The sequence below is a fragment of the Mixophyes fleayi genome, chromosome 2 (genome assembly GCF_038048845.1).
Source record: "Mixophyes fleayi isolate aMixFle1 chromosome 2, aMixFle1.hap1, whole genome shotgun sequence".
Classification (NCBI taxonomy): domain Eukaryota; kingdom Metazoa; phylum Chordata; class Amphibia; order Anura; family Limnodynastidae; genus Mixophyes; species Mixophyes fleayi.
Window position 1 is genome coordinate 168850875 of NC_134403.1, and position 144179 is coordinate 168995053.

The following is a 144179-nucleotide window of genomic DNA, read 5'->3' on the forward strand; positions in this document are numbered from 1 at the left end:
ATATCAGTCTAGTACATACTTATTGGATATATCATGCACTTTGACAAATAAAAACAAAACAAAAAACATACATATGAAGATGAAATTTAGAATGCATTAAACTTAATATAATAAAAGCCTCCTAAATAATACCTTAAATGCAACCTGCATTGTATTAAAAACTGATAAATATATTTATTCCTCAATTATGATGTTTACAAGCATTAAATTCATACACAGTGGGACTCATGTTAAGTTGGATGTATTTTTTGCTTAAGATATACATTTCTATACTGTGCATAGATGCAAAAAAAAAAGCAAAATAAAACATAGATATTCATCCGTATGCAGACTTCTTGTGCATCTAACATTTAAGACTACTTATGCCTGAGGGATGAAGAGAAAGAAGGTACGGGACATCATAGGATGAGTACACTAAGGGCATCTTCACATAATTGCAACTGAAGTAGACCTGGACACAGATGTATATATGTCATATCATGATGATGACAATCAGCAGTAACAGTGTTTGGAATTAAGTACTGGGCTGGTGGAGTCCAATGGCAAGAGTGGAGAGGGAACTGTTGTATTGTACCTTTTAATAAAGAAAACGAGTGTAGGGTCTCAAGCAATAGCAAAGTCCATGGGGTAACCGGGTATCCAGAGCCAGAGAGGTAGTCATCTGAAAGTCAGATATTTGAACAAATGAAAGTAGCCATGTAAATAACAGGATCCAGAACACTGTTTCACACATATAATCTTAAAAAATTGGCAGCTTGCTGATACGCAACGCAACCCACCTTTTCATAGGGGAAGCTGATCACCAGTGACGTCTGAGAAAGATCAGCATGTAAGATGCAAAAAGACACATAAAGTACACAAAAATAGACACAAAATGTGTACCTCGTCTGGTAGTAGTAGAGGAAACCCTGCATCTAGTTAAGATACAAATGTATTGTTTTATGTTCTTGCTATATGCTTGACCAGCCAAAATAAATAAAAGTCATTATCTATTTAGCTGTTGCTTTAACAGCTGGTTTAAAATATATGATCCTAAGTGCACTAAGTGGAAATAAAAAGGATAAAAATAAGATTTTTACTCACCGTAAAATCCATTTCTCTGACTGCGAGACATTGGGGTATAGTAGTGGGCTCAGGAGTCTTGTCACTTTAACTGCTAAGTCTTTGGACTCCTCCCCTGCTATGCCCCTCCTCTCAAGAGAGATCCTCAGTTTTGAATAACCAAGAGTGAACGTAAAGGAGGTAATATAACCTGGACAGGTCTTAAATTATAAAGAACCATACCCAAAGTTTTCACACACAGAACTATATACAGAGCAAGGGAGGGTGCGCAGTGCCCCCCAATGGAGTCAGAGAAATGGATTTTACGGTGAGTAAAAATCTTATTTTCTCTTCCCTGCCATTGGGGGGCACTGCGAGACATTGGGGATATACCAAAGCTTCCTCAAGGGTGGGAATGCTCTGGACCAGCTGCCCGCATAATCCTGCAACCAAAGCTTGCATCAGCCAATGCACAGCCCTGAAATCTATAAAATTTAGTAAATGTGTGGACGGAAGACCAAGTCGCTGCCCTACACATCTGCTCCGCCGACGCCCCGTGCCTAGCCGCCCAGAAGGCACCTACTGCCCTAGTAGAATGTGCCCTTAAAGTCTGCCGGACGGCTAGAGAAGCTGAAACGTAAGCCTCACGAATCGTAGACATAATCCACCGAGCAACTGACTGCTTTGAAGCAGGCCAGCCTCTCTTATTGGCGTCATATAAAACGAACAGATCTCTGGTCTTTCTGACCTGCGCTGTATGATCTACATAAATCTGTAAAGTTCGCACCACATCCAAGTACTGCATAGACCCTTCTGAAGAGTCTTTCTTTGTTATAAAAGCAGGGACAACAATTTCCTGCTTTAGGTGGAATCTAGAAAACCACCTTAGGAACAAAAGACGGCTTGGTACGAAGGACTGCCCTGTCTGCGTGACAAATAAGAAAAGGAGGGTCACAGCGAAGTGCCCCAAGCTCAGACACTTTCCGTGCTGAAGCTATAGCCAACAAAAAAATACTGTCTTCCACGTAAGATACCGCAAGTCAATAGACTGTAAAGGCTCAAACGGAGGTTTAGTGAGAGCACGAAGAACCAAATTGAGGTCCCAGGGCTCGACAGGATGACAAAAAGGAGGTTGTATACGCAACACACCCTGCAAAAATGTCTTAATATCTGCATATTCAGCAATCTTTTTCTGAAAATAGACAGAAAGGGCGGATATCTGCCCCTTGAGGGAACTAAGCCGCAAACCCTTCTGAACACCTTCCTGAAGAAAACCCAGGACACGGGAAATCTTAAATCTTGAAGAATGAAATCCCTTAGACTCACACCACACAATATACGTCTTCCACACTCTGTAATAAATGGAAGATGACGCAGGCTTTCTGGCCCTAATCATGGTGTTTATGACCTCTTGAGAGAAAACCCTTAGCTTTAAGTATTAGGGTTTCAATAGCCAGGCCGTCAAAGCCAGCTGATCCAAACCCTGGTAAAGGAATGGACCCTGAACCAGAAGATCTGCTTGCATGGGAAGCTGGAATGGAGGAGCTCCTGCTAAAGACAGCAGATCTGAGAACCACGCTCTGCGTGGCCAAAATGGAGCTATTAGAATAGCGGGAACTCTGTCCCTCTTCACCTTCTTTAGCACCCGCGCTATTATTGGAATGGGCGGGAAAATGTACACCATCCGCTACTGTCAAGGGGCCGACATGGCATCTACTATTTTTGCCGCTGGGTCTCGAGCTCCTGCGTCGTAGCGTGGCACCTGATGGTTCAGACTGGACACCATCAGGTCTATCTCTGGACGGCCCCACCGCTCCACCAGTAGAAAGAATACCTGACTGTTTAGAGCCCATTCCCAGGGATGAAGGGTATGTCTGCTGAGGAAGTCTGCTTCCCAAGTCTTCACCCCCGGAATGTGGATGGCTGACATCTTGGGAACCTGATGATGTTCTGCCCACGCTAATATGCGTCTGGCCTCTCGCATGGCAGCCGCGCTGCGAGTGCCCCCTGATGATTTATGTACGCTACCGTGGTGGCGTTGTCGGACTGAATCTGAAGAGGCTTTCCCCTTAGAAATTCCTGGGCTCCTATCAGAGTATTGTACACTGCTCTGAGCTCTAGAACATTTATCGGAAGATTGGCTTCCTGAGGGAACATAGACCCTGAAGCCTCAGGGTTCCTGTTACTCCCCCCCCTCCACCCCAACAGACTGGCGTCTGTTGTGACTAGGGTCCAAGACCAGGTCTGTAAGGACTGGCCTCTCTCCAAGTTGGATTGGGACGTCCACCAGACAAGGGATAGCCTTGTGGCCGTGGACAGACGAATAATCTGTTTGTCTAAATTCCTCTGAGACCCTGACCACTTTTGCAAGATCTCTGCCTGAAGTGGACGGGAGTGAAACTGCGCAAAAGGAACTGCCTCGAATACCGAGACCATTGTCTCCAGAAGCTTCATGCAACTGAGAACCAAAACTCTCTTTTCCATTAGCATGGCTCTGGTCCTTTTCTGCAAAGCTAAGACTGTTTCTGCTGGAAGATAAACTCTCAGAGACTGAGTATCGAAAAACAGACCCAAGAAGCGCATCTGCTGAGTTGGCACCAGCATTGACCTTGGTAAATTCAACACCCAGCCGTGACTCTGAAGAAACTGCATAACAGTCTGAATCTGTTGGGATAGAGGACCGAAGACGGTGCCTTTAACAGAAGGTCATCTAGGTAAGGGATAATTGTTATGCCCTTCTGGCGCAATAGACTGACCATGACTGTCATGATCTTGGTAAAGACTCTGGGGGCGGTAGCCAGGCCGAAGGGGAGTGCCCTGAACTGAAAATGCGCCCTTCCTACTGCGAACCAAAGGAGACTCTGCTGTCCCTCCCAGATCGGTACATGTGGGTAGACATCCTTGATGTCTAATGATGCCAAAAACTCCCCTTTTTCTATCCCTGCTATCAGAGCGTAGGGATTCCATGCGAAATTTGAGAATCTTCGGCTGCTTGTTTAGAGACCAAAGATTCCGGATGGGCCGGAAGGATGCATCTGGCTTTGGCACCAGAAAGAGGTTTGAATAAAAACCTTGCCCCCTTTCTAGAGGAGGAACCTGAACTATTACCTGTGCAGTAAGGAGCTTTTGAATGGCTTCCTGAAGTGCAACACGTCTGAGGGGACAAGAGGAGAGAGGAGTGACGAAGAATCTGTGAGGGGGGGAGTGGGCTAGATCTATGACATAGCCCCGGGACACAATTCCATGAACCCAGAGATCCGTCGTGGATTTCCACCACTGATCCCTGAATTGAAGTAGTCGTGCCCCCACCTGATGCTCCCCCTGAAGAACTATGTCACGCGGAGGGCTTGTCTGCTGGACGAGAAAAACCTCTACTAGTTGTACCTCTACCTCCTCTGCTTCTATTAGCTGATGGTTTAGACGCTGAGGAATGTCCTCTATTAAAGGTACCTCCACCTCGGAAACAAAACTCAGAAAGGAACGAAATCTACCCTGACGGGGTCTGTTTGAAACCATGGGTAGAGCAGATCTCTTTCCTCCCGTGGTCTCCTGAATAACCCTTTAGAGCTCCGCCCCGAATAGAGTTAATCCGTCAAAGGGTAAATTCTCCAAAGCTCTCTTAGAGTCCCCTGTCACTACTTTTCAGTGCATCTAAGCAGTGACTTTCCTCTGATTATTTCTATTGGCCCAATAAAACTAATGCCGGCAGATGTGCTGGTAATGTGAGCGCGAAGCTTCACTTACCTGCGCTAGGATCCAGAGTGAGCAGAGCTGAGTCCTACTCACTCTGGTGGGTCTTGTCTGGGATCCTGCGCTGCACCTAAAAGGGAATAAAAATAAAAACATGTAACCCTAAAAAGTAAACAGAGTATAGGCAGGAGCCTATACTCTAGTGACCTTGACTCTCCAGTCACTTACAAAAAACTGAGGATCTCTCTGGAGAGGAGGGGCATAGCAGGGGAGGAGTCCAAAGACTTAGCAGTTAAAGTGACAAGACTCCTGAGCCCACTACTATACCCTAATGTCTCGCAGTGCCCCCCAATGGCAGGGAAGAGAAACTTAATTTTCTGTCATCCTTTTGAGAGTCATACAACACTCTCTTGTTTCTTAGTGCTGTATATCAGACACATTTCCATTTAGTAGAAACATCTCTGTACATTTAGTACCATAAGATCATCTTTTAATTCTCTGTTATTATCTTTGATTTCTCTTAGCTTTCGTCAGCCCCATATACCATTGCTCAGTTTCCCCAAGGTAGAGAACCAAACCAAGGTAGAGAACCAAATTCATTGTCCAAAATCAGAGTGAAATAAGATAAATGACAGGAGCAATGGTGAACAAAGCAGTACCAATTCAGAGTACAGAAGGCAATATCAAGGCCGTGTCCAAATCAACATATATATATATATATATATATATATATATATATATATATATATATATGTACCAAGACAAGGCCACAATCAACATATATATATACGTGATATATCTATACAATTGGCCGAGGGAAGTGCCGCAATTTAGTTCACATTCATTCTGCAGTTGGGGCCCCAACAGAGCAGTTTGCATGATCTTTCGTGGCTTTTTTTATTTTCTGTGGATTGCTAAACAAATTCTAGTGGACTCTAGGATGGATAACAATATTAAGACGATTGTCCCTTTGGATTACAAATTAAGATTTTCCTGTGTATTACAAATTAAGAAGAACCTCTTAGAATATAAATAAAGAAGGATTTACTTTTTTTTAATAATAGCGGAGAATGAGGGTTCGAGGAGATTTTATTTCAGCAAAAATTGATTTAACAATCATGTGTGTGTGTTTTATGTACATAGTTTTACTATTTTAGTAAACTTCAATGTTATCTTATGGGCTACTTGCACTTATAGTGGGACCAGTCATCATTGCCACAGCCCCAGCACTTGTTAGCACTGGGACTGGTTGAGGAATTTGTGGGTTGGGGCTATGCTGCTTATTTATTTTATGTACAGAACTTCATTTGAATAACTCATTAATTTCAATGGGGTTTCTACATGTATTGCACACAATGGAAACCCATTTGAAATTAATGGGAAAAGTTTTGTACCACCTGTATTGCATTTATATGTATTTTCACATGTTGTTTGCCCTTGCCTTTTTCGACACAAACACAATGTCAAATGTCAGTGGGTAAGAGCCCTTAAAATCTCATGATCTGCTAGTAAAACCAGTTGGCTGTGTACCACTCCTTCCATAGCCATATGCTAGTAGGAATAAAGCAATCATGTAAACAACATGGGAATATGCAAGAAAAGCTTCAATATAAATTATTTAGTTGTATCATTATGATACAAAGACTAACACAGTAATAAAGTGAAGAACTGCTTGTTGTCCTAAAAGCAGTCCATCATTGATTTAAATTAGCTGTCATTCAAACTGATTTAAATCATCTGGAAATCATAATGTTCATGCAAAAGTCCTATATATTCCAATAAAATTGAACCACAATAAGTGTACCACCAAGGGGTAAATTTACTAAAGAGCACTTTAGTGAAAACACCATTATTTCAGCTTTTTTGGGGCGGTTTTCAAACTGATAGATTTACTAGAGGCAAGACCAATGCAAAAGCCCCGGAAAAGGACCGTTTTACAAAGCACCAATAGCAAATATAAATACAAAAGAAAATAACTCCCTCCCCTTCTGTAACCACCCAGTGTTACAGCACTGGGCCGTGTCCTTTGGGAGGTGGGGACCTGAACAAACATTTGGGCCTCTGTACCAATAGATGCTCTGCCCAATTCTAAGTAGCACTGGGCACCTCCTGGTACCCCTGGTGCTGATAAAATGTCTCCATAATAATATCTGAATAAATCTTAGTAAATCTGTAATAGAGCACCCACCATTGAAGTAAGAAATCATAATGCCCCATTTATCAAATAAAAAAAATGATGCTCACATTTTTTTATTAAATAAATTACCCCCCACATTTCCCAAATAAAGAAATAAATAAATGGATAAAATACTACTCTTGACTGGCTGTCCGTCTATCAAATACGCCGGCTTACTAGACATTAACACATTGGGAGCTCCTCCTGAGCAGTCTGTGTCTACATTTAACTTTTTTTATCCATATGGATTATGTTGGGTCAAGAAGGAAGAAGTTTTTAAAGTATACAGGAGTGGATTAGAAACTTAAAGTGCCCCCCCCCCCCAAAAAAAAATTCTGAAAGTGGAAATTTCCTCTCAATGTTACGTAAGAATACTGCAATGGATGCCTATTCCTAAATTCCTGACATTCCAAATAACATAATAATATTATGGGAGGAATTAAATTCTCCCTAGGATGTACCGCCAGACATCACAGCAATGCCGGCTGTGCACATGACCGCTTATTAAGGTAAGCAACCTCCGCTTATTTTCCTGCGCACCCCTATACATCACCACGGAGTACCTTCACAGACCGTTCCAGAGGCACATTGTAAAGAAGTTAATTCTCCCTTGAGACAGTATACTGTATTCCTAAGAAGGTTCAAAAATTTTACCCTTGCCTCTCATACAATTGCTACTCTGTTTTTATCCCTGGATATGTGCCTAGTAGAGGTTATAACATAAAAATTAGAAATTCCTTTATTTGTGAATCCCCACGTGATCTATATAATAGATTATATATGTTAGATTGTACGCTCCTCTGAGCAGGGCCATCTCTCCTCCTGTTTCCACCACTTCTAACTCTGCTCTCCAGCTACTTAGCCCTCCTCCTCGAGGGTCCTCCACCCCACTTCCACTCTCACTCCCTCCTCCCCCCTGGGGGTCTCCCTGTCTTCCGCGCCCTCCTTCTTGGGCCCAGTCGTTTGCGGATCCTCCCTCCCCCTTCCCCGCCCTCTCTAGCTGTGCATTGAGCTTATTGAGTTACTGTGCTTACTGTTTACTGTACTTTGCTGTCTCCCATTGTATTGTAATTTGTTTGTCCCTGTACGGCGCTACGGACACCTTGTGGCGCCTTATAAATAAAAATTAATAATAATAATAATAATAATAATAATAAAATACTTATGTGGGATACTTTTATGTGGGTAAAACAAAAAGACCCATGAAAGTGAGAATAGATGAGCAGAAACAGTATATACATAACTTTTTCCCTAACACAAACTACAACCATTATGATAAGTATTCAACATGTAAGAATATTCATTGGGTCTTTTATAAACATAGATTTCCTGCACTTGCCAACATATGACCAAAGCAAGATGAGCCGTGCCCTACAATATATTTATCCATACTGGGTTTTCATATTTATATTTTTTACTCTCTATATGGTTACATTGTTTCTAGTGAGATGTGCTTAGGTGTACCTTTCTATCATCAAAGTGTCCCTGTACATTAAAATGTGTGTATATATGGAAATGTAGTTTTGAAGAGAATAAAATGAAAACTCCCTACTCTCTTCATATCCACTGGTATTAGCCAGATTATCAACAATTATGGGCCTGGACAATATAATAAATAAAAATAAATTGATTATATCAGGAAACCTCACATCTGTGTGTAACTGGTTATATTATATATCCAATGCACAAACCAAGTGATTTATTAATTAGATAGACATACAACTTAGCAGAATAGTGTTCCTTAGTTTTTGCAAAATATACCCACAAAAGTACAAATATACTAAAACCAGTAGTGATTGTTATATATCAACTTTATAAATGAAACCTATTTAATGATGTATACAACCAAACAAGGATAAAAAGTCTCTCTCTCTCTCTCTCTCTCTCTCTCAAGAACTGGTGACTGTGAAAGCCTCTGGAGTATACTGAACTGATTGTTATCTTTGTGGAACGATTTTAAGATGATGTGCGATATAGTCAGTCTTTTCGGTCAGACATTTAATTGTATAAAAGAGAGTCCCTTATTGAAAGATTCATTACTCTATGGATTAATAAAAGACTGGGTAAGTATGATCATATATCCTATTTCTTTATACACGGAGGATGATCTTATCCTCCAATGAATTGGTTTGAAGGTAATGAATAGAATAGATTGTGGCAGACATAATTTATTGATTCATTACTTTCAAACCAATTCAAACCATGTCTGACCGAAAAGACTGACTATAGCCGGTACTCGTAAGAATGGTATAATTGACAGTATTAGCACTACATAGCAACTTCGATTACAGTAGAAATTGCAGAGCAAGTTAGGTGTCTAATTGGTTGATAGAAATATCAATCATGTATGACGATAAGGATGTTGCTAACAATGCTACCATGATTGACGTCATTCCTGTGGGAGGGCCTATTACTATAAAGAGCCAATCAAGACAGACCATCGGTTTGCCTGGTCAAAGCTTTTAGCGAAACACGCGTCAGCGGACGCTGCGTCTGCTGGTCTATACCCTGCATGCCACTGACCTCTTTATAAATAATTGATCAAGTCAATATTTATTAGATTTACATAGGAGATAATAAATGGGCCATATACTAAAAGATGATAGGATCTAGTCAGATCTCCGCCTCTGAGTCGCCGATATGAGGGTTATGACCATCAGTATAGCTTGCTGAGTTGCCGAATTCCGCTAACTAGACAGCAAGACACTCTCCTACTTATTGAATGGGATGGTATTATATTGGTGATGGGATTATTTTCCCCTATATACTTTAATATAATAAGGCCTTTTATTTGAACCGATGGATGACGATTAAATACAGAGTCATTTTAGGGACATGTGTGGTTCCCAATTACCCAATTAAGAAAGAAAACCCATATATAGATGTATATAATTTGTTTATTAAGATCCTCTGTATGATATCAGTATAAATTTAGGCTCAGAATATAAAGGACTCCTTTATGACAAAATTAAACTGAGAGGTGTAATGTCAATTACATCAAGTGACAAATGAGAGTCATATGAAGATAAAATATAATTGGATACATATATACACATAATTTAGAACAGCGACGCCGTTAGACAGTAGATTACTGCCTATCTTAACAATTTTTTGCCCTTTTTTTGGTTATCAACCATTATGCATCCATAGAATCATCTTACAAAACAAGTACAAACTACAACAAACTAATCATATATATTTTTATTTTAATTATAAGAAGTTGCGTTACAAAATATCATTAAAAAGATCTTCAAATATTTAAATTATGTCAATATACAGGTGACCACTTTTTCTGCATTACATTTTGCAAATCTAAATGATCAATTTCTAAACAGTATAACCAATTAACTTTGTATACATCTTAATTTTCTTATTATAATTAATCATATTTGTAATAACTTATAAACATTAGAAAGGTATTCATACTATTAATTTGAATTGCAACCAGATGTAAACTGAAAGGCAGATTTAAGTGTCTCGTTTGTGTGTGAATATATGGTGTCCATATCTCAAAAAACATTTCTGACATAAGATAAATTACAACTTTACTGGAGAGTTCTTTAATTCCCTTCAAGTTATTAGTTCTTCAGCAAAATAAATATATTTTATAATATAAAACTGTAGATTTCAATTCTAACCATTAGATGGTGATATTACTTTGCTAGCAGTGAGGATACATATTAGAGATGTTCACTGACCCCCGTGTTTTGGTTTTGGATCTGGATTAGGTTTGTGTTTTGGTTTTGGTACAATGTGACTGGAGACTTTGAAGAAGACTGCTAGCCCTATACTGCCACCTCCTGTTTATGTGTGAGCTATAACTCTGTAGAATGTTACTGGACACTTTTAAGAACACTGCCAACCCTTCTGTTTAACTTTTATTAATGACGCTGCCCAACTGAACTGGAGATTGGCAAGAACCCTGCTACCCCTTCTGTGTCTCTTTGTAAAATGGCGCCGGATCTCCATTGAGGGTGGTACCTATAGAATCCAAAACTCGAGAGATCAGATGACGAGACAATGACGTTTTTCCTTATTTTCAGTTCTGAGGGAGTGCGAAAGTACAGAGCTGGCTCGGCTCGGGACTCTGATCGACTATGTTCGGATGGGCACACCCAATGAACTCTACCCCATATTTTAAAAATGATGACCTCTTACTGCCAAAAGGGGTTGGGTACGTTATACTGGCGGTTTAAATTCCGTTAACTGGTATAACAACTAAGTGATGCCGTGAATTCCGACAAGCGGTATAACAACTAAATAATGCTGATGCTATTAATGGTGACAGATATAAAATGTAGACTTACCATTATAAAGGCAAAGCAGATGACCGATATCAGTTTTTGACGGCTGCTATAGGTTCCAACAGAAAAAATGCCGTCAGTTAAATTTACGTCAATTTCAATGGACACACACAGATTTTTGTTTTTAAGCCGCAATGCCGCTTCTGTTTTAAAAGCGTGTAATATTATGAACCTAAGCTTAACCCATAGCCTAACGCTTTGCTTTTTTCATGTTTGCAGTGGGTCGTGGCATTGCCGCTTTAAAAAATAGTGTTCTAATTGTAACTGACGTCATTTAAAAGTGCAGTCATTTCCTTCGGACGAAACCTATAGCAGACGTCAAGAAGTGATATCGGAGATCTGCTTTGCCTTCATATTGGTAAGTCTACTTTTTATATCATTCGCCATTACTAACATCGCCATTGTTTAGTCATTATACAAGTTGTCGGGATTCTGAGCACTGGTATAATGACTACCACCGGCCAAAAGTTAACCTTGACCACTTTGGGACTACTTGTTTGCGTAATACCAAAATGGGCATTACCTGCATATTCAAAATGTAATTTAAAGATACAAAGACTATACATATTTTCTTCTACATTTATTGTGCTTTATTGTGATTTATGGTTATGTATCCTTACTGTAAACAATATACTTATTAATGTACAATTTGATATATCACCTATACTTGTAAAATAAATATATTATTAAAAAATATATATTATTTCCTTTCTAACATTGAAAGATAAGTCATTATCAACTTCTTCCTAGTGCCAAGATGTTAGAATGACCTGATATAAGATAACTATCTTATATTTGCCCTTTTACAATAAACATAAGTTGATATTGAGGGCTGGCTTATCTATGCTCCGGACATCTCTATTTGTATGTTGAGTTGCTCATATCTTAAGAGGCGTTCAACTTAAAATCTAGCAGACATTAAAAAAACAAGTATGTAGATGCAAGTTTGTATTCAAGGTATGAAAATACACACATTAGAAAAACAGGATGAGAATCAATCTCTCCTAGCTCTGAGTTGGTGGAATTATCAAGTCTTTTTGCAGAGTGAAAATGGCTGTACACCATTCCACAAAACATGCACAAAAAACGTGTCCCCTCAACCCTTTTATCGCATTTTAATAATCTTGCTGCGTAAAATATAATCTTGACTTTGCACTGCTCCACAAAATTAGGGGCACCTCTGTACCTATTTATTTAGCAAGAAATGCCCCTGCTTGACCAACTTTTTACATCAGTTGGTGCAAATTTCTGTTCCTCCCTAAACACTGCCATATTGCTCAGCAAAACCATGAACTTTGGCAGAAATATATGCGCAGCAGAGTGAATCAGGCATGAGAGAATTTTGGCACTACACCTCAGTCAAATTACCTCCTATGTCATCACACTGTAAATGTTTTGTGTTAGTGCATATTTCTTTGTAATAAAGATTTAATACACTAAGGGGGGAATTCAATTCTCCCCGAATTTCCGCGGCGTTAAAACTATTAAAAGGAGCTGCGAGCAAAGAGTCGGCGTTGAAACTACCGTAATAACGGTAATAAAGCGCATTATTATCGTAATAACGGTAATAATGCGCAGGACGCGTTACTTTTACTCGTAACGCGGCCAATTGAATTCCCCCCTATTACTCTGCTCTTTCTTTTTACTCCATTAGAAGAGTGCAAGAAAGCAGAGTACTGAAAGGGAAGCATTGCTGTGCACAAAGATTTGTTGGGATGTGAAAATGAAGTACCCCCTCCCCAACACTACTAAAGGTATCGCATTCTCATATCACACAAACTATTTTCTATGATAGAACTGTTAGGAACCCCAACAGCCAGCAACACAAAACCCGGAGTCTACTCAGAAGTCTGATTTTCGCTGGAGCCCCTAGTGGTGGGGACAGATTTGGCCGCAGACAGCTGAGGGTCATGAATTGTGCACTGACTGGGGAGATCCCAGCGATAGCGTAAGGAGTAAATAGCAGAGAGAAATCCAGGCAAGGGTCGAGGGCCGGCAGCAGACAGAATATCCAGAAAACAGATCTGAGGTCAGAGGGCACAGGAAAATCAGCAATGTAGTCCAGGCAAAAGGGTCTAGGGGCACAGGCAATCAAACGAAGTCAGGGAACAGGCAAAGGTTGGCATCAGTAAGTCAAATCTAATAGTAGCAAGAGCAAGAACAAAAGCAGGCTAGAAGCAGAACACTGGAACTATAACCGGCAGGAAGGGCTTGCCTTATAAACATGCAGGGGCCAATAGACAGTGCCCTGCACAGCAGGGAGCACTTAGCCCAGCTGGGCTATGATTTATCTGGCGCATGCGCATGCGCCCGGCTGTCCTAGATGCCGGGACGCGGGGCTGACAACTGCTGGCGTCCGGCCGTTGCCTAGGCAACGGGCGGGAGAAAATTACGTCCCGGTCTTCATGACGACGGCCGGGACTTAGAGACAGGAAGCGAGTCGCGGCGGTGCCCGGAGCCGCCGCGGTTCGTAACAAGAACTTGAAGCAGATAGTATATATTTATTGATCTGTTGTAGGGTTCAATCAACTAAGGGATTTTAGAATTGAAAACTAATAAATAAAGCCATTTCATAACTTCAGGATCTATTATTAAGTTAATTTTGTCGCTTACCAATAAACATTGGCCAATGGGATCATTGTGGTTCCAATGCACAAAGATATTTAATTGCAATATATAGCAGGATTTACAGCAAGCCATCATAACGCTTAAAAGATATTACAATAAAGCAGGAAAGTATAAAGACAATGAAAACATTACATTTTCGCTAGCGCTTCACCTGGGCCCAGGGTAAGGTACAGTCATGTTGTCTGTTGTCAAGAAAAGAGATAGATGGCTCAGAGAAGCTTGCTTATATGCAGTTTCTATTTGCAAAAAAACACAGACGATGTCACTATGTACACAGACAACACGTGGAGAGGTCTTCATTGGCTTAGGGTTCAAGTCAGTCCAGTATAATGTAAATCATAGGTCAGTACAAAGGATTCCTCTGATAAGGTGTGGCCAGCTCACTCCAACAGCTGAGCAAATGTTGTGCCTCAGGAAAACTGACCTAAACCAGTTTTTTTCCAACCTATTTGCATTCCAAACACAATGTCATTTTGAGCATTAATCCTTTATCTTCCATAATGAGTGATCGTAGGAAGCGATCACTTTGCGGATAGTAGTGGATTCCAGATGGTAATGTGCAGATCAAAATGACACTAAACATGATACATTTCCTTTATCCTGAGCCTTAGATACCTTTAATATATTATCATTTATGTATAAATAATCTCTAATACATTTTACTAATAAATAAATGTGAATTGTAATCTTAATAAATGTATATTATTTACAAGTGTAAGTGTGAATGTAAATGTGTGTGTTATTAATCCGCGCGATTGCGTCATAACACGTGGCGTACTATTAATTAATTTAGTTTACTTCATCCAATTATTTGACTTTCCCAGGCCACCCTTTGAGAGTATAGCCAACATTCTTACCCTAAAATTTTATTGCAGTATCTCAGTAGAACGTTTCATTTTTCTTAAATGCATGTCCCACTTTGTATGACCACACTGTTTGTGGATATCAGTCAGGTTACCATAAAAGATAGTCACACTCCTAGGAATCATTTTCTTTTTCTATGGAACATATACCTTTGGAGCTCGGAGTTAACCTTTTGTATGCCCTTCACCCACATATGTAATACATTATCTGGAAGGATACAAGCTACAATAAAATATGTTACATCAATATAGAATATTCTACTAAAGTTCTTCATGCCTAGCATGTCCATCTGTCTGAAGCACTTCTGTTAGCTTAGATGACATTTAAATATATTTTTACCAATAATATCATCCTATGTCTGTTAACATAATCTCATCTAATAACATCAATAGGTTTTTCATCAACAATTCTGGGGCGGGCTATTTTCTGTTCATTCTGTCCAGTCTCTCAACACTCAAGTTTCTTTGTATGTGAAAAGGCGATCGGCCTGCCTAATATTGGGAGACTTCAAACTAAGGGACCTAGCTGTATTACCTTTTCCCTACTGGCCTCCCACCACATAAGTCCACACTAGTCCTACTTAATATAGACACAGAGGTACATGAGAGAACAGCCAACTGTCACTCACCGGACTGTTAGTGCCTCTAGGTTGGGACATGGGTCTCTCTCGCTCCTGCCGGCGCCTCTCCTGAGCCGCGGCCGTCCGCCATCTTGACTAAGATTGCGCATGTGCAGCAACCCTGAACTGTTAATACCTCGCCTCTAGTCTCATTGGTTAATTAATCACATCTCAGTACTTAAGGCACCTGTTGCCCTATAACCTTTGCCTGTTCTTGGTTCTCATTCCTTGAGACTCTGAGGTGTTTCCTGTTTCTGCTCGTGTTATCCGTTTGCTCTGGACAAGTCTCCTCTCCTCATCGGTAGTAGAACTTACCCGCTGCAGACTACTCTCGCTACCTCCGTTACCTGCCTGCTTCTGGACAAGTCTTCTCTCCACATCGGTAGTAGAACTTACCCGCTGCAGACTACTCTCGCTACCTCCGTTACCTGCCTGCTTCTGGACAAGTCTCCTCTCCACATCGGTAGTAGAACTTACCCGCTGCAGACTACTCTCGCTACCTCCGTTACCTGCCTGCTCCTGGACAAGTCTCCTCTATACATCAGTGGTACAACTTGCCTATTGCAGACCACTCACGTTACTCCATTCCATGCCTGCGCCTGGACAAGTCTTCCCTTCACATCAGTGGTACAACTTGCCAATTGCAGACCACTCACGCTATTCTGTTACACACCTGCGCTGGACAAGTCTTCTCTACATATCCGAGGTGAAACTTACCAGCTGTAGACCATTCATGTTTCCTTGTGATATAGCTACTATTCTGTATGGTACCTATTAGCTGGACTAAAGTCTACAAGTGCCTCTGTATTGTAGCTGCAAGTCGCTGACTCTTCTACTATATTGTTGATTGGTCTTTGCCTAACGTTACCCAGTTATCAAGTACTGGCCTGCTATATGCTACCTGTGTGCTAAGGCACTTGGACTCTTTCCTCATTTTATCCTGTTTACTAAACTGCTGTACCATCACAGTTCCACGGTGCCAAGACTCAGCATTTATACTATTGACATTCCTTTCCTCTATTCTACTGTATGGTTCCACTGATTCCCCACACTACCCAGAGGTCCGCACTTCTGGTAAGTGTAGCTACACCTGGTGAATTCTGGGTAAAACTCCTAGTGCCCGTGACAGTGATAACAGGCCATGACAGATCCAGGATCGGAACCAACAGCTAAGGATATGCTGCAGTACCTGGTTACTCGGGTTGAACAACAAGATGCTCATCAGCAACAATTATTTCAATGTTTGCAGTCTCTAGTCTCCCGCGGAGACCCTGTGCAAAAGGAATCTTCTACTAATAATCCCCCGGAGTCTTCTTCTCTCCCAGTGCCATCCCAGGTGTCTGTTGCTTCTACTCTTCACCTGCCTACTCCCTCAAAATTTGATGGAGATCCAAAAGCTTGTAGGGGCTTTCTTAATCAGTGCTCTATTCATTTTGAGCTCCAACCTCAAAATTTCCCTACTCATCGCTCTAAAGTGGCCTATTTAATCTCTCTGTTTTCTGGACAGGCTCTGGCATGGGCCTCTCCTTTGTGGGAAAGAAATGACCCCCTGCTGGAGGATAGTGCCATGTTCATTTCAACTTTCCGAAGAATTTTTGATGAACCTGGTCGTGTTATTTCTGCTGCTTCTAGTATTCTTCGATTATGCCAAGGATCCCGTTCAGTAGCACAGTACGTAATTCAATTTCGCACACTTGCCTCTGAACTCCAATGGAATAGTGAGGCATTGATAGCTGCCTTCTGGCAAGGTCTTGCTGACAAGATTAAAGACGTGCTGGCTTCCCAAGAGTTACCATCTTCTTTGGATGCTTTGATATCTTTGTGCAACAGAGTGGACATGAGATTCTGAGAAAGAAATTCCGAAAAAGAGTCTTCACCTAAAGTATCGGGTAGCCTGCCTTCTCGATTTCGTCATCCCTCACCTTCAGTGGAACCCATGGAGGTAGGATGTTCTAGATTGACTTCAGAAGAGAGGGAACGACGGTTGAAGAATAAGCTCTGTATTTATTGTGCTGATCCTAATAACTTGCTGAACTCATGCCCTAGAAAGTCGGGAAACGCGAGGCCCCAACCTGTTCTGGAGAGGTAAGGTTGGGGTCCCTGGAATCCTCTCCACACCTTTTGAATTCTAAAGTTTGCTCGTTTGCTGTTACTGTTTCCACTTCTACTAAGTCTTTTACATCGCAAGCACTTCTGGACTCTGGAGCTGCTGGGAGTTTTATTTCAAGTTCGTTAGTGTGTCAGTGGTCTTTACCTGTGACTCCTTTAAAAACTGCTTTTGCTGTTACGGCCATAGATGGTTCACGAATTATCAATGGAACTATTACTCAACGTACCATTCCTGTAAACCTTCAAATCGGGGCTTTACATCAAGAGCAAATTTTGTTTTTAGTTCTTCCGGTTACTACTAGTCCTATTGTACTTGGCTTTCCGTGGCTTCAACTCCATTCTCCACAGATTGACTGGAATGTTCCGCAAGTTATTTCCTGGGGTTCGGATTGTCATCACAGATGTTTGACTCAAGTGGTTCCAGTGAAAATAAATAAATCATCTATAACACCTTGTCCACCTGGTCTTCCTCCACAGTACAACTCCTTTGCTGATGTATTTGATAAAGCCCAGTAAGAACGTCTTCCGCCTCATCGGGCTTGGGATTGTCCAATAGATTTACAACCTTGCAAAAATCCTCCTAGGGGTCGTGTTTACCCCCTTGCGTTACCAGAGACTCAGACGATGTCTGACTATGTCAAGGAAAATCTCCATCGTGGGTTTATTCGACCGTCCATTTCTCCCACTGGAGCGGATTTCTTTTTTGTTAAGAAGAAGGACGGGTCTTTGAGACCGTGTATAGATTATCGAGGTCTTAATGCCATAACCATCAAAAATCGTTACCCCATTCCGTTAATTACTGAACTTTTTGATCGCATTAAGGGAGCTCGGATATTCACTAAACTGGATCTTCGTGGTGCTTATAATTTAATTTGGATCAAGGCCGGAGACGAATGGAAGACAGCTTTTAACACCAGGGATGGACATTATGAATATCTTGTCATGCCCTTTGGGTTGTGTAACGCCCCAGCTGTCTTCCAGGGGTTTGTGAATGAGATTTTCCGGGACTTGTTGTATGTTTGTGTCGTTGTCTATTTAGACGACATATTGATATTTTCTCAAGATCTTTCATCCCATCGATTACATGTGGCAGAGGTCCTTTCTAGACTCCGGGAAAATTAGTTATTCTGTAAACTGGAGAAATGTTCCTTTGAATTATCTCAGATTCCCTTCCTGGGATATATTGTGTCTGGAGTAGGTCTGGAGATGGATCCGGAGAAAGTGAATGCAGTGTTACATTGGCCCCAGCCAACTACTCTCAGAGCTATTCAACGCTTTTTAGGATTTGCTAACTATTATCAACGTTTTATTCAAGGTTTCTCCTCCATTGTCTCTTCTATTGTGGCGCTTACCCGTAAGGGTGCTAATACCAAGCAATGGTCTCCTGAGGCTCTTCAAGCATTTCAGTTCCTCAAGATGGCGTTTTCAACTGCTCCTATTCTTCGACAACCTGATGTTACCCTTCCTTTTTCCTTGAGGTAGATGCCTCTAATGTTGGACTAGAAGCCATTCTATCTCAGAAATCTGAACAAAAGAAATTCCATCCTTGTGCTATCTACTCACAAAGTTTATTACCTGCTGAGAAGAATTATACTATCGGATATAAGGAGCTATTAGCCATAATGGTGGCTTTGGAGGAGTGGAGATACCTACTAGAGGGTGCTCGTCACCCCGCGACTATTTTTACTGACCATAAAAATCTTCTCTATCTACAGTCAGCTCAATGTATGAACCCCCGACAAGCAAGATGGTCACTTTTTTTCTCTCGCTTTGACTTAATTATAACCTTCAAACCGGCTTCTAAGAATAAAAAAGCGGATGCATTGTCTCGGGCTGAGGCCTCTTCCTCTGATATTGAAGATTGTTTTGATCGTCCCATACTGGATCCTATATGTGTCAGTTTAGCTGCTTTTTCCACCAATGTTCCACCGTTTGGGAAAACCTTTGTTCCACCACTTCTTCGTAAAAAGATTTTGTCATGGTATCATTCCTCTTGTTTTGCTGGGCATTCTGGAGAAGGAAAAATATTAGAGATTCTCTCTCGAAGTTACTGGTGGCCCTCTATTAGGAAAGATGTCAAGGAGTTTGTGGCTGCTTGTGATGTTTGTTCCCAATTTAAAGTTTCCCGTAGAACACCGGCGGGTCTACTTCAACCACTACCCATTCCTTCTAAACCATGGACCCATATAAGTATGGATTTTGTTACTGATCTTCCTCTCAGCAAGAAATGCAATACCATTTGGGTAGTGGTAGATAGATTCTCTAAGATAGCTCATTTCGTCCCTTTGATAGGATTACCTTCTTCTTCTATTTGGCTGATCATTTCATCAAGGAAATATTTCGAATTCATGGACGTCCATCTGAAATCGTTTCGGACAGAGGAGTGCAGTTTGTCTCCAGATTTTGGCGAGCCCTTTGCAAAACCTTGGGTATCCAACTGTCACTATCATCGTCATACCATCCTCAATCAAATGGACAGACGGAGAGAGTCAATCAAGATCTATAGACTTTCATAAGGATTTTTTCTTCAGCCAACCAAGACAATTGGGTAGATTTGCTTCCATGGGCCGAATTCGCCCATAATAATATGTATTATGAGTCATCTTCTAAAACACCATTTTTTGTTGTATACGGTCACCATCTGTCTCTCCCAGAATTTCCTGCCCTCTCTCCCACCCAAGTTCCTGCTGTGGAGGGTTTATGTCAAAAGTTTAAATCCATTTGGGCTCAGGTTAAATTCTCTTTGAAAAAGGCATCTTCAAGATATAAATTTTTTGCTGATAAAAAGAGGCGAGCAATTCCAGCATTTAAAATTGGAGATCGTGTATGGCTTTCTACCAAGAATATTCGCCTGAAGGTTCCTTCCATGAAGTTTGCTCCACGTTTTATTGGTCCTTATAAAATCGTTCAAGTGATAAATCCTGTTTGTTTTAAGCTGTCTTTACCAAAGAACCTTCGTATCTCCAATTCCTTTCACGTTTCATTACTCAAACCTCTCATCATCAACCGATTTTCTGTTCCTTCTTCAGTATCTCGCCCAGTTCAAGCTCAACAAGAGGAGGAGTTTGAGATTACTCATATACTTGATGCTAAAATTTCTAGGGGATTCCTTCACTTCCTAGTGCATTGGAAAGGTTTTGGTCCAGAGGAGCGCTCTTGGATCCGTGCAGATGCTCTTAATGCTCCAGCTCTTCTGAAAAAGTTTTATTCTAAATATCCGGGCAAACCTGGTTCTAAGTGTTCTGTGCCCACCTTTAAAAGGGGGGGTACTGTCACTGACCGGACTGTTAGTGCCTCTAGGTTGGGACATGGGTCTCTCTCGCTCCTGCCGGCGCCTATCCTGAGCCGCGGCCGTCCGCCATCTTGACTAAGATTGCGCATGTGCAGAAACCCTGAACTGTTAATACCTCGCCTCTAGTCTCATTGGTTAATTAATCACCTCTCAGTACTTAAGGCACCTGTTGCAATATTACCTTTGTAGAAAAGAGAAGATATCCGCACTAGGTAAGTTTCATAACAAAGTCTAATAATAGGCTCTAATTATTATGGCCTATCAATCAGGATGATTGAATTATAGTACAAAACATCCTGAGCGGTGCACCCTATACACCAGTTATAATGAAGTATCAAAGAGAGGAAAAGTAGGTGACTGAGGGGCACTCAGAGACGATGTATGAATATGTATATAAAATAAAATCAATTTTTAATGATATGCCTTAAAAATTATGTATAAACATTTCATCCTAAACTCAAAAGCTAGCGAAATATTTAAAAACAGAAAACAAAAACAATAATTATTAAAATTGCAGATCCACTGCAAACTTAGCTCAGTGGTCATATAATGGATACTGAAATCAATGTGGAGAATAACACTGTTGATATTAATGAGTTGATATAGAGATTCCACTATTTAAGAAGGATTCCTTATTAACAATATTGACTTCTAGGGATCTTAAACACTATATAGGATCAAAAGGATGCCATTATAGATCAAAGGAAGCCCCCTGATAAGGGTTATAGTAATAACTAACTAATATATCATAGTCAAAATTATTAGGAAATTGAATGACCTTTGCCTGTTCTTGGTTCTCATTCCTTGAGACTCTGAGGTGTTTCCTGTTTCTGCTCGTGTTATCCGTTTGCTCTGGACAAGTCTCCTCTCCTCATCGGTAGTAGAACTTACCCGCTGCAGACTACTCTCGCTACCTCCGTTACCTGCCTGCTTCTGGACAAGTCTTCTCTCCACATCGGTAGTAGAACTTACCCGCTGCAGACTACTCTCGCTACCTTCGTTACCTGCCTGTCTCTGGACAAGTCTTCTCTCCACATCGGTAGTAGAACTTACCCGCTGCAGACTACTCTCGCTACCTTCGTTACCTGCCTGTCTCTGGACAAGTCTTCTCTCCACATCGGTAGTAGAACTTACCCGCTGCAGACTACTCTCGCTACCTCCGTTACCTGCCTGCTTCTGGACAAGTCTCCTCTCCACATCGGTAGTAGAACTTACCCGCTGCAGACTACTCTCGCTACCTCCGTTACCTGCCTGCTCCTGGACAAGTCTCCTCTATACATCAGTGGTACAACTTGTCTATTGCAGACCACTCACGTTGCTCCGTTACATGCCTGCACCTGGACAAGTCTTCCCTTCACATCAGTGGTACAACTTGCCTATTGCAGACCACTCACGTTACTCCGTTCCACGCCTGCACATGGACAAGTCTTCCCTTCACATCAGTGGTACAACGTGCCTATTGCAGACCACTCACGTTACTCCGTTCCACGCCTGCACCTGGACAAGTCTTCCCTTCACATCAGTGGTACAACTTGCCTATTGCAGACCACTCACGTTACTCCGTTCCATGCCTGCACCTGGACAAGTCTTCTCTACACATCAGTGGTAAAACTTGCCTATTGCAGACCACTCACGTTACTCCGTTCCATGCCTGCGCCTGGACAAGTCTTCCCTTCACATCAGTGGTACAACTTGCTAATTGCAGACCACTCACGCTATTCTGTTACACACCTGCGCTGGACAAGTCTTCTCTACATATCCGAGGTGAAACTTACCAGCTGTAGACCATTCATGTTTCCTTGTGATATAGCTTCTACTCTGTATGGTACCTATTAGCTGGACTAAAGTCTACAAGTGCCTCTGTATTGTAGCTGCAAGTCGCTGACTCTTCTACTATATTGTTGATTGGTCTTTGCCTAACGTTACCCAGTTATCAAGTACTGGCCTGCTATATGCTACCTGCGTGCTAAGGCACTTGGACTCTTTCCTCATTTTATCCTGTTTACTAAACTGCTGTACCATCACAGTTCCACGGTGCCAAGACTCAGCATTTATACTGTTGACATTCCTTTCCTCTATTCTACTGTATGGTTCCACTGATTCACCACACTACCCAGAGGTCCGCACTTCTGGTAAGTGTAGCTAAACCTGGTGAATTCTGGGTAAAACTCCTAGTGCCCGTGACACCAGCACTCAGTTTGGTCTAAAACCTTACCCACCAGAGAATGATAATCATTCTCATGGATGACTGCGCAAGTACGAATTATTACTTGACTGGCATCACTGGATGCACCTCTTTTCAACTATGGGGTCACAGTACTTACAGACACAATACTCCTCAGACAATAACCCCTCACACTGTCTCCGAGCTCATAGGTTAGCAAATTGTCACTCACTGGACGGTTAGTGCCTCTGGTCTGGTACGTGGCTCTCTCTCATTCCTGCCGGCGCCTGTCCTAAGCCGCGGCCGTCCACCGTCTTGACTGGATTGCGCATGTGCAGGACTCTTGAACTTAAAACCTTGTTTTTAATCCTATTGGTGAATCGATCACCACTCACTATTTAAGGCACCTGTGTCCTTAGTATCGTTGCCTGTTCTTGGTTCTCATTCCCTTGAGACTCCTAGGTGTTTCCTGTGTTCTGCTCGTGTGATCGGTTTTGCTGTGGACAAGTCCTCTCTGCTCATCCGTGGTAAACTTGCCCGCTACAGACTACCTCTACTCCGCTGCATGCCTACACCTGGACAAGCCTTATTTGCTCTTCTGTGGTAAACATACCCGCTATAGACTGCTTGCCATTCCTCTGCATACCTGCACCTGGACAAGCCTGCTCTGCTCATCAGTGGTAACGTACCTGCCACAGACTATTTGCTATTCAGCTGCTTGCCTGCATTTGGACAAGTCTCCCTTGCTCATCAGTGGTATACTTGCCGCTACAGACTACCCGCTATTCCGCCACCTACCTGCACCTGGACAAGTCTTCCCATCACCCCAGTGGTACAACTTGCTATCCGCAGACCACTGACGCTCCCGCTACATACCTGCACCTGGACAAGTCTTCCCATCACCGCAGTGGTACAACTTGCTATCCGCAGACCCCTGACGCTTCCGCTACCTACCTGCACCTGGACAAGTCTTCCCATCACCGCAGTGGTACAACTTGCTATCCGCAGACCACTGACGCTCCCGCTCCTACCTGCACCTGGACAACTCTTCCCATCACAGCAGTGGTACAACTTGCTATCCGCAGACCACTGACGCTCCCGCTCCTACCTGCACCTGGACAAGTCTTCCCATCACCGCAGTGGTACAACTTGCTATCCGCAGACCACTGACGCTCCCGCTCCTACCTGCACCTGGACAACTCTTCCCATCACAGCAGTGGTACAACTTGCTATCCGCAGACCACTGACGCTCCCGCTCCTACCTGCACCTGGACAAGTCTTCCCATCACAGCAGTGGTACAACTTGCTATCCGCAGACCACTGGCGCTCCCGCTACCTACCTGCACCTGGACAAGTCTTCCCATCACCGCAGTGGTACAACTTGCTATCCGCAGACCACTGACGCTCCCGCTCCTTCCTGCACCTGGACAACTCTTCCCATCACAGCAGCGGTACAACTTGCTATCCGCAGACCACTGACGCTCCCGCTCCTACCTGCATCTGGACAACTCTTCCCATCACAGCAGTGGTACAACTTGCTATCCGCAGACCACTGACTCTCCCCGCTACCCACCTGCACTGGCACGAGTCTTCACTGCACATCAGTTGTTATACCTACCTCCGCATTATAGTTGCAAGTCGCTGACTCTCCTGCTGTATAGCTGCAAGTCGCTGACTCTCCTGCTGCATAGCTGCAAGTCGCTGACTCTCCTGCTGCATAGCTGCAAGTCGCTGACTCTCAATTGACATTCCTTATCCTAAGTTGTTGTACTGTTCCAACCATTCACCATACTGCCCAGAGGATCGCTGTGATAAACTCCGCCCCTCTGGTAAGCATAATCACACCTGGTGAATACTGGGTAGAAACTCCTAGTGCCCGTGACACAAATTTTTCTTTTACCTCTTAATTGAATAGTGTAATTGGCTGGACCGGTTGTGCTATCAACTTCTCCTTCATCCCCACCTTCTAAATATCACTACCTGAACCAGCCTATATCACCTGTTCACCATTGAAAGAATTGACTGTCCTGGTAAGAGAATAAGATGAGAGAAACACTGGACAGGGAAAAACAGGAAAACCGCTGCTCCATGCTGGATAACAGTCTTTGCAAAGTCCTTGGCTCAGGTGTTGTTAACTGCGATTTTGGGTCTCCCAGCACAGATTCACAAGTGTCATTCTCGGCTGTAATTTGAACCTTCTCCGGGTGTTGACTCCTCTGCAGTGGGTGGAATGGGCCCAAGTGTCTCTCTGCTACTCCTTGGGATGTGATGCTGGTCGTCAACACTTGGTACCTGTTTGTCAAACAACTTCAGCGTAGGAAATTACAGTTCATAGCATACTCTCCCAGTCTAACGTCATAACAGTTAGTGTAACATATCAGGAGACAGTGTTTCTAACGTCCTTTGTTGCTGTCTCCCTATTTGCTTTCTTTACAAGATCTTGAACAGTCTCTCCATTATACACTCAGGTTTTCAACAGTCTCTCCATTATGAACTTATCTCAGGAAAAGTCAAAAGTATTTTCAAAAGTTGACAGGTTTAAGAGGCAGCTCAGGAGTGATTCTGATGATATGGAGGACTAGCGGCCAAAGCTTCCGGCCACTCAAATCTAGTTTCTAGATAGTACCATTTACTCTATTTTCCCACTGGCTTGTGGCTGATAAAGAGTATGTAACTTATTATCACTGCCCATACATTGTACTCATTGTCTAAAAGTTATTACCAGTAAAATGAATTCACTTTCTATATAACTCTAGAGATACTATATCTACTAACAAAAATCCTGAGTATGACACAGCAATATTAGAAACATCTGAATCAACCTTTACCCAGATATAGATTACATCTGTACACCAGTAGCAAGAGTATGAATTTGATTTATTTGACCCATCTGTAGGATGGCTCTATTGGTATTGTCCTCCTGACATTTTCCCTCAATCAAGTAAGACAGGACATTGCCTTCCTACTAGCTTGAGAAGAAAAGTCTGGTGGACACCAGTATGCTTTTACTAGCTTTCACATACCTTCTCTACCCAAATGAGTCAGACCATTTGCTGCCACAGCCAGGCCTGGAAGATACACTCTGGGAGCCACCGGCCTACCTTATCCATCTCTCTACCTCTGATCACATCCTTTAACCTTGCAGACCACTTTTTTCTGCAGGAAACACAAACCTTACATTTTAACTAATTCCTAGGTGTTATCATTTAGAAAAACCCAACAAAAACATTGATTTTTCGGTTGTCATATTTAAACCTGCTGCCCACTTGACAGATTCATCCACCCTGTTATTACAGTCATGTGTGCAGGCTTTAAATTAAATAGCAGCTACATCATTTGGCAACTGTGTCACTGTCACAAGTACTTTATTTAATGTGAGTGTGCTACTCATGTCCTGCTATTGTCATAAAAGTTCCTCTGTTGCCTCAACGTCACCCCCTATCCTAGAAAAGTACTCAAAAGCAATGTATATCAAGTGATTTACCCTCTGCCAACTCACATGCCATTCTCAACCCCAAAGTTCAGCTACCTGGCTACGGGACGAGGGCAGAGGGGTCAATCTTTATAGCACCTTCTTCAATTATAACAATATCTAGAACATGTCTGTCTGACTGAAAAAAATCTAAAAAATGAAAATTTTACATTTTCTAAAGGGTTTCACTTATGTCAGGTCTTGTGGCAAAAATCTTAACCAAATGTTCCACACAGAGATGCATAATTCACCTTCAGCTAGTCTCCTGTCTCCTTCCTTCCACCCTTTGTGCATGTAGAGGCACACTTTGTACACTTTGCTCAGGAGACAAAAGGGCAGATACCACATGCAATCTATAAAACTTGAATCACATTTCCACATCAAACCTCCAGCTTCTATAAGCATAAAAACAAAACTTTAGCTACCTTCGTGACTATTTCAGTGTAGTGTGTGTACCCCTAATTCTGTCCATTGTCTTAGCCCTGTGGGTGAGACAATATCTCAAGTATTGGACCTTTGTCTGGCATGGCTGTGATCCATCCATTTGCAACCTCATGTTCTGTTACAGCAAAACTATTTTTCATACTGCACCCCTTATTTGGTTGAACAATTTGAAGACAGTCACGCCAGGTCTGTGTCCTGATATTAAGGTTGCCTATAACCCTTTGGGACAGTGTGCATGTATTTTGTACCTCTTTATAAGAAATAATTGAGATACTGACAGTTAGAGATGTAAAGAATGGGAAATAAAATAACAAAGAATAATAACAAGGAAATGATTTGCAGAAAAACAGAAAAGGAGATTTACAGCAAGATGACAGCTGGATTGGGCACTGTCAGGCGCTGTCTCCGCACTGACTGTCCTGTTGCCTAGCAGCGGGAGGCTATCTCTGCTCACCTGTCTGCAGCCAGCATGTCTTACCGCCAAAATCTCCCTAACCCAATCAGGAGACACCTTAGGGCATATATAGCAGCCTCTGACACATGTCTAGTGCCAGAGTATTTGGTCTTCAGCCTTACTCCAGCGTTTGTTCCTGTGTTGCTGTTATTTGGATTCTGACCCCGGTTTGTTCCTGACTTCTCCTTTGGTTCTTGATTCTGGCTTAGAGGGATATTTGGTATTGACCCGGCTTCCTGACCATTCTCCTGCCTCTGATTTGGCTATATCCGTTCATCTGGTTTTGACCCAGCTTGCTGACTACTCTTCCATCCTGCCTTCTTGTGGGCTGTCACCGCTGCCTCAATTGTTACCTCGCCAGCTGACTGATACTGAGGGCCGCGACCTGCACGTCCCTTGCAGCAAAGTCCATACCTCCTTGCGGAGGTTCCTGGTGAAAACCAAGGGCGCGTTAGACTCCGCGCCTCAGTACTCAGTAGCGCCAACTGCTGGCAGGTATCATCAATTCCACCTAGTGATTCTGACAGGCACTATGGGGAATTGGCTCTCAACTATTCTATGACCCCTCCCCCATTCTTATTAAATGTAACAGGGTGTTACATCACCCATCCAATTCAGTGTCGTCCATCATTCCTATGGAACCAGGTTTCTCTCATCACAATAACTATACAACCTGTGATGGACTTGTGGCTATAATAGAGAAGTGCAAAATTAACCCGTATGACGCATACTCTTTATCGTCCATGCGTGCCTTCCTGGAATACATAAAATCAACATTAGAAGCAGAGTATATACACACTTCATTTTAAATAATAAATCTCAGCCAAATAAGTTATCATGAGCCAATCTAGAAGAAGAAAGTATGTTACAATGACCCAATGTTAGCTTGTCTTTTAAGGGAAAATTTTGTATTTCTCCTTCAATCCCCATAATTACTAAATATATTTCTCTGACTGTCCTTGTCTAAAGAAGAGAAAAAGACTGCATGCATTCACTAGTGGCAACTGTTTCATGCCAAATAACTCCCTAGCAACTGTTATCTCTGGTATTTTGTATTGTTCTAACGCTATAGCCTTATTGCAATCAGGGTCAATTAGCTAAAACCATTTGTCTCGACACAATGCCTACTAATAGCACATACATGTGAAACCTTATTTTTCTCTTTATAGGATTTCTGAAACTAAGCCACTACAGCAGTGGTCAGGGAACAGGGGTAAATTGCCCCAAATGGGGTAAAAATGAAATTCCTGGGGGTAATGCTGTTGATTCACATGCTGTCAGTTGGAGTGTAGACCCCTTTAAATGTGAAATTGCTGTTGTATCAGAAGAGCCTCAAGGGTTGGCAGAGGCACTTCTTGAGCTTCGATGCAATAATGAAACATGTATTGCATTTGAAAACAAAGCAGATCTGTCATATTTTTGAATGTCAACAGCTGCAAAGGCATTCAAAGTTGCTGCCTTTTGCAACAACCTACCTTTGCGAACAAGGATTTTCCAATCTAACGAACATAAAAACAGAGCAGAGAAATCGATTGGACACTGAAGACTGTATCCAAATTGCTCTGACATCAAAATGCCCCAATATTGATGCTCTCCTATCAAAAATGAAGCAACATAATTTCTCCAAAACCTGAAGTTTTGAAGTTGAAGCTTTCAATTAAATCTTTAATAGATTCAATAAAATTTTGAATTCCAATAATTAATAATATATGATTTCCTTCCTTTCAAATCAAGGGGATTATTATTATTATCATTTATTTGTTAGGCGCCACAAGGTATCCGCAGCGCCGCACACAGTACTAACAGTAGACTATACAGGGTGAAACCATACAGAACAATGAAGAAAAAGTACCAATACTTCAGAAGCTCCGGCCAGCCATATGCAGTAAAGACGGAGCGGAAGAACAGGTATGGAGACAGGAGGGGAGGGGGCCCTGCTCATACGAGCTTACATCCTATAACGTCGGCGTATCAAAATATATTTAGGGGTAAAAGGTAAAAAATCTCCCTGACTCCTGCACTACAGGAACACAACAAATTTATTTTACTAATAACACAGGTCTGCGAAATTTAAGGTATTGAAAGTTTTTTTTAATAATACTTTTATATTCTTAATTATACTCCTGTGTACATCAAGAAATAGTATATAAAAAAAAATACCACATCACATTTACTTAAAAGGGGATTACATACATTTTTAAGAAAAAACAAGAAGCTTAATTGTTCCTGACATATTTATTGTGAAATACGAAGTGTAGATGATATCACTGTGTTTTTTCTTTAATTACATAATAAAATAACAATAAAATCAAACAATAGTAGAAACAAAACCATAATTATTGAAAAAATCGTTAATATCTTGTTTTTTTTGTCTTCAAACAACATTTTGTCGCTTTTCGCTTAAAAGTTTTTCTGTGACGTCTCTGTGTATCATCCTGCAGTAGTCAGCCATCATGCTGATGTCCCAAGGACCCTGTTATCTTCTTTCTACCTCTTTAACGTCTTGGTGGAACCGTTCACCCTGTTCTTCACTGTAGTCTCCGAGATTATTCGGGAAATGCTCAATATGGGAATTCAAAAAATGTACCTTTAAACTCATATTGCAACCAAGGTTTCTGTAACTATTAAGCATTTCCCTGACAATTTCTTTGTAGTTTGAATCCTTGACATTGCCTAAATATTTTTAAATCACTTGTTTGAACGAAGCCCACGCCGAAAGTGCCACAATATTCATTACACGCCCGAAATGTTCATCTTTTATTAACTTTCTAATGTCAGGGCCTGTAAAAATGTTTAGCATCGGATATGTTAGGGATCTGGTGCAAAGTTGTGAAAGTTGTGAAAGATGTGAAAGTTTCTTCATCTTTAGGCAGTGCTTTTACAACTTGTTTTATCAGTCCTAATTTTATATGTGAGGTGGAAGTAAAACTTTATTTGGATCTACTAAAATGGATTTGATGACATTATTTTTTTCAAATTGGCCAATTGTTTTTTTGCCAATGTAAATTTTTAGCTCTGCCATCCCATTCACAGAGAAAACATGGGAATTTGGTGTAACCTTGTTGTTGGCCAAGTACCATGCATAAAAATTTAAGATCTCCACATATTAACCAGTTTTGTCTTGCATATCCAATCAGTTCCAAAACAGTTTTCAAATTTTCATGTTTCTTTAAGATAGACTGAATGTGCTAATGGTATTGATCCATATGTGTTGCCATTGTGCAATAAAACAGCTTTTAAACTTCTTTTTGAAGAATCTATGAATGTATATGTACTGTGTGTGTGTGTGTATGAGGTGGGAGGCAGGGATTAAAATGAGCCGGCACAGGGCAAAACTGTGTTGCATGAGTTGTATTTGGTTCCACCTTCGCTAGCTCACCTTGCAGTTGTAGTTGTGTGTGTGCATTGTTCCTTTAGACAGTATGGGGTTTAGGCTCTTTGTAAATTTCAGCTCCAGGCCCATGTGGACCTTAATTTGGCACTGGGCGTGGGGCAGTTTTATGACGAGAACTGAGTTGCAACGTTCTATACTACCGACTGAATTCATTTAAGACAATGTTTGCAGAATACATTTATTATTTTAAAGAATATGAAAAAAATGACTTATTCATAAATACATGTTTTGCAGAAAAACATGATGTGATATGCAAAATCGGGAGTCATTTTCGTGTTCAGAAGCCAAAAATCTATAAGTATCAAAAAAATTTGTTAAAAAAGCATTTTCATCGCAGACCTGTGTAATACATGATAAACTTCTTATCCCTGCCTGCATTTTAGTAATTATCCACATAAGGTGAGGAATGTCACTTTACATAATGAGCTTGCCAATGAATGGAATAGAACGCTCTCTCCAAACTGTTTGAAAAGCTGGTCTTACTGGATTCAATTACTTCCTTTTTTTATGTTGCACTAACTTCTATTGCAGGGATTTTTCCTAGATTCAAATACACAAACATAAACATCATCATCATCATCATCAGCTATTTATATAGCACCACTAATTCCGCAGAGCTGTACAGAGAACTCACTCACATCAGACACTAAACACAAAAGAAAAAAATACATTTAAGTTACTCATCTTTAAACCTAAACAGTTACACACTTAATACAGATTATCAGTTACATTTGCTATGTTTTTCTTCTTTTATTTGGTTTATACTTTCCTGCTTGCGCTCGCTTCTCTACACTACTTTCTGCTATGCATGCTACCCTAACTTTACTGTATGCCACAGCATACCTAACTTTACACTTCTCAACCCTGACAGGTCCTAGGGCTATCTGTACCTCGATTATCTCTTACCTTATTTCACACTACAATTTAAATGACCCTGCCGGGGTACCTTTGACCTGAGTCCTGGTCACGTAAGCCATCTTGTGCGTTTTATTTTGGTGCCCAGGACTCCTCACGCTTCGCAGCACCAAACCTCCCTCTAATGATTAATCGGCTGTGGACATATTCTCTTACTCACCGCGTCCTCCACTTAAAGGTGCGTAAGTGTACACAGCGAGGTCCCTACCACAGAAAGTGGGAGAACAAAAATACCAACCTTGCAATATCCTGCCTTTCCAGCATATCTGTTCAAGTACTTAAGAACTGGGAGCACTAAACATTGACGAATATCCAGTCTTTCCAGCGAATTTCCTCTCCACCATCCACAATTTCACAATCACATGCATATGCCACACATGCGGTCCGATCGCACAGCCTGCAGGTACTAGTTATCTGCAAACTTATGCAATTGCAATTAGGATTATGACGAAAAACCCTGTTTTCGTTTCACTGTATACCACGTATACTACAATGTCCTTTATACCCTGTTTTTTTTCAAACAGAATGCAACAAAGGTCTCTTTATTCCCTGTTTCCTCAACAGAACCTTTGTCCCTCAGGTTTTCTTTATACCCTGTTACTTTCAACAGTAACCTGGATCCTCAAACAGCACTTTCACAATCACACAATTCACATACATATACACCTTTGTTTTCTGTGCAGAAAAATAATTTCCCAAATGGTTGTAATAACTTCTCAGAGGTTTTAACAATTCATTTCACTATAAAATACAACAGGACAATCTATCAATACAACTGTTTAAACATGTTGTACTACAGGAACACATATGCGTATGCTAAGCAAACAAACCACATTTAAATCACAAAATAACATAAAAAAGAAACAATTTTTCTTTCTTGTCCCCAAGTCCTCTCTAGCACCTCATAGATTACACAAAGTGGATATACGGTTTGGGAATACTGGATAATATAAAGGCATAGAACTATTTGCGTTCTCACCGGTATATGACGCATCTTCCACCCTTTGTTGGTAAACCGAAATCCGTAGGTTTTGTGAATACTTGAGCAGCGTATTGCCTTTTTAGGCCCCCAAACTATTAAGTTAATTTTGTCTCTTACCAATAAACATTGTCCAATGCGATTATTTTGGTTCCAATGCACAAAGATATTTAATTGCAAAATATGGCAGGATTTACGGCAAGCCACCATAACGCATAAAAAATATTACAATAAAGCAGGAAAGTATAAAAACACAGAATACATTACATTTTTGCTAGCGCTTCCCCTGGGCCCAGGGTAAGATACAGTCATGTTTTCTGTTGTCAGAAAAAGAGATAGATGGCAAAGAGAAGCTTGCTTAAATGCAGTTTCAGTTTACAAAAAAACACTGCTGATGTCACTATGTACACAGACAACATGTAGAGAGATCTTCATTGGCTCAGGATTCAGGTCAGTCCAGTATAATGCAAATCATAGGTCAGTTCAAAGGATTCCTCTGATAAGGTGTGGCTAGCTCACTGCAACAGCTGAGCAAATGTTGTGCCTAAGGAAAACTGTTTTCCAACCTATTTGAATTCCAAACACAATGTCATTTTGAGCATTAATCCTTTCTCTTCCATAACTAGTGACCGCAGGAAGCGATCGATTCAAGGATTGTAGTGGATTCCAGATGGTAATGTGCAGATCAAAATAACACTAAACATGATACATTTCCTTTATCCTGAGCCTTAGATACCTTTAATATATTATCATTTATGTATAAATAATCTCTAATACATTTTACTAATAAATAAATGTGGATTGGAACGTTAATAAATGTATATTATTTACAAGTGTGAGAATGTAAATGTGTGTCTTGTTATTCCGTGCGATTGCATCATAACACATGGCATACTAATGGCAATTGCACTGTAAAACAACATTAATTAATTTAGTTTACTGCATCCATTTGACTTTCACACTATAAATGAAATAACTGCAATAGTTACAATTGACTAACTAGCCAAATATTATACACAATCCTAACCTCATTGTAGAGACCAACCTACTCTCACGATAATTAAAGATGGTTGATCTCAGTAATAATTAAAGATACTCATTCCATTTCATACTTCTCTCACATGCACCATCAAGTGGTTTGCTCCTATGACAATGCAAAACCTTGGCTTAATTTTAGGTGATTAACCAATGAGTAGAGGGTGTAAGCATAGAGATATATATGTATACTAAAGTTCTATTAAATGCTTTCTTTCAGCAAATAGTCTCTTATCTAGTTGCAAACCCTCTAAAGTAATTACTTATACAAAATAATTTATGATACACTGACGATACATTACAATGTACAGTTTAACAATGTTTGAAGGAAACCATGAATCCAACAACGATACACATTAAATAAAACCTTATCCTATAATGTTTATATCACCACATATTTTCTATACATGAATGAAAGATCTTGACAGTTTATTGTACCAGACTATATTACATACTGTAATACACAGTATTATTATCACTATATAGTTCTAACAGCCTAATTATATCTACAGATGTACTATATAACCTACAGATGATGGCCATAAGTTGGGGCACATAGAAATAATGGCTGCGTTAACATAAAATAAATGTGGCAAACTCCAGCAATTACAATTATCCTGTTATAACTGACAGGTCGGTATTTAGTTTCAGTATGCAGTATTAGTTGTCACTGATGTTAATAATATCCTCCTCCTACTACTCTTCAGTGATACTGGCTCCACTATTTCAAAAGTTAATTAAAGTCACTGTGTAGATCTTGTACACTATCTCTCTGTGCTGCCAGTATAGCAGACGAATTCCATCTCCATTAAAGACAATATTGTTGTGGATGTCAATTCACTTTAATGTAGAGATTATTGGCCCGATTCATAAAGGATTGCAAATGAAATATTGCTGGATAAGCCACTGATTACATTTACAAAGGCAAAAAGCTTAACATACATATTGGCCCCCAATACTCTTTATTCTACAAAAGTGTAAGGAAATGAGGGTTTTAAGAAATGTGTATGTCTCTATAAATGCAATCATTACAATATTTGCAAATATATAAAGGGATCTAAAAAAAATTCAGAAAAGTGACAATATGAGACGCTTTGAAATGAAAGAACTCATGAATTGTAATACGTGCTCAGTTATTTATCTTTTAGAGTGTGAGTGTGGTTTAAAATATGTAGGTAAAACAAAACGCATTCTCAAGCTACGCATACAGGAACATGTGCAAAATATAAAAAATAAAGTTATGAGTCATGCTTTTTCTAAGCATTTCTATGTCAAACATAAATCTGATACATTACAACTCTCTTTAAAAGCAATAGAACATGTCACTTTAGGTGACAGAGGGGGTGATTTACAAAAAAAAAACTCTTGCAAAGGATTTTTCAAATTAATACCCAGACACAATATGGACTTAATGATAGCTATGAAATAGCACCTTTCTTATAAGTAGCAATGTTGTTTTTTTTAGGAATTATAGATTCTGTATTCTAATATAAAACCTGTTTATGTAAAAGTGAATATTATTTAATTTGCACTTTAGGATGAGTGTCTTAAGGTCTTATGTCCTAAGGTGCATGTAAAACAATGTGCATATTTCTGGTTTGCTTCATTTTTGTGTTTTTTTTTTAGTATTAGCATATTAGTATTTTTATATTATTTTATATAGAATGTTAATACTCTAAATGGGAAGGTGGATGTTTGCCTACTGTTTCTGAGTTAGCTGTCATTATATTTTTAATTCTTTTGTATATGAGACTGTGTGGTATCATTGTCCTTTTTAAAAATGGCTGCTTAACATCTTTCCCTTATAGTTAAGTAAGATCGATGTGGGCATTATAACTGCTGTTTTTTTGTTTTTTTTTTTATAATAATTATCGCCCTTTTCAGTCACTTTCTTGATTCTTAAAGGTGAATTATGGGCTTTTAAGCAGTTATGCCGAGCTTCCTGTTTGCAATGTGCTGTCAGGAGCACATGCACAATGATGTATTTTCACTCTTCCCCTTTTAGTGGTCATAGGAGAATATAAAGAAGCGCTATTCACCTGATTTGTAGTGGGCGCATGCGCAGTTTGTCTGGTGAGGCAGGAAGGTATTCCAGCCCTTTTTCTATTACTCCTGTCTCTAGAGACACTATAAATAGCACCCAGTAATTGAATAGTTCTTACTTATCCCCTGAGGAAGTCCTACAATTTTAAAAGGACGAAATGCGTTGGTTATTCGCTGCTGATATATCCCTCTGTCAGAAATCTTTATATTATCACTGTGAAATCCTATGTTATCTTGTAGGACGAGATAAGTGTTTATTCAGATTGTTTCTGATGTATGTGCAATGTTTGTAATTTTAATATAGGAATAAATACTTTTTAAGGGTAATACACTATGATTTTTTATATGTTTGCTTATGGAGTTATTATATATGCTATATAACTCTTGGGAGAAAATTCCTGGGGGTTAAATGTATTAAAGAGTGATTTTTGCAAATTGCCAATATGCGTCGGCTTTGACAGCTAAATTTAAAACGGCAATATGTTTAAAGGCAAAACACATTGCCGTTTTAAATTCAGCTGTCAAAATCGACACATATCAACGATTTGCAAAACTCACTCTTTTTTTTATTTGACTGTTGGTACGTAAGAAACCTATAGTTATTATTCACTGGTGGATCATGAATTTGGAGAGATTCATGCTTTATGGTGATATACATATCTTTGATGAAGTTCTGGTAAATAGGAATTGTATACATCAGTGTCTGGAGTAAAGATACACAGAAAGATATATAGAAATACACTAAAAAGAGATCTAATATAAGAGTGTTCTGTGCACAAATGGTATGTCAAAGGGGAAAAACAATATTGCACTATTGTGTTTCACTTTCTTTCTGACTATTTCTATGTCATCATCCTCGGGTATGTAGAATTGAGGAGCTACAGTGGATCATCATACTATATGGAGGAGTACAATTGTGTTATGTTTATGGTATGTGACTTTCTCTAGAGTTGAAACTATAAAATATGACACTACTGCACTAGGAGGCACATTTTCTTCTTGTTTTTTTAGCTTTTACATTCCTGGTGGAACATACTGGGGAGCTGTCACCTTGACAAAAGGGAGTGCATTTCAAAAGAACTTTATTTATGAGCTTTCACTACTTGTACAGACGAGTTAAATTTTGACTTGTATTGTGTTTACATATATATGCATTTTTAGCACGCATGTGGAGTACAAAAATTAATATTTTTTACGCAGAAAAGGGGAATGTGTCCAACTCAAAATAAGTCTCATAATGATTGTGTTTGATGGCTCTAAACTACATATAGTTTCTTATATTTTATATGCCTTTATGTAGTAAAAGGATAATTCTGATGATGCACAATTGACATGTATTTCCAGCACAACACCCAATGGGGAAGACTTTAACCCTATAATTACACCTGTTATTCCGTCTTCTGATCACTGATTGTTGCCTTGTAGTTACTTCCTAACCCAAGTCACTTTGCTTTATAAGGTAACCTGTAAAACTAGTTTTGTTCCTTCAGCAAACCTTCTAAAGGTCTAAAAATAACTGTCACACTTTATAGTAATTAATTAGGTGAAGTTATGGGTTTGTAACAAAGACAATATATACTAGTCCAAAGGTAACCTGATGTTATGTGCACAATTCAGAGGCAACAACAACATTAATCATGTAGAAGAATATTAGATATCAAGGATTTATTTCTCAATAGTTGGAATGTTATTATTATGACTCCAGGATGACATTTCAATATTCCGGACACACAGCAACTAATGTTTACAATGACAATAAGTAAGGAGAGGTTTACGCACAACACTAAATTAACTCTATGATTAATAGTTGCCAGTAACATTACTTTAGGTCCTGTGGAATACAGCAACAATATGGGGCGTATTCAATTGTCCGCGGAATCCCCGAAAATTCCCGCGGTCCGCGCACTATTACCGTTATTACGGTAATAGTGCGCGGAAAAACAGTTAATACGGTAATTTTCTCGCTGGATTTCAGCTCGCAGCTCCCTGAGCCGCGAGCTGAAATCCAGCCAACTACTACCGTAATACTAAATAAGTAGTTTTTTGCGGCGTGGAAAACAAACAATTGAATACGCCCCTATATATCATGGTAAATAGCTGCACTTCATTGTATTAATAAAGTTGTCAAAACATAAGCAGTGCAATTAAAATAAAACATATAGATACTAAGCAACTGGCACTTGTGATAAAGATATGACCAGTACACAGGAGCAAATGCAGGATTTTTAACGAGGGGGGGGGGGGGGGGGGGGGGAGGTCCAAATAGTTGAATTCAGAACAAAGCAAAATGAAAACATAAAGAAGTGCCACAATATGTCTTCAACATAAACTTTCTTTGTGTCAAAACTAGCATTGATGTGACATATTAAAAATACCATTGATACTGCAGATCAGATAAAAAAGCTTTAATACCGCACATTAAAACTAGCAATGATATTGCACAGTAAAACTAACAGTGATAACGACGCACAAAAAAACAAGAAAAACCATTGATACCATGACACCAGTTTTGACTAATATATATATCAGGCTTTAATATAAGAGACAGGCTTTCATAATTGTTTTAATAATGATTAATAAAATAGAGGATGGTGGAAGTGGGAGTTAAGAAAGTTCAGACATTACAAGCAGTATTGTCATTAAGAAAGTACGATTTTCAGTTAAAATGGTTCAGTCTGTAACTAGCACGGGATCACACTAAAAAGGAACAATACTATAACAAAACACCAGATACGATCTAAACTATACAACCTTTCTTAACTAAAAGTCCTGCGATTCAATTTGACTGTAGTCAACATTTTTAAAGGCATTTTTACAAATACTTCTTCTACCAATCACATGAATGTTACTTGAGTGGCTTCTGCTGCCAGATAGAAACATGGTCACGCAGAGAATCACTGCCAGTTGCGGACGTCATGTCCAGCTACGTCACCGCGCCGGCTGTCACGCTGTCAGGATGACGTGGTGCTGGAGGATGCCCAGGCCGAGCTCACAACTAAACGTTTCCCGAAATTGAGAGTGGCCGGCTTGGGGTTGGCATGGCGGACTCGGGGAACGTGGCCCCCGCGGACGGTGAGTGCGCCCCGGACTCTGTCTCCTTAGATGTGTTGTGGTGGAGACTAGACTCGGGCCGGCAGTGCTGTACGGTTGGGGAGGTGGCGGTGGTCGGTGGGAGCCCTGGACCGGCTGGAAGCACACATGTCAGCCAGTGTATGACGCTGCTCGGAGGGCTGGGTGGTGCTGCTGCCCTGCTACGTCTCTGTGGCTGCTGTATGCATTCACACACCTCGTCACTTACCAGCACTTGTTAATATACTGCTCATGTTACAGTGGACAATTTACATGTACATGGTGACAGCCTGCAACATCATACATGGTAGAATTATACAACCTGCGGCTAACCAGCTATTGTGGAACTAGTATAAGTAACCAAAGGTAGTTATAGTGATAGTGGTGATAGTGGTTGCTGGGTCTTGTAGTTCCACTACAGCTGGAGAACCACAGGTTGCCCAAAGCCAAATTTACTTATAAACAATTCTGACATTTCATTTCAGGCCCATTGCTTGTCTGTAGTTTGAAAGCCCTAATAATTTAAAGTGCTCCACAGACAGTTTTCATCTATGAATTGAGAGATGGGCGTTATCAAGTCACTTATAATACATATGTCTAGGTTGTGAACTCTATTGGTTAAGCTGACAGGACAGAGTAAACCTGTCTAATTATGCTGCTACATGAGTTGGCACATTTAGTGATGGTGACAAGATTAGCCTGAAATAAAACAGGATAATTATCTGTTATTAAGCAGTGCTGTACACATTAAATGCATCTGTGGTGTCAGGGAGTTTCTGGTTTCTTTTTCACTTGTGTTTAATTTTAGCAGAATCTTATACATTCTAGTTTGGAGAAACAGTCAAACAACAATGTGGCACTGGAGAAATAAATAGAAAATGCACTAATTGTTGAGCTATTCCTGCAATGTTTATTTCTTTATATAAATCTGTAGCCTTTTGTAAAACCATAGTGGAAACTTATTTAACTTTGTCTTCTGAAATTTTGTGTTGAACTGCCATACTAATTGCTAGCAGTGTTTCCATTTTTTCGTATGTCATGGAAGCTTTCAGCACTACTCTGGAATTCCAGAATGACCTGTTATTCTGCAATGGATGCTCACAGCTGCTGCAGTACCACTATTACCCACTAGCTACACATCCCTTCTGTTGATATATTTTTTTTATAGCTGAGTAATGTGATGTGCAGTTAGAACAGTGTGTATAGATTTTGCAGGATACTTAATGCAAATTGTCACAGCTACAACCACTCACTTCATTGAAAAAGTGGAAGCTAATTAGTGAGCCAAATTAATAAAGTCTGCTCCATTATAAGGTTGTTTTTAATTACAAACCTCTCCTATTTTTGTAGTCTTTATTTTTGCAACATGATTGCAGCATAATAGCATTGTTCTCCCCAGCACCTACTTCCTGAGTGTTCCACCTGACTGTTTTTATTAGCCACCCAGCTATTGGAGCCCAACTGAGTTCCATTATAATAGAATAAACCATTGTTTCTCCTATTATAACAGGCACTATGTGAACACTACAGCCAGCAAGTGTGTGTTAGACCACTGACCACCAGTCTGACCAGTCCTGGCAGGTGTGGGCAATAACCTCCAACATTTTTCATTATCATTGCAAAGTATTACAACTGCCCCATCTGGCTGCCTCTTAATGCCACCTGGCAACATTTTATGGGGAGATTACTGAATAGCATTTGTTTTTGCTGATAGCACTTTATGACCCTGCTTGATTGCAATTGATTGTATGTTAATTGTTTAGTACTTTTGCGCTTATGTTTGCATAGTTTGTCAGTATGAGGAGTGAAAGATGGATTTATTTACCTCTGCATGGTAAAGGTCCCTTTCTCTGGTAGAGTTTAAAGTCTCTAAAGGAGACTATGAGAAATTATAACAATCTAGTTAGATGTTACAGTTGAAGGACCCTTTAACATATTTTTGAGATGAAAGTGAAGAGTCTTTTGCAGTGTCTTAGTCATGCCTAGTCAAAACATGAGCGTTCTTTTGGCTGTTTGGTCTCTGCTGCTTAAAAAATTTATAGCAGATTAACACCTCTGCAGCAGCTTTGCAACACAATTCTTACATAATGAAGAGAATTAAAATAAAATCTATGTAGGGGATGGTCAAATAGAGATAGTGATGTATAGATGATTTCTTATATGCTGTTTCTCATAGAAACCAAGGGTGAAAATGCATAACATAATGATTTATACTTTTCTAATCCTCCGTAATGATGTGAAATGCCCCAGTTTTCTTAATGTTGAATTATTGCCCTTTCACAGTTTCTTTGAGATTCAACACAATATGTAAATTCATATGCAAAGTACATGGGAAGGGCCTTACTTTAGGATAAGTAGGACAGCTTCAAAATAGCTCTGTGATATTCAGCATGATTCCTTTTTGGATAAACTTAATGAATATATTTTGCCTCTTTGCCATTTATAGGATTAGTTTAGTCATATGCAAACTTTAGAGTCTGCATTTTGTATGAGACAATTGGGGGTGGGGGATGCATGTATATATTGTTTTTAATCCCTTTATGTCCAGATCAATTTTCAGTTTTGTTATGTGTTGGTTAAGCCTGAGAATAATTAACTGATTTCTGTAGCCTGGTAAATGTAACACCAGTTTTGTTTTGGGATATAGGGCTTTCTTTGGAAGCATTATTAAATATTTTAAGTGCATTATATAGAGAAGACAGGCATTTATTAGCAAAAAAAAATTTCTGATATTTACGTTTGCTCAATAAATGCAACCCTAGATATTTGCTCCAAAACGTAATTATCAAGTTCTCCTAAGTATAAGGATATCACTTATGTACTGTCTGATGAAGTTATATGTAATAAAGGTATATTTTATTACTTTTTATAATCGGGGACCCTGGTTCAGTTCTCCCCTACTGTCAGTGTTGATAGATTCTGTGTAATATAGAACTCACAGCAGCTGACATGTCAGCGACTTTTAGATGCAAGCACACTATATCTATCAGTGCTGACAGGCAGAGGAGACTTCGATCCAGGGACAGGCTGGGCTGGGGGGCTAGGAGGGCATTTGCCTCCCGCGCCGGTCCCATATTGGGCTACCTTGGGCTGAGTCACCGGGCCACCTGCATTTTTTTTTTTTTCATTTAAAATAGGCTGTTAGTCGAGTTTTGCCTCCCGGGCCAAAGTTTGTCAGCCCTCTCCTGCTCCGTTCTCTTGGGGAAATCCCTCATTGAGGGATTATCAAATTATTATTATTATCATACATATTTTACTATACCAAGGTAAGAGGACGGTCACATATACAGTTGGTCCCTCTCAGTGTTAGCTAAGCGGTGCCCTGGCTGAGATGGACTCCTATTATAAAATAAGGAAGCACAGCTTAGAGGTAATGGCTTACACTGAGATTTTTGAACAATACTTAATTTAATAGAGAACAAAAGAGATGTCAAGCAAGAGAATTATTTAGCACACCGTATAACAGGAAGTCACACTAACATTGGGAGTAACACACAAAACATAACTGAGTAGTTTTACCAAATGTTCTCACTGCAGTTGGGTAGACCTTGGAATCCACACCCAAAGTTCTTTTAATGTGGCCCCCTTTCTATGCCGCTAGGCTTCAGCAGGTTGCTGGTCATGTAATCTTTTTGCTTTCTCTCTTCTTTGCGTCCGTTCTGGTTGTGTGTCTGCAGGTAAACACATTGGGAATGCCTACAATAGTCTTTTCATTGCTAGTAAAATGTATGGCAAATGCTTTTGATATATGTAATTTTGGTCTTGGGCTGGCTCACTATGGATACCTTATCATACAACAGCAGTGTAACAGCCACTCAATGGTGCTGGTACTGGGAAAATGCCCATGTTCTAATGGGGTCCTTAACTAAATTTAGAACAAAAAAAATATTGACTGTGAAACTGTACTGTGCTCCACCACCCATGCAATCTGGTGAAAATTTGGTTTGCTCTTATTAGATTTAGTGCTTCAGCCAAAGTTGGACCACTGATTACATGGCAACAGCATTGTCACAGTAAATGCCAGCACAGTGTAGAAGATATAGGATGATTATGGTTGGCAAATAAATGTTTGTGTTTTTTTAGAAGGATTTAATGCCTTTTTAAAAAATGTAGCGGACCACATTACCATGGAAACTTTAGTGAATGTTTTTGGTAGCTACCAGATAACAAGCAAAATCTGTGATACTAGAAATGTATTAATGTCACATGCAGAACATACAATATTAAATGTTTACATTGTTACTGCTTCTTTTTCCATATTGACAGTTTTCTCTATTTTTTAAAAATATGTACATTTATCATTTGGCTTACTGATTAAGTTACAAATGTTGCAGGCTGTATTGTTTCTCCACCTAAACATGATGTCGGTGCTTAATTATCCCCCCCGTTAGTCTTTTTTTTTTTTTTTTATAACTCGGTGGTACTTTTATTTTGCTTTCCACATGTACATTTATTTACTGCCCGTCGCATCCACTTCTTTATTATTTGAGGGTGTCTGAGGGTATTAAAGACTGAAGGTCAATAATTTTCTTTGTTGATTACTCCGCTCCTTTCTGTGTCCTAGTACTGCTTCCCTTTCTCTAATGGTGCTGAAAATGGACATGAGAAGGGCAAGAGTAGTGGGAAATTAAATAAAAGGCATTTCAGACGATGGAACTATTGATAAGATGAGCATCTTGACATTTTCAAGAAACAGAAAAAACTTTTTAAACTGTGTGTTTAAATATTTTAGGGTAGTGACAGACTCGCACTTGTTCAGATAAAAAAAACAGTAGCGTTCATAAGCGAACACATTGTATGACTTGAAAGCAGCGTTCCCCATTCACTTCAATACGTCAACTCAAAATGAATTGAGCACAATGAATGCTAGATTTTTTGCAGCTGAAAATGTGCTGACATTCAAAGTGCCTGTCTGACAGATTTCTGCTGCATATGGTTACTTAGTAACTAAGATTTGCATGCGGATTGGTCAGTCACAATTGGAATAGGAATTTAAAAAGCATTTCCAGATTGGGCATTCTTTTCAGTATGTGAGAACTCTACACTTGCCAGCTTCTTTTCAGTCTTGTTGGGAGTTTTTTGAGTAGCAGTATAGTATTTCTTTACCCTCATTCATCTTCTGGTTTATCGCCCAATTATTCATTTCATTTTACAGTACATACAGCTAAACAATAAAGCATATAAACACACACTGATACTAAGTCAGAAACTAAAATCTGGATAAGATAAACTTTTCAAGCTGAAGTATTTCCAATGGCAACAGCTGTTACTATCTGGTTATACCTGCCATTTGTGAGCCATATCTAACTGTGGTCAATGCTTCAAATACAAAAGTATTTATTTTCAATATATACAGTATTTCTGGATATTAAGTTGTCTAACAATATTAATTGTAAAATACAGAAATTGGTAATACAACTGTTGACCATGGTTTTCCTTAAAAAAAACATGTTTACATAACTAATAGTTACTAAGCATATAAGCGTTAATTTTCTGGTTTAAATTAATAAAATTTAAATAAAAAATGTCTGTAATTTAAGCGTTTCGCCAGAAAGCCAAATAAGATATTTGCTGTTGTAAAATGGAGCTCCGGAACAGTAGCGTTCTTCAAATATGTGCGAAATCGAAAACATGTTTTTAGCAAACAATTTAATTTTATACAGATTGGTCAATAATCCAACATTATTTAATATCGCAAGAAAAGAGCACAGGTACTTGCTTACATTTTATAGTATCATAGATTAGAACTTTTGTATATTTTCTCAGTATACTAAAAAGTTGCATATTGTAAGGGCCTTGCTTGATTGAACAGGAAGTTTTGTACAAAAGTCTATCCATCAGCTCTGTGGGAAACAATGAAAGGTAAATGCTAGAGTTTTCTGTTTTAAATCTCTGGTCATTCAATACATTCTAGTACGGGAGATACAAATTTGATTTTATGTGGGCATACAGGTTTACATAAAATTCAACACTCATTGTTTTTCTTGTTTGCTCTCCATTTAATTTGTAGCGCAGTTTGGGGCATATTCAATTGTCGGCGGAAACGCTGACAATCTCGCGGTCCGCATTATTACCGTTATTACGGTAATAATGCGCGGAAAAAACGTTACGGTAATTTTCTCGCTGGATTTCAGCTCGCGGCTCAGGGAGCTGTGAGCTGAAATCCAGCTAACTACTTTTTACGCGCCGCGGAAACAGCACAATTGAATATGCCCCTTTTTAGCTGTTAGATAAAATGTGTTTAGTACTATGCTGCAATATTTCGTTATTTGGCTCAAACATCCTAACACAGATGTCACAGTATTAGTTATTTTTATTATCATTTCCGGCTCTCAAATTGTGTTTTGATCAATGGCAATTTACTCTAGCTAAAAAAATAAGATTACAGTGTTAAAAGTGTACGAAAAAAAAAGTTAAATCTGTTTTGAAGCCATCTTTTTGCAAGAAATTTATTTTGTTTTTTTAAGTAACTTGCCCTATTTATTTTTATAATAACATGCAACGATTAGCTGTTTAATCTGATTCACCTTCTCATGCGACAAGCTAAGTGTCCACATTGAGTAATTCCTCAAATGTCATTAGGTTTTTGCAGTCATTGGTAGTTTCGTGCTTTGTAGGAATGTACATCTTTCTACTTCTCATTTTTATTTTTATCTTTGTGAGAAGTGCTTGCTCTTGTAATTATACAAATCGTCTCCAATATCAAATTCCAGAAGCATAGCCTGTTTGTGTCTGTCAGGTGTTACTCTCTATTCATCTCCAAGGTGCAGAGTATTCAGGTACGAAGGAGCAGTGCTACTGCCTGAGACACCTTTTGAAGTTGTTTATTTAGAGTTAGCTATTGTTGAGGATCAGCTGTATTTTACCTGTCGTGAGATTCATCCACAACACTACTAGAAAAGTAATTTTTACCTTTTGTTGATAACATAATCGTAGTTTACACATTATGTAGATCTGTGTGTGTGCATGCATGTAAACATATACTTGGTAAGATCTCAAATTATTTTAAAATTTCTGTACATAAGAAAGATGGTGATTGTTTATATGAATATGCTGCTATCAGTACCATTCTACAACTGGGGACATGACCTTGTGTGCAGTTTACACTTCATGTCTGATGGCAAGCAGCACCAATGGCAGTGGTCAGTAAGAACAGCTTACTAATGGTAACTAAAACCCCAACGACTGGTTGTTTGTTAGCAGAGTGCTCTGGTGACATTATTTATTATTATCTTCATCTTTTATTAGGTGCCTCAAAAGTTCTGCAGCACCGTACATGACATATACAGAAGGCAGTGATGCATAACACATTACATGAAGAACAAACCACAAAGAATAGGCCTTATGAATAAACAAATATACAGATAAGACATTAATGCAGATCAAATTATTTACCGGGCAGTGAGTGACAGTGATAGTAGTGAACTAGGGCTGAGCTCAACAAAAACAGGGCTAGGGAAGCAGGCCAAGAAGTACAGAGGGTGATGGAATAGTAGAAGGAGAACACAAGGAGGGCCCTGCTCGTGAGAGCTTACATTCTAAAGGAAACATCATAACCGTGCTGTGAATGTTTACTGCCTATCTTTGACCCAGAGCACAGCATGATGTGTGATACCAGGGATCATCCCCTCCTCTGCCCAACGCTTCATACCTCACATACACTACATGGCCAAAAGTATGTGGACTCCTTACAATTAGTGTTTTTGTCCTCTTCAGCCATACCCATTACTAACCGCATACAGCCATGCCATCTCCACTGTCAAACATTGGTAGAATGGATCGTACTGAAGAGCTCAGTGACTTTCAACATGGCTCTGGAAAATATGTGGAGCGACAAGAGCTCAGCCGTGATTCAGTAGGCTACATGCTCACAGAGCAGTTGAGTGCTGATGCGCATAGCACATGAAAATCGTCTGTCCTCAGTTGAAGAACAAACAGCCTCTAGAAGCAACATCAGCGCAAGAACTAATCGTCAGGAGGTTCATGGATTGGGTTTCCACAGCCGAGCAGCTGCACACAACTCTCAGATGACCATGCGCAATGCCAAATGTCGACTCTAGTGGTGTAAAGCACACTGCCATTGGACTCGAGCAGGGCTTCCTCTGTAATGACGAATAACTCTTCATCTGGTAGTCTGGTGGACAAATCTGGGTTTGGCTGATACCAGGAGCATGCTTTCTACTCAAATGCGTACTGCCAACTGTACAGTTTGGAGGAGGAGTAATGGTCTGATGCTGTTTTTCAGGATTTGGCCTGGGACCCTTTTTCCATTGAAGAGAAATCTTAATGCTACAGCATACAATAACATTCTAGATAATTGTGTGCTTTGAGCGTGGGGGCATTATCAAGCTGAAACTGTTGTCACAAAGCGAGGTCCATCAAAAAATGGTTCCTGAGTTTGGGTATGAAAGAACTTGACTGGCCTACATGAGTTGTAACGCTGACTTCGAGCCATGCCAAAATTAGTGTCCGATGTCACTAATACTCTTGTGGCTGAATCGATGCGAATCCCCACAGCCATGTTCCAAAATCTAGTGGAAAGCCTTAACATAAGAATGGAGGCTGTAGCCGCAAAGGGGGAACCACCTCCATATTGATGCCCATGGTTTTGGAATGAAATGCTCAACAAGCACATATGGATATGACTTTCGGGTATCCATGTACGTTTGGCCAGATAGTGTGCAAGTAGGAGGCAAATCAATTACAGGGGCATGAAATACAAGAGAGGTTTGTGGGGCAGAAATTAATAACAGGGGAGACAGTGGCGATGGGGGAGAATTAAATTACATCGGAGAGGTGTTGATGACAGGGGAGAGGGAAATTGGTGTACAACTTGCATTTAATGGAAAGTATAACATTTACAATTTGGAAGATTTAGCAAAAAATTTAGGAGACCGAAATGTGAACTTGCCTGATATAACTGAGAGGATACAAAAAAAGATATGTATATTTTACCTTGCGGTTGCTACATCATAAAATGCTGTTACCACGTTATATTCTGGAATACATAGCTTTGCCACACAAAGTCTTAAACCCTGAAAACACATCTGTTCAATGATGCTGATCAAATTTCCTAAGTACTCTGGAACTATATACTTTAGTTTAGCAGGTAACCCTATCACCTACACCTGCCTTTGACAGCATATTTGCTTTTATCCACAAAAGTCACACTGCATCATCCTGCTCTTGTCATATCTTTGCCAGTATCTGTTCTTCAGTCAACTTTCTCTGTTTGTAGAGAAACTAGCTGGGTGACGAGTTCATACAGTATTATTCAGCACTTGATAAAGTTCATCTTTGTAATTTACATGTGGCTGGTCTCCTACAAATGAAACACATCTACATTTTTGTTTTACTTTCCTAATTTCCTTTAGACTGAAATCGTTATAAGCAGGTACCTCACATTCTGTTTGTGTTTGTCATTGTATTACTAATAGCGGTATGTTTGATTTGTTCACACTGATTGTACCGTGTTTAGAAATTAGCGCGATATAAAGGTAAATTATATTATGCTGGCACGTTATATCCTGCGCCATCAGATTGGCAGGTTCACTTTTTTTTTTTTTTTAAGTCTTTTTGTCTGTTGGACCTATTGTGAATTGAGCCTCTAAAACATTGAAAGAGGTGGAGGAGCGCACAGATGAAGTAGGGAGAGCACAGTTCACTCTCTTCACCTCCGTAATACCTTGTGACCTTCCTGCACTGTGCAGAGGAGGTCATGTAACCCGGACGTTGGCTGCCCTGTATTCATACGGTCAGGAGAGAGGGAGGCTGGTTGGCTTCAGGTGAAAGCTTAACGGGCCACCTGTTGCCCACCGCTGCTCAGTAATCTCTGTTGACAATAGAATTAAAACATTTTAACTAGATATTGGAATCAACTGTTCTTTAGTTCCTGCTTTGTTTAAAAGAAACATTTCTACAGTTTTGAACCTTTCAGGTCTGTTGATATTATGAAGTGCTGTAAATCAAACACAAGGAGACTTAATAACATGAGATGTAATGTAACCCATAGTAACTGATGAGATGCGTGCTATCATTGTTATAATATGTACTTGACGGTAACTTATTGGTCGGTAGGACCTATGTGTACAGTTCATTGACATATAATAGGAAAATATCTCACTACATACACTCTGAAGTCCATTCTTAAAGTGTACATTGTCTGAAACCACTGCATATTTTGCCAGAATAAGAGACTGAGAAAGTATATTTAGTTGTGCCGTGAATACCACAAAAGTAATTAATTATTAATAAATAGAATTTTCAAGGTTGAAATGTATCTCTGGCAAGCAAAGACTTGGCAAAATAACTACTGTTGTTCTCAATAGACTACAATGTGATATATTTTGAGTTTTATTAATTTGCTTGCAGACTTATATGAATATTGTTCACCGCATTTGCTATTTCCTTTCTTCCAGACTTATGCATTTGTTATACCATTCAATGTGTGAAGATGTTAAAGATTCCACCCCTTTTTTTTTTTCTTTAAATTAACCCCCTTCCCACAAAATAACAGATTTTTACCAAAGAACACCAGCCCATACTTTGTAGCCTATGTCCCCCACTGCCGAATGACCTCTCTGCACAGCTTTCAGGGTCCTGGCTATAATATCTTGCATTTATAATATGTTATAGTATAGCACAGATCTTCCCAAAGGTTAGGAGACAGCAATTTTGTTAGTTGTAAAATTTACGAACCACATAAATATATTAAGGCGTGGACTCTGCACTTTGGCAGGAATTGGCTTCATGTCCAGTGTTCTCCCCAGCACTTATTTCCCATGTGCTCCACCTGACTGTTTTTACTTGCCACCCCCGGCTCTTGGAGCCCAACAGAGTCCTATTATAATAGAACAAGCCATTGTTTTTCCTATTAGAACAGGCACTACAGCCAGCAGTGTGTGTGTTAGACCACTGATCACCAGTCTGACCAGTCCTGACAGGTGTAGGCAATAACCTCCAATATTTTTCATTATTATTGCAAAGTATTCTACTGTCCCCACCCGGCTGCTTCTTATTGCCAGAGAAGAACAATGATGTCTCATAATGACCTCTGTAAATAAATTATTATATAGACCAAATGACAAGCATAGTATACACAGCCGGTTCCTATCAAAAAATGGATTACATCTGCCTGTTCTCTCATAAAATGATTACATCAGTCTGTGACCTGTTTATACTGCCCTATGTCCCGACAACATAATACACAAGCCTGCTCCCCTCAAACGATAATTACAAAAGCAGCCCATGCTCCCATACAAAATTATTACACACAAGACTGTGCCCTGATTACATAAGCCTGTGTCATTACAAAATTGTTACACACCAGTTTGTTCTACCCAAAGCAATCTTACAAGCCTGTTCTAACATAAGATTTATTGAACAAAGGCCTATACCGCAAAAATGACTATACTGCAACTTGTGTTCATAAACATATCACAGTTCAGCCCATGCCACCCTAAAATTGCCACATACCACCTCGTGCCCCACAAAATTACAAATAAACTGCCACTAAAACAATGACTGCACACTATTAGTTGCCCTCATAGAAATATTGTACACCAGTCTGGGCACCCCAAATAAATATTGCACACCCATACACAAACAAATGGAAAAAGAACAATTAAACACTAGCTTAGGCCACTCCCAGGGACATTTGAGTTTGGTTCTTACATCTGGCTCTTCCACATAAATTTTACTATTACTGGTCCCAGAGCCACACTATTGTGATGTTAGCTGTGTATCTCTAGCCACAATAATGGTAATAGCATTCAGTGGTACCATTTCGGTGGTGCCAAACGCTATTTCTATAGTCAGAGCTGTATGTGTAAGAGCTTGTTGTTGTGACCATTTAAAAGGTCAAATGTATCTACAAATATATCCATCTATGCTTGATGTTTTCAAATCCCTACACTGGCTCCCTGTGTCTTTCAAAATCCAATTTAAATTACTTACCTACAAAGCCCTCAACAACCGTACCCCATCATGCATCTCAAATCCCATATCAAAATACTCTCCCTCCTGCCCTCTTAGATCTACCTCTGACCTGTGCCTTGTCTCGTCTGTCTCTGGTGACCACCTCTCTCTCTCTCCTGCCTACATGACTTCTCCCGTGCTGCTCCCCAATCGGACTTTCCCCACAGCCTTCAAATCTTTAGATGCTCTTTGAAAATCCATCTCTCTTTTTACAGATGAACTTATCCCCGATAACACCATTCACGCTAATGTACCCTCACAACTGTCCAAATCTCCACTCTGAGCCACATTTGCTCTTCTTGTTTCAGCTGTGCCCTCTTCCACTTAGAATGTAAGCTCTCTAACGAACAGGGTCCTTTATACCCTTTATTTTCATGTCTGCATTTATTTTTCTTCCTTGTATGCCCCTGTTTTATGTATGTAATGTTTTCCCTACAGCGCTACAGAGGACTGTGATGCCTTACAAATCTACGATAATAAAACAGCTGAGAGATTATTAAAATTGTATCTTTAAATTTTGGTGCGATACCGGTCTTATCTGGTGTTCCTGCAGAGCCTTATTGCACAAAAAATGCAGAACAGTTTCTGTGAATACACAAATAGTTTCTGGGATAAACTGTGGTCTACCAAATATATTTGAGTGCTTGCAAAGGCCCTTGGGATTAGTAGAGTTTATCAAATGCTAGATTAAAATTATGGCTGTTCTATAACCAGTCGGTCATCATAACTCTGGCTACCTCCCATTGTGCAACCCATGAAATGGTTTTAGCCATCTTGCAAAGAAATTATCTTCCCATATAAGATCATCCAAAATTATGTTTTAATGAAATCTTACCATGAAACAGATATCTGCTGTGAGATTCATTTTACCAGTCTTCTTAGCTGATTAATGTAAGCAGAACATGTTTATGATTCACATGATTTTATTTCATGCTGTTTTTCATGTTTAAATTTTATCTTTTTGTAACTATTTTGTATAATTGTATATAATATAATTGTAGTGACTGTAGTCTTTCATAGCTTTTGTATTTTGTTTGTTTCTCTGATAAATTGGGAATTACTATTAAAAGGTTACCAGCGCACAAAGTTTAAAAAAATCCTTACAACCTGGTGTTGACAGCTTAAGGCACTATAACCACTGGTGTTAAAAATCATGCTTGTTTTCTGGTCTTATTTTTGACTATTATTTTGGTCAGTACCTTAGTAACTTGGTCAATAGCTGTAATATAAAAACAGAAAAAATGCTTTTACATGGATCAAAAATTATATTATGTATTTAGATTTTGTAAGAATCTTTTTGGACAATAAAAAAGTAGATCAAATGCCTATTGGAATTAAATTAATATCCCTTTATTACCCTTAAATGGTCTATAAACCTGCCCGATTTAGAATTAAACGTGAAAATATAGTTCTGTGTCTGAGGCTGCATTTCGAGATGCATGTATCTTAAGATTTGTGCAACTTTAAATCTAACGTATCAATATGTCCAGTGTATAAAATCTGATGCATCTTTAAGGGGCTTTATTAACTCTTTATTGATCTGCATCTCCACGTCCTTGGGATGGGTACACACAACAGAATATTTTACCAACAACAGGAAGAAACAAAAAAAATCCCCATCAGCATGCTGATTGCTGTGTACACACTATACACGTTTTACACGATTTACCTTCAGATATGTGCTCTTCATCTGTCATTACCATTGGCTGAAAAGCTTGTGACTCTGCACACTCCATAGAGATCTATGGACACTGCTAGTCTGAGTGCATGCACACTGCAGAATAGAAAACATTGTTTCATCATTGAATGACATCTCTAGTCCAGTGGAAGCATCAAGTGAAAAGATGCAGTGTACTTTAGAACAATAATTGTTCATTGTTGGAGGGTACACACTAATGCAATATCTGACCAAACGGTCATTTATCATTTGATTGGCCCGATAATCTGCTGAAAACACTGTAGTGTGTACCCAGCCTTAATGTACTGAACATACACACAAATGCCTCCAATCCACCTCTCCAAATGTTCGCTCAATTCAAATTAAACCATATGGTATGTTGCATTACATTCTAAGCAAAACAAAAATGTCAAAAAAGATGGACTATTACTTTTTAAAGCCTCCATTGTCAAGATATATTTGGACCCCTTTAATCTAACCAACCAACTTTTAAAAAATTTTTAAAATGTGTGTTCATGCAAAGTGTATATGGTGCTCTATATAGTAAAATGTAAATTTCGGCTCTTTTATTTAGCAGCTGCTCTGCAGAAACGAGTGGAAGAACTGGAAAGAATTAATGCAGAATTTCTTCGGACCAAGCAGCAACTGGAGCAGGAATTTAATCAGAAGAGGGCAAAATTTAAAGAGTTGTATTTGGCCAAAGAAGGTAAGCCTCACCATCCCCCTGTAAGCCATGATTTTGTTGTTCTGTACGAGTTCTCCCAGTGTAAATTACATTGGTTTGTCTGCATTTGGTCTCAACATTTGAGATTTATATTAACTACTTAATTGTTAATATCTTTTATTGTATTTCTGAGGCACTGAATCATTTCTCTTTAGTCTGTGTAAATATATGGTCAATGAAAATCGCAATTAATATCTGTGCCGTCATCAACTCGTTTCACTGAATGAGCTTGTTGTGATCCCATCATCAACTTGATTACAGACAGTTGTGCAGTTTGGCTCACCAGAATTGTTTGTCAATTAAACGGGTTAAATGATGTATGCTGACGTATATGCAGCTTTAGTTGCTCAGTTGGCATTCTTGGTAAAATAGTTGATTTTTCGTGACCATGATAAGTGTGCTTCCGGTTTCCCACAGAATAACATAAAAAAACAAGTAAGAATATTCTAAGCACTATTTTAGATCTTCTCACATTGCCCATTTTATCCCATGGTTCCCAGCAATCCCTTTGTGTGTTATAACGTATCAAAGAATGAAAACCCATACAACTGTACATCTTAAACAGCGATTGTCAACAGGCGGCCCTCCAAGTCTTCGCCAATGACCCCCAGCCCAGTCCTTCCTGTTTCATTGTCAAATTTTGTTTTGTTATAGCTTGTAACATTTGTTTAAAATGCCTGCTGAAGTTGTTATAGATGGGCATCTCTTTCTTTGATTTCATTTATTGTTTTAGCTTAATGAGAGTAAGGGTAAGGATAGGTACACACTGAAGAAATTTCTGACCGGCAAAGGATTGTACCTACGACTGAAGGTCCGATCAGTCTGGCAATTCATACATACATACACACTGACACGACTTGCCTTCAGATCTGTGTTCTTCATCTGGTGCTCTAGTCTTCAGAGAATGACAGCAAAATATTCATTCATTATTGTCACATTTTTCACGCTGATTAAAACAGCCTTGTTATAGCTATCCACATGTCCTAACGAATTTCGTTAGCTTTTGTGACTCTGAAACGAAACATTCTGTCTCAGAACTAATAAATTAATTGTTCCTTCTACAGCACTTTCTACATTTATTCACCGGGACATTCATTGATTGCATCAGCTGAAAAGAACATGACTCTTTATGGAGATCGTGAGCATGAGTGCTTACACACTACATGATCGGTCAGTGCTTGGTTGGAAAATATTAAACAGTACGACCAACCAAATGAAATAATTATCGACTGTTTGGGACGACTTTTAGATCATTGTGTCCCTATACACACACTCCCGATATTTGACCAAACGGTCGGATGTTGGCTGATTGGAAGTTTTACGTGCAATCATCAGGCCAGTGTGTGTACTTAGCCTAATGCACAACCCTATTGTAGGTTAGAAACCGCCTATGTGAACCCTAACGTGAATCAGGTTGCCTGTCACTTGTCTAAAGGACAGGTGTGATCACTTCCCAGGAATAGATCATTATTTCAGTACTTTCACTAGGGTTAGAGCATCTGTTGTATTTGTTCATCTGCACATGCATGTGTAACCCGTTTTGAATTGGGTGGGCTAGAACAACCTGCAGTCAGATCATCAATATGTGCAGTTTGTGCAGTTATATCATCAACACAATTGTACCATTGATTCTCAGTTTGGTTTAACCAAGCTTTTAGATGTATGTGACATCTGGGTAAAGGGTGGTACTTTTTGTACCATTATTTACTGAAATAAATAATATGGTCTGTTTGGTTACATTCACAATTTGGTATTAAATCTAGTTTTTATGCATTTCTCAACCAAATGAAAGATTTATAAAAACTACTTTTGCATTTAGGTGCATGCTGCAATTTTTTGACCAATTATATTTAATAGGCAGACGTACACACAAAATGCATATTGTAATACTGTTTTTGAAAAACATATGAAGAGCAAATGAGAATATGCCCACATGTTCTTGTTCAGGGACCACAAGCTGCATATGGAAATAACAGATTTTTGTTTGTGAGCCGGTAGACTATAAGGGGCACTCAGCCCCAGAATAAGAATAGAGCAGAGGCATGGGAAACTGCAGTGCCTTCGTCTACCATGATAATACTTGGCATAATAATGAAGATTGAATATCACTTGGCAGCACATTCCCTTGTCCTGTTTTTAAAACTGCAAAGATTTCCCCTTACAATACACAACATTTTGGTGTGTGATATCTTCACGTGCAGCTATCTTGGCAGACAAGTCATACTTGTGTGGCCAACTTTCATCAAAATTCATAGGACCTATTGACTGGTGAAGTTGCCTGTGTATAGGTAACACAGCTTTTATTTCTATTTACCTGTACATTAGTCAGTGGCATGCACCTTATACTTTGGATTCCTCCTTTTTCATTCTATACATAAAAAAAATGCGTTTGCATACCGTCCCTTTGTCTATTTAGCAGTGCTACTTGTAATGAAAATATGTATGAACTGTAAATCTTTGCTGCAATAAGTCATTCAGCTAACACATTTGAGCAGATGTAAAGGACATAGTTCATATCCTGAGTGAATCACATGATATGACTTGTTGGCATTAGTGGGACAAGGTTAACAAGGCCTCTTGTATAATATAATGGTTTAACAGGAATCCAAGATATACAAAATATTGTCAACATCCTCTTCCCTTCTGTTGTTGAGTGAAAAATCTGTTAAATGTAGCCCTGAAAGGCAGTGTTTTTAATGTAATCTTGACATAATCATTAGATATGCTCTGATTTTGGCTATTTCATATTATATCTATTATATCTAAATTTCATGAGTTTTCAGTTTATTTTGTTTGTCGTAAAAATATTTTGGCAGATAAAAAACCGATCGATTCAGTGTGCTCATTGAATGTAGAAGTTGGTTTGCATAGCAGATATGCTATTAACATTGACCAATATACAGTATATGCAAGAGTGTCGGCATCTTATCAAAACTGAAAATATTTCCGTTAAAGTTGTAATCATGAGAGGGAGAGAGTTTTCTGTAAACACACTTCCTGTCCATTATACTATTAAGGGATACGTCAGCCTTTTAGCCTCCTTTTGCCAAAACACAATACACAGCGCAGTCCACTGCACAGCAAATGCAAATAAAATGTTAAGCTGGGTACATATTACAGAACATTTCTCCCGATGCGATATCTTTAAAGACTGAAAGTCCTGATCAGCACGCCGATTCATGAATACACACTTACACAATTGTACACGACTTACCTTCAGATCTGTGCTCTTCATCTGTCACCATCTGCTGAAAAGATTGTGACTCTATAAACTCTATAGAGATCTGCCTACACTTTAGAATTTGCCCAACATCATTCCATCATTTAGATATTTTTAGTCTGTTTATAAAATCAAATCAAATGGTACAATGTGCTTTGGAACGATAAAACATGACCGTTGCAGAGTACGCACTAATGCGATATCATACCTAACGGTCGTTTATTGTGTAATCATCATCATCATCATTTATTTATATAGCGCCAACATATTCTGTAGCGCTTTACAATTGGGGACAAACATAATAAACACACTGGGGAAAACAGACAAAGAGGTGAGAAGGCCCTGCTCGCAAACTTACAAAAGGTGAAAAACCTGTATTGTGTACCCAGCTTTAAACATCTTATCTAATGCCATGGTGTATAGACTTTTACATAAATATATAGTTGTCTGTTATTACAAGGAAACTTATTTTAGGCTTATTTGTGTTTCATGATTTAATCATAGCATAATATTATGTTTATTGGAAACATTCAGTTTTGTACTTTGTTGCCAATACTTTTTTTCCACCTCCTATAGACACTGAGGAGCACTACTAAACATTTAATTGGATGGGGAAAGACGTGTAATTTTGGTATATTGTAGATACTGTTGCACAAATTACAGAAATATCACAAGTTCAAAGCATTTTGGGTAATAGCTCCCATATTTGTATACATTTTATAAATGTGTAATTAGATCAAAAAATAACACATTGATTTTCACCGCTGCAGAGGACTTAAAACGTCAGCATGCTGCTGTACAGGATGCACAAGATGAGATGGCTCAGTTGAACCTCCAACTAGTACAAGCACAAGCAGAAATGGAGAACATACAAGCTATAGCTACGGTGTCTGAGAACACTAAGCAGGAAGCCATTGATGAAGTGAAAAAACAATGGCAGGAAGAGGTGGTTTCTCTTCAAGCTATCATGAAAGGTACCATATAAGTGGCATTGGATTTAAACTGGTGACTCTTTTAGGGATACCCCTGTAATGAAGTCCATTTGTTTGTCTTTCACTTATTTTCCTGCTGTTCTGTTTGAGATACCCAATTGCAGTTCTTTCACATTTACTAAAGTTATTAGTCATAAGCAGAGATGAAAGTAACATAAATGTATTCTATGTTATAGAATATATATCAAGTTTAACATTTTTTCAAAACTCTAGTTGCTTTAAAAATAGAGAAGTTTCAGGGAACTTTTGTGTTAAGAAAAGAGCTATTCCTATGTCATTATACACTGATGCTCATTGAGCTTAAAGGCGAACTCCTCCAAGATTCAATGTTATCAAATTAGAGTTCTTTCACTTCAGTGAGTTCTTTTAATTTAAGGAATTATTTCATTATGGGTAAACACTGTTCAATTAAACCTATAAATGTAAAAGAACATTTAATTAAGCATTTGAGAATTTAAGCATAATGTATCTAGCACAAATTCTTAATATACAATACTGTAATACCCAATGCTGTAAGGATTCATCCAGGAACATTCCATACAAGCTACAGTTAACTGTGTTCCTGACTTTTTTTTTATTTTTTTTATTAAATGAATTTAAATAGCGATATAAGTAGCATTCTCCCTTACATTTCTTTACTTTCCTCCTCAGACACAGTGCACGAGTATGAACTTCAGTTTCATCACAGATTGGAGCAGGAGCGTGGTCAGTGGGGACAGTACAGGGAGTCTGTGGAAAGGGAGATTGCTGAGCTTAGGAGGCGGATTTCTGAAGGCCAACAAGAGGAAAACCTGGAAAATGACATGAAAAAGGTGTGCAAGTTTTTTTAATATACTCTATTGTTGCAGACTGTGACTGAAAGACAAAATAAACTATGCAAGCTAGAGTGACTTGGCATTTGCTTACTGGGACCTAAATATATATAGTTAAATATGTGTTTGTTATGATGTAGTTATGCTTGCTTTGATAATAAAGGCTTCATTTTGTAAAACTTTTTAGGGCAGGCACAAAAACAACAGTTTACGCTGAAATTAGACTCTACTTCCCCTACATGACCTGATCTTAACACATGCTTAGAACTGTATGCACAGAAGCAGAAGTGAAATTGTTTTGAGGCAGGGGTATATTGAATACTTTTGGGTATGATTATGCACTTTATTAGTAATGTTCTACAAGATATAGGTATATTTTCAATGAAAAGCATTTTCATGGCCATCTATGAGAAGTAAAGATAATAGTATTTTGAACAAGCTATATAGTGTCAAACACTGTCTTGGCACATTCTGTTACCAGTCTAGAAGCACAGAAAGTTATAACGAGATCATGCTCTCATGTAAGTATGCAGAGCAGTCTTACATATGATTGCAACACCTACAACAATGTAGCACAACCTGGATGTTCCGCAAGGGTTTGTGATTTATAGATTTGGGGGGGTATTCAATTGTTTCTTTTAACGCGCTAAAACCCCAAAAAAACGAGCGCTCTAAAAAAACTTCATATTATACGGTAATTTTGCGCGCGTAAACAGTTAACATGGTACTTACTCGCTGCCAGCGGGCTGAATTTCAGCTCGCTGCTCAGGGAGCTGCGAGATGAAATTTAGCGAGTAATTACCGTATTAACGGTAATATTTTTAGAGCGCTCGTTTTTTTTGGTTTTAGCGCGTTAAAAGAAACAATTGAATACCCCCATTAAAATCTTAAAATTGAAGATTTGCAATTATTTATATTTGAGTTATATATTGGTTGTAAACAAATTGTCTGAAATTCCCTTTGCTTTTGAAACATACTCTTGTTTGTTTATATGATTCAATACCTTACCAATGGTGTGTGTCAATCATGTGACCTCTGTGTTTGCAAGTCAATCACAATAACATCAAAATTAGGAATCACTAGAATAGGATAGTGATATCTTTATTTCTATGAAAATGGTAAAAAATATAGCAACAGCATTATGGATAGTCTGTGTCCACATACACCTGTTTAGTAGAACATATTTGTATAAGTGTTAGTTGGAATCTTTATATATTTTTTGTATTTAAATGTAATTAAATTGTTTGTGACTTCATTATGTCTCTGTATTATTAGTGTGTCTTCGCTTGAAAGTTCTTTATACGAACCAGATACAATCCAGTTAGACAATGCTTTTACTGAATTTCTGGGCCAATAGCCAGTGCTCCCCAGGTGTAACTTATTCAGTTGTCATTGTGCATAAAACAGTTCTGTCGAGTTTTTTCAGATTTTTACTATATAGTTATGTCTACATGGAACGTGCTCTTTTTGTAGTACATTACTACAAGGTAACTAAGTATTGTAATCTCAAAGAGGACCTGTCACGTCTGATTGCAAACTGGCCAGTACTCTGCTTCCCCTCTGTCGCCACCTCACTCTTTCAGCACTCGACCAGTGGAGAGCATGTACTATCCAGTGAGAAATTAACATAGCATGGGCCATTTATGTAGCTGCACAAATGCGCAGATATATACATCTATAGAAGCATTGTAAGCCGAGATTGGAATGCTCATGTCGGCAAAAGTCCTGTCTTATTATAACTTTTGGATCACCCTTTATAATTACTTTTACATTTTTCTCATAAGATATTCGAGCTTATATCTTAATAAATCATGAGCAAGGTGACTTTTTATTACATGTGTCCCGTGAAGCTCATATAAGTATCTAATTTTTCAATACAATTTTTATTTTATGAGAAGTAAGCTAGCTATGCTCTGCACATTAGATACAGCAACAATCTGTACAAGAGGACGTGTGTCGTTGTTTCTATGTATTAGGACTGTCTAATGTCATAGAGAAGATGATTTTATAAAACAGGATCTGGAATTCAAGGCCTCAAGGAGTATTCTCCCCTTGACTGAAATAATGGTATTATTATGCAATGTTGTTTAAGATAGAATTGTTGTAACAAAAAAAATTGCTCTCTGTATTTAATTTTTTTACTTTTATCTTTGACTATTTTGTTTCACTACAAAGGATTTAAACAAAATTACATAATAAGATAATAAAATATGAGATTTGGAATCAGAGATTTGGACAAATATGGCAAAAAGCTAGGATTTATGTTGTAATGTGTGAACCACACATTATTTGAGTTGGAATTATGTACTTCATTATACTTTACATTGACCTGCAAATTATTGCTTAAAAAAAATGATAACCCAAATGACTAGCATATTACAGACAGCCTGCATGCCACACATTATACAACACATCAAACAAGCCTGTATTCCACATATAACCAGTCTCTGCCACATGGTTGATTGCATTAATCTGTGCCCTAGATAAATGATTACATGCTAGTCTGTGCCTATACAAATTGATTACACCCACCTGTAACCCCCAAAAAAGCATTGCACACCTGCCTGTAGCCTTATTAAAATGGGCTCCTGACATTTGGTGCTTATAAACATAATTTTCGGCACTGTACACCACTGTTATTACCACAACAGTGCGAGACGTTCTTGTACGAAGCTCCTGTTATGTTATCACTGGAGTTTCTGGTTTGGGCGGCTCCAGCTGTAGAAGTAGTAATGGCAGTACACCATTGAATATTATATTGTTTAGGACTAAATGCTGGGAATCATTGATAATGCGTCCTGCCAATTGCACTGGAGATAGGACGACGGTTATCCACAGCCCATTTCTGCTGTGAGAGAGAGAGAGGATGCTTTGTTTTAGTCGTCCTGGTGACCTGGATTTGCCAAGCCCTGAAATATAAAAAATAGCGCAAGAGCTGAAGGGCACGGAAGTGTATTCACACCATTGGGGGCTCCAGGTCATACAGTATTCTCCTGTGGGAAAATTAATCATGCCTTTTTTGTTTTGATTACAGGCCCAAGAGGATGCAGAAAAGCTCCGTTCAGTAGTGATGCCCATGGAAAAAGAGATTGGGACTTTAAAGGAGAAGTTGACTGAAGCTGAGGAGAGGATAAAGGAGCTTGAGGCATCCAAGGTTTTATAAGCTGTTTATATTGTATATTGTATTGTGTTTACACTAGTCGCACACAGTAGGGATATAAGGTGATAGAATGAGTGAGAGAAAAGGTGAAAATTCCAAGTCAAATCTATTTACAGAAATACAGATTTAGATGCAGTTTGCAGTCTCTGTTCCATGGCAAACTGGCTGTGTGCCCAGCATATTTAATTGTGGCAAAAAAAGCTGTGCAACTAGTTAATAAATACTTTTTTGACCGTTTTTTCCTTTTATTTTTTTGACCACTTGTGCTTCTAAGTTAGGGTAATTATACATCCGTTTTACCTTTTGCCCCAAAAATATAAGGTGTACTCTGTATGAATGAAGATCCAATTGTGTAAATGCTGCCCTAACCCTTAACAATGTGCTGTATCTACAGGCAAAGATCTTGTCAATTGCAAAATACATTATGCAAATTTAAAATTAAATGAGCAAATTTGCATTTCCTTTGCAGGACCTGTCTCTTCCTAGGTTTTGCATTGTTGACCTTTCAATCAGTGCATTGCCGACTGTGTATTCACAGCATGTAACGAGCATGTGCTGAGCCAGAATTACTGCTTATCGCTTTTCCCTTTTCGGGGCTCCTCAGTTTATGAGTGATGTGTTCTGCTCATATGTGAAACTCTGTAAAGGCTACTTCTCTGCGAAAAAGTTGCAAGTTGTCATTAGGGACAAGCGTTAATTCACTTTTTTCATTGATTTAGTCTGTAGTCACTGGACAGCATAGTTTAGGACGAGTTAAAGTTACTGATTTGCATGCTTTATTTCTTGATTTTTCTCGTATAAAGCTGTGTACACACTACATGTTTTTCACCCAAAGATCGTCCCAAGCACATGATAAACGATTGTTAAGTCCGATATCGCATTTAGTGTGCACGCTCCCACGATCATGTTTTATCATACCAAAGCACATTGTATCATTTTATTCTATAAACTGACTAAAAATCGCTATCCACAGTTGAACGTCTGCCAGATTCTGAAATGTGTATACACTCATGACCAGCAGTGTAGGTAGATCTCTATGGAGTTTATAGAGTCTGTTATGACAGATGAAGATCACAGATCTGGAGGTAAATCATGTAGGTGTGTACACATGAATCTGCTTGCTCATCTGGACCTTCAGTTGTTGTTAAAATTGTTACAGACACTGCTAAGGATAAATAGGGAGAAGTTTTCTGTAGTGTGTACCCAGCTTTAGAATGTTTGTTTTTTTTAGGTTTCTGAATAACCATTTTCAACTGCTCACTAGGTGAAGGAATTGAATCATTACCTTGAAACTGAAAAATCCTGTCGGACAGATTTAGAAATGTATGTAGCTGTTCTCAACACTCAAAAATCTGTCCTTCAAGAAGACGCTGAGAAGCTGCGGAAAGAGCTGCATGAAGGTAATCATCGTTGTATTAAATAGCTTTCAACATAGTCTTATTGTATAATGTGGTATGTGTTTGTAGGGGAGTTCAGTTAGGGGGGTTAGGAAGCAAAGTCCTTGGTATCCTTAGACCAAGATACCCACATACAGGCAGTTTCTTCAAAATGTCAAACCATCCTTACAGTCAAGTTAAAGTGAGTATCTCATGTCTGTACGAAGACCTGCAAATCTGTATACTTGTTAGGAAGGCAGAAACATGTATTGATCTATTAGAGGGACACAGTGGCTCCCCATTTCATCTAATGTATGTCAGCTACAGCTACAGATCCCCAACTACAAAGGCACACTGATGACCAGGAGCGTGGACAGCAGAGGTTCAAGCAAAAATCAGCAATGTTTTACTCCTTAACTTCAGCCTTGAGTCTCCACAAGCAAGGCTTCCCAAGAACATTGCTAGTAATTGAGTTTTCCCCCATATATTCTGTGCCCATACATACAATCCAAGCTACTCTCTGCCTGCTTAAACGAGCCATTCAGTTTACAGTAACACTCATTACGGGGTTGGCACAGCTGTTCCACATTATCTATTGTAACCTAGTAATATGTTGCAATCTGTTCACTTATAGAGAGTTAAGCAGTCATTTAATTTGGCCCTTTTCACTCAAGGCCAAGCTCCACATGAATTGTGTGTTGAATGTTTTCCCGTTGTAGATGAAGTCTCCGTGTTATGTAGTGGCATTCTACTTGCAGAATATCTGGTGTTTCACCTTTCACATAATCCTGGTACGTTGAGTACTGCAACTCCTCATATGTTTCATGTACACTCTTAGGGGTAAATACAGCTTTTTTTTTTTTTTTTTTTGTTACAACTTTACAATATTCGTCGAGTTTGAGAGCTAAATTAAAAACGACAATGTGTTTAAAGGCACATCTTGTCTTTAAGCACATTGCCATTTTTAATTTAGTTTTCAAACTCTCAATATCGCTGAGTTGCAAAAAGGGCTGTTTAATACATTTACCCCCTAGAATGGCTCAACCTGATCCTTAGCTATCTATAAATACCACTTGGCTTAATATTATCTGCAGTGCATAATGAAGATGCTGCCTCGCATTATCCTTAGAACCTTGATAACTGTTTGCAATTATAGGAATGCTACCACTCCTAATCCTTTCCAGTCCTGGTGATCCTCTTCCTGGATCCTATATAAAAAGTTTTACCCATAAAGGAATATGATTTTACACTGACAATCTGCTAGCGCTATGTGCTCAGAGCCTCACCTTGCACATATTCCCGGAGCTATGAATACTGTGTGTCTGCATAAATTTTGTGTGCACCTCCTCATGGACAATGTTTAATTTGCCCTCTGGTGATATGTTGAAGCCTGCCCAAGTACAGAGAGGTTGAAACCTGCTCTCTACAATGCTTTCCACTTCAATACCTGTTTTACCTGAATTCTGTGTTTCGTCTCCTTGTTGCTGTAACATCTATATCTGTAATCTAGGCAGAGTACAGTCATATTGAGCTGTTCTGATTTAAATGTATTACTTGCCATGTTGGGCTGGGGTATCTACCCTGTATTCAACTCTTTTTGTTTGTTTATTTTTCAACCACAATTTATTCTTTCTTAGTTTAGCATATCTCTCTCTAATTCACATTAATGTGCAAACACTACCACTACATGAGCCAAGTGTATCGCTCACTGTAAACATTTAAATGTATTATGTAAAATTTCGTACCAGACTGTGTGTTCTTTAGCACATGACTGGAGGGAAGGGTGCCAATGTTATTTGTTTATGGTTCAGTGTATAATGGGTATTTCTTTTTGTTATTTTACCTCCTATATTCATATCTAAAATATTCTTCCTTCTCTTCAGCAAGTTAAATATTAATTATGACTTGTAGAGGGGATTCAATTAGCCACAAGGTGCGCCGTACATCACCTCAATGTCTGGGCACATTGCTTTCCGATACAGTACAGAATCTCCGCTCCTTTTCTCCTCTCATCTCTATAGGACTCAAGGGAAAATGAACCTAGATGTGAGAAAAAAAATTAAGGTGTTGTGTCTCCTACTGTTCTGTAGACACATTGTGGCACCTTGCGGGTAATTGAACCCCCCCTCCCCTTCCATAGAACACTAACATTCTGTATCGGAAATGTAAGGGGATTAAAAAAATCATTCATTCTAGACTGTATTAATAGGCAGTCGCCAGATGTTATATGGCATCGAGACAAACAATTCACAGGTCGTAGTCCTCAGTCGCCCTGATAAGTGTATTGCTAGAGACTTATTGCCGATTTTTTTTTTTTTTTCTTCTTCTTTGTGTGACCTTATATAATGCTTGGGATTACATGATGCCTGGTCTCATTTGCATCCATTGTTAAGGCTTCTTTTCCTGTCATTCTGACAATAGAGTATTGCTCTTGTGTATAGTTTTATCTATCCAGGTGTCGTCTTCCTCTGTTTCTGCAGTGTTCAAAGGTGTATTTCATATTATTGTAGAAACAGTATCCATTTTGCCTTGCCTTATTTCTCACTGCTATCTAGAATTGGAATGGGACCAATGCTCTCATTGATAATGGGGGGATACCTTCAAATCCTTGCTAGAGAGCATATTTCAGGAGATAACAATACAATCAAAGTTTTTTTAAATTCACTACATTTTAACCTACAGATATGGTCAGCTCAGAGCAATTATTCAACTTTTATGCCACAGAAAGCTAAATGAAATGAATGTTTTGAGCACTTAGACAATATTTAATGTGACTGCATGGGTTCATTGCTAGCTTTCTTAGCTAAGGAGCAGAGTGCACCTCCAGCCTCACCTATCTATTTGTTAAGGGAGGGAAGAACTGATCTTTACCCAAGGAGGAATAGATGAAACATATGAGAAATATTACTGCAGTCTATTTTTACTACACTTATATCCCAAACAGATTCATAAATATATATCTGGCTAAGAGATGCACCTGCAACAATTATCTAAATTTCAACCAAATGTTCCTGACGTTCCAGTTACCTTGTAGAAGTTTCATTCAGCTATTGCATCCTTTTGAAATAAAGCTCAATTGCCCTGTAGTTAAATGTTATAAGAAATAAATATACAGACAGAGTTCACACGAGTTTGAACTGTTTGAGGGAAGCCGTCTTTAAATGTAGGCTTCCTTGTCATCGTTGAAAGCCTTAAGTATTGTACTCCTCAAAACATGGTAAAGATCCTACATATGTATATATAATTACACATTCTGTGCTTCATATAGGCCCATATCTTTGCTGAAAGTTGATGTAAGGTTCATGAAAAACTTTTAGCTACCAGATTAAGTTATTACCTCTATTATACGGGTCTACAGTTAAGGGGGTAGTTATAGAATAGCCTTACTAAAGAAACATTGAAGAGGTGGCGCCTCTTTCAACTGACCCCTTAAGTGTAGAAAGATTAGTGCTGGCGTCGACATCCACGTTGTTCTGTGCTGCCGGCCTGTTAATTCATCGCATTAACTCCAAGTCACTTTAGTAAACAGTCGTGAGGATGAATATGTCGGGCTGCTGAGCATTTGTGCTGAAGATGTCGCTGTGAGTCTTGTCGTGGTTTCCAGCATCGGGAATAAGATTACCACCGTATTTATACACCCAGTCTGACTGGGAACTCTACGTTGTTTCATATAAGGATAGTATGTGCGTGTTTCTAGTGACTTGATGAACGTTCTGGTGGGAGAATATTGGTTTTGTTAGACAATGATAAAGCATTTGACTGTTGAGTAGCTATACCTTAAAGATACTCTAAGTGCCATTGGGATTGGAAAGGACTTCATTCACTGGATAAGCATCCTGTATAAGAACCCTAGTACTAATGGACATCAGACTACTTTCCACTGGAAAAGGGCACTTGACAGGAATGTCCTACATCCCCTGTATTATATGCAATCACTATAGAACCCAGCAGCTCATGTGAGATCAAAAATATTTTAAACGTATTTCATATCCTACCATTTGCAGGGCTCGTATAACTTAATGTTCAATTTTTCTATAAATATGAAGTAACAAGTTGTCTTTACAACCTTGCTCACTTTGCATCTCAAATAAAAATTTTAAAAATATAGCTTCTCCTCACGCACATCTGTATTGTGTCCTCCATAGGATTGCTGTAAGTAATTGTTTTCTATTCTTTCCTGGCTAGTTTGTCACCTACTAGAACAGGAAAGGCAACAACACAATCAGCTGAAACACACATGGCAAAAGGCGAACGATCAATTTCTGGAGTCCCAGCGTTTGATGATGCAAGACATGAAACATATGGAGGCCGTGTTGACCACGGAGCAGCTTCGACAAGTGGAAGAGAGGAAAAACAAAGACCAGGTATGTAGCACTTGTTTACAAAGATGTTACTACTGACTAAAAATAAGATGGGTGTTATATAGATTAAAAAGACAATGTTTACAGAGATGAAAAGCAGCAGCCTTTTAAAAACTTTGAAATGCTAACACTGTTAAACAGCAGTTTTAGTAACTCCTGTCCTAAAAGGATATGAGTTGGCGTTCAGAATAACTGGTGTGTTTCCCGAAGTCCTTTGAACATCCACCAGTCCTGCAGGCATTGATTGCCACCAAAATACATACCCACCATGTGGATATTGAGCCTTATTTTATTTTTTAAATATTCAGTCTACCATCAAATATCAAATATACAGTTAATGCTTATTTTGTTTGGCTTTAGTTATAATAGGTCCCTATTTATCTTAAATCGTTTAACTCCCTTTTCTATTTCTGTTTATGCTGCCAGCCTATCTCCCCTTAATTTCTGTTTTGACCTCCATGACAAAAGGGAGGCTGTTTCTGCATCTATTTTCTCTTTATATATGTCCTTTTAATGGTAAGAACCACAGAACATACAGTAGTTGTGCTGTAGGAGTTTTATGTATCTGTATTTGAAAGGACCTATTTACAAAGTTAACTACCTTATACCTGAATCTGGAGATTTTGCAACATTGCAGGAGACAGTGAAGTAGCATGGCATTAAGGCATTTGCACATATAACATCTACCAGTTGCTCTTTCTATAACATGCTTCGATTGCACAGGTGTGTTATATGCTCGATTTCCAACTTTTACATGTGCATCAGTTATTAACATAGTCGATTTGGTAGCTTGAAGTGAATTTTACAAAGTACTTATAAAATTGAGAGTTCCTATACTGTGCTTTTAACTGATTAGTGTAAAAAGTATTTTTCTCTTTCATCCTATCTGGGAGACAGTGCTGCCATCGGTTGTATGAGGGGAGCGTTGATTTAGCGCTTAACTAGTTAACTTGTTTAAAGTAACATGCTAACAGACCCCCTCCCCTCTGCAACCCCTGTAGATAATCAGTTTGGTTTACGTGCCCAAGGAGTTGGGCTTACTTGTACTGCTGCAAGGTTATTTTCAAGCCCCTTCTCCAATTTACAGTTGGACCTCCCCACTAACAATTCAGGGCGCTTCCCTTTGGCCCCTCCACTGCGCCAAGGGTGTTTACAAAAATAAGAGCAGTAATGGCTACCCGTCTTCATTCCATGGGGGTGAATTGTACCCTACCTGGACGACCTTCCCATCAAGGCCACCTCAGATCAGCTACTGCGTTAGCACCTGGCCATCACCAGCAGGATTCTGGAACTCCATGGCTGGAATATAAATCTGCAGAAATTCCAGTTAGTTTCCTTCCAGAGGATGATTTTGTTGGGGGTCATCATGTACACCAAGGAACAAAAAGTGTTCCTTCCAGAGAACAAGGCACGATCCTTGCAGGACACCACTGCACAGGTTCTGGCCAACCACAGACCATCCATGCTCCTTTTGCATGCGTCTCCAAGGAAAAATGGTGTTGACCTTCGAAACACTTTCTTATGGAAGATTGCACTCCAGTTGCTTCCAGTGGGATTTCTTGGAAAAGTGCTCAGTCTCCCACCTGCAATTGGACTTTTAACCAATCCGGTTATCACCCAAGACGCAGTTATCCCTCCAGTGGTGGATAACTCAGGACCATCTAGCAGTCGGCAGGTCCTTTGCTCTGTGGTCCTGGATCATAGTAACCACAGACACCAGCCTTCGGGGGTTGGGCTGCTGTGGTCTTTCATCTCCGCATTTGGTCGGACCAGGAAGTCTCCCTTCCGATTAACATTCTTTCAGGGGTCCCCGGTCCGTCTCCAATCTGACAATGCCACGGCTGTTGCATATGTCAACAGACAGGGCGGGACCAGGAGCACCAGGGCGATGTGTGTGGCAGCTCAGATCTTTGCCTGGGCAGAGCTATCCATTCCCTCAATTTTGGCAGTGTTCATCTGAGGCATCCAAAAGTGGGAATCCGACAGACGAGAGAGTGGTCGCTTCATCCGGAGGTCTTTCAGTCGCTGGTAATGTGGCCGGTGCCCAGGTTCTGCTAAAGCGCCAAGGTCATCATGACCATGCATTGGGACTTCCGCTAGGGTAGCTGTCTCTCTCCCTCCCTCTTCCCCCAATTCCAATGCTTTCCCATGTGCTTCCCTTCGAGATGACCTCCTCCTCCAAGTGCTCTTTTGACACTGGGATCTGCCTCAGCTGGCTTTAATGGCTTGGCTGTTGAAGCCAGCCTCTGGTGGTCCAAAGGGTTCTCTTCCAAGGCTGTGAACACCTTGCTGCGAGCTCGTAAACCCATTTTGGCTCGTATTTAGCACCGCATTTGGCGCACCTGCATTAGGTGATGGGAGTGTCGGGCCCACCACACGATTTCATGTCGCCTTCCCCGATTTCTCGCCTTTCTCCAGGATGGTCTCGACGCGGGTTTCCGCCTGGGCTCCCTAACAATTCAGGTCTCGGCACTCTGTGTTCTTCCACCTTTGCCTGACGTACATGCCAGATATAAGAACGTTTATGCAGGGAGTCCTGCATATACAGCAACTGTATACCCCGCCCACTTCACCTTGAAGTCTGAACTCGGTGCTCAATATGCTTCAAGGTCCATCCTTTGAACTACTACAATTAGTGGACATGGAAGGTGGCGTTTTTGCTGGCCATTGCATCAGCTCGCAGAGTTTCAGAGCTTGGGGCCCTTTCATGTAGGGAACCATATTTTCTATGATGACCGGGCAGTACTTTGCACTGTCCCTTCTTTTCAATAAAAAGTGGTTTCGGAATTTCACATCAATAAATTGTGGTTCCAGTATTCAGAAGTGACGGCATATTTAGGACCTAGTTCCATGTACTCCCTGGATGTGTTCCGGGGTCTCCACATATGTGTCAAGCGGACATCCCAACTTCAGCGCACTGATTCTCTATTTGCCATCCCATAAACGCGGATGACCTGCTTCTAAAAAGACAATTGTAGATGGCTTACATCGACCATCAAGCGGGCTGCTTATTATCTAGAACTATTTTAAAATGTGTTGCAAGGTTAAAAGCTTTTATATATGGGGTCCCTGTATGCTATTATTATTTATTATTTACCAAAGTTAATTCCGCTTCTGTTACCCTTCAAATACACCTCATAAATGATCTTGTACATTCTTATGTGTTCAGTTATAGTGTGGTAAGTTATAGTGATGGGTACGTACAACTTACCAGTGCTACTGATTTTATAGCTGCATTCATATCTAGAGTGGAGAGGAGTAAGCCATTCCTATTACCGATTTATAAATACCTTGTAATATAGGTGAATAAGTTGATATATAAAGGTTGCTCATACTGAAAGGAATATTAATACCTTAATATTTAATTTTACCAGAAGCAATCTGAAATTGTGAGGGAAAACAAGGATAATTTAGAGTTGAGATGGGACTACCTTGTCTGTCTGGTGCCCTTCTGGGGTTACAAATGGCAGCGATATATAGCTATTAACTACTACTGTCATTTTAGGTTTAAAGTTTGTGTGCTCAGATAACCCTACAGGAGCTGGTGTGCGAGATTGTGCAGGGGTGTTTTTTGGCTGCTGCAAACAGGTTCCCTATGCTGTGCTGGACATCTTTCCAGTGGAGCTGGCAGCATCCTATTGAATGCTACCAGTGCCACTTGGCCCCAGTGAGCAAATCAGGACTGAGGACTGGTTCCTATTGGCACAGTACTGGTATATTTGCTGAAGTCCAAAAGGAATAAGTTCAGGTAGCAAAAGCTGAGCAAACAAAATACTCAAGCAAAGGCTTCGATCAGGAAGTGCCTCTTTATCAGAACAAACAGAAAACAGGATCCAGGTATGTTTTGGTCTTTCTGATATTTTTGCAAGAATTTTCTATTCCGTATGAAGTTTAGATGTTTGTTTGTATGAGGATTGGTCTTCTGTCTTTTCCTGGTTTTGGTATAACTCTTAAAAAGGAAAGTTCTACTGCTTCTGGACGAGAGGTTTTCAAACCCTTGTGTGTCTTGTTAACCTTCCTTACTTCTTGTGTGGCTATCTGTGCTGAGGGTGACCTCCTCTTTCTTTCATTGGCAACAAATGACCCCTTCCACTGGTTCTTGGAACAAAAAAAGAACTGGACAAATCTATGTATTGACCATAAATGTATTTATACTTTATTAATTAAATTAGGAGACCTCTACGATGCCTTTTCCAAAGTAAATAGAAAGATTGTGTTTAACTTCATTATAATGTAAACCATTCACTTCCTTGGTGAATGTTGCCAGTCTCTGGACTAACTTGAATCCTTCAATGTTATTCTTTCGGTGAGGTACCCAAAACTTTATCCCATATTAAAGATTCAATCTATAAAATAGTGTACAATGGTTATGCTATTTGCATCTTTACCTCTTTTATGCACCCTCTGCCCTGCAATGTGATCTGCTACTGACTTTTCTGGCTGTTCTCCGAAGTCCTTTTCGATCTCTGGTTTTAATACAATTACATTTAATTTGCAAGTAGCATAGTTTATCCCATGGCCTGCTGTGTTTTCATATCAGAAGATGCTTAACAATCGTCTAGACCTCACAAAATCCTAAAATTTGATATGCCCAATCTTGTATGACAAAAAAATAACATATTTTATTTGTCATTATTCAACAAAAAAACGCAAAATAATTGACTAGGTCAGGGGCCCCCAACCTTCCCAAGAAGTTAGATCTTAGAAGTATAATGTTTCAATCATGGCTTCTTGGTACTACCGAAAAAATTACCAATCTATTGTTTAAGCAGACCGGAAGGATATGGAGAAAGCACAAATCCTCTTTAAAGCAGCTATGAGAATTGTGGAAATATTCCCTCCAACCTATCTTGATAGCATGATATGTCAATAAAAAAAGATAGGAGTTGTCAACAATGGTTAAGAGAGCCAAATGCATAGCTATCATGGAGGTCCAGAGTTGCCAGTCTGGTTAGACAGAAGATTGCTAGAAAGTCTCACAGGTCATCCTGCTGGACAACCGTACAGCTGTGAGAAGAAGGTGGTAAGTGGTGTTATCTATAAATGTCTTGGACTGCCATCATTTACAATCCACCAAGGGAGAGTGGCTGAGTCCACTGAAAGTTGAAGAGTTTCTGATATGGTTATTTCTTGATGCGAGAGAGGACAGGCCTACCCCCACAGAGCATGGGGTGAACCCTGATCTGAGATTGTGAATTCCAACACTTCAGGCTTAGCCTACAGAGTATTTTTGTAAGTATTTTGCTATCTTTAAGCACTAGAAGATAAAAAGGGAATCCACAGCAGTAACAGACTCCTGTTTCCCTGATCACCTTAGTAATTGCTTTCAAGGCTCTCCTCTTGGTGACCTTAATAAGTATCAGATCTTGGGATAGGTAAAGCTGGTGGTTTTTAAAATTTACAGTAGACCGAATCCTAGCCACTTCTTTTGTGGATCTTTAGTGCCTTAGTTGAACAATGGTATCTCGTAGGTTGTCCTGCACAGATAGGTACAGGCATAAGTCCATGTTTGATCTGTCCATGAAAATCCAGTTCGGTGTCTTGAGCGGTCAGGAATCAAGTGTATATAGAGCTTCTTAAGGAAGGGATTCAACCTGTCCTGTATCACAGGTTTGGATTTGCATGTAATCCTTAAATAGTTTTTTCTCCTCTTGTTGAAGGTCTTCACGTTTAAGCAGATCATTTAGTTATGGAGGCAGTTAAGATCTTGATCTGTGTCTGATTGAAATAATGCTGGCTTACCGATCTGCATTTCTAGGGCTTTGCTTCGAGTACATAGAGAGGTGGTCTCTGCTTTTAAATATGTGAACTTTTTGTGGTTTTTAGCAATAAATGCTGTTTTGATACCAGCAAAGAGACTTTATAGGTGCTGTATATTTCTCCTGGTTGCCAGGATTGACTCTCCCTTACTGCCCACGGTGAGCGGTTTAGTTGAAGCAGTGAAATGGTCAATGTGACCTGATGTTGAGGAGTCTCAAAGTATTGTGGGTACTCTACAATGGATTTTCATTAACTTCACTTGGATTGAGGCAGGTCTCCAACAAGTGGGAGCAGTAAGGTGTTTTTACTAAGCTAAATCAAAATAGAGTGATGGGAGCTCACTTTCTAGGGAGCTTCATTAATCATGTCAAGGCCATATCCCACTGCATTAACTTTTTTTTTTTTTTTTTTTTTTTTTTTTCTTTCTCTTTCTCTTTTATGGGTTTGTTTTGAGTCAGGGATTGTAATTTTGTGGATACCTGGAATTTTTTGACATCACATAATAGGGTAAAATGGATAAAAGATACATTTTCAGTTAGTTAACGCATAACACTCAAATCCTTTTGCAGCATTCACATCTCTTAATATCCAGAGGGCAATTTCGCATTGCTGAAGAGGTATGTGCTTTATAGGTCTTGCTTTTTCCCCAAAGTAGATGTGCATGGCACATAATTATAACAATATAATTGAAATACTATTTGGCGAGTCATGGCTCTCTATATCTTTTAGGAGGAAGATGAGCAAAGAAATCGTAACAGAAAAGAAGGGAAACAGAAAGAAGAGGATGTGTTAAAACAGCTTGGAACAGTAACCTATGATGAATCTCATCCAAATCTTCAAAGTCAAGAGGTTATTTTTAGCTTTCAGGCTAATAAATGTACCTATTGTAGTTATATAATAATGTTGTGAACAGAAGAGGGCTGGATACTAAAGCTTACATTTATCATGTGTTAATCAAAAATTATTACAATTGAGTTCAATTTTGTAATGTGCAGTAGTTTAGAGATGCAAGTGCATATTAAAGTGAGAAAAGGGATTGTTACTCAGAATATTTGTCACACTTCCAATATAATTTGACTATTTGTTGGATTGTTGGATTTTTCTATAACTTATTTTGTATTCTAAGACATAATCAATCATAACGGGGATTTAATTAGCTTGTCCCACATTTATGTAACTCATTTTACCAGTCATTGAGCCAAACTCCTTATGTTTACTATTTTATAGGGCCTCATGAATAGTTCTCATGGCTCAATCCATTCCTTAGATGCAGACTTGGTGTTGCATGAAGGAGAGAATTTGGGCAAACAAGAAGACTTATTCAAAGATGGACTTCGAAGAGCACAGTCTACAGATAGTCTTGGTACTTCAGGTCCACTGCAGGTAAAAACTCTGGGCTATAACAACAAAGCCAAATCAGCGGGAAATCTTGACGAGTCTGACTTTGGCCCACTGGTTGGAGCTGACTCTGTTTCTGAGAATTTTGATACTACTTCCCTTGGATCTTTGCACATGCCAAGTGGATTCATGTTAACCAAAGATCAGGAAAAAGCAATCAAAGCCATGACTCCTGAGCAGGAAGAGACTGCTTCACTTCTCTCTAGTGTCACGCAGATCATAGAGAGTGCATATGTCTCTCCTTCTGGTTACCGTCTGGTGAGCGAAACAGAGTGGAATTTACTTCAAAAAGAGGTAAAGATTTTCCTGCGTATTCCTAATCATGTACAAATAAGTCTCTTTGTTTTCAATATCCGCACAACTTCCTCAAATGCATTTGCATTCAGTATATTGTATACCAGCTTGCGTGTCTGGTCAGCTGAACATGGGAATGGCAAGGAAGCAGGAAGGGGGGAATGTAATATATTTTTGGAAGGAGCATTATAAAACATGTTTCTATTTATGTTTACTTTAAATATTACAGCTATTAGCAGATGGGATATTCTGCATAGAGAGTACTATACTTGCTGTATAATGTGTGTCTCTAGTGCAGTTATATTAGTGATCATTTCTGGTGCAGTCTCCTGGGTGCTGGTTTGTTCAACTATTTTTTATTTCATTAATTGCAAGATTGATTAGATGAAGGTGCATCTTTTATTTAAAATGTTTATTTGTAATGTTTAACGCAGAAAAGCCGTGTGTATGTCTTCACATGCCAACGTTTTATGTGAACTTTCCAGGTGCAGACAGCTGGTAATAAGCTGGGAAGGCGCTGTGATATGTGCTCTAATTATGAGAAGCAGCTGCAAGGGATCCAGACCCAAGAGGCAGAAACTAGAGATCAAGTGAGTGAGCCTGTGCAGCTTTCAGATAGGATTAGTCTGGTATTATTGCCAAATCTTCATCAAGAAACCAAGGCAGACACAAGTTACAGCCCTGAAGTCCTGTCTGGCTTTGTAAAAAAAAAAAAGTCTCTTTAGTGGTCAGTTTGATATTTTTTTTGCTCCTAATTTTGTGAGCCCTTTAGTTTATGGTGATTTGGATAAAATGCCACGGTCTTTATGATTTGTCAAGTGATCTACAGTTAAACACACATCTCCACAGTAATTTCTATATTGTATTGGATAACTCACCTTTGTACAATTTATGAAATTCCTTAATGCAGCACTATTGTTGTCAGGTTAAGAAGCTGCAGGTAATGCTGAGACAAGCAAATGACCAACTGGAGAAAAGCTTGAAGGACAAGCAAGAACTAGAGCAATACATGAAGCACAACACAGAAGAGACAACTAATCAGGTGTGTACTTTGTGTTACAAAATATCTCCCTTCACCATCCTCTTCCAGGGCGCCTAGGATAAATCTTACTCCTCCTTGGCAGTCAAGTAATTATTATGCTATCTGCTTCAGTTTTTTGTGTATTCACGATTAATAACATTTGATTTTGTTTCCTTGCTATATATTTACTTTGCTCAAAATATATTAACTGGTTTTTCCCTCTAAAATGAAATATGTTCTATTTAATCTACAGTTTTACTTACCCACTGCACAGCCTTTCCTACCTTTTGCTCCTGTGGGGTTTTCTATACAGTAGACTGAATAGTAACTTTCTCGGTCTGGCTGGCAGTTGGAATAGTGCCCGTCTTGTATTTTACTCTAATACAAGTCCATGCCATCAGGTGTCCAGCCAAACTAATGCAGAGTGCTCCAACAATTCTAGAAAGAGGGCAGCCATAAGTATCTGGGATAGTGATGCGCATTACTGAAATGCAAGGTGAACAGTCAGAACACAATTTTTATACAACCCCCCCCCCCCCCCCCCCCACACACACACAGTTTAATGTTATTAACTTAATATTTCTGTTAGAAACACTTTAACTCAATGTGGATCTACATGTTACATATGCCTTCATGTACAAAACCTGTACTGGGTATGGCAATAAAACAGAAGTGTAGAATTCCAGTCTACAGTCATGGTCAAAGGTTTTGAGAATGAGACAAGTATGGGTTTTCACAAAGTGCTGCTTCATTGTTTTTAGACCTTTTTGTCAGATGTTGCTATGGAAGTAAAATTACAAGCATTTCATAAGTGTCAAAGGCTTTTATTGACAATTACATTAAATTTATGCAAAGAGTCAACATTTGCAGTGTTGACGCTTCTTTTTGAAGTCTTCTGCAATTCGCCCAGGCATGCTGTCAATCAACTTCAGGGCCTCATACTGACGACCGCCCCTTATTGCCTGATCAATGCTTGGATTTTGTCAGAATTTGTGGGGATTTTTGTTTGTCCACCCGCCTCTTGAGGATTAACCACAAGTTCTCAATGGGATTAAGGTCTGCGGAGTTTCCTGGCCGTGGACCCAAAATTTTGATGTTTTGGTCCCCGAGCCACTTAGAGCACCTTGCCATAAGGCAAAAGTGATAGCTATCATGCTGGAAAAGGCATTTGTCGTCACCAAACTGCTCTTGGATGGTTGGGAGAAGTTGCACTTTGAGGATATCTTGGTACCATTCTTTATTCATGGCTGTGTTCTTAGGCAAAATTGTGAGTGAGCCCACTCCCTTGGCTGAGAAGCAACCCCACACATGAATGGTCTCAGGATGCTTTACTGACACAGGACTGATGGTATCGCTCATCTTTCCTTCTCCGGACAAACGTTTTTCCAGATGCCACAAACAATCTGAAAGGGGATTCATCATAGAAAATGTCTTTACCCCAGTCCTTAGCAGTTCAATCCCTGTACCTTTTGCTGAATATCAGTCTGTCCCTGATGTTTTTCCTGGAGAGAAGTGGCTTCTTTGCTGGCCTTCTTGACACCAGGCTATCCTCCAAAAGTCTTCACCTCACTGTGTGTGCAGATGCACGCACACCTGCCTGCTGCCATTCCTGTGCAAACTCTGCACTGGTGATGCCCCGATTCCACAGCTGAATCAACTTTAGGAGACGTCCTGTCACTTGCTGGATATTCTTGGGCGCCCTGAAGCCACCTTCACAACTATTGAACCTCTCTCCTTGACGTTCTTGATGATAAATGGTTGATTTAGGTGCAATTTTACTAGCAGCAATATCCTTGCCTGTGAAGCCCTTTTCATGCAAAGCAGTGATGACTGCATGTGTTTCCTTGCAGAGAACCATGGTTAACAGAGTAAAAACAAAGATTTCAAGCACCACCCTCCTTTTAAAGCTTCCAATCTGTTATTCTAACTCAATCAGCATGACAGTGTGATCTTCAGCCTTGTCTTCGTCAACACTCTCACCTGTGTTAACGAGAGAATCACTGACCTGATGTCAGCTAGTCCTTTTGTGGCAGGGCTGAAATGCAGTGTTCAATGTCATGACAAAGAGGGACTCTTAACCCTTAATATATTGCCCATATAGAAACAAGCGGTGTTGTAAGCCTGCAATTTATTGCAAGAGCTGTTTTTACATGCTTCAAATATTACCTTGAAGTGTAATATAAATTTCACACTATACAAAACACCATGTCACTATTGCTAATTCTAAATTGGTTCAATTTAAAGCAGCACTCCCCCCAAAAAAATTCTGTTTAAATGACAAGTTAAGCACTGTCACGAACACGCTCCCAGCTGTCGTGACTTTGGGGTATTTGCTGTATGAGGTTACCCACGATTCCAGCCGCAGTCTCTCTCTACCTATCGCACAGGTTATAGACCTACTGAATTGCCCCCACACAGTGCTCTCACACCCCTATACACTTCAGGTTTGCCACCTCTTATATGAATACGGGAAATAGGACCCCAATATCCTGTCCCACACTGGCACACAAGACTTCTAGCTACCACAGGCTAACAAGCCCGCCACCAGCAAACAAAGGGTTAACTTCACACCACCAGTTACACAAATGTAAATACAAGCACACAGTAAGCTTGTTAATTAAATGTATCAACAAATCGCATACCGGCATTCAAAGGGTTAACTTGGTCGAGCTATTTCTTCTTAACAGGCTAATTGTTTTGTTAGAGTATCAAGGACGCAACATATTAAATTACAGATTTAATATATAAAAGTACAGGGGAATTCAGATATAAAAAATAATTAATAAACAATTAACAAATTGACATAATATACACAAGCAAAAACAGTTTTAAATAAAAGGAATTAAATTCAGAGCATAACTTACAGATAAGTGGTATATTCTGGCAAAGGGAAATTGGCTTGGAAGATGGACAGCTTATCAATGTGAATTGATTTCCCAAAAGTCTTACAATTTGTTGTACCTGGTCTCAGCTTTTTAAAGACACTTCCGCACCTCTTCCTACCCCCAGGGGTTGTGGCCTGTGACACTTTTTCCAATCACCATTTGCATTTTGCCTGATTTACTACCCAATTCTACTATGTGACCTAAATTTTCTGTGGAGCGTCACACAGATCCAATTATTATTAATAAATCCCCTATGAATTTGTCCATCTTTTGATATCAAACACGCCCAGATACAGTGTAATCGTAGGGCTTATACTCATTTCCTTAACTTCTCTGTTGTGTAGACGTCTGAATTTGACATATGAGCTGCCCTTCATCATGCTAGGAAGGAATATGTGGTTGATCACTACTTTTATTGATCTTAAGTGGCATATTTTAAAACTGAATTCTATTTGTCTATATAAAGTATAGCCAAGTTAGCACATGACCTCTGTGAGCTAGACACCATGCTGAGAGGTTCCTAAAAGTTTATTCCGGTGTCAAAACTCCATCCCGGCCAGGATATATCTCACAGCAGGGGCTCTTTGAAGCTGCCACAGGTGACTCCTATGTTCTCACACTGGAACATGCAATAGACTGTCTTCACATTTTACACTTTAATAGCTCAATATATCAATGGATTCATTTGATATAACATTTACACTGCAGTTATGATTTATCCCTTATTCCCCACAATTATGTGATGGGTTAACCCTTATAAATAAGTTCTCTATGTTCATCACAAGTACCTTTTTAACTGTGTATCACTTTTAGCTATCCTTCTACAAATAACGATCTCCTTTTCAAGAGCTCTCTGGTTGGCAAACAAAAATGGCTGCCAAATGTAGAAACAGTGGGGGTAACTTAATAGCAGCAGAGTGCCTTTGCACGCAATTCGGGTTATTGTTGTAGAGGGATGTCTGATCATCTTTGCCCGCGCCTTTAAGTATCTAACCAGAACATCGCCGCTGAGTCTGATCACACTAAGCTCCGGTGGCATTTTGATTGCCACCAATCAATCTGTTACATAGATGCAAGCTAATCTTTTACTTAAAGATCAGAATGCATCAAAAGGAGGCACTCCAATCCACTGAAAAATGATCTATTGAAACTTATCAAATTTTATTTATGTTGTCTCTGAAAACAAATATAGTATATCAGATGGCTGCTCGAAGTCTAATTGTACTAGGACAGCGAATTGTTATTGTAAAACAAAAAAAAAGAAAAGTTAATTAAGAAAGAAGAAAAAAATGTGCTTGTAGAGTATTAAAATAGAAATAATTTTACTGTGAGCCCCTTTCGACATGCTGAGAGCCTGTGTCTAACATCCTAACTAAGAAACTAATACTAGTGCTCTCAAATAACATTAGTGGGATTATATAGGGTGCTGACGCTTAAATCAAATTTACGTGGCAACTGCACATGTGCAAACTCGTTGTCTACACATATCTTGCTTTATTTCATTGGACAGTGAAATACTAAATATTTGAAGTAGCAATTGATATGTGATGGCAGCACGTGCAAACTTTTATGAAAGGTTCTCAGCATGTCATGTGATGGCAGGGAAGGGAGAAGGAGCGATGTCACAGTGCAGATGGAACTCAGAGGGGCGTCCCAAACTATATTATGTGCCATGTGATTGGTTGCCATGGTAGTTCAGAGTCCATTATATTTAATGAGTTTTATTTTGTTGCTAGATATCCACCCTAACACTGCGAGCTCAAGACTCCGAAACCCTACTTACTGATTTGCAGCAAGCCTTTTCTCTTGCCAAGAGAAGTGTCCAAGAGCAAATGGTAATTTCATAAAGGAATATTAACACATTATACAGGCATTACTCTGTGCTGTCACTTTCAGCACGTGGACTAAATCTAAAAGTACAGTATTCCATTGTAGATGAATGAACTGAAAAAGCTAATCCAATAAATTGTAATGGTTAATCTCTCTGTTATTTTGAGGCTGTTTTAATGCAGTCACGGGAACAGGTCTCTGAAGAGTTGGCTAGGTTACAGAATGACAATGAGAGTCTCCAAGGAAAGCATGGACTGCATGTGTCGCTTCAGCAAGCGGAAAACTTCATCCTCCCTGAAACCATTGTGGTAATTGTAGTGTTTGTTTCTTTGATGACGCCTATATTACTATACCTCCATGCATATGAACCGCCTTTCAGTTCTTCATAGCAGGTCAGGAACCATATAAATGTCTTTTGTTTTGCTTTTTTGTTAAATAAATGCCACAGCACAGAAATGGACTTTGTAAATAATATCCATATGTATTCCACTTTATTAAAGTGATTGTACAGAGTACTTCCCCAACTGCTCTCCAGAATAGCCATGGTTATCGATCATGTGACACCTCCTGCAGTAGTTTATGCATTTTGCTAACTCACAGAAATTCACATAGGTAAAGCAGAGGCTGTTTAGAACTGTTCATTGGGAGCTTCATGGATTGGACTTCTATGACCAGGAAGTAGCACATAAGCCTCAGATCACCATAGGCAATATACAGTATATATCTTAATATTTCTGTGTTCAAGAACCTTCTAGATAAGTGTGTATATAACATACTTTTTTTTTTTTACTTTTTTTTTTTTACTTTTTTCTTTTACATTGGGCCTGTCCATGTTATCCACAATCATTCTTCTCCTGCATACAGTATATGCCTCCCAGTTGCTTCAGCTGACCACCCTCAAACTTAACAAACAGAGCTGGTTCATGTAATCATCTAGTTGCATGCTTATTTTTTTGTGCGCACTACTTTTGCTAGCTACATGCCTTTCCAAGGGCCCTCACCTGGGGCTCGATGTGAACTTGAATGGGCTAGAGATTTTCCATTCAAATGACCTTGCTAACACATAGACCACCTAAAGCGAAAGCCCCTTTCCAGATTTTGATGGAGGTGATATTACTTGCTGTAACAAGCTTCCCATCTCCAAAAATCCTGGTGATGTAGTTCTGTCCAAGGAATCCAACAATGCTGAGGTCAGGAAAATCATATGCATGTTTGAATAAGGATCTACAGGGTCCTGAATATTTAAGTTCAATTTTCTTTACAGTGTCCATACAGGTTTACCATCTTTCTGAGTCACGAGGATCTATAAAAAAAAATATGGTCCTCTCCTGCTATACAATTACATTTATGCTAAATGTACAGATGCTACACACATGTTCTTTATATCTCTATCATTCAATACCTTCAGCATTTTTATAGTGTTTTAAATAAGCAAACATTACTTGTTCACTGCTGACATTAACAGATCCTTGGAAATGTACTAAAAAGCTATACTGAACTTTTACATTTAGGAACTACATGAATTGGTTTTGAAATATCGAGAAGATATTATAAGTGTCCATACGTCAGCAGACCACCTAGAAGAAAAGTTGAAGGCAGAAATCTTATTCTTAAAAGAGCAAATTCAAGCAGAACAGTGTCAGAAAGAAAACATAGAAGAAACTCTTCAAATTGAAATAGAGAATTGTAAAGAAGAGATAGGTAAATATATCTACATATGTGCTAACAATCATCTTTACAAATGGATTTATTTTTTCCTACATTGATCAGCAGGACAATGAGTTTAAGTACCATAAAATGCAGGACAGACTCTATTCTATGCAAATGTATTTGAAATTTACTGAAATGTACACAATTTTACAAATACAGAAGTGCATGCCAACTGTGGTAAATAACTATAAAACACAACCATCATCATATAAAAATATTAGCTATAAAAACACAAGAAAATACTGATTATGTAAATATAAGGCAGTAGTTCAGGCCTTCTACTAAAACCCTGCTCCTATTAACCAGGAGTTGTTCACACAATAGAACTGAATACTAAGATGTGTTTTTATGTAAAATGAAAAAGCAGCATTTTTACATCTTTCATTAGTAGTAGATTATTGCAGAACTTAACAAAAAGGCTCACAGAGGTGGTACGTAGTTTTCGAGCACGAAAAGTACAGCATTCATTAGTGTTGAACTGTTTTTGTGACATATTACAGTGAAGGGGAAATTTCAGGAGATAAATTTGCAGCATCCATAGTTGAAACTACTGTCACAATACATGAACGATTCGCGCCCCGGGAGGCTAAATTGACAACTCTGACACTACTGGTGGTTTTGTTCAACACAATTATCATTTATGAAAGGTTGAACTTGATGGACATATGTCCATTTCACCCTTACTGCCAAGTGGCCTCCTCTTAAGTGGAATTAATTTATTTTCAAAACTGTTTAAAAACATCTGTTTTATGTTAATATGCAGACATTTTATATTAATATGTTTGACTGTTACAAAAGGCATGTTTATAAACAAAAATAAATAAAAAGTTGCTTTTTGTATGAACACCTTTTTGAATGTTAGTTTGGATTAATCCTTTTTTCCTCCTGTTTTGTTTTTTTGTTAATGTAACATTTATTCTGAAATTATAATATGCTTTTGAGAAACTATAGACCTATTCACATACCCTTTTTTCATTTACTGTATTTTCCTCTTTTTTTTTTTTTTTTTGTTGTTGTTGATCTTTTATGTCCTTTCTTTCCTTTTTTCCTATCCCTGATCACATTACAGACATCTTAGAAGGTAGGAGCGATTTGTCTACTTTAACTGTGATGTTAAAGAGTGCATATAAGTAATTACAGGGTGTGACCATCATTATAATTCATTCATTAAGATTGTTTTGTGTGTGATACATTTTTGTATTCTTTCACGTGATGCATTGTTTGGTTTTAAATTATTCTCATTGTCCAGCAGTATGCCTATTTAGTTTGGTTTGTTTTTTCTCTTTTATAGCATCAATATCAAGTTTAAAAGTTGAACTGGACAGGATAAAAGCAGAAAAAGAGCAGGTATGAATTAATGAGTAACCAGAATGCTTATCGGAACATTTATAGTCCGATATAACAGAGATGATCTAAAAGGGCAACTATCATGAAATGTTTAATGAAAATATTGTGGTATTATTATAGGACCAGTAAAACCACATAAATTATTAGCATTAATCTGACATTCCACTGTAGCAGACAGATGGGGCTCCTCCCTCATCATTAGGATAGTGTCCTAATGGAATCTGTTGCTGTGACATCACTGGCCCTGCCTTTGTGTACGAATCAACCAAGAATTCTAGTGTAAACACTCAAGCTATTTCAGGCATATAATTCACAAATTTTACTATATATTATTGTTAATTAGTGGACTTGCTCCCTCATTAAGATATTTTGTAAATTATATTTTATTGAATTGGTGTTTATCAAGTAAAGTGTTCCATTTAGTGATGCCCACAACATATTTTGCCTAGTTTCGTGAGCATCTTAAACATTAAGGCACAATAGAGTAAAATTGCCTTCTTCATTATTGTCTAACATTTCCATATTGCGGACAGTCACTTTTTGTTGTGCTTTACGATATTTAAAACCACTGGTCCTGGAGATGGAATCAGTCCAGACAATATAATGGCAGTTGTTTTTACAATGCAGTTGGAGTTCACCTTGCAAGAAAGAACGAAAGAACTTCAGGATATTCAAGAACTCAAAACCTCCTTAGAAGATCAGCTTAGGAAAGAGACATCGAGCAAGGTAAATGTCCAGTTCTACTTTGTATTGGCATCTGTAGCTTAATAACGTTTGTACCTTGAATTAGAGTAGTTAGAATAATATTTACATGCACAACTAAAGCATTTAAGTCTGATGAAATACTTTCATAAATAAAGTGAATGTGGATTCCACAATACATTTAAATATATTAAAATTTTATACATAGAGATTTGTTCGTGTATACATAATACAGAATTAGATGGTCACAATGAATGTCCCCCCTCCTCTTTATACTTACCTGATCAATGATAAAGGTGATTGGTATATTAATGCAACAGGTGTACAAACCCTGTAATGAATAGGCTGTTTTCCTACTCTTAAATTTTATATGCTTTATATACCTAATTTTTATATGTATTGGCTGTTGGTACCGAAGACCAAAGTAGCGGCATTTACACCTCCTTTCTTCTTCTATGTGGTTCTATATGGAGGTCTCTCCTCGCTCACAGCGCCTTTCATGATGTACAGTGGTTGTTGGCATTTAACACAACATCCCCTCTGTTATGTATAGTACATTCCAAGCCGTATTCAAAGTACAAAGTGGATGTTTCATCAAATGCTATTTCACACTACATTACTGGTTGTCTGGCCATAGGCAGTACATAAAGGAAAACATAAATTGGGTTGTGAAACAAATGTTTCTTGTTAGTAACGGACATTTAATTTAAATAGCTCGTGTTTAAAAAGTTTAGATTATTTCCCATGCAATTTGTAGTACTTATTATGGACCTTTTTCAGACCAGTCTTGAGCAAATGCTGTATGAAGAAAAGAACAAGGCACAACGCCTACAGACAGAGTTGGATGTTAGTGAGCAAGTGCAGAGAGACTTTGTAAAGTTATCTCAAACCCTGCAGGTAAATGAAAACATGTTCAGCACATGATGTGTCTGTGTAGTTTTTTTTGTGTTTGTTTTTTTGTCTTTTTTTTAACACATTGGTTCTCATGAAAAATGTTTCCTTTCTATTCTATGCTGCTCCAAGGGTTTAACGTGTAATATTGCCCCAATATGCCCAGTGTATAATAATGAGTACATGTAATACAGTCTCATATGTCCAGATTATAATACAGAGCCCCATCTGATCAGTTTGCTTAATGCACAGCAAGTTTGATTAGTGTAGAGTGCACAAACCCCTGTGCTGCCACAGTGTGCTGTCTGCCTGGTGCATTGATGGGAGCCAACTAGAACTGCTATCGACTTTCCTCCAGTGACCTCCAACAGCAGTTAAAGTTTACTGACCCCAAAAGGTTAACCCAGAAGTAAAGTGTCACTGTTAACACTCCCCTCCTGAAAATTAGCAGATCTGCAGGGTCTGGGGTGTAAATATCTGATTAATGGACAATCTTTCTTATGATGGAGTCCTGAGAAATTTGAATTCAGACACCTTTTTTTCCCCCCAAGAGCACTGATTTGATGGCTGCACATCCATTCAATGGTCTGGACAAGGAAAGCGGTATTGAAGCACTTGTGCTCGCCTGCAGGAGGATTACATGTTCAGCAGGCACAATGGACTGTGGTGTCCCCTGTGATTCTGCTAGTTGGTAGTAGGGAGTGTTACACTACCACTTTATTTCTAGGTGTATTTTTTTTTCTTGGGTGAACACTAATTACTTCAAAAGTTTGCTAAAGAAGCTGCAAAAACTGTCTAGGATGTTTGCTACTCAGAGGTAGTAATTACTTGCTCCATGTTTAGTTGTGGGCACATTAAAAAGTGCAGTGGCCACAGCAAAACCTTCTGACATTCTGATTTGAGACATGCTGGTGTATTATATACATTTACTTGGGGACAGAAACACAGTTCTTCATTTCTGATTTGATTTTAGAAATGTTAAAAAGATATTACAGCAGCTTACAATTTTCTTATTGAACAATACGAACATATTTGCTTTTTCAATTGCTTTAGTCAATGTATAATTTATTCTGTAGGGCAATGTACTGTAAATGTGCTGCCTGTATAATTAAAGCAAGGCTGTTTCCATGGTAACAGATTGGTTGTTTAGAAAGTAGAATGTGCTTTCTTAGTAATAGATTCACGTATTAAAGATCTAGACCAGTACTGTGGGAACATGCAAAGTTTAATGACCATAGGTAGTGGTGTAGCAAGAGGTCACTGGGCCCCAGTACAATGTTTGAGCCAATGGCCTCTTAACCTGCCAGTAACTCCATGTTCCAACCATACTTTGCACACAGATATTCCCTTGGCTAATCCCATGTCTCATTGATAGTTTGAGCCATGATACTTACTTTGCTCGTGGTCTCTCCATGTCAGGTGCCATCATGATGTCCCAGGAGTAATAAAGCACTACAAGTGCTTCTCTGAAGTGCTCAAAGTAATGAATGATTCCAGCCTCCAAGAAGTAATGTTGGCTTCAGGAGGTGGAATTCTCATAGCAATGAATAAGCTTGCTGTGGCCAAGCAGTGACTGCAAAGGTGACGCTAAGAGGCATATTCAATTCTTGGCGTTATAGCCCAAAATCTTGTGGCGCACGCACTATTACTGTTATTAAGGTAGTAGTGCGCGTAAATACCGTTATTACGGTAGTTTTCTCGCTGGATTTCAGCTCGCAGCTTCCTATTACCGTAATAACGGTATTAGTTTTAACGCCGCAGGGTAACTAAAGAATTTAATATGCCCCTAAGTGTGCCCATTATTACCTCTGCTGTCAGTATAGCAGCCAGTGGGGCCCACTATCTGTGTTTTGGATTCCTCGAGTCTGGTAAGCAATATATTGTACTAGGTTTCATAGAAGAACAAAATTTCGACATGGGGAGTCTTGACTAAAGAAAAAATTGATCACCACCACAGTATAATCAAATTTGACCAGTAAGAGTTTTCTTTGCCTTAACTTTGTATGTTGTCTTGTCACCTCTTTACATTGCCAGAACAAGTAACACAGATTTGATTAACTTTAGCAGGGGTTTTTTCACAGTGTGTGCTTAGAACTTAATCAATGTTACTTTTTCCCCTAGGTACAGTTGGAACGCATTCGGCAGACTGAGTCATTAGAAGTAATTCGTGCTATCCTGAATGATACAAAACTGACTGACATTAATCAGCTTCCTGAGACATGACATCTCTCAGTTACAAGGATCTAAGGCTGCAGCTGAGGTTTTTTTTTAAAAAAAACTCATCTTTATAGTAACATTAATTATTATTTAACTCTTATCCCAGATCAGAAGATGTTGCTGTATGTGAATGAGATCACTGTATTAAGGGAATAAGTGAATATACAGGTAGGCGACCTAAGAGCAAGGCGGAAAGGAACTTCCATTGGGAACACTAATGAAACGTGTTGCTTTCTCTGACTAAACAGTGCTGTCTCAATAATAAAAGTATGTACATATTGTCTTTCATTTTTTGGGGGTGGAAGCGAAAATAAAATCTTTAGTATCCTGAGGACATGCATCTGCATGACTGCTGTTAGATGCAACATTTTGCTTAACCCGTCCAGTTTTTAAGTGTTTAGGTGGATATATACATTTCTTGCAAGTCTAGTGGCACTCTTCTCTTGGTCATTATGGGTTACCTTGGCAGGTCTGGTCTATAATGTGCACAAGCAATCTGCAAATGTTCCCCTTTTTGGTAGATAATCGATTATGAATGTCCTTTTGCAATTAGACTGTTTTACTAATAAGATGACACCTTCTGCTAAGGGAACTGTGGCTCTTTTGAAATTTCTCTATGCACAAGAATTTCTGTACCGCAAATGTGGTCAAGAAGGAAAATAATAATAGGAAAAATTGGGTAGCAGACAAAACTTGAACAAAGATATTAATCTGGATGTAATTGTTAAAAGAAATCATGAATTACCCATCTATAATGGCATAAACGTTTTTGAATTGACAGTATTCTTTAATTCACAAATCTTTCTCAATGAGCCCCAGCTGTCTCCATTTCCCAGTCCAGCAGTGCTGTTGTACATGTCATTCATCATTGGCTGGAGGTCAGGCTTTCCATTCATAATTTTGCAGTCTGCAATTAGTCTGTCTGCACTGTTTATTTTAAGCTTCCACATGCTCAGTCGACTATTAGCAATACCATGGCAATATGCTCTGTTTAAAAAGATTCAAACAAAGCAAAATGAGTAGTGGTGTGGTCTGGCAACTTTTCTGTTCAGTAATTGGAAAATAAAACTTTTTGTTTTCTGTAAATTGCAGCATGTGCTGGCTGTTTAATGTATACATCAGTGACAGTGATTCTGTCTATTGCATGTCATGTCTGTTTTGTAGAACATGTATAGTAAATGCTCATCAGCCATAATGTTGCATTGGTCTGTGTAAAGGGCTCATTGCAGATGGATACGGTATTGCTGGACACAGAATGAAATAGAAGTGGCTTGAAATATAATAAGCCCTGAAGCATCATGCTGCTCTTTGTCATTTTGCAATGTTTGGTAGCTGCATTCCATAATCTCAACTTCTGTCCCAGTGTATTGTTTCACCTGTTTTGATTCCAAACATTAAAAAAATGCTAGTTAATTCCAACATATAATTCTTTCGCGTATATATTTTGTTATGAAATCAATATTAACTTTCGCTGCCAATGTGCAATACAACTTGACATTTACATATGTTTCATTACATTACCACATTCTCAGCTGTGCTACCACCATAGTAAAGTCCAAAAGTATCTAAGCCGTTAGGTTCTTGTAAAGAAAGAACCTATCCAGCCGGGTGGGGTACGTATTTCCAAACACTAAAATCCCTATAATTATTACGACTTAAAAAGAGCGATTAATATAAATGTGACATTGATTAAATACATATAGACATACCATAATTTAGATACACAGTATATTCGGTCACAGTAAGATAGCCGGTTTTAAGGCTGCAATGCCACGACCAGCCTCCTGTATAATGTATAAAGACTGTGACGGGTTGGCACATTGCCCCCTTTAAAATCGGCTATCTCGCTGTGAAATGACGAGATTACCAGTCGCTGTCCTTTTCTCCACTCGCAATTTGTACCTGGTGGCTAGAAGTAGTGTTGGACATACTGTGTATCTAAATTATGGTATGTCTATATTTAATCAATGCCTGATTCATACTAATCACCCTTTTTAAGTTGTTGTAATAATTGTCAGGATTTTAGTGTTCGGGAAAGTGACTACCACCGATCCAGCCTGCAGTTCTATCACATGATTAATAGATGATGTTTGATCATGTGTTACTGTGTTAGTCAGCACAACAGATGCAGGATCAGTTTTGTAGAAAGAAGCAACAACATTAGCAGATCAATGACACCTAACAAGTTTCATAGGAAGTGTTAGGGCATTGTGTCGCTAAAGCTTACACTGTATATGGAATATATAACAATGATGTTTTCTACTTCAAAACTATTAGTCTATTTCCAAACTATTATGTAATCACAATAACTGCTTCTTTCCTTTACATTCCAAATGGGCAAATGTAATTTAAATTGTATAATTATTATTGACCTAGAATCTAAATAACAAGATCACTGAACTCAGATTCACAAGTATGAAGGGCAAACTCGTCTGCCTCCTGATGACATTTGTAGTTTATAACCTGAAGAACCCTTAAGTATATGGCAACAGTACACATAATTGAACCGATACATATTGTAAATCTTATATAGTATTATGTGTGTCCTTCAAACTGGAGAGGTCTGATCTGCAGATTTAGTAAAGGGTTAATCTTGAATCATGCCTATACATTTTTTGTTCTACACGTAAACTACAACCCCCAGAGAGAGTTCTTGTTTCTTGTAGTCTGGATTTTATTACTGAACAGTTGCCACAGCATTTCATGCAAATTACTACATTAAAGATCAACTGATCAAGATGTAATAATATGCAGTTCTGTGTAATTTGGAAAGGACTAATGTACTGTCACACCTGAAGTCCTCAATGTCTCCAGCAGCGTTCTGCTGTTAGCAGGATTATTCTACATGACCCTGAGTAACATTATACTACAGATGTGTCCTCTTATGAAGGAGTTGACAACTTAAAAGCTGCTGAAGAGTCTATTAATGTTTGTTGTGTCTTTGTAATTCAGGTGGTTTGTTCTAATTTAGTTGAGGCATTTTTACTGAAATAACTAAAGTTATTGCTTGGTTTTCATTTGACATTTGTTTCTTTAAAGGATAAATAAGACAACACGACATGTTATTTAACCTATAATAAAGGTTCCATCTTTGCATGCAATGCGTCACTTTTCTGATGGTTCTTCCTCTTTCTGATACTCTATAGCCATGAAGACTTCTGCACTCTTATGGAGTGTTCACAGACCTAGGAAACAGTACTTAGGTGTGGAGTGCTCAAGGCAGCAGAAACAGACCATGGCTAGAAGGGTTGATTAAGGTTTTATTAATGATGGTGGTTATATGAAAATGACTTTAATACATTAATAATGGGGTAATTATATTATGTTTTATGAGTCCTTAACAGTTTTGGAAAAGTTCTCGTATGGTTTTTAGACATCTCATTCGTGATCATTATATATAATGTACTATCACTATTCCTCTGTTTTGAAGAAGAAAAAGATCCAAGAATAAGATGATCACTTTACTGCTTATTAGTGTTACTCTAAATTGTAGAGTAATTTGGTTTATGAAAGGAGAAGACTAAATCCATGAACAATGAAAGTTCTGCTTTCATTCAGGTGTAGTATACTTATACCATCTTCTCTACCCTGTTTCCAACAAAATATAATTGCATTGCCCTTTTAGGTATAGATCTGGAAAAGACTAGATTTTATTATGTTAATTTTAAATACTGTATACTTAGATTTGAATATGCTTGAGCATGATCTTTAGCATAGGTCCTATATGTATATTATACATACATTAGATCTGTTAGTACTCATGTCTATGGGACATGGACTGTTGTGAGTGAGTTCTCTGTACAGTGCTGCAGATTTAGTGGCGCTATATAAAGAGCTGATGTGTGAATCTAACTTTTTTAGTTGACTGACATTTTTAAAGTAAAAAGAAAAACAATGTAAGGTTTGCAAGCAAAATGGTGAACTTATGTGCACCATGACCAGCTCCTTGCTGATGCTAACTGGAACTCCGACTCCAAAATAGCATTGGTAACTTTTTTAGAGAATGGCAATAACAAGTCATAGCAAGTTGTGCCATTTAAAGAATGGCTCAACCTGCCCGTTAGTTCTAATAGTTGATGACGTTCTTGACCAAATGTTATGAAGGACAAAAGGACCTAAAATTGTGATGCACAAAGTGATATGCACCCATATTTTTCAATATATGTGTACATAAATGTGTTTTGTAAGTGTTATTTTTAAATGTCAAAGCAATACAAAATAGAGCATGGGCTTGAAGTGCAATGCTCCATCTCATTGTGTTTCTACTACTACTACTTAGAAAGAAGTAAAATGTGATGGAGTATTGGACGACAAAAAAAGCTTAGAACAATATTGCAATACATGGGAACAAAAAAAATCCTTTAGTAGTCTGCATTTGGCATTGTGTAAGGACTCGCGCTCTCTCTCGCGCTCTCTCTCTCGCGCTCTCTCTCTCGCGCTCGCGCTCTCGCATAATTTGGATTACAATATGTTCAGAGGTGGACCTCCAGTGTTATATCCAACACAGTGAATTCTCTAAATGTTTAATGTACCACACACTGTTTTGTACACAATCAGCTGGGTGTTTATTTTGGGGAAAATAAATGGGAGAGGTGGATTTAAATATAGGGACATTATAGACAGGATAAATGGGACAGAGGGTAAGATATTAATCAAAGGCAACAAGTAATAACTAAGTGACAAAATGTCCACCACACATACATTCACTGGTGCCCCAAACTCTCACACAGTGCGAAAATAAATCAACAATAATTACAATCCTGCCAATATTAAATAGTTTGTAAGGTTAACTAATTAACGTTGGTGCACTTGTTGAAACGTTGGCAACTTTCATTATATCTGTGACAGATACCATAGTCTGATATATGTGCAGCATTAATAATGTCAGTGTTTGGTGTGTTTTTGTTATTTATCTCTCTCCTTTGAAGATGAGTCTTAGCTATTGTTGGGTCATGGACTAACTGCAAGCCTGATCTTGCTAGCTGTCATTCTCTGATCACACGCAATTCGCTAATAGCGGCAGTCTCCCTATCCACACACAAGCTCGTTTTGCTGTGTAATCTCCCTCAGGCTGCTTAAGTGACTTGATAGTGGATTTTCTGCAATGACCCAGCTACAGGACCTCTTAGCGTGGCTTGGGTGTTCCTCTATACACTTCACTCCTTCTCCTGTTGCTGTGACACACTTCACACTCCCAGCACCTCTTCCTGTCAGCTTTTGCCTTCCTGCCTCTCTTCTCCTCACAGACTCTCTGGTATGGCTGACCACTGCTTCACCCTGCATTTCCATAGCAACCTCAGGTCTTGGCTGCTTAGTGTAAGCCAGCCTGGTTACATAATAATGTACAAAAATTAATACATAGCTGTATATTTTTAGCTTTTATTACATATAACACCTTTAATCCAATATGCAGCAAACACATTAAATAAAATATGCAATTAAATATGGTGCAAACACATTTTCTAAAATACACATATAAACATGCAACTAATACATATGTGATTAAAATATGTAGCCGACCTAAAGAAATCAACTTACATATACAAAGTGCAGTAATGTCTTTCTCTGCAACACATCAATGTCTCCCTCACTCATGTTCTCAAACATTTATTAGTACACTGGGTGTCATTGAGTTGGGGGCTTTCCCATTCATTCGTCGTTGTCCTTGTCCTAAGGGTGTCATAGTGCCTCGCTGCTAACAGATCAGGGAACGCCAGCTGGTCTCACAGTAAAGCAGTGCAATACCTGGGCAGTATTAAGATGGAGCATGGAGTTCTATGTCTCTAGTTAACGTCTCCAGGCATTGTTGAGGAGGACTTGCATACACAGCACCGTGTTGCACAATTATATATATTTATTTGCATCCATACACACTGCTGTGGTGTGGGGACTGCTGCAGGACCCAAGAAAAACGCCATAAAAGAGCAGCAGGGGTGACTGATCTATCTAGACCCACCCATGCCTTTGAATGCATGGTTGATCTGTTTTAACCATTGTGTATTTGTTTGCAACCAATTAATTTATAATCTTTCAAATGGGAAAGCTTTTTTTTTTGCATTGCGTCAGTCTGTATCCACTTATCTTAAGAAAAATATTTAATTATCACTATATTGAACTATACTTTTGCAGTATGTATATTTCAATATAGTCCTTACAGACTAAATAACAGCCAAATTGGAAAAATATTGGACCCAAGGAGAGAATCGTCAAAGTCTGGTATCTATCAAGGTAAGTAGCAGGACAAACATATTAAATACAGACTGGTCAATGGAGTGAAATGTAAAGGTGGCAATCATAAAATAGTAAAGTTGAAATCAAAATACACAATTCCAAAAACAAAGGAAAGGCCCCTTAAATATTCAATCCAATAATATGTTGTGTAAACTACTGGATTTGTTTTATAATTTTTATTTAACGAGATTCGGAGACAATACAATTAGAGATTCAATATCAAATAAACAGAATCCTAAGATTATACAATAAATGCAGTAGCATATCAAGAAAACATGGAATTTAAACCTGATGAAGAGATAGAAAATTGGAAGATGTGAGGAGAGGTAAAGTCACCACTTTGATGCCCATGATATGGAGATAAGAAATAGGAGGGGTAGACATGACCGAGGCCCAATCTCTAAATTAGGGAAAGAGTAGCTAAGTATTGGATAGAAGGGTAAAAATCCAGTTCACACTATGCAGATGGACTGAGGTGTTTTTAGGGATATCAACTGGCCCAGAAGGTATTTTCTTTGTCGTGCAGTGAAGTGATTTTTTTTCAATGTGTGGGAGGAGGGTCACATTACGTTTCCAGGACTTGACAATGAGACATTTGGCTACTGCCAGGATGTGGGACGCTAGCTTGGCAGAATACTAGTCTTTTTCTTGTATTGGGTAGCAAAGGAGGAGGAGGAGGGGTCTTTAAAGACTGGACATGGCTGGAGTGAGGCCAGAAGAACTGAGATTTTGGGGCAGGTCCACCAAATATGGTAGTACATGTCTCTTTAACCCAGGGGTGGGCAAACCAGTCCTCAAGGGCCATCAACAGTTCATGTTTTTAGGATTTCTTTAATCATGCACAGCTGAGTTAATCTATTTGGCTGGGTCAGTAATTATCCCAGCTGTTTCTACAGACAGAAATCCTAAAAACATGAACTGTTGTTGTCCCTTGAGGACTGGTTTGCCCACCCCTGCTTTAACCACATTCCTTCCAACAGAATGAAGTACTGGAAGGGAACATAGTAGCAAGTTGGTCAGGAATTTTCTTTAATCAGGGTTGAAATTGAGCTGGACACTGTCTTTCCCCTGATAAATTCCCAACAGTTTCCATCAGGCAGGGGCTTAGGTATCTTTCCTTCTCCTGCTCATGCCTGCCCTGAGTCCCCAGTATTAATATACTGTAAAGTGAGGAAAGTATCCCTCGATTCAGGGAGGAGATGCAAAACTTTTTAAAGTTGTGTAAAGTACTTATTTTTTGTAATTCAAATGCTGCTTGTGCTCTATCCTAAAAATGGTCTCCACTTGGCTCACCTTAGTGTGCATTGAACAATTAACCATTAAGGTATTACAGTAAGTCAAAGGAATACAAAGTGAAACAGTTGCAACTATGTTGGAATTCTGCTTCATGTGAAACCACAGTAAATGTGCAAGCAAAATATAATTTTGAGAGAAAGAAAAATTCCTGAGCATTGTGAGGGCCAGATAGATTGCAATGAGCAACAAATATGTGTTCAAACGTTCTGTGAGAAAATTTGCGCAAATTTTAATATTGGTGTTCACCAGAGGGATGGGCTAGTAATAGGCACATTTAGATGTATCCAGGGCCATCTTTTCCATCGGGCACGATGGGCAGCTGCCCAGGGGCCCCATGGGCAAGGGGGCCCCATAGGCACGGCTCTTAATGAGAATAAATAATCCTGCAAAAGAAAAAAACCTGCAAAAAAAACCTTCAAGGGTCACTGAGCAAGTACATCTATCTATCTCTATATATCTATATCTGTATCTGTATATATCTATATATCTATATCTAGGGGCCCCGGTGCACTGCTTTGCCCAGGGGCCCATAATGTTGTTAAGATGGCCCTGGATGTATCTTTGCCCTTCTTTGGGATTACCGCTAATCTAGCTTTGAGGGCCACCATGAAGATGGAGCCACCCTTCAATATGCTATTGAACATCACAGCAAGATCAGGAGAGAATAACAAATCGAATGTCTTGTAATAAGTGTCTGTAAAGCCATCTGGTCCTGGAGCATTGTCTGCTTATAAAATGTGTTTTTTGTTTTGTACGATGCCTTATATGTCCTGCTCTGTAAACTCCACACTCAAAACTTTAAGGACACTAGAACATAGTTTTGGCAAGTTACAGTGGAAAAGACTTGGTTAGGATCATGTATAGCTCCACCAGAGTTGGATTTGGTGGTGTGAACATTGCTTTATGATAGTTTTGACCTCAGTCTGGAAGTCAACTACTTGCCCGTCTTATCTCATTTTTTCATAAAATGTCTGGTTGATTTTCTTTTTTTTTTTCCTTTCATACGTTCACCAGCAGCACTCAACCCACACAATCCACTATGAAATGGGTAGAAAAGCATTGGCAAGCTTTGATCATTTAATTCTGGCCACTGGTTAAGCTTTTTCTTTAGATATGGTATTGGTGACAACCTGCAGAATTTGGTTGGTACATTCCCACTGAGGTTTTTTTCTCCAACATATTTCCTTTTTTTGCGCATTGAATGACTGAAGAGCTTCTGTACATTTTTCCTTTTTTGGACTCCGTGGCAGCCCTAACCAATGAGATAACATCCTACACAGCTGAGGGGTGGGGGTACGACAGTGCTCGTAAGTTCTTTTCGACAAGTTACACAGACATGGTAATCATGACTACTGTCACTGGCAGTATACACGCAATACAGTGGCTGTAATGGAAGAATGTATTTTTTTTAGGAAGGGTTGTACATTCTACAGCGGGCAGGTCCTTGCATTGCCCCCTTAACAGCACAAATGTAACTTGCCCTTGGAAGTGACGTACATCTCTGTGCAGGTATGTTCACCTATTGCATTTGTTGGTTAGTTTTTGAAGCAATCTATTTCCTGTATGTCTCCAATGACAGAAGTCGCGATTACCATGTCAGTGCTAGTCTTGTCGAAAATGACGACTTCGCTATAATGACTAGTAGTGCAGTTGAGTATAGGCAGGAAAAGAAAAAAAAGGTAGGTAGTGGAATATGTTAATCAAAGTGTTATGAAAAAAAATAAAAGCACATATTGGATTGGATATAGATTGACCTGGGCCCTCTATGCATATGTCAGGGGAATTCAGGAAGAGGAAGATTGGTCCTCAGACAGTGAAGAGGGGGAAATTATAGAACCCAGATCGGTCAATCTAGATATAACAGATATATGAGAGAAGTGTCAGGAACCCCTCCAGCCAGTACAACAACACCCGCAGTCTGCTCTGACAGTCTGGTGTTCACTGGAGCCCCTAGTGGTGGGGACAGACTTGGCTGCAGACTACAGAGGGTCGTGTGATGTGTACCAGCTGTGGAGAACCCAGGAGTAGAGGGTAATGGCAGACAGCGAACCTAGAGAACAGGCCGAGGTCAGGGGTCACTTGCTATAGAATCGTCAAAAAACACGCCAGGGGTCGAGGTCACGAGCAAATCAGCAGAAACGAAGGTACAAGCCAAAAGATCAAGGGCACAGGCAAAAGACAAATCCAGAGGACAGGCAGGGGTCATACATGGCAGACAGAGGTCCAAAGGTTAAACACCAACAGAACAGCAGAAGGCAGCAACACAGGAGTCTGGAAGCTATAACCGGCAGGGAGGCTAAGCCCTCCCTACCTTAAATAGTACACGCAGCCAATTGGAGCCTGGCTCTGAAGTCACACAGCCCCCTGCATAAGATTAATCCTATTCATTAATTAGTCCGCAGGCTGGTGGGGCCAATTTGCGCACGTGCCTGGCTTTCATTCATTGCCGGGACGCGGCGCTGCGGAGGAAGCGTCCGGCCGTTGCCTTGGGAAGTGACGTCAAGGTGACGGCCGGAACGTCGGTGAGACCAGGAGACGAGTCGCGGCTCGAAACAGTACCCCCCCTTGAGGAGGGGTCAAAGGACCCCGACAACCAGGTTTTCCAGGGAATTGTTTGAAAAATTCTTCAATGAGTTTGTGGGCGTGCAAGCGTCTCCATGGAATCCAGGATCTTTCCTCTGGTCCACGATCTTCCACTGAACTAAGAAATGGATTTGCCCCTGGACCTTTTTGGAGTCCAGAATCTTCTCCACCAGAAATTTCTTGTGGCCTTCCGGGATGACAAGCTGAGCCTTTTGTAAGTAAAAGAGCCTAGACTTGCGTGCAGGAATAGCAGGCTTCAGAAGAGAACAGTGGAAGGTGTTCGGCATCCTAAGTGAACGAGGAAGTTTTAGCCTGAAGGCGACAGGATTGACCTGTTTGATGATCAAGAATGGGCCAATAAATCTAGGGCCCAGTTTTTTGCAGGGCTGTCTGAGCTTGATATTGCGGGTGGATAGCCAGACTTTTTGCCCCACCTTAAATGAACAGTCCTTTCGATGACGGTCTGCCAATTTTTTAGACTGGAAAGAGGTCCGTACTAACGCAGCATGCACTTTTTTCCAAACAGACTTAAGGTATGAAGCCGTGGAACGGATCTCCGGAAGGCCAGATGAGTTGAGCAGGGATAAGGAATTGGATCTTGGATGGAAGCCAAAGTTACAGAAAAAAGGAGAGATTTGGGTGGAGGAATGAGATCAGTTATTATATGCGAACTCAGCCCACGAAAGCAATGATGACCAATTATCTTGAAACTCTGTAGTGTAGAAACGAAGAAACTGTTCCAATGATTGGTTCACCCTTTCAGTCTGCCCATTGGATTGAGGATGATAGGCTGAGGAGAGACTGATGTTAATCCCCAGAAGACTACAAAAGGACTTCCAGAACTAGGCAACAAATTGGGAACCCCGGTCCGAAACAATATCTGTGGGTAAGCCATGGAGACGAAAGACATGCTGCACAAATAGCACAGCCAGATCCTGAGCACTAGGGAGCTTGGTCAGTGGAACAAAATGGGACATTTTGCTGAAACGGTCCACTATTACCCAAATAGTCTTGTTTCCTGAGGAATATGGCAGATCCACGATAAAATCTATTGATAGATGTGTCCAGGGTTTCATAGGTGTAGACAAAGGCATAAGTGGACCTGGAGGTTTTATTTTTTGCGCAATCTTCACAAGTACAGACAAAGCTCTCAACATCCGAGGAGAGTAAAGGCCACCATACTGAACATATAAGGATTTCTAGGGTTTTAGAGATACCCGGATGCCCGGCAGATTTATTCTCATGGACCTCAGTGAGAACAGCTCTACGGAGATGCACCGGCACAAAAAGGCGTCCTGCAGGTGTTTCAGAAGGGGCAATCTTCTGAAATTGACGTATGGTGTTTCCTAAATCCTGGGTCAATCCAGCGTGAATGATAGAAGCCGGAATTATAGGTGGTGGTTCACCTGTGGGTAATTGATGAGGTAGAAAGCTCCTGGACAAAGCATCCGCCTTTGTATTCTTAGAACCAGGTCTGTAGGTTAGGATAAAATTGAGTAAAGAATAGGGCCCATCGAGCTTGTCTGGAGTTTAACCGTTTGGCAGACTCAATGTAGAACAGGTTTTTATGATCAGTGAAGACTGAAATTGTATGAATTGCTCCCTCAAGCCAGTGACGCCACTCCTTGAACACCCACTTGATTGCCAGGAGTTCCCGATTACCCACATCGTAGTTGACTTCGGCAGCCGAAAACTTACGAGAAAAGAAGGCACATGGATGCACTTTATGATCACCGGGGTCCATCTGAGATAAGAGAGCACCAGCGCCTACTTCCGAGGCATCCACCTCCAGGATAAATGGCAACTGCGGATTAGGATGCTTGAGGACCGGAGCATTAGTGAACGCATTCTTAAGAGCTTCGAATGATGCAATGGCCTCCGGTGACCAATTACAGGGATCCGCCCCTTTGCGGGTAAGAATAGTGATAGGAGTCACTAGATCAGAGAAATCCTGAATGAATCTCCGATAGTAGTTTGCAAAGCCCAGGTAAACTGGATATCAGTTTTGCCAAGTCCATTGGAATCCGTTGTCTTTTTTTTTTCCCCTGTCTTGTCCATCTGAGTAAGCAGTGTAGTTTATAGTGTAATGTACATTAGTGTTTATTATTTTAAGTGTGGGACTTGCTTTTTTATCTGAAACAGGATTTAGAAGGCCCAAAAGAGTTGCTCCCTGGGACTGCTTTATGTCTCAATTGAGCATCTGCCAGCTTTTCAGCTGAGCCTGCTCAATAGACGGGTCCAGCCTGTTCTTACACTCTGATGCATCATCAAGTAACACCACACACAGCCTTTTAGGATACCCAGGAGTTTAAAGAGTGCATTTTAAATGGAGCAAGATCGTGCAGAAGAGAAAAATAACTGTTAAGGTTCTGGAGCCTGCACTAAAAAAGGCAAAATAGCACAGAGACAAAGTAAGTCCCACTATTGTGCACTAACTGGATGATGGTGTAGTGAGGCAGTTTAGTTAGTGTTTGAGTCTCCTGGAAAACCTGCAAGACTCAACATAGAACTCCATCAAAGATGGATATGGATCTGTGAGTTTGTCATAAAGTCTTATAAATGGAAAGATCAAGCTTTGTCCAAATTCATAAAGGTACACTTGACCAGAACAGTGGTAACTTCCTGGACTGGAAATGCACAAGTATCACCTACAGAAATATGTAAAGCGGCAGGAAGGTCTACAATCCACAGCTTTGCAAGACATTATTTCCTGGATGTGACACCAGTAACTGAAGCCCAGTTTGGAAATATTCTTCAGACTGGGGGTCAATAAATGTTTTCTTTTTAGCACTCATTATGGTGTCCCTGTTTATTGGCCCGTCCAGTGTTGATACTGCTTAGGTACATCCCATTGGTTAGGGCTGCAAGGGTGTCTGAAGAGGAAATAGGCAAATTATATTTACCTGCTAATTTCATTTTCTCAGAGTACTCCATGGCAGCCCTAATATTCCCACCCTTGTTTTTTATTATATTTTTCAGAAGCAGCTTGGGAAGTTAATCAAAGACACTGAGGAAGAGGAGGAGTTATATAGCCTCAGGTGTGCTTCATTCTTGTCTATGTACTGCTGAGTAGAATGTTAGCGCATTGGTTAGGACTTCCATGGAGTTCTTCAAGAAAATTAAATGAACATGTAAATATAATGTGCCCTTTTTTTATGCAAAAGTATGGAAACAGTGCAAAAGGGTATTGATTTTCTATGTGAGGCTTCCTTAGATATGGTGACATTGTCAGAAAGAACTATAGCTTCAACTGTGATGGTTAGGAGAGTACTTTGTCAATGGTCTTGGGCAGCTAATCTGTCTTCAAAAATAGGTTGGTCATGCTTCCTTTTGAAGGATCGTTCGAGATGAGCAAGATTCTATGATCCAAGAAGTGACTGAGGGAAAATTACATCATTTACCACAAGATTTGATATGACCGCTGAGAGCTTGCCAACAGTTCAGTGTAGTAGATATGGGCCTGGTATACAGTAACTCAGACATGCAGGAACCAAAGTCACTAGGCAGTCCTTTTCAACACCAGTCTCTTCATTACAAAACAAGCTTTATTTAACAGTTTACAAACACAAGTCCTAACTGATCAAAAAGAGAGAGGATTTTATTCCAAACCTTTTCTGGTTCAAAAGCAGTCTGGAGTCTTCAGGACAGTACTCAATTTAAGAGCTTTAAACAAATTAATTCAAGTAAAGCACTTTTGGATGAAGACCATAAACTCCATTATAAAAGCATTAGAGGTAGGATATTTTTTTTTTCTGTAACAGCAATAGATTTGTAAGATGAATCTTCCAATAGCATCCCAACATCAGCATATAGCCCTATATTGTTATCCTTTTCCCAGGATCAGGATCAACGGCAGCCCTCTGAATTGTACAAAAGGCAATGTCAGTGACCAACTTCAAGACCAATTATTCAGTCTGTTGCCCTGAACTTGAGCATTCACACAGGCTTATCATATGATCTCCAGCCTTCCCCTGGCGTCCCTCTTAGATCTGCTAATTAGGCATCACAATCATCTCCAAGAATGTGCGGTTGTACGCTTAAACTACTTTCCCCTCCTGACCAATACCCAAAAAGACCTTAAAAAAAATTGACAAAATTGTTAAGACGATCTCTTGGGTATGGGAAAGCAATATAAAAATCAATATCCTCTAATCCTATACATTCTCCAGACAGTCCCAAATAAGGTCCCCGTGAGCTTTTTCACAGAGAGGGAAGGTTCTCAGATCAAATTTGACATTCTTTATAGATGTAGACCCAGGGATGAATTACAGCGCCCTCTTTTCTTGGATACTATTGTGCAGTAATGCCTAGTAAGGTCCTCAAATCCACTAGATCATTCAGGATGAAGCATCATGTCTTCAGAGGCTTCCTTAGCTCTTTTATGCAAGGCCTGGCCTGGTACAGGTGTACTCCATGTAGGCAAACTGGTGAGCAGGGAGGTTATATACTTCTATCAGAAGTTGCAGAAAACTTCCACTGGGTCTACCTTCCTTCAGATCAGGCATATCTTGTCTAACAAAACTCAAGGGAGATCTCTCACTATTCAAGGCACTGTTTATTCCCTCCCCAACTCCAAGCCACTATTTCTAACCTCTACAAAATTTTCATGGATGGTCTGTTTAGCTCTTCCCTGAGATACGTAGATGCCTGGTGCAGGGATGTATCTGGAGACTTGGACGAGGAGGACTGGTTAGAAATTTTGCAGTTTGCTGATTCTTGCTCATTCAGAGCCAAAGCAAGATTTTGACCAGGTGGTATTGGGTCTCCGCGTATTACATAAGAGTTCCCAAATGTTCCTGCCACATACTGGAGATGCGCAAAATCCAGGGGCATCTTCTTCCACATATGGTCGGAATGCCTGCGAATCAACCCCATATTGGAAGATTACTATACATTTCTCTAGAGAAATAATTAGTGGAGACTCAAATCCCACTGCACTGGAGATACTCCCTCCAGATCAAGGAATGGGCAGGGCACATCAATTTTTACATGTCAGTTGACAAGCTATGTCTGAGATAAACATATACTTGACTATTACTGCCACTTGGCCTCATTGGTTGAAGTTTAATGATTCTCCCACATACAGAGGATATTTAATAATTCAACTAACCCCACTGTAGTTGGGATTCTAATGGCCCACCCTTTTCAGTCAGAGAACTTGGAAATCACTCCTCCCTAACCGTCCATAATGGCACTTGATCACCATCATCCCCTTCACAATTTCCTATCGTGCTCTACCCGTCTCCTTTGCTCACACAGTTCTGTTTTTGGTTGTTTTCTCACAAACTTTTTTGTAAAATGTGTATATTGGTTTCTTATGTTACCATGACATACTTACTTCATGTTAATATGTTCCACTGTACATATTAGAGATGGGCGGGCTCGGTTTCCCAAAAAGAGCCCACCCGAACTTAGGGTATCTGAGCCGGCTTGGTACTGTCTCGCGCGTTCGGGCATGAAAACAAGGCAAAACGTCATCATTGCATCATCGGATCTTGCGAGACTTTCATTCTATAAATAACGCCCAAAAACGAGATCCGGCGTCATTTCACAGAGACACTGAAGGGGTAGCAGGGTTCTTAGCAGTCATTGTTGTTCACAGAGCTCACAGAGAAACAGAAGGTTTAACAACAGTATTCTTGTAGATTCTTCAGTCTCAGTGTCATTGCCCACACAAAAACAAAAGGGAAAAGAGGGACATAATAGAAACTTTGAAATATATAATTATGAAGGGTTCTTCAACAAGGTACAGGAGGGTAACATTCTTCAAAGGAAGAAAAGTACTAGAACACAATGATATGTACTGAGGGAAGTAGATTCAGAGGAAATTGGAGAAAAAACTAGCTAGCTTCCTTCTCTCAGCTACATCCCAGCACCTGCAATCTACAGTCACCATTCTCATCCTCATCAGTGTGTACATCATTGGTGCTCACACAATATTAATTATTCCATGCTGTAAGACTATATTACAGAAGTCTCTGTACTTTGATGTAATTGCCAGCAAAGGACTTTCTCATGGAATTTGTAGTACATATTAAGCCAAAGCCGTCACTGTTTAGGGGCAATTCTTTTAGACCAGAGCAGATGTTGAAATGTTGAGCAGACTCAGGTATCACCACCACTGGGTCTCTTGGTAAAGCTATTTTTTTCCTAGCTGCAGTCACAATAGAAACTGAAGGAGTAAACCTTGTGGTGTCATGTACCACTTGAGCTCTCAACTGCCTGACCAGCAACTCATTGCATCTCTTGAGATATGTGTCATTTGGAAATAAATATAACACATAACTCTAAACCTAGGGTCAAGCACAGTCGCCAAAATGTAGTGATCAGATTTAAAAATGTTGATAACTCTTAGATCCAGGCAAAGCGAATAATGTACTTGATCTACTAGTCTGATATTCACAATTTTTTCCCCCCAAAATTCTAATTAAGTGAATCATGTTAGCATTGCTGAACTCACTTTAAAGTAAACATTTTATATTACTTTCAGGACCATAAATAATACTGAAATTATTCTCCACTGCGCTGGACTAAAATACATTCCCCCTTTTTTCCCATGGGGTGTAGAGTAAGCGTGGATGGCCTTTCGCTGTTACTCCATTCACTTAAGCATACAGAGGGTGGAATTAAACGTTGTCACCACCTCTTGCTTCAGTTGGTGACAGGGCAAAGTGTATTATTGTGGTAGCAGCTGCAATCTCCTACATGCTGTTGGAAAATGGCGGTAAAGTCCAGAAAGTTTTCCAGCCACAGACAGCATCTCCTGCACGTCCCTGTTATCATCCTCATCAGCAGCAGCTAATTATATAGCTCCAGTTATTGCGCTGCGCTACAGAGCAAAGGAGAACTAAGCAGAAACCATTATAAGTTATGTTAGTTATGTAGATAGTTACAAGATATAGTTATAAGTTATGTTAGTTATAACTATATCTTGTAACTATCTACATAAGTTATGTTAGCTCCCATCAGTCCCTACCCCATTCGGAGCTTACAGTCTAAAATCCTAATATAGACACACACAAATGCAGCCAGTTAACCGACTAGTATGTTTTAGGACTGTAGAAGAACACCACAAAGGCACCGTGCTGCAAGGTCTTGTATCGTCATGACTGAACTTACAAGATGCCTCAAGGAAAGTTGCAGAACTAGCACTCATACAGAAAGGCCTGACTCTTTCCTTGCCACTGCGTGTGTAATGGCATGGTGGCAATTTATTTTTTTTCTGCAGTCAACTTTGCCTTGATTACAGGTATTTTTTAATTAACCAAGGTAAAATGTGTTTTTTTACATTTTGGTTTCCCTCACTTTAAAAACACTATGCACCTCAGTCTTTAACATAGGCTTTAGCAGATGACGTACAGGCATTCCTATCATCATGACTGGTGCCAGCAGCTGCTTGGTGCTCCTGGTCTGCTCTCGACTGATGTGAATCCATATTAATGGCACAATACAATGTCAGTACACTTTAAAGAACACTGCCAGGCCTATTAATAATGCTATGGCACGATACACTGTGAGTGGATACTTTGAAAAATAAATTCAAGGCCGATTACTTCTGTTGAAGCACTGAACACTGGCAACTATTTGGGGGTGAGCTATGGCACAGTCTTTTGGGCGAAAGTATATGAAAATCATATTGTGACCTGTGAGGTGCTAAAAATTGACTGGAAATGACTGGAAATTAGTGTTATTGAGGTTAATAATAATGTAGCTAAAAATAATAACTAAATTATGTGATTTTAGCCCAAAAAGTGGCATTTTGTCAAAAAAAGCAAACCAAAACAAAAACACGCAAGGGCAGTTTTGGCACAACCAAAACCCGAAGGTAATCCAGATCCAAAACCAAAACACGGGGGTCAGTGAGCATCTCTAGTACATATGTAAATAAAAAAAAAAATGGAGCTCCCCTTGACCAGAGTTTTCAAGCACAACAATACTACTACAGATTGTAGATCGTTATAATTCTACTTACCTGTTCCCTAATGACTGCGCTTCTTGCGACAACTCTTCGAATATCAAACCCCAGACCAGCGCACCAATTGACTAATTTCTTAAGCATGCAGCAGGCTCTCTCAAGCTGCCAAGATTACATTGACTCTCAAAACTGAGATGAGATGAATGACAAGAAGCTGGCAAAGGAGCCACTAAACAAGATCTCAGGGACTTAATTCTGATAACCAATATAAAAAAGCAATTACATTCTTATTTCGAAAAGGCAAATTCACCAAAATATCAAACTTATGATGTTCCAAGAAATTGCAAACAACCCAAAAGGGATGTACAGACCTATCAACTGTAAAAATGTTAAAGTTCATTGCTCTACCATTAGAAAAAGACGTAATAGGTATGGCTTTCTTGGAAGGGTAAACAGACAAATTGCTGCTTCTCTCAAATAACAAAACAAATCAAAAACATTTCAGTATGGCTTAGTTTTGAAAAGTTGTATCTGAAACACAAGATGTCTGGTCTCATCTGTCTAGAGTATATTATTCCAAACTGGAATTCTTTGCTATTAATGCACTTCATGTTTATTATCAAGTTCCAAAACAGCATATCATCACTAGAACCTCATACCAAACATTAAAGTATGGTGGTTGAGGTTTAATGATTTGATACTGTTTCGCAGCCACTCGATATAGCGGCTCGCATTAAGTCCACTAACAATGCTTTTTTCTAGCAGAGTACGCTACTAGAAAATGTGAGGTTGCCTGTCAGATATCTGAAACTTGGCAGAGTTTGGACAATGTTCCTAAGCATAACGACATATCAACCATTAAATTGCCATAAAAATAGCCATCAAGGTTTTGGACTGGCCAACACCATTATAATGCTGTGATGGGACCTTAAAAGAGCAGTATATTAACAAATTCTCTCATATATCAATGTGCTTAAGCAGTATTGTAAAGAGAATTGAGACAAAAAATGTTAAATATGATGTATGAGCTCATACAGAAAATTATTACTTCAGGGTATTACTGTTAAAGGTGGACCTAGAATTTACTCATGGAGTGTACCTGCTTTTTCCACCCAAGGCTTCTTCATGTTGGCTTATTTTTTGTTGCATTAATAATAGTAATAGATTTGAAAGAGTATACTTTCTTTTTCACATGACTGTAAACATATGCATTATAAATGAATGAAGACGTGACAACTTCTATAAAAAGTGGGAAAGACCAAAGATGCGTTTACTTTTGGTGTACCACAACCAAAAGTCTTAAAATTAGCAAATAGTGGGGCGTGGCCTGACTGCCATATAGAGCGGACGTGTTCTATCTGAGCTCCGCTCATCCACCTTAAATATCTTCTTATATTAGCATTTTTCCCCAAAGTAACATTTATTAAACAGCGCCATAAAAGTCATTAAGTTCTGGGCTGAGTAGCTGGGGTCTCTTAAGCCCAAACGTGGAGCCTGGCCAGGTGTTTTGAGGAAGCAGGGACCCGCTCAGTGTGCGCCGCAGATCGCTCTGATCCGCCTGGAGGCGACAAGCTGCTGTACCCAAGCACATGCTGGATGCTGTGGAAGCTGCAGGCTGTGATAAAATCAACCCAGGGGACGCAGCATCAGGAAATATAGAGGTGAGGCAGCGCGGGGGGAGACACGAGAACGGGCAGTGTCTGCCTATTCTAACTACCTGCATGAGCTGTGGGGATGTCTGCGCTGACGAGCGGCTGCCCAGCGGTGGATCCCCTCGCTTTCCCTAGATCCCGGTGTAAGGATTGAGTGACCGGATATCATTGGCGCCATTACCACCTTCACTTCCGCTACTGGAGCCAGTGCAGTGTCTGCTGGGAAGTCCTCCGGGGCTCACAGAGAAACCCCTATCCAGTCTGCCTAGGTGGCCCAGCGGTGCCCGATTATTGTAGTTCCCTAAGCACATACCAGGTTTGCACAACATCATATAGTGCTGAACACCCTCACTGTTATTGTGCCTCTCAAGAAAAATTTTACAGTGTCTGAAATATCGCACCTAAAGTGAGGCTTTATGTCTTTACCGAGCAGTTTACACACTGAAAGTCAGTCTTTGCTGCCACCTTGTGGCGTTTTTGTGCTACTACATCTGTAAAGGAAAAAATTTCAAAGAGTTGGTGCTGCCATCTTGTGGCTATATTATACACTATATTCTCCACAAGTCTTATCCGGTGCCCTACTGCCATCTAGTGGCCAACTTGTGTAGGTCATAAATTTGCCCATCTAGACTTTCTTCAACACAGTTTGTTGGCCTCTGACGCCATCTCGGGACGTTATACATATTCTACTGCTCACGGACGAGAGGAATGAAGATTTATCACCCTCTACTGCTAACTCAAAAATTGCAATTGAAATTGTTGTCTTATGCCCGCTGTATAACACGGTTTCTCTGTTACTGTGCCTACATCGCAATATAGGGGCCAATCAGTGATAGTTCAGCTGAAACGAGTTTAACACAACCAAGTGGCTTTTCAATCATTCAAGCCTTAAACTACATCTTTTAGTTTCCACTTCGGAGTAAGCATTTGTTCTCCCGTCATGCTCGTTTAATCAATACTATCTGGCCCGGCCCACCCGGAGACACTCTTATTCTTGCCTATAAATCCTGCTTGGTGTCCTACTACTAATCATGCATAAGAACAGCTCCAGAGGCAAAAAGGGGACACAGACGGGAATCCTCCAACACATGTCAAGACAGGATTCTCCCGTTCATACCACCTCTCCCCCTCTATCTCCTCAAGCCTCAGTGGGAACCCTGACTGACTCTGCGGATGCTTTAGCCACTATTCAGGCTATGATGGTATCACTCCAGAATACCTTTACAACTGAATTCCAAAAGCTGTCTGCGGATCTCCGCGGCGAAATTGCGCAGTTGACCAAACGCACTGCCTCTATTGAACATAAAGTGGATTCAAACTCTAAAGTGCTGCAGGAAACAACACAAGATATTGACTATCTAAATAGGGAGTTGCTGTTCTACAAAGAGAAATCAGAAGATCTTGAAAATAGAGAACGCCGGAACAATCTTCGGTTACGTAACATTCCGGAGGCGGTGGACCATCAGCAGTTAGAACCATATCTGGTTCGACTATTTCAAAAATTAGTCCCTGAGCTCTCGGATCAAACAATATGCATTGAACGTGCACATAGGGCCTTGCGCCCTAAACCTAAAGACACTGAACCGCCCAGGGACGTGGTCCTTAAATTCCTGTCCTTTAAAACTAAAGAAAGCATAACTACAGCAAGCAGGAACTCTCCTTTTATTCTATTCGAAGATTCCAAGATTCAAATCTTCCAGGACCTGGCTCCTTCTACAATTAAAGGCTCCTTCTGCAGGGAATTAAAGGACGTTACAAGAACTTTACGAGAGCATGGATATAAATACAAATGGGGTTTTCCCTTCCGCTTAATTGTAGAAGCAGGTGGTCGCCAAATCACCATAAGGGATCCGATCGAAGGCAAAGACTTGTTACGTAAACTTGACTTGGGCCGTCCAGTTCCTGATCCGATCTCCAGTCAGCGATAGAAGTTTTTCATTCCCTTTGCTACTAAGTGATTACTCTAAAGGCCAGCCTCCTGGAATGGAGACTGGGCTTCTACGGCTCCCCGGCAAGTGTGACGGTTCCATGGATCGAAATCTGTCATCCTCGGCAAGTACCATTGGTCCCGACACCTTCAACTGAAAGGAACTATGTGTAGTTGATTAGTAAAGTTTGAATTACAAATTATACTAGTTAGTTTGTTCTATAAAAATGACATACATAATATGTTGATCATTTTATTCACGTGTTATTTTTGCTATTGCTCGTTTAAATGTGTTCATGTTCTTCTGCTTATACTTTGTTTCTCGGATTGTTCTTTAGGATAACTTTCTGCAGATGGGGAACGGCCATGTCTCCTGGGCTCCCCTGCTGTTTCACATATTGTGAGTGATGGGGCCCGGTCGACATCATGTTTCTGTTTACAGTCGATACCTTCGGACTTGGTTGGGTTGCTCGTGGGGCATGGCCGTCTCCTGGTGCCGGAGAGCGGGTGATGATTTATGGTCCCCCGGAATTTGAAGTTTAATTTTGTTTTAGAATTTAAGTCTTTAATATTGCTTAAAATGTTCCGGCATGTACGTTATTGTTTTATTGTAACTCTCTGGAAGGATTTATACTTCTGTTTGTAATATGTGTTTCTGGGTGGGTTGGGCTAGGTTTGTTTGCCCGGCCTTACACCCCATATACATTGGGTCATAGGAGTGTGTGGACAGGTTAGTCCTCATAATCTCCCTGTTCACAATACCTTAAATTTAGTTACTTGAAACCCAACTCCTGAGCCCATTCGACCCGTTCTATTTGAGACGGTTCGAATTCCCACTTTTCCGTGGGCTCGACCTCAGTGGTCACCTCTCACCCCACACTTCGTTGGGTGGGGTGGTCGATCACTAGCTACCCTTATCCCCTCACCAATACTCCCCTCCTATACTTTCCCTTCTCCTTTCTTTATTTTCTTTCTCTTTTCTCTTTGCTAGCCGAGTTCTATTTGCTCCCCCTCGCTCTTTTTGCTCAACTTAGTACGCCCCTTGATACTCTTGTAGAGCATCATGTCGCTGACCTTTGCTTCCATTAATGTTAAGGGGCTCAATACACCACAAAAGAGATCACTACTACATAGAACTGTAAAAGATTTGAAAGTTGATTTTGTATTATTACAGGAGACCCATTTTAAACAGGACGACCATCTCTCCTTGTCCTCCCGTAGATTTCCCATTGTGGAATATGCTTCCCTACCAGTCAAGCGGTGTGGAGTTGCTGTCATGATTAGGAACTCCGTACCCTTTCAGCTTACAGCGTCTAGTCTAGACCATGAGGGCCGCTTCATTATATTGGTGGGTCAGGTGGGACATCAAACTATTACTGTGGCAAATTTGTATGCCCCTAATACAGGGCAGTCTAGTTTCTTTAACAAGTTTTTCCTTGAGCTAAGTAAAATACAGAGAGGTCTTCTCCTATTAGGCGGGGACTTTAATACCATACTGTCGGAGGACCTGGACAGGTCAGGAACGCGGCATGTCCCCCCGCCTACTACCCAAACAAAAGCGCTGCTCAAACACATGGCTGGGGCTGGTCTGTTCGACTCCTGGAGAGCCCATAACCCCTCCTCTCGTGACTATACCTTTTACTCACACCCACACAATTCTTACTCCAGAATTGACATGATTATGGGCTGCAGTAAAGTTATACAAATTCTAACTCGCACTGACATACTCCCCAACCCTTGGTCGGATCACTCAATAGTCACGGCTTCGTTTGATCTGCTGGATAATGCTAAAAGTAGCTCATCATGGAGATTAAACGAATCTTTGCTCAAACTGCCCATATTCAAAGAGCAGATAGAGTCTCACCTCCAAGAATACTTTGATCTTAATCTAACGCCTGACACTTCCCTTTCCACGATTTGGGAGGCGCATAAAGCAGTCATTAGAGGGGCCATTATTAAGTTTGCCTCTTTTCGTAAAAAACAACAAACCTTGAAACTAAACTCTCTTACGGCCCAGTTGCAACAGCTTGAGGAAACTCACAAACAAAATCACTCAAAACTAGTTTATAAGCAAATCCTCTCCATTAGAGATGAAATTCAATCTTTGTTAGCGGAAAAGACCGAAAGAGCCCTCCACTGGCTCAACCAAAAATTTTATGAGAAAAGTAACAAATCTGACACTATGCTAGCAAACAAACTGAAAGCAAAACGAGCAGCTCAGACAATAATGGCAGTAAGAGACAAGAAGGGTATGTTGAGTTATGACCCGAAAGTTATCAACGACTCTTTTTATAGTTACTACAAATCTTTATATAATCTGAATAAAGAGGGCGCCCCGGTACCCCCCTCACCGTCTATCATCCAACAATTCCTAAGGACGTGTAACCTTCCAAAATTAGACAAGAACATAGCTTCTAAACTGAACGAGGACATCAGTGAGGAGGAGCTTAAGGCAGCTCTTAAATCCCAAAAGACCTCCAAGGCTCCTGGTCCTGATGGATTCACCACCTCTTACTATAAAACTTTTAAGCACATTCTGTCTCCGCACCTACTTTCTTTTTTCAATTCAATCCTACGGGGGGAGCAATTTCATAGAGACACCACATGTTCCAATATTATAGTAATACCCAAGCCCAATAAGGATCCCACAGTTTGCGCTAATTATCTTCCCATTTCGTTGCTAAACACGGATATTAAGCTATTTGCCAAAATTCTGGCAGATAGGTTGAACAACCATCTGTCGCACCTTATAGACCCGGATCAAGTTGGATTTGTCCCAAACAGACAAGCTCTGGACAATACTAGGTGAACCATAGACTTGATTTCCTATATAAACCAAACCAAACTTCCTTCTGTGGTTCTGGCGTTAGACGCAGAGAAAGCCTTTGATAGGCTCTCCTGGCCATTTATGTTTCAAACCCTCAAATCCTTTGGTTTCTTTGGTAATTTTCTTCAAGGTATTCAAGCCTTATATCATAGCCCATCCTCCTCGGTGTTGACAAATGGTTTGAGCTCTTCCGTGTTTGGCATTAAGAATGGGACGAGACAAGGGTGCCCTCTCTCCCCTCTTATTTATGCACTATGTATTGAACCACTTGCTGCTCGGATCCGACTGAACCCGGATGTGAAGGGAGTCCAGGTCAGGAGTAGACAATATAAGATATCGCTGTTTGCAGATGATGTTCTTCTTACATTATCATCACCTCAAACCTCTCTTCCTAATTTATTCGCGGAACTGCAAAATTTCGGGTTTTTTTCCGGATATAAAGTGAACAATTCCAAATCAGAAGCGCTTGCGCTACATCTTCCACCTCACATAAAGAAAGTCCTAGAGCTTAATTTTGAGTTTCAGTGGCGTCCCCGAGCAATCCAATATCTGGGAGTCTATATAACAAGCTCCTACGAAACTTTGTTCCAGGCTAATTACCCCCCTTTGTTGTCCACAATAAAACATGACTTATTGACCTGGGATTCTCTCTACATCTCATGGTTCGGAAGGATCAATGCCATTAAAATGAATGTCTTACCCAGACTCTTATATCTATTCCAGACCCTTCCGTTAAAAGTCCCTGATTCTTTCTTGAGCTCTATTCAATCTATATGCGGTGGGTTTGTATGGCAGGGTAAGAGACCCAGACGTAGTAAACTTTGTTTAGCTAAATCTAGATATAATGGTGGTCTGGGCCTCCCCTTGTTTGACAAATATTACCAAGCTACACAACTGACTCATCTCATTTCTTGGCTCTCACCACTGGGACTCAAGAAGTGGGTGGATATTGAAGAATTGTTGTCTCCAGATATAGGAGTTCGCTTTTTACCTTGGATCCCTAGGAGTGTCAGACCAGCCTCAGCCCTTGTTACGCCCTCCATCCGTTTTACGCTGGAGGTATGGGACAAATTGAACAAAAAATATACACTGGCTCCATACCCCTCGCCTCTCACCCAGCTGAGGAGACACCCTCATTTCCCACAGGGGTGTATCAATGCTTTTGCATACCCTTGGAGGAAAGCAGGATTAGACCGATTCTTTCATTTGATGGGTGAGCATGCTCCGCGGTCTTTCACAGACTTGAGCGAGAGACATGCACTTCCAAGCAACCTTTACTTTCACTATGTACAAATTAAAAGCTTTATTCAAGCTCAGACCCATTCATCTAGATTGCGGTTGCCAACATCCTTCGAGAGACACTGTATTTATAGTCCGGGTCGCCGAGGCTATATATCAATCCTGTATAGTTCCCTCGTGTCCTCCTCATCTCCTCCTAAGGAATCGTTTGAACTGGCTTGGGAACGGGATCTTGGGGTGACCCTAGACGAGGAGAGATGGTCGCTCATTCGTGAAAGAATTTCGAGGTCATCTATTAATACAGCTTTCCGTGAAAACTCATACAAGGTCTACATCAGATGGTATATGGTCCCTGAGAGGCTCCATTCTATCTTTCCCCAAACTTCAGATCTTTGTTGGCGTGATTGTGGGGCAGTGGGCTCTTTCCTTCATATTTGGTGGGATTGCCCCCTGGTGGCTAAATTTTGGGATGAAGTTTTGTCACTGGTTCGTCAGGTTACCTCAATTAATGTGCCTAAGAATCCACTCTCGGTGCTCCTATACCAACCTATCAAGGGCATTACTAAAACATCAGATAAGCTGATCCGACACATTTATAATGCAGCTAAGTTACAAATAGCTAGTGAATGGAAGAAGGCCTCACAACCTTCTAGAGAGGGTGTTATGAAAAGAACTTGGCACACGGCATCCATGGAATATGTGACTAGTCTCCTCCATGACAAAGTTCCCACATTCCACAAAGTTTGGGATCCTTGGTATAGCTTTAACAACAGTTCTATGCCGGGTCTTTCATTAGTCTTAGTTGCTTTCCCCTCCTCCTCCCTTTTTTTCAATCTATATAACTTTATTTCTTCTACTCCCTTTGTGTCCCCCCTGTTCACCTTTCCCCCTCTGTCCCTTCCCCTTCCTTCCTTCCCCCCGTACCTCCCAAAAAATAAAAAATCATGGCAGTTTGTTCTATCTGCTGGATATGTACAATGGTACAAGATGCACCTTAGGAATTGGGAAAAATTCTATATCTCATGGTTCACTTTGCAGATTTCTAACTCCCTCTTGGAATGTACTTGGACATGAAAAATGTATTTATATATTTTCTATTGTTTTTCTACGTTTCCTATTTTTCTTATCTGACGTCTTTACATTTTTGTAATCCTGTTACTTGGATACTATGTATGACATGTACTGTTGTGCTTTATACACATCTGCTGTTATAAATAAAAAGTTAAAAAAAAAAATTAGCAAATAGTTACCATGCCGAACACTGTCCAGTTCTGGAGAGATATACATTGGCATTTATAGCACAAAGCAGTGAAAAGAAAAACAACGTTTACAAATTGAAAAGGTACAGTACACAATAAGATTTTGCAGTGAAAAGTTACTCTTGTCAGTACACATTTGTTTTCTCCTTTAATTACACAAGACTCATTTCAGGAGTTGAAACTTCACCATCTTAAATATCGACTCTCCATTCTGTTGTCTATAAATTAAATCACCTACCTAATTAAAGTACTATCCCTTAGGCAACTATATTGAGTGCCGAACTGGGGCATGAAGGGCCCACCAGGGGAAAGAAATGGTAAGGGCACAAAATATAGTCCATGCTCCACTAAAGGGACATGGCAAGCTGCCAGAGAGGTGTGGCTAGCCACCAGAAGGGGTGAGAAAAGAAATATCACTGCCCCAGTCACCTCACCCGAGTGATTTTCCATTCCTTCTGGCAGTGTCAGTGACTGTCCTGCTCTCTTACCTGTTCTTGAGGTTTTCAGTCCATGTTGGTGCTGGTGTCTTAAGCTCAGGAGCTGTTTGTCTGTATCCTGGAATGTTGGGTCCCTGTTTGAAAAAGGATAAGTACACAAAGAAATGGATTTACAATAAATCCATTTCTCTGATTCCATCTGGGGGACACTGCTACCATGGGTTGTATGAGGGGAGTGTGGAGTTGGCACTTAACTAGTTAACTTGTTAAATGTATCATGGCTAACAGACCCCTCCCCTCTGCAACCCCATGTAGCTCTTCAGTTTTAATTATAAAGCCCCAAGGAAGAAAGGCCAAACAAACAAAGACCAAACAGCATAAAAGCAGAAGGGAGGGAACACAGTGTCCCCCAGATGGAATCAGAGAAACAGATTTATCGTAAGTATAAAAATACTCTTCTCTTTCATCCTATCTGGGGGACACTGCTACAATGGGGACGTTCTAAATCAGCCCCCCTAAAAGAGGAACCGCTCTAACAGTCCAGCACGTAGAGCACTACAGGCAAAACTGGCGTCCGTGGACGCAAAGACGTGGAATTGAAATTTGTTGACTGAGGACCAGGTGGCTGCTCTGCAAAGCTGGTTCGCTGAGTCTCCATTTCGCGCCGCCCAAGACACCCCTACCGAGCGGGTGGAATGGGCACCTATTCGGTCTGGCACAGGTCAAATCGCACAGACATAAGCCTGCTTAATGGTTGATTCAATCCATCTGGCAATGAACTGCTTTGAGGCTGGCCATCCTAATTTATGGGAATCTAACAAAATAAATAAACAATCTGTGCGCCGAATGCGGGAGGTCTTCCATGCATAAATCTGGAGAGCCCTGACCACATCCAGGTATTCCACAGAATTCAGTCTGGGTGATGTCCCTTCTTTGAATACTGGAACCACAATTTCTTGGTTTATATGAAAAGCTGAAACTACCTTCGGAACATAACAAAGGAATCGTACAGAGAACTGCTCTGTCATCGTGAATTACCAGATAGGGCTCACAACATGAAAGGACTCCAAACGCCAACACTCTGGGAGTCGATGCAATCGCCAACAGGAACACTACTTTCCACATTAAGAATCTGAATTCTGCAGAATGCAGTGGTTCAAACGGGAGACCCTGTAGCATATTTAATACTAGGTTGAGATCCCAGGGTGCCGTGGGCGGAACATATGGAGATTGTATATGCAGAACTCCCTGCAACAACGTCCTAATATCCGGCATGTCTGCCAGTCGCAGATGAAAAAATACAGAAAGAGCTGAGACTTGTACTTTTAAAGAGCCCAGACGAAGGCCTGCATCCAGGCCATCCTGGAGGAATGCCAGGAAATGTGATAGCCGAAAAGAAGCCGTATGGCAGAATCTATTTTTACACCATCTAATGTAGGTGTGCCAGATGCGGTAGTAGATACGAGCCAAAACTAGACACGAGCCAAAACTGGTTTACGAGCTCGCAAGAGCATGTTCACGACTCTGGGAAAGAACCCTCTAGACCACCAAAGGCTGGCTTCAACAGCTATGCCGTTAAAGTCAGCCGCGGCAGGTCCTGATGATGGAATGGTCCTTGGAGAAGGAGGTCGTCTCAGAGTGGTAGAACCCCTTGACCCACCGCCATCAAGAGAAGGTCCGCATACCAAACCCAATGCGGCCAGGTGGGGGACACCAGAATCACTGTTAGTCCCCCTTGCCTGACCTGTCTGAGAATGCGATGAATCATGAGAATTGGGGAAGGGGGGGGGACAGATACCCCAACCTGAAGTCACAGGGCATTGTTATGACATCGACAGCCGCCGCCATGGGGTCCCTTGCCCTTGCACAGAATCTGGGAACCTTCCGGTTGTGCCTCAACGCCATGAGGTCCAAGTCCGGGAGACCCCATCTTAGGACCAGCGACTGGAAGACCTCCGGATGGAGTGACCATTCCCCTGGCATTATAGCATGTCGGCTCAAATAGTCTGCCTCCCAGTTCTGGATGCCTGGGATGAACATTGCAGAAATTGAGGGAACGTGGAGTTCCGCCCAGGCCAAGATCCGTGTTACCACTGCCTTGTCTGTTTATATATGCCACTGCCGTGGCATTGTCAGACTGCAACCGGACCGAGGATCTCTGAAGGATAGTCTGGACTCCTTGAAGGGTAAGGTAATTAGCATGGCCTTCAATTCCAGAATGTTGATTTATAGAGAAGACTCCTGAATCGACCAAAGACTCTGAAGTCGTAAGTGAAGGGCTACAGCCCCCCACACTCGCAGACTGGCGTCCGTGGTGACTATGATACAGGAACATGGAGCAAAAGGACCTGTCTACCGCCAAGTGTTCCTGGACCAACCACCACCGAAAGGACACCCTCAGATGACAAGCGGATCAGTTAGCATTCCAAATGTAGATGGGATCCTGACCACTTTGTTAGGAGGTCCCACTGGAAGCAGTGGGAATGGAATCGAACATAAGGAATTGTTTCAAATGTCGACACCATTTTCCCTAGGAGTCGCATGCATAGGTGGATAGATGGTCTGGGACAGGCTAGACCCTGTGGATTGTGATGCCCTAATCCATTCCATGACCCTATTGAGTGTACTGTCCCGTGCCTCACCTGATCACTATGTATAAGATCTGGTAGGAGGCTCCTCAGGCAGTTCGTCGTCATTTTCGCAAATAATTTTAGGACTGCTGGGAGAAGCCGGATGTATCAGGAACCTTGATAATTGCTCCTAGGAGAAGAGGGTTTAACACCTGGCCAAACATCTTATAATAACCAATTGTAAAGCCATCGGGTCCTGGGCTTTTGCCAGTTAGCAAGGAAGCAATAGCCTCTGCCAATTCTTTTAAAGTAAATGGTTGATCAAGCGTCTCCTTATTGGATTCCAAGAGCTTGGGAAATTTGCATTTTTGGAGGTAATCATTAATCATTTCCCTCTTGGAGTCAGGTGTCAACACAGGGGGGAAAGCCGCTATGTTATATAGATGGGAATAGTAGGCATGAAAAGCTGAAGCTATTTCCCGTTAGATGGCTCTTTTCCCACCGGCGTCCTTCACTGAATGGATGAAGGAGGCAGCGCATTGGGCTCTCATTGCCCAAGCTCACAACTTTCCCGGCTTATTCCCCCATTGAAAATATTTGTGCTTGCATCAGTCAAAGGCTACTTTTGTTCTATCTCCAAGCAATTTATTGAGGGCAATCCTGGCTTTTGTCAATTCAAGCAACATTTCCCCTGCTAGGGAGGATTTATGTTTATGGTTTCCAAATCTCGGATTTTGAGTAAAAGATTTGCCTTGAGGACATTCGTTTGTTTTTTTGACAAATGACCCTAATTGGATGAGCTTACCTTGCAGGACACATTTATGGGCCTACCAGATGGTCACCTTAAACACCTCATCAGAGTCATTATGAGCTGTGTAGTCCTCAATAGCAGCAATAATTTGGTCACAGTAGTAGGTGTCAAATAGGAGGCACTTGTTGAGTCTTCACTTCCATTGCCTAGGGATGTCAAGAGGGATATCTGAATTGAAAGAAATGGGGGCGTTAACCGGCCATGTTATATGCCCAATGGAACCGCTCTGAAAGCCCCGCTCGTAGAGCACTACGAGCAAAGTTTGCATCCGCGGAAGCGAATACATTAAACTGATAGAATTTGGTAAATGTGTGGACAGAAGACCAGGTGGCGGCCCTGCAAAACTGGTCAGCAGAAGCCCCATTTCTTGCTGCCCATGACGCACCTACTGATCTGGTGGAATGGTCCGTAAGTCTCTCCGGCACAGGAAGGTTAGCTCTTATGTAAGCCTGCTTAATAGTTGCCGTAATCCATCTTGCAATGGACTGTTTTGAGGCTGGCCAGCCCCTTTTGTTAGAATCATATAGGACAAACAGGGAATCGGTTTGTTTAATTTGAGATGTTCTTTTGACGTAAATCCGGAGAGCCCTAACCCCATCTAACTTCTCCATAGACTGCAGATCAGACTGAGAAGTAGATGAGAAAACCGGAACTACAATTTCCTGGTTTAAATGGAAGGATGACGCCACCTTTGGAATAAAGGAGGAAATCGTTCTCAAAACCGCTCTGTCTTCATAAAAAAACAGATATGGTTCCCGGCAAGACAGAGCTCCCAATTCCGACACCCTGCGTGCCGATGCAATTGCCAAAAGAAAAACAACCTTCCAGGTCAAACACCTAAAATCTGCCTCAAGTAAAGGCTCAAAGGGAGGCCTTTTAAGCATATCCAGTACCAGGTTAAGTTCCCATGGTGCTGTAGGCGGAACATAGGGAGGCTGAATATGTAAGACCCCTTGAAGAAATGTCTTGATGTCCAGCAAATTGGCTAATTTCATTTGAAAAAAGACTGAAAGTGCCGATACCTGAACTTTTAGGGAACCTAAACGAAGCCCTGCTTCTAGCCCATCCTGAAGAAAAGCCAATAAGCGAGGGAGACGAAAGGAGGATGTGTGACATGTTCTATTTTCACACCATCTGATATAAGCTTTCCAGATTCGATGATAGATACGAGCCGAAACTGGCTTTCGAGCTCACATCATAGTGTTCACTACACTGGAGGAAAAACCCCTAGCCCTCCAAAGGCTGGCTTCAACAGCCATGCCGTTAAACTGAGCTGAGGTAAGGTAGAAGAAGATCGTCTCGTGCCGGAAGACGATATCCTTGGCCCACCGCCATGGATATTATGTCTCTGTACCATACTCGACGCGGCCATGAGGGAGCAATTAGAATCACCGGCCGGCCGCCTTGCCTCACTCATCTGAGTACTCTGGGAAGCATGGGAATCGGGGGAAATAGATAACCCAACCTGATCTCCCATGACATGGACATCACGTCCACCGCTATTGCTAAGGGATCTCTTGCCCTTGCGCAAAACCTGTGGACTTTCCTGTTGTGTCTGGAGGCCATGAGATCTACATCCGGAAGACCCCACCTCTGAACTAGAGACTGAAATACTTCCGCGTGGAGGGACCACTCCCCTGGCATTATCGCATTGCGACTGAGGTAATCTGCCTCCCAATTTTTTATTCCTGGAATGAACACCGCCGATATTGCTGGAACATACTGTTCTGCCCAAAGGAATATCTGAGCTGCAACGCGCATTGCAGCTGCACTCCTGGTTCCTCCCTGTCTGTTGACATATGCCACAGCCGTGGCATTGTCAGACTGAACTCTGACTGGGTGGCCCTGAAGGAGAGTCTGGGCCCCCCGAAGAGCTAAAAGAATTGCCTTCAACTCCAACGTGTTGATTGATAGGGCTAATTCCTGTACTGACCAGAGCCCCTGGAGCCTGAGGTTCAGGACTACCGCCCCCCAACCTCTCAGGCTGGTGTCTGTTGTGGCTATGATCCATGATCATGGAGCAAAGGACCTGCCCACCACCATGTGATCCTGAATAAGCCACCACTGGAGCGATTCTCTCGCCCTCGGAGACAGTGAGATCCTCTGGAGATCCAAGCGTAGGTGGGATCCTGACCATTTCGTCAACAGATCCCACTGAAAACATTGAGAATGAGCTCGACCGAAGGGGATGGTCTCGAAGGAGGCCACATCTTTCCCAGCAGCTGCATGCACAAGTGTATTAAGGGGCTGGGAGAAGACAAGACCTGAGTTGTTATACTCCGAATAGAACCGATCTTCTCGGCAGGCAGGAACACCTTTTGCTGGCTGGTGTCCATGATGAGCCCTAGGAAAACCATGCGTTGACGCGGAACCATCTGGGATTTCTTTAGGTTTATCAGCCATCCATGGCCCTCGAGAACCGCCAAGGTGAGGGATAAGTGATGACTTAAGCAATCCTCTGAGGAGGATTTGATGAGCAGATCGTCTAAATAAGGCACGACCTGAACTCCCTGTAGGTGAAGACACGCTGCCATCACTGACATAATCTTTGTGAAAACCCTCGGCGCTGTGGAGAGGCCGAAGGGGAGGGCCCGAAACTGATAGTGGGAGGACCCCACTGTGAATCTTAGGAGAGACTGATGGTCGCTCCAAATGGGAATGTGGAGGTATGCGTCTTTTATGTCTATGGACGCCATAAACTGATCCTTCTCCAAGCCGTTTATCACCGACCTCAGGGATTCCATCAGAAATCTGTCTACCCGTAAGTGCACATTGAGGTTCTTTAGGTTTAAGATGGGTCGAAAAGAGCCGTCTGGCTTTTTTACCAGAAACAGATTTGAATAAAACCCCTGTCCCTTCTGGTAGTCTGGAACCCTGCAGATGACTCTTTACGAAAGAAGAGAGGTGACACAATCCTGTATTGCCTGTCTTCTTGTTGGATCTCGGGGTAGCGAGGTTATGAAGAAACGATGTGGTACTGGGCCCAGCAGGTCTATCATGTACCCCTTGATATAATGCCCCGAATCCAAGGATCTTGGGAGGATGCTGCCCACCGTTCCTGAAACAAAGACAGACGTCCCCCCACTGGCGCCCCCTCCTGCAGAATAGAGTGGTCGCCAGGACGCAGGCTTCTCCTGGGTCTTGGAGGCCTGGCGCCTAGCTGCAAACGAGGATCTTCCCCTGACAGAGGAGCCTCGAGCATTTGGATGTCTACCTCTAAAGGACTGCCCTCTAGGCAAGGAGGTCCCCCAAAAGGGCTGACAAAAGGAGCTGACCCAAGGTTTTCGGCTCCTGTTAGAGAATACTGGCAAGAAAGTGCTTTTGCCCCCTGTTGCCTGTGAGATCATAGTATCCAATTCCGGCCCGAACAAACCTACTGCTGAAAAGGGAATGGTTTCAACGGACCTTTTTGATTCCGCATCTTCTTCCCAGGATTTCAGCCATAACGTCCTTCTTGCTGAAATAGATGCAGCCTGAATAGAGGAGGACACATATGCTGTGTTCTGGGCCGCTTCATAAAAGGTACCCCGATGCCTCTTTCAAATGCAAAGCCAGGGAAAGTAAATCAGAGTCCTGTAAGGCCTCTGCCAGTTGGTCTGCCCATGCTTCCATGGCTCTAGCAACCCAAGCTGAAGCAAATGTGGGTCTAAAGGAAGAACCCGCAGCCACAAATATAGATTTCAGCTGGGATTCCACTCTGCGATCATTGGCATCCTGCAGAGTTGCTGAACCTGGGGCTGGTAGTAAAGTGTGTTTGGCCAAATGGGCTACTGGAATATCCACTTTGGGAATACTCTCCCAGCGAGCCACATCTTCCTCCTGCAACGGATACAGGGAAGAGAACCTTCTGGGAACAGAGAATCTTTTCTCAGGCTGTTTCCAGGCTCCCTCTGCAATATCTTTAAGTTCTACAGAAGGGGGAAAACAGATAGGCTTCCTTTTGGCCTTCTTAGAGAGACTTCTGTCTCTAGGAATGGGATCCTCTGGTTCTGGGAGGTCCAACGCTTGTCTTACCGCTAAAACCAAATCATCAATAAATTGGCTTTTAGTGTTTTCTTCCTGCTCCAAAGGTTGAACCTGGTCAGGATCAGAATTTATTTCCGCCTCCTCTTCTGAAAACCCCTCAAAGTCTGAAAGAACCATAAGGGTAATAGCGGATCTAGGCCGCTTCCTTTTAGCAGGCGGGATGTTTGGGGATTCAAGTAACTGGTTTAGTTTATCTAAACAGTTTATAAATGCTGCGGACCATGCCAGTTCTGTGGGAACAGGGGCCTGGTCCGTAAGTAATGAGGAAGGTCCTGGTATAGACGTTCCAATAGAATCTGAGGTAGCGGGGAGGGCCAAAGGTGTACTAGCATTATTAGCCACCGAGGCTGCCACATTAGATAGCAATTGATTGGCTTGTAAAACCATCTGTGCTAAAGAGGAAACCGACTGTGTCAGAGAGGCCACCCAGGCCTGTTCCTCCGTCAGTGGGGCTGAAATAAGCTGTGTTTGTACAGGGCGGACCCCTGCTTCGCAGACAGAGCGCCAAAGGGTCCTTCTGCCCACATGGTAATTTTACCTTACATTTTGAACATGTGAAATATTTTGCCATAGTTCCCTTTCCTTTATCTGACATTTTTATAAAGGAAGGCACACCAAATACACAGGCTTAAATTGTAAAATTTAGCTGAGTAAGGAAAGAGAGAGAGAGAGAGAGAGAGAGAGAGCGAGAGAGTGTAGAGAGAATAGTGGAAAACAAACAAGTAACCAACTAATCTGATATAAAAGTTGTACTTGCAATTTTAAAACACAATATACTATTTCTGGCAAGTAGATCTACAATATAACCCCTACTAGCCCCTCTGTACACAGCAAATACAGTAAAAGTGTGTTTAAATAAGATCAGATACTTAGCCCATAGGCCAAACAGGGGAGAAGTCCAACAGCAGTGTCCTGGTGCCTGCTCCCTCTGATCTGTGTCTTTTTCCCGGGCTTCTCCTTGGTGCCAGAAGTCTGGGCAAGTCCACTTCTCTCTGGAGGGCAGGGGAGCTCTATGTCTTAGCCCCCCCCCCCAGTGGCGCACGCAGGGGGGGCTTCTGGTTCTCTAGAAACCCCTCCCCTCCGCGAACCAATGGTACTGTACAGCAGCCGCGGCGCTGTCAAAGAAGCGTCAGCGGCAGTGCTGTATTGTAGTATAATACAGCACTGCCGCGGATGCTGCTTGACAGCGCCGCGGCTGCTGTAGAATTCAGACTCACCGAAATGGAGCTCCTTCTCGCAATATTTTTTTTTTTTTGGGGGGGGGGGAGGGCGGAAACCCCCTTCTAAATTCTGTGTTCGCCCCTGCCCCCCCCCTCCCCCCTGTTAATGCTGTTTCTTACAGATTTCTTGCCGGCTGCTGTTCCGTTTTTTTATTAAAAAGAAAAAACTATATGTGGCAGAGTAGTGGAGACCTCAATAATTGAGGTCTCTGCAGCGGTTACCCCGACGCCCCCTCCTATGTATGAGGGGGGATCTTGATATGGCCCCCTTCCTTGCTCCTCTGCAGATCCAAAATGGCCACCGGCATGTATATTCTCCGATAACCGGCGCTCTATGCCTGCAGTGGCAGTGCCGTTATCGGGGAGGCTCCAGGAGTGACAGCAGTCCGGTGAGACCGCTTGTCACTCACTATTTAGGCACCCATTCTTTCTCCCTGTCGGTGAGAGCCTCTGGCTCTCATCTGACAAGGTAGTGCCTGCGCTGCTATACTGGGAGTGTGTTCTCTATAATAGAACACACTCCCATGTCTGCCACCTGTAAAAAAAAAGTTGAAATAAATAAATTAAATAAAAAAAAATAAAAGCAGAAGCTAAAATGCTGCCCAACTCCATGGGCACCTAAAAAAAACTGAGGAGGAAGAGGCGGGGGGATTGTAGAGGGGAGGGGTCTGTCAGCAGTGCTAAAGTTTAACTAGCTAGTTGCCAACTCCCCGTGCTCCCCTCCACAACCCATGGTAAGCAGTGTCCCCCAGACTGGATGAAAGAGAAATTTTAAATTTCACAAGGAGCACCCGACCCTCACCAAAAGCGTAGTGGGATATATCAGAAAGTTGCAGAGATTTGGAAGGTAGAATTGTTACACCTTTTGTCTTCCCTGATGGACAATTACAATAATTACTATAATAGGCGTGTGGGTAGCGCTTACTACGGAAGAGAGGTGATGTTGTCCCATTTCAAACTTGGCTCGTCGGCCCAGTCTGCATTGAAGAAATGGAGAGCCTGGGACTGTTTTTCAGGGACATTAAGGTTTATAGAGTCTTTAAGGGAGTGGCCAGAGGCAAAAGAAGCAGCTATATGGTTACCTGTAAGAGAACTCATCTAGGGGGGGGAAATCAAAGATGAGGTAAAGTATGGGCCAGGAGGAATCAGGGTGCAGAGTCAGGAAATCACAAGAAAAAACAAAGACAGAAGGAGGTGGTAAGAGGAGGTCCGAAAGAGTAGAAATGAAGAAGAAACAGACACGGGACATACAAAAAAATACAAAAAAAAACAAAAATGTACCGCACCTGGGGACCATGTAGGGGTCAACCGAGTAAATGGTGGCAGGTATGAAAAAACTCAAGCGGTGTAATGAACAAGGGCTTGGTGGTGGCCACCGCCTCTCCCACCTCAAATAGATATATTTTAACGAATAAAATTTTTATTGGTTTTTAAAGTTTTTCAAAAGGGGTACAGAAGAAAAAAAGGGGGGAAAGGGTACATAAAGGGGATGGAACACAAACACAATGCACTTGAAAAACATACAGAATCAAAATCTAATGTATCTGACTATTCGTTGTATACATTAGGCTCGACTAATACTTTACACACCAAAAAACAAAAGATCATTCACCGGCGTCATTAGAGGGCGAGGGTAGAGAACGTGATGGATTTCCCTCCCCATCTGTCACATAATTGTGCTAGGCTCTCCACTTAATCAGCGGAGAAGATGTTGACGTGGAATATGGGACACCCAGGGTTTCCATTTCGAAATTGAAATTGATTTTGGAGATCACCTTGGCCAGGGTATGGGGGAGAGGCTGCTTCCAAGCCTGAGCTATAGCTGCTTTGGTTGCTATCAATATCTGGCCTGTCACGTATCTATCCCAACTGGGAAGAGTAGGGGGGATAGTATTGCAATAAGGCTAACTCTGGTGTGGGGAGGACCGAGTGACGAAGGACTGAGCTTATCAATTGAAAGGCTTTATTCCATATAGGCCTTACTACAGGGCATGACCAAAATATATGGAAAATATCACCACGCTCAGAACAATTACGCCAACATAGTGGAGATATGGAAGGCCAGATTTTATGAAGTTTGTCTGGGGTAACATACATTCTATTCAATAATTTTACCAGCATCTCAGTATGGTTAAAAGCACTTGGAAATTTTAAAGGAGTTGGCGAAAATATGTTCCCAGTCTTCTTCTGACAAATCTAACTGAAGGTCTGATTCCCATTGGATCTGAGGTTTAGACTTAGGAGCGATATCAAGACCCAATAAGGTTTTATACCAGAGGGTAATACTGGCTCTACTACTACCTTTAGTTAATGGGGAGTAATACCTGGCTAAGGGAGGGCCTATTGCCGGAATACTCAACGGTAGGGTAGTTAATAGGTGCCTGATTTGGAGGTATTCGTAAAAGTCGCCTTTGGGCAACGAATATAGGGCACTGAGGTGTGAGTAGGAGAAGAGCCCACCCGAGTCCAGCAAGTGTCCTAGAGTCTGAATACCCCTACCAATCCAACCAGAAAGATTCAAGTCTGATATTTGTTTGGCGACCGCCTGTAGAGACACACCCGTCGCAGCAGCCCCTCGGTACTCCGGCATAACCGATCCCACACAGTCAAGGTCTCCACAGGAGGTCTCCACTGAACAGGTATCTATAAAAGATCCGTCAAGGGGAATTCTGGAATACACGCTAACTCCAGATCTACCCAAGGTTTCATTCCCCTTGGGAGATACCAGTCTCGAACCTGGGACAAAATACAAACCTCATGATATTTTGTCAGATGAGGGAGGGCCAGTCCACCTTGTCGCTTCCCTCTAGTCATACGCTGCATAGCAATACGAGGGGGTTTGGACTTCCAGATATATGTTCTCAACAGGGAGGTCAACTTGGCTAGCAACCTCAGAGGAAGACAAATTGGGAGCATGCGAAATAGGTACATTAATTTAGGGAGAAGCATCATTTTAAACGCTGAGATCCTGCCTAACCAAGAGACCTCAAAGCACATCCATGAGCCTATAAGCTTCAATAGTTGTTGATGTAATATAGAGAAATTATGTTCTATAATTAAGTAGGCATATATTTTAACGGCATCAAGATTGGAATAAAACTACGAAACTAACCATACAACATATAGGCTGGTCTACATATGTAGGACCAACTGGGTCCTTTGAAAATAAGTTACATTCTGTTCAAAGCGACCATAGAAGAGTACACCACTAGCATCAGAGTCCCAAAACAAGCAGTGTCTTTTGGGTTACGAGCTGGTGTGTCCCTAGGGCTTCTGTTCGACTGGCAAACTTGTTGCCCCTGCTCCCTTTGTGGAAAGGGTAACAGCTGAAGTCTAGTGCAGCCCTTCTACCATTCTTGTATGGACACCTGAAATAATTCCAGAGTAGAGCAAAAGTTCACAAGATCCGAGGTGTCCCTCAGCAAAGCTTGTTTCCGTTGCGTGTGGCTTGTAGGCTAAAGGGGAAACCCCAACGATATCTTTCATTGTGCTTTCGGAGCTCTTCGGTCAAAGGTCTCAAGGCATATCTCTGCCGTAGAGTGTGCCAGGAAACATCTTGGAAAACGTTGATTCTATGTCTGTTAAAGTCAAAACCATCAAGCTCTCTTATTTTCCACAGAATTTCTTCCCATTGTGTATGGTAATACAGTCGGCAAATAATGTCTCTAGGTTTTTGTGTAGCAAGAGCTTTAGGATGCAGAGCTCTGTGGGCCCAGTCAAAGATGATTTGGGTAGACGGATCTAGCCCCAACACTTCAGCTAAATATTTGTGAGAACATCTACAATGCCTTGGGGCGGAATATCCTCTGGTATGCCCCGTCTTCGCAAGTTGTTGCAGCGCCCCCGGTTATTGAGATCATTCATTCTCGCTTTAAGGTCTTTGCAGAGGCAGTGGTGGACACCCGGAGATATTGTCGCAAATCCGGACGAGGCGAAGTGTCCCTACCACAGTTGGCCTCCTTCTTAGCCGTGGCTTTCTTGTCTTTGCCCATGAAGGTAAGAATAGCTCTGTTGACTTTAGGTTACTTCAGATACAGCATCGTCAGTCAGCAAAAGTATATGTTAGGAGGAACAGCCGGCCACTTACCCACAGTTTTTCAGGACATGGAGGGGGTTAGTGGCAACAAGACAATAAAATGAAAGTAGATGGTTATGCAGTTCTTGAGAAAGCTTCCCTCAAAAGACAATCTCATATATCCAGCGTTGTGGGTTTCGAGAACAATAGAGAGAACAGAGGTGTAATATTACGTATGGCCACAAGTTGGAAGCAGAGAGCTAGTAATACACACAAATGGCCAGTCTGGTATTGATGCAAGCTATCTTGCTTGAATAAATCAGGTAGGATACTGTGTAGGTGCCTTTTAGAATATAATAAAACTGTCGACATGTTAAATGCACAAGTAGCTGATGTACAGGGCACAGTCTCTTGCACGTATAGAAGATGTAGCCACACTTATACTCGTTTGATGATCGTGGGGCCCTTCAAGCTTGAATGAGATTATATATTACAGGAAAAGGTGGTTCACCTCAGGTATATATCAGCCACAGTGACATAGGCAGCCCATATAATGCTCTCTAGTATGCACAAGCTCTGATCTGTGCACAGAGCAGGTAGGCAGCGAGTACCAGGCAGTCTAGGTGTGTGAGGAGCTTGATGACAGTGGAGCAGAGCACTAATGCAAAACTGATCGTGGAAAGATGGCTCTGGGGGCGGTAACTAGAAGGCTGCCTACTGACCTGACTGCTTGCAGTACCCCTATAAGGGAGTCAGAACTGTGCAGTTAGATGGTAAGGTGGTCTTCTTTCAATTGGCTCCCACAGCACCGCTCAATACAGCCACCTAGCCACGCCCACTGGAAGTAGGAAGTCAGTGATGCAGGAACAAGAGACTGAAGCTGCAGCACCGGAAGTAGGCCACCGACCGGGACTCCTCTGCGACGTAAGCCAGGAACCAGCGAGCAGCACCAGAAACGGAGGAGCACAGAGGGACAAGCTTCCACAGCTGTCCAGCAAGTCTGGAGGCAGAAATATAGGAGGCGAGAGTCAAAGCACCCAGATCCCACATATGTCCAGCCGCCGTCGTTACTGGCAGGGGGGTCAGCCACCAACAATTAAAGGTGTTTCTAGGAGGTTGGAGAGAGACCCAGGTGCTTTTCCGGGTAGTGAGGGTATAGCACTGTCGCGCTCAACAAGCGATGGCTTCTCGCGTGCTGAGATTATAGCGTCTGAGGACCCACTGGAGTGGTTCGGATCATTGTAGCCTCCTTTGATGGATAGGGAGAGGCTAAGTCGTGGCCAGTAGGTTTAGAGCCCCAAATAAAGAATTAAACCAGTCCTGGTATTTAGAGCTCGTGTAGAGCAGCCATCCAGATTGGCATCAAAATCACGCCCCGAATAGTATTCACATTTAATACATAAAAAAAAAAGCTCTCCTGTGTCTGACACTGCAAGCTGGCAACTAATACATGAACAGGAGTATAATGTATGCCCAATGTATGCCCACTGCTGACAATGGCATGATTAAAACAATCTATTCTCCTTACAACATGAACAATAAAGGCTCTTATATGGCAGTTTTTATTGCTTACCTGGTGGAGGTATCATCTTCATTTTTTCCACACTGCCCCTGGCTCCATGCTAGTTCCTCTGCAATGAAGTGTGAGGACACAACAGTGACTACTTTCATCATAAATTATGGGCATAATGGGGCAATGCTTCTCATCATGAAGATAATGTGCAAAAGAATTTTACCACTGATATATGACACAGTGGTTAGCATTTCTGTTTAAGCGCTGGGGGTATGGGTTAGATTCCAACTAGGGCCCTATCCCTATGTGTGGAGTTTGTACACTCCAAAAACATACTGATAGGTTAATTGCCACTAGAGAGCGGCACCCTTATGCAGTGGGGCGCACCCAGTACCCTTGTGGGCCAATCCGACCCAGCATCCCCCCCAAAATAGTTTGTTCTATTGGAACTTCCACCCCTTAATAGTGTGCAGTGTTAGTAACATCCCTGTCACACGCCTCTCACCCACAGCTTCCACCCGGTAACCTGAATATCATTCATTCCCTGCTGCTTTACTGGCTGTTAGGCCAGCAATTAGCTCTGCACATACGCAGGTAATCATCTCACCTGTATTCACCTGTAACACTCAACCATTGGTTACCTCTCATTCATATCCTCCCAGCACCTCTCAGTGCTGGTTCTTCTTGTCAGACTCCTGGCCTGGTAGCAGCTCATGCACTCTGCTGCTGCAATCATCTATTACCTGCTCCACACATTAGTTGCAACTCCTGCAGATCATTGCTACCATCTTTCCAAGTGTGCTGCTGCAAATCACCTTCTATTTCTCTGTGGACTATCACTGAGCATCACTCAGTAATCCTACTCATTTGTGGCTATCTAGTGCCTATATTTTTCTCTGTATTAGATTCTCTATCAACGCTCACTGGGAACTGCCCTAGAGGGCCGCAACCTGCAGGGTGGAAGCTGCCAAGCCCAAATTCCCTTGCGGGAACCTCTGGTGAAAACCTTCCACTCTCTTAGATTCCGCGCCTCTGGGTGAAGTACCATCAATCCCAGGCAGAACAGAAGGATCCCATTCATCCTAGTGAATCCTGACAGTAAGAACCAGCCATGACAGATCCCAATAGAGAACCTTCAGCTAAAGATCTACTCCAACATCTCGTTGGAAGGTTAGAACCGCAAGATACTATATAAGTGCAAGTATTACAATGTTTGCAATCTCTGGCCATCTGCTTGGATGCTCTTCAAGTAACTCCTTTACCTACAGTCGCAGTTCAAGTTCCGACTCAGCCTCTTCTATTCAAGGCATCTCCTGCTTCCTCTACGTTATGCCTCCCCACTCCTTCCCAATTTGATGGGGACCCCAAGTTCTGTAGGGGATTTTTGAACCAATGTTCAATTCAATTTGATCTCCTTCCGCAGAACTTTCCTACCTCTAGTTCCAAGGTCGCCTACATCATATCCCTGTTATCTGGACAAGCATTGGCCTGGGCTTCCCCTCTCCGAGAGCGGAACAATAACCTCCTCAATGACTCCTCTGCCTTTATCATGACTTTTTAGAAAATCTTTGATGAACCTGGTCGGGTTTTTCCGCAGCTTCTAGTATTCTCCGGCTGCGCCAGGGCATACGTTCTTGTCACAATATGTTATTGAATTCCGGACCTTGTCTTCAGAACTTCAGTGGAACGAAGAGGCTTTGGTAGCCACTTTCTGGCAGGGCCTTTCTGATAAAGTGAAGGATGCCCTATCCTCCCAGGAATTACCTGCTACTCTTGATTAGTTAATTTCTCTGTGTAACAGGATGGACCTATGATTCAGAGAAAGAGTTTCCCAGACGTCCACCTCTCCAACTGGCGCCTCAGTGTCTATCTCCCATTTCTTCCGATGAACCCATGCAGTTGGGCCACTCTCGCCTAACCCCGGAAGAGAGTGAACGGAGAATTAAGAATAAATGTATTTATTGCGGAGACCATGGACACCTTCTCAAATCATGTCCTAAATGATCGGGAAACGACAGACCTTAGCTTGCTCAGAGGAGATCAGGCTAAGGACATTTAACTTCTCTCCAGATTTTTCTTTTAACCAAACATGCTCCTTCCCGCTCACCCTACATTGGTCCTCTGGATATGTTCAGTCCTGTGCTTTACTACTCTGGTGCTGCCGGGAATTTCATTCCACTGTCCTTAGTGAAACAACTGGCTCTGACTTCTGTGCCTCTGAAGAAACAAATTGTCATTACTGATATTGATGGTGCTCCTCTGGTAAATTGCCGTATTCACCACTGTACCAATGTACTCTCCCTACAGATAGGGGCCTTACATTGAGAAAAAAAATCTTTTCTCATCCTTCCATTGGCTACGAGTCCTATCGTTCTAGGCCTACCTTGGCTTCACCTGCATTCACCGCACTTGGACTGGCCTTCTTCTCAAATTCTGGCTTGGGGAACAGCCTGCTCAGGAAGATGCCTTACCCAAGTAAAACAGCTGAGGACTCTCCATACTGTAATGGACCCTACTAACTCCATGCTTCCCTCCCAATATTCGTTGTTTGCAGATGTCCTTAATAAAACTTATGCTGAACTACCACCTCCTCATCGGGCATGGGTTTGCCCATTCGATCTATTACCTGGGAAAATTCCTCCTAGAGGCAGAGTCTACCCTCTTTCCTTGCCTGAAACCGAGGTCACCACCTTATACATCAAGGAGAATTTACAACAGGGTTTTATTAGGCCCTCCACTTCTGCTGGATTCTTCTTTGTGAAGAAAAAAAGATGGTACCCTGCGTTCTTACATTGACTACAGAGGCCTAAATTCCAATACCATCAAAAACCGATATCCCATTCCACTAATAACCGAGCTATTTGATCGTATGAAAGGTGCCCAAATTTTCACCAAATTTGACCTTCGTGGGGCCTATAACCTCATCAGGATACGAGCCGGGGACAAGTGGAAGACTGCGTTCAACACGCGGGATGGCCACTACGAATACCTAGTGATGCCTTTCGGACTCTGTAATGCTCCAGCAGTGTTTTAGACCTATGTCAATGGGTGGTGTACCTTGACGACATCTTAATCTTCAAGGGATCTTCAGTCTCATCACCTGCATGTTGCCGAAGTCCTCTCTTGACTTCTCAAGAACCAGTTATATTGCAAACTGGAGAAATGTTCTTTCGAAGCTGCCAGGCTACCCTTTCTTGGGTACATTGACTCTGGATCAGGACTTCAGATGGATCCTGAGAAGGTTTGGACTATCCTGGAATGGCCTCGCCCTAACACCCTCAAGACCATTCAATGATTTCTTGGATTTGCCAAGTACTACAGGCGCTTTAACTCGGGATATTCTACCATCGTGGCCCCTTTAATTGCTCTCACTAGGAAAGGAGCCGAAATACATCAGTGGGCACCAAAGGCTTCCTCAAGGAAGCCTTTTCCTCCACTCCTATCCTAAAACAACCTGATCTGTCCCTACATTTTCTTCTTGAAGTTGATGCTTCTACGATTGGAGTTGGAGAAGTTCTATTTCTGAGGTCCAGTCAAGTCAATGTCATCCTTGTGCTTTCTATTCTCGGAAATTTCTACCTGCTGAGAGGAACTACACCATAGGTGACAAGGAGCGGCTAGCTCTTAAATTAGCTTTATGCGAATGGCGCTATCTTTTAGAGGGGGCTCGTCACCCGGTCACAGTATTCGCAGATCACAAAAACCTTCTCTACCTCCAGTCTGCTCAGTGCCTAAATCCCCGTCAAGCACGGTTATCATTGTTCTTCTCACATTTCGATCTTCAGGTGACCTTCAACCAGGGCTTAAAAATAAGAAGGCTGGAATTACCTGGCGCAAAGGATGACAGAGTGTAAGTTCAGTGCAAAAACATTTATTAATGTAACATGAGGTCCAACTTTAGTTGGAATCAGCAGAAAAAAAAAAAAGGGTCAAAAAAGGTAGTTCACAGTCCCAATAGGGAAAAAAAAACAAAAAAACTAATGCTAAAATGTAATAAAGTGGGTCCAGATGAAGAGCATACAAACAGCAGAACAAAAAGACAAGGAAAAAATGCAAAAATATATAAAGAAAACAAAAAAGAGGGTCCAATAAGAAGAGTCCAATGAAAATGTCCAGAAATCGCAGAAATCATAAGTCCAAAACACAAAAAAAAGGGGAGGGAGGGTGAAAAAAAAAAGGGGCAAAAAATCACTCACTGATGATGAAAATCCCGGTATCAAGCAGGGTCCGAGTGCGGTAACATGAGGGAGGAGAGGGAGTACGTCTACTCCATCCTCTGAACAACACAATGTAACAGATGCAGACAGGTACCTGTTCCGGGTCCTCTACGTCCTAGTGGTGTTCGCGCATGCGCCTCATCTTCCGGAGTCCGATGTGCGGCAGGAACAGCGGGTGAACAGCGGATGAATGTAAGAAGATAGAATGAAAGGTAAGGAGTGGCAGTGTGGTAGTAGACTAGTAACCAACGCGTTTCTCCCAAAGATGGGCTTCCTGAGGGATATCGATAGGGTCAAACCTTTGCTATAGTGAATTTTATAGCAAAGGAGGTCAGTCTTTGGTCCAATCAGAGCTAGTGTAGAAGGTCATGTCCTGATTGACCAATAGGAGAGCTCAAGTCACCATAGGGAGCTCTATCATAGGTTCAAGTAAAAAATACAAGAGGTGTAAGATTCATATTGTTGCCTTGTCTACTGTGTAAACTTGGATACTAGTCTACTACCACACTGCCACTCCTTACCTTTCATTCTATCTTCTTACATTCATCCGCTGTTCCTGCCGCACATCAGACTCCGGAAGATGAGGCGCATGTGCGAACACCACTAGGACGTAGAGGACCCGGCACAGGTACCTGTCTGCACCTGTTACATCGTGTTGTTCAGAGGACGGAGTAGACGTACTCCCTCTCCTCCCTCATGTTACCGCACTCGGACCCTGCTTGATACCGGGATTTTCATCATCAGTGAGTGATTTTTTTGCCCCTTTTTTTTTCACCCTCCCCTTTTTTTTGTGTTTTGAACTTATGATTTCTGCGATTTCTGGACATTTTCATTGGACTCTTCTTATTGGACCCTCTTTTTTGTTTTCTTTATATATTTTTGCATTTTTTTCCTTGTCTTTTTGTTCTGCTGTTTGTATGCTCTTCATCTGGACCCACTTTATTACATTTTAGCATTAGTTTTTTTTTCCCTATTGGGACTGTGAACTACCTTTTTTGACCCTTTTTTTTTTTTTTCCCTGCTGATTCCAACTAAAGTTGGACCTCACATTACATTAATAAATGTTTTTGCACTGAACTTACACTCTGTCATCCTTTGCGCCAGGTAATTCCAGCCTTTTTGCATACTTATATTAGGGGTAGGATCCCTCCCCTTATCACTATTACTTAGAGGCTGCATTTAATATATAGGAAGCGTGGTCTGTCCCCTTTCCATTCTATTTCTGCATCTCTAAAAATAAGAAAGCTGATGCCTTGTCTCGAGCCTTTGAGAATGCTGAACCTGAGAATTTCCTTGAACCCTAAATGCCTCCAAGCGACTACGCTGTATACTCCTCCTCTGGGAGAAAACTTTGTCCCTCCCTATTTGCGGAAAAGACATCTCACATGGTTCCATGCTTCCCGTTTTTCTGGACATCTAGGGACTCGCAAGACCTGTGAATTGATTTCTCGCCAGTACTGGTGGCCTAAATACCAGTCCGAAATTAAAGAATTTGTAGCCGCTTGCACTGTGTGCCAAACGCAAATCTCCTCGTCAGCCTCCACTGGGTCTTCTCCATCCTCTTCCGTTGCCCACTAAACCATAGACTCATATGTCCATGGATTTCATCACGGACGTACCCACTAGCAAAAAATGTAACACCATCTGGGTGATTGTGGACTGATTTTGTAAGATGGCACATTTCGTCCCCTTGGTTGGCTTACCCTCTTCAGCATTATTGGCACAACACTTCGTTAAAAAAATCTTTTGCATACATGGCTGCTCCATGGAGATCGTCTCTGACCGCAGAGTCAAATTTGTATAAAAATTCTGGTGATCTCAAACCAACGGCCAAACAGAAAGGGTTAATCAAGGTCTGGAAACATTTCTCAGGATCTTCTCCTCTGCTAATTGGGATGATATGTTGCCATGGGCCGAATTTGTTCACAATAACGTTTTTCATGAATCCACCTCTGCCACTCCGCTCTTTATTGTATATGGAGGACACCCTCTCATTTCAGAATTCTCAGCCCTACCACCCACCCAGGTCCCTGCAGTTAACGATCTACGTAAGGACTTCCTTTCTACATGGTCTCAAGTGCAAAGGGCGTTAAAAAAATCTACTACTCGCTACAAGGTTTTTGCTCACAAGAAGCGCAGGGCTGTTCCTCCCCTGAAAGTTGGAGACAGAGTATGGCTTTCTACCAAGAACATCCGGCTGAAAGTACCATGCATGAAATTTGCTCCCCAGTACATTGCTCCGTACAAGATTTCTTGGGTAATCACCCGTTTGTTTCAAGCTTCAGCTACCCTCTGCTCTTCACATTTCTAATGTTTTCCACATTTCTCTATTAAGACCTCTCATCATCAATCGCTTCTCAGCTCATGTGACTGTCTCGCCCTCCCGAGCTTCAGCAATCTGATGAATTTGAGATCAAACATATTCTGGACTCCAAGAAGTGTAAGGGCGGTATCAAAGACCTCGTGGACTGGAAGGGCTTCGGTCCTGAGGAGCGTTCTTGGGTGCGTTCCTCTGACGTCAAAGCACTGTTATTATTGAAGAAATATTCTAAATTTCCCAAGATACCTGGTCCTAGGTGTTCGGTGACCACCTTTAAAGGAGGGAGGTGCTGTTACGCGCCGCTCACCCATGGCTGCCACCCAGTAACCTGAATATCATTCATTCCTCATTCCATGCTTCTTCCCTGGCTGTCAGGCCAGCAATCAGCTCTGCACATGCGCAGGTAATCATCTCACCTGTGTTCATCTGTCCCACTCATCCATTGGTTACCTCTCATTTATAAGGCTCCTCCCAGCACCTCTCAGGGCTGGTTCTTCTCGTCAGACTTCTGGCCTGGAAGCAGCTCATTCACTCTGCTGCTGCAATAACCTATTTCCTGCTCCACTCGTTAGTCGTCACTTCTGCAGATCACCACTATCATCTCTCCAAGTGTGCTGCTGCAAATCACCTTCTATCTCTCTGTGGACCATCACTCAGTAATCCTACTCATTTGTGGCTATCTGGTGCCTACATCCTTCTCTGTACTAAGTTCTCTATCACCGCTCACTGAGAACTGCCCTAGAGGGCCGCGACCTGCAGGGTGGAAGCTGCCAAGCCCAAATTCTCTTGCAGGAACCTCTGGTGAAAACCTTCCACTCTCTTAGATTCTGCGCCTCTGGGTGAAGTACAATCAATATAAGGCAGAACAGAAGGATCCCACTCATCCTAGTGAATCCTGACAATCCCCCTTCCCTAGTAATGTGTAGTGTTAGCAACATTCCCCCTCCCCTAATAATAGTGTTATATACTATTATTGGGGGAGGGGGGTATACATGACAACACTTCCCTATTTCTATGACAAGGGCACTGTAGAAAATGACTAACTTGCCATCTGGCTCCTGGATTCATGCATCTTCTGGGCGGCAGCTCCACATCTCAGTGACAGTTCTTCTATGCATACAGCGCTGAGACGTCATTAACGGCCGCAACGCTTAAAGATGCAGAGAGCCGGACATAGGGCTCTTTGCATTTTTTTTGTTACTATATGTCAATTTGTACAGCACGGTTATTATGGTAGAAGACGAGGCCACCAGGCTTCGGGCCCACCAAGGATTTTCCTGGTATCCCTGTGGGCCAGTCCGAAGCGGACTATATCATTACACTTACAATGTACCCTAAATGGAGAAGTAAATAAATGTGTAAGTTACATGCAAAAAACCTTTTAAACTCATGTAGCAGACATTCTACCTTGGGCACTCTACCTCTTTTTCTTGTCCTATTATAATACACATAACAGAAGGTCCATACTGGGCTAAAGGGACCAAAGACACAATAGCAATGCCACTGCAGCTAGCTAGTAGTTTTTTGGGGTTGAAAATCAGGGAGTACAGGGAAGATTGTTCATGTATTCATCTATTTGGAGAATGTGCTTTCCAATGGCCTATTATTAGGTGTCACTCCTTCTGAAATATTTACCAAGCTGATCCTTATGAGCAAGTTAATATAAGCCCAGTTTGGTCTCTAATTGTTCCCTAAATGGAAAGCATGTCTAATGTCAGACCCTTACCAGCAGAGGCTCCTCTTGCTCAGCTTCCTGCACTGGTGAATTTTGGTTATAAGGAGGTGATAATCTAAGAGATTCTCGTTTGCATGTTGTGCTATAATCAGGACTGTTAACAACAAAACTCAAATGTGAAGAGGAGCAAGATTTGGCTTGGCCCTTTGTGTCTCTCCTTTATGAGATGACACTAGACATCAGTTTCTCTGTTCCTTACAAAGTAACTTCACGTTGTCAATCAAAATAAGCATGCACTAGAGAAGCAGAGATTCCAAACTTCTCTTTGTCACTTATTTGGTGTATAATTTTTAATGTGCCCAAACTAAAAAATACCTTCTAGGGGAAACAAATGTTGATTCCTATTTTGTTCCAGATATATAAAAACTTGTAAGTCTCTGAATCAAACGTGTACACATGTGGAACAGATGTGCCTGATGGCATTCATGAATCATTGTTGCGGATATCAAAGGGACAAAAAGAATACATCTAGAATGTTCCGTTCAGATTTTACTGAAAAGTAGAGAATAAAAAAAAAAAAAACAAAAAAAAAAAAACCCCAAACAAAGCAACTGATGACATCAGACATGTCTGTCTAAGGCATGCCAAAACTCAGTCTTTGGTACATGAGACTATCCCAAGTACAAACATGTGATCAGCGTTTGCTCCCAGAGTCAGGACTCCAGTGCTGCAACATATAATTTCACATGCTTCTACTCAATTCACACAGGTTATTGAAATAGGAACAAGGTATGTTATGGTACTTTTTATTTTTTTTACTACGAAGAACGATATGGGCTGCGCTGCCTCACCCCCACAGTGAGGCAGGAGGGATCAGAATAGAAACGAATACTGGATAGTAGGTACCAGTAAGCAAGCTGGAGGGTCTGATGCATGACTGGTATGCAGAAGAGCATCTCTGAATGCACAGCACTTTGACCCTTGAATCGGATGGGCTACAGCAGCAAGAGACCAATGGGATTCCACTCCTGTAAGCCAAGAACAAGAAACTGAAGCTACCAGTTGGCTCACCAAAACTGGTTGAAGACTGGAAAAATGACACGTGGTCTACCGAAACCCGATTTCTGCTGCAATATCCAAATAAGGTCAGATTTTTGTGTAAACATGAATCCATTGCCTGTCTTGTTTCAACTGTGCAACTTAGTGATGCAACTGTGGGGAATGATTTCTTGGCACACATTAGGCCCTTAATACCAATTGAGGATTGATTAACGCACACACTTATATCATACTGGACATGCTAAATTATATCTTTTTTTTTTTTTTTTTTAAAAGGTAATTTTATTAGTTTTTTCAAAACAAACAGTGAATTTGACACATACCAAGAGATAATCTAAACATGATGTATACATATAAAACTCCAAAATGTTTACTCTCAATAAAAAGAAAGGCTCGGAGTCATTATCTATAATCAGGTATGTTTTACATAAAAAGGAAAAAAGTTGTTTAAGTTTTTAAAAGGGAGGGGGGAGACAAACAATAGGGAGGGGAATGTTTTAGGTGAGGGAAGGGGTAAGCGGGAATGTTCTACTCATTGCTTTATGCATCAGATTACATGGAAAAAGAGCGTTAACCCTGGTAATTTTATGAAGGGCAAATTAAGTTAGGCCTTTCCACTTCTCATATGCATAAAGAACCTTCTTAAACCCAGCGGGGATATAAATCAAAACGATAGAGATTTGTCAAACGGTTGTCAGGGGAGGCTCAGCGTCAAAGTAACTCATCCAGGAAGACCATGTTTTTTGGAAATTAACAGGTTTGTTTTTGAGAAAAGCTGTGATGCTTTCCATCCTATAGATTGACCATACTTTATTTATAGTGGCTGAGAGCGAGGGGGGGGGGGGGGGGGGGGGGAAGAGGTATTTTTCCATAGGGCGGCAATTAAACATTTAGAGGCATTTAGTATATGATTGATTAGTTTTTGCGTAAAGCGACCAGAGTCCGGGATCCGTCTAGGAAGAAGTGAGTATTGGGGGGGACTCGGGCATTTCAACCTGTGTAATATCCTTAATGAGATTATGAATTTGTTGCTAATAGGGTTGCAATTTAGGGCAACACCACCAAACATGCAACAGGGTACCCCGCAGACCGCAACCTCGCCAACATCGGTTGCTAGACGCCGGGAAGATAGTGTGGAGACGAGAGGGGACCAAATACCACCTGTAGAAAATCTTGTAAGAGTTTTCTTTTATCCTAACTGATATGGATGACTTAGCTATATTAGTTCTCACCTTTGACCATTCTTTAGTAATCAAGGTCTCCCCGGTGTCCCTCTCCCAGGCAAGCTCATGAGGGTCTTTTTCGGGCTGGCCAAAGTTATTAATCAATTGATACAAGGTGGAAATTAAGCCCCTCGTTGTCTGGGAATGGCGACATAGAGATTCTAGAGCAGAGCATCAGTCCGAGGGGAGAGGCGCTTTTAAGGATCTATATAGATGCCTAAGTTGAAGATATTGATAGAAGATTTTTTGGGGTAAATGAAATCTTCTTTGCAAGTCTGAAAATGTAGGGAAAACCCCAGCTGGGACTAGATCCCATATAAAAAGCAAATTATGTACGGACCAGCAATGAAACATTTTATGATCTAACCCTGGTTCAACGTTTTTATTGTTCCAAAGAGGGACAAGCAATGGGTAGTCAGATTGCAATTTATAAAATCTAGTCACTTGATCCCAAATTGAGACCGAGAAACGAGCAGCCGGAATCAGGGCTAGACGTCTGGTCCTATGCTGGGATGGCACCCAGAGAAGGGAATATGGAGAATATAGCTGTAATATATATGCCTCAATCTGTGTCCACACTCTATATTGAGGGGGTAAATACCATAAGATACATTGTGCCATGTGTGTAGCTCTATAATACTTTATTATGTTTGGTAGGCCCAGTCCTCCAGAGGTTTGATGTTTAGAGAGTATACGCATTCGCACTCTAGGCTTACGTCCTGCCCATACAAATTTAGATACCATTTGCTGAAGATGTTGGAGGACATGTAAGGGGACCTGAATTGGGAGTGTTTGCCACAGATAAAGTAATCTGGGCAATACATTTATTTTGACAGAAGCCATCCTGCCTATCCAGGAAATATGAGATTTGTCACATTTTGTTAGGTCACCCCTAATTGTATTAATTAACCTGGGGAAATTGGCCGCATATAGAGAGGAGTAACTCTTAGTTAAGTATATTCCCAAATATTTGATCTTATTATGTTGCCACCGAAAGTTATAAGTGGTTGGGTGATATGCTGAGGGATATGAAGATCTAAAATTTCCGACTTTTCCGCATTAATTTTGTAGTTTGACAGGGAACTATATAGCGATATTTCTTTAAAGAGGTTAAGCAATGAAGTGTGTGGGCTAGTTAATGTGAGTATGACATCATCAGCATATAGGGCTATCTTATCTCTAGAACACGTAGGAATACCCATGATTTCCGGGTTGTTTCTGATTCTAGCTGCTAGGGGTTCCATGATCAGGGCAAGGAGTAAGGGTGATAAGGGGCAGCTCTGACGAGTGCCATTACTTATTTTAAAGGGTGCGGACGTGAGGCCGTTCGCTAAAACTGATGCCGTTGGGTTATGATATAGCACCGAGATCCCCTTACAGAAAGAAACCTGGATCCCCATGCTTCCCAGAGTCTGCTGAATAAAAGGCCAAGCTACTCTATCAAAAGCTTTCTCAGCATCTAGAGCAACCACCAAAGTAGGGAGAGACGCGTTATTAGCTACGTGAATTAGGTCTATTATCCTTCTCGTATTATCCGAAGCTTGCCTTCCTGGGACGAAACCGACTTGGTCTGGGTGGACCAGTGAGGGGAGAACAGCACCAAGTCTGTTTGCTAGGATCTTAGCAAAAAGTTTTAAATCTACATTAAGCAGAGAGATGGGTCTATAGTTACTCACTTCTGTCGGATCTCTGTCTGGTTTAGGTATTACCACAATCCCCGCTCCAGTGGTGGCTCCATCAAATTTGTCCCCACCAAGAACCGAGCTAAACAACCCTGAAAGCATGGGGATCAGTTGGCGAACAATTTTTTTGTAATATATAAAGGAAAATCCATCCGGACCTGGAGCTGATTGACGCTTCAACGCTTTAATGGCCTCCTTAATTTCTTCTGAGGTAATCTCTGCATTAAGAGTTGACAATTGACTTCTACTGAGTTTGGGCAAGTGACAGGAGCGGAGGTAGTTTTTAATATCTGCTTTAAGCTGGACTGGATTTTCTATTGTTGGTCTCAAATTGTATAGAGAAGCGTAATAATCCCTAAACCGTTGCGCGGTCTTTTGGGGATCATAAAAAAGAGAACCCGTAGAATCTTTTAGCATCATTATTCTGTTGCGCGTACGGCGGGCACGGAGTTTGCGTGCCAAGATAGTATCGGCTTTGTCGCCTTTTTCATAATACTTTTGTTGAACCCACAGAAGCGTCTTAGCTGCCTGTTTTGATAGTATTTGATTAAGCTGTCCCTTAAGAGAGAGAAGTTTTGAGTATAGTTTCTGTTTAGGATTTATTTGGTGACGAGATGTAACTTACTGTATTTGTTGCTCGAGTTCGTGTATGCACTCTCTCTTTCTGTTGCACTGCCAATCTGATAAAGATTCCGCGTATGGTGGCCTTATGGGCTTCCCATAGAATAGGCTATGATATCTCGGGGGACGCATTTTGTGAAATATACTCAGTTATAGCCTGAGATATCTGAGAGATATGCTCTTTCTTAAGAAGTAATGACTCATCAAGTCGCCATCTAAGGCGTGATTGTGAGAGCCGTGGTAAGAGCAAAGACAGCTCAATTGCTTCATGGTCAGACCAGGACACCGGGAAGACCTGGACACCTCCCAATTTCTGGGTTGTCTGATGATCTACAAAAAAGTAATCTATTCTTGAATACAGATCATGAGGGGCCAAATAATGAGTGTATTCTCTGGAAGAAGGGTATAGAACTCTCAAGGCATCATATAAATTGTATAGTTTCAATTGATCTTTAAGCCTGCCAGGCTCCTTAGAGTGCCCTGGAGAGATATGAGTTTGGGTGGACCTATCTAGTGTTGGGTCAAGGATAGTACTAAAGTCCCCTCCTACTATGGTCATACCACCCGCATGAGAGGATAATTGCTGTAAGAAATCTGCGTAAAAAGCTCCCTGTTGCACGTTTGGGGCGTATACTGAGGCTAAAGTTATGGGACTCTGATTCAAGATACCTTTAAGAATGACATATCTACCAAGAGGATCAGATGTTTGTGATTCAGTAGTCAAAGGTACTCTACTGTGTATCAATATTGCTGTACCTCTGCGTTTTGCATTTGCAGAAGAGTAAAAAGCATGTGGATAGGATTTAGAGGTCAATGAGGGGTGTGGGTCCTTAAGGTGTCTCTCTTGTAAGAAAATCAAGTCTGGATTTTTCCTTTTGAAATATTGTAAGGCCATTGTACGCTTATTCGGTGAGTTAAGACCGTTGACATTGAGAGATATTATTTTAAGACTCATGGGAGATATTTATGCAGGAATAGCACCTCTTTAACAATGAGGGTGAAGCTTTTATTTAAATCTAGTAGCTGGATGTGGGGAATGGAAGATACATAAGGAAAAAGGGGATGGAAATGTATTGCGGTCCTGAACTCAGGGCGAGTTCCAGGACCTAGGTAAAAGAGGTTGCGTGACACCATCTCTTTGGTAGTGGAATTTTGTGGAAAATGTCGTATACAACTAACATAATCTGTGCTCAAAGCACTTTTAAGGCACATGTGTGCGGGCGAAATAAGCATGGTTGTGGGGGACCGCACAGGTAACTATCAGAACAAAGTGATATGAGTAGCATAATATAAACATCAAACCAAAAGATATCAATATAGGTCTAACTTCAACAGTGTGAACAAGAACTGTAAACATATTTTATGTAAATTCCAGAGAAGACCGGAGTAAGTACTAATATACAAGTTAAGACTCCATGTCTATTTTTAGGATCTAGAATTGGCCAACGCCCTTCAAGGGGAGAGGGTAGGGAAGGGAGAGGGACGGGGAATAGGGAGAGGGACGACAGGGGAAGAGGGGGAAGGGATCAGGGAAGGGGAAGAGGGCCGTTGACCTGGATGCTAATAACTGTATCAAAAAGTTATTTAGTCTAAGAGATTAGTAAAGGCCTATAATCTAGTTTTTTTTATAAGCTTCAAGTATTAAAGCTGACACAATGAACCTGTGTGAAACATTAAACTAATTACGTATAAACAATCATAGTCATAGTTAAGTTAGTATGATTACTCAAACCTCATAAAAAGTGGGGCCTAAGATAGTAAATAGACTGGAGTTAGTTTAGGTCCATGGATCACGCTTTTTGCCAGGATGGAGCCGGAACCGACGTCTTCTGTCCTGATGGAGATGCTGAAGTAGATTGCTCAGAATTCTGTATAAGGTGAAGACGCTTGAGCAGATCAAGACCCTGTTTCGGGGTTTTCACCGAGTGGTTGCGTCTATCTTTGGAGACAATTAGTTGGAATGGGAAGCCCCACTTATATTTTATCGAGTGGTTGCGTAGAACTTTAGTAACATTAATAAGGTCTCTACGTTTTTTCAATGTGGATGGCGCCAAATCCTGATACAACTGTAGGTGCGATCCAGAGTAGGAAATCGGTTGCACATTTCTAGCCGACGCCATTATTCGTTCTTTAGTCTTGAAGTAGTGGAAACGTATAATTATGTCTCTTGGAGGCTGATCTGGATTTGGTTTTGGGCGAATGGCTCTGTGTGCCCTATCTAAATTAAGTAATTCTTTTGCTATGTCAGGCAACATTTGAAGGAATAGGCCCTCTAGGTAGTCGGGCATTGCCTCTGCAGAAATGGTTTCCGGGACGTTTTTTATCCGGATGTTATTGCGTCTGTTTCGGTTCTCTAAGTCTTCCAGTTGATCTTTAAAAGTGTAGAGTTCCGCTCGCAAGTCAGCTATCTCTGTGTCTGTTTGCTGATGTTTAGAGACTGCATCCAGCTGGTTTTCTACGACATCTGTGCGGGAATCAAGTTCTGCTATTTCTGAACGGAGCTCTGATACAATTGCTCTCATTTCTGATTGAATTGTTTTTGTGACAATAGCAATCACATCATTTGGGGTAAGTGGATTTTCAGGCGACGAGTTGTCCTCTGAGTCTGAACCTATATCAGCAGTATCAGACAATGCTTTAGAGCGGCCTCCAGCCTTTTCGAGGGCCTTTATAATGGAATGTTTAGGAGTATTACTTTTTTTTTATTTTTGTGAGACATATTAGCGAGCAAGGAGTGACCACACTCGTCTCAGATTAAACGTAGAGATTAGATCCAGCAACACTTGAGTGTACAGAACAAGACAAAAAGAGGTGG

At 40.8% G+C, this 144179-nt stretch overlaps 1 protein-coding gene across 2 annotated transcripts; it reads left to right on the plus strand.

Annotated features, from left to right (window-relative positions):
* The first annotated feature begins 38548 nt into the window (after nucleotides 1–38548).
* RABEP1 (rabaptin, RAB GTPase binding effector protein 1) lies at nucleotides 38549–90147 on the plus strand. 2 transcript variants are annotated; one of them, XM_075194957.1, is made up of 18 exons: nucleotides 38549–38695; nucleotides 52924–53052; nucleotides 57061–57264; nucleotides 57934–58094; nucleotides 61129–61248; nucleotides 62519–62654; nucleotides 66816–66994; nucleotides 73481–73600; nucleotides 73979–74443; nucleotides 74929–75033; nucleotides 75369–75485; nucleotides 80086–80184; nucleotides 80347–80487; nucleotides 81691–81880; nucleotides 83181–83236; nucleotides 83864–83962; nucleotides 84719–84835; nucleotides 86951–90147. In XM_075194957.1, exons 1-18 carry the CDS (start codon nucleotides 38662–38664, stop codon nucleotides 87050–87052), a joined length of 2574 nt encoding a protein of 857 aa, XP_075051058.1. In that variant the 5' UTR covers nucleotides 38549–38661; the 3' UTR covers nucleotides 87053–90147. The 2 variants fall into 2 exon arrangements, with proteins under 2 accessions (XP_075051058.1, XP_075051057.1); XM_075194956.1 differs by having other exon boundaries at nucleotides 38555–38695; nucleotides 52921–53052.
* The last annotated feature ends 54032 nt before the right edge of the window (nucleotides 90148–144179 follow it).

Excerpts from the sequence above, each read along its gene's own strand:
- RABEP1 (XM_075194956.1), top strand. The coding sequence starts at position 38,662 with ATGGCGGACTCGGGGAACGTGGCCCCCGCGGACG. Across the intron at positions 57,265-57,933 it reads TCTTCAAGCTATCATGAAAG|ACACAGTGCACGAGTATGAA; the intron begins GTACCATATAAG and ends TTTCCTCCTCAG. Across the intron at positions 81,881-83,180 it reads GAATTGTAAAGAAGAGATAG|CATCAATATCAAGTTTAAAA; the intron begins GTAAATATATCT and ends TCTCTTTTATAG.